Genomic DNA, 144179 nt, shown 5'->3' with positions numbered 1-144179 from the left:
GGACCGAGCAGCGCGCGAGCCCGGGTCGCGCGGACTGGAGCCGCCGCCGGCGCCGCCTACCGCTCCTCACGCCCCCTCTTCCGGGGAAGTTGCGTCATCACGCTCGCTCGCCTCGTCCCCGGATGCACTTTTTTATCGGGGTTCTTAGAGTGGACTCCGAGCTCCACGGTTCCCTACGCGCTTAGCACATGCGCGACAGCCCTGCTCCCTCTCCCTCCACTTCCACCAGCCTCCACCGTGCGGGCAGCCGCCGCCGCCGCCACCGCCGCCGCGGAGTCAGGAAGTTCAAGATGGCCGCCGCGGAGGCTCAGTCTCTGCGGGAGCAGCCGGAGTAAGTGGTCTCTCGGAGGGTACAAAAGGCCGGGGCCCTGGGGACTGCCGGCTGCCTAACGGTGGAGACTTGCACGGGCGGGCGGCGGGCGGGAAAGTTCAGGCCTAACGGCGAGAGCCAAACTTTGCCTCTCCCCGCTCGATACGTTGTGGGGCGGGCGGCGTGGGGCGCGGGCGGGCGGCCTGCGGGCTCCACTCCCCGAGGCCGCGTCTGTTGGGGCGGAGGTGGCCGCGGCCTGCCGCGCGTCGTTGCTCGGGGAGGCATAGGCGCGAGCGGCCTCTACAGGTCCCGTGCGTCAGGCGGCCGCCGCGGCAGTGCGGTCGCGCCTTCCTGGTCCTCCCCGCGGGGCCGGCGGGGCGCCCGGCCGCAGCGCTCGGCGGCGTCGGCGGTGGGTGCCCGAGGGCCCGTGGGCACCGGGGGCGCCCTGAGACCGTCCTTCCTTCCTTCCGCGTGCAGCACCCCGCTCGTCCTGCTCCTGGTGTCGGCTTTGGAACCGGAAAGCGGAGAGAAGAGGCGCTAGGTCACCCCCTTTGACCATCCCAGAGCTATAGAGTTTGTGCACTTCAGCTCCCGCCCTTGTGCTCTTCTCTCCAGCATCCGCCCGGTGTTTTAACCCCCTCCCTACTGGCAGCTTATTTGCCAACTTGGGAGGCAAAGTGAGACCAAGTCCTTGGGCTTGAGGCCTGGCGTGTTTGGCCTGAGTGTGGAGCGCTGCTTTGGGAGTGCCACTGAAGTAGGGGTGGAAATTGTTAGCCCCTTCCAAACCCAAGCACCTCGTCGATAATTAAGCTAATTTAAGAATCGATGCGGCCAAGTGCATGCATAACCTGCATATGTTGCAGAGGCTAACCATTACTTCACTGAAATCAGTATTTTGTTTTCGTGTTTATGCTAGGAAAGCTCAAACAAGAACATAAGAGAGAATGGGTTTTAAAACAGTATTCCTATATCGATCTTTTTTTTCGCGTCAGCATTATCTGACTTGTTTCCAGCCGTTTTAGGGAAGAGGTGAATATATCCCAGCAGCTTGGGATTGAGAGGAGAAGTCTTTTCCACCAGACGGCCCAGCACTTCATTTGCTGTGCAACCAGTGGGACACGATCATTTGCTTTACTCAGCTAGAGAGTGAAGTTTTTCATTAAGGACTTTTAAAAGCTGCTTTTATTATCTTCACTATTTGGCTTAGAAGAGGGGATTCTAAAGTTTTAACTAGACTTTGCCTCTTTGTTTCTCATTGAGTTCGCAGAATGGCAAAGTTACAGTGTTTATGCCAGTACAGTACAAATATGCTGTGCACTTGATTACTCTAGTAATCTGTTTAAAGTCGTATAATATTATGTTCATTCATTAGATTTCTGGTACAGTTCAGATTCATTTTGAGGAGTCGTTCAGCTATATTTATTTACATATTCAAATACTAGATTTAATACTAATTAACTTTATTTAGGCCTCTGCATTGAGTGATACTGAGATTGTCTTTAATTCTACCTCCCCTCCCCCACAGAACATTGGGTATAAATGTAATATTTGGTCTGTATGTGTTCATTTTCAATTATTTGAAAATATTTAACAAAGGAAACAGTTTGATATGAAAACAGCCACTATGTATGCTGCTCATAGTGAATGCTGGATATTCTTTGGTGTCTAAACAGTTCTTTAGAGGACACTGAATAGTTTATATGAAATCTATTCAAAGTAGAACATTTAGAAAAAATAAATATAAAAAACAGTTGTAAGCTTCCTTAGTGGCTTTTACATTTGTCAGTCTCATTAGCTAACTCAACCTTTTGAATGGTTTTAAACACTTACATTTTTGTATGCGTGTAAGAACTTATTTGTACTTACCAAATACCAGGTGCTGTTCAAAGCACTGGACAAATATTAACTCATTTAATCCTTATAACAACCCAATGGCAGTAGATACTGTTTTTTCTCATTTTCTACAGATGATACTGAAGCACAGAAAAATTAAGTTAGCTTGTCCAAGGTAATACTAAGTGACAGACCAAAGAGTTAAAGCCAGGCAGTCTGGTTCAGGAACCCAGCTTTTTCCTGTTGTATGGTCTGGTCTGCCATTATACATTTTAAAAATAGCCTTTAAGGTTTGAAATAATTTTCACTTATTTCCAGTGTCCTAGAAAGATGCATTTTTTTGATGTGATAGTTCTAATTCTTTGAATTGTAATCCCAAACCTGATTTGGAAAACGTGTGGATCAAGGAGTTCATTTTAAGAATACTTGGTCTTTTGGATTCATTCTTATTTTTACCTCTCCATTAGTTCTGAATTAAAGTAGTTTAACTTGTTAGAGAAACAGGCTTAATTACTTGTAAAGAAGCAATAGCATTCACTTTGATGACCATTCTGTCTCCAAAGCATAAATTGAATGCCCTCCAAATAAGATATGGAAAAGAATATTCTATGAGGGGGAAAAATGTTAAAGAGGAAGTTAAAATTACACTTGTGGTTGGTAACTGATCACTTTATTTTAAAGTTGTTTATGTCTGTTGTACCAGGTGCCCCAAGACTTGGGTTGTTTGAAGGGTGAAACTGGTACATTGCATTTGACATAACAAATGAATAAATACTGTTAAGCATGCACATATTGCCTGCACTTTTAACTCAGCTTTGTTTCCAAATAATGTGATTTGAAGAATGTTAGCTCTCAATCAGTATTGTTGTATGACAAACCTGTTGTAGACCAGGTTGGTATAGACCTATACACCTGCTAAGTGTAGTGTTAAATTGCAAAATGTAAATTTATATATATGGGATTTATATATAGTAGTCCCTGTTTTTCACAGGGAATACATTCCAAGACCCCCAGTGAATGTCTGAAATCGTGCATAGTACCAAATCTGTATATACAGGCATAACTCACTTTATTGCACTTCACAGATACTGCAGTTGACATGTTAGAGGTTAATAGTAACCCTGCCTCGAGCAAGTCTGTTGGTGCCATTTGTCCAGCCGTATTTGCTGCTTCGTGTCTCTGGCACATTTTTTTTTTTAATCCTCATCTGGGGATATTTTTTCCACTGCTTTTCAGAGAGAGTGGGAGGGGGGAGTGGGGGCGGGGAAGAAATATCGATGTGAGAGAGACTCATCGATTGGTTGCCTCCCTCATGTGCCCAAACCCTGCCCAGGGATGGAGCCTGCAACCAAGGTATGTGCCCTTGGCTGGAATCGAACCCAGGACCCTTCAGTCCGAGGGCTGACACTATAACCACTGAGCCAAACTGGCTAGGGCTCTGTGTTCCATTCTGATAATTTTCACACTATTTCAAACTTTAGTGTTATTATAGTATGGTAATCAGTGAGTGATCTTTGATGTTACTGTTGTAACAGTTCAGCTGATTTTTAGCAATAAAGTATTTTTTAATTGAGGAATATACTTTTTTTAAAGACAGTGCTATTGCACAGGTAATACACTAAAGGATAGTGTAAACATAACTTACACGCACAGGGAAACCAAACATTTTTTGTGACGCTCTTCATTGCAACATCCACTTTGTTATGGTGGTGTGGAACCGAACCTGAAATATCTCCAAGGTATACCTGTACTATGTTTTTCCTATACATACATATCTGTGATAAAGTTGAGAAAAATAACAACTAATAATAAAATAGAACAATTATAACAATATGCTATAATAAAAGTTATGAATGTGGTCTCTAGCTCTCAGAATATTTTACTTAATGTACTCACCCTTGTGATGATACTATCACAAGAAACCCTTCTCTAAAGCTTTAGAAGAAAGGTGTTAATAGTGAACGTAAATTAGCTGCCTTAGCACAAGCTCATTATATGTAATATGTTATGCCATTGACTCATTGACTTTAAGTTTTCCTGATTTACCTAGTCAGACTTCAGTTGTTATTTTCTATGAAATTTGCCTTTGAGATCAACTGAGGAGGGTGAAGATCTGCTCTATGCCTGACTCCAGTGTGCGATAACTCTAGTATTATTAAGATTAACCTAGCTGGCCCTAAGATGCTTGTAGCATTTTTATCAGTAATTTAGTCATTTCTTGAGATAACATTCATTAAATTACAATAGAAATGGGGGGGTCACTCAAGTTACACTGGGCAATTGTGATGTAGATCCTGATTCTCAGAAGTATTAGGAGCTAGATACAATCTTTGGTAAACTAAGAATTTTGAATGAAACTTCTTGGAAGACTTGTAAACTATAGAAAGCTTTAGAAAAGTGTTCAAAGAGCAGATTTTTCTTGGGGAGGGAGGCGATTAAGTGATTTGGGGTATTGCATTCAAGAAATAGGTGTGTGCACTGTGTGAAGCACTGGAGGAGATACACGTGAGCAAGAGCAAAATGTTTATTGTGTCAAGGTTAAGAGTATGGTATAGCCAGTTTAAACCAGCTGTAGTGTAATGAATACAGTTTTTCTTTTTTTTTTTTTGTAAATATGTTTTTATTGATTTTAGAGAGAGGAAGGGAGAGAGAGAGAAACATCAACGATGAGAGAGAGTCATTGATTGGCTGCCTCCTGCATGCCCCCTACTGAGGGTCAAGCCCGAAACCTGGGCATGTGCCCTGACTGGGAATCGAACCGTGACATCCTGGTTCATAGGTTGATGCTCAACCACTGAGCCACGCCGGCAATACAGTTTTTATATGTTATTCTATGTAAATCATTTAATTGATGGAACAGATACTTACTGAATACCTTCTATAGGTTAGATAATCGAGGCCTTAGTGATAGAGCAGTGAATTAAACATTAAAATTCTCTCATGGGGTTCATGTTATAATAGGGAGAGACAAACAAGAATTATATTAGGTGGTAGCAGTTACTTTGGAGAAAAATTAAGCAAAGAAAGGCAATATGTGTATGGTAGGGTGGGGATTGCGGTTAAATGAATGGGTCAGGAAAACTTGATTGAGAAAGCATAATTTGCACAAAGAATTGAGGTTGGCAAAGGAACCAGCAATATATACAACAGGGAAAGTATTCCAGACAGAAGAAACAATAAGTACAAGTAGCTGAGGTATACCTGTTATTCAAGGAGAGCAGTATAGTTGAAGTGGGATGAGTGTGAGAGGAAAGTAGTAGTTTCAAAGTGTTGAAGCTAGGCAGGTTGTATGAGGCCTTTTAAAGGGTTTTAGTGTTGTCTCTGGATGAAGTAGGAAGCAATAATCAAGTGTTATGCAGTGTAGTGATATGCTGTGTCATTTTAAAAGCATCTTTCACCAAATGAAAGAGCTCTTGACTAATTTGGAATGTAATATCAGCCTTCTCTTTAGCTTGAAGTATGTGTGACCGTAGGCAAGTTCCTCAAACTTCCTTGAACATCTCGTCTGTCATGGAGACATATGGGGACAATATTTCTTGAGGCCTTTGTGTGAACTCATTGCTAAGACAAACCTCTGATTTGTCAATACTATTATTTCCTCAGTTTTTACAGTTGAGGAAACTGAGGCATAGAAAAGTAACTTGCCTAAGGTTATACTAGGTGTGTGATGTTGGAGGAGACATCTTTTTAATAAGGTAGTTTGACTCTAGAATCCATGGTCTTTGATAGTGTTCCTTAAAATAACATTCTTAGTATCAGCCCTGCCAGCTCCAGTGTCATGATGAGTAAATATATTTATTTATCCAGTATCAGAACAATAACAGCAGCTTCCTTTTATGGCAGTTGGTTCGTGCTAGACATTGTTGTAAGCTTTTTTTTTAAAAATGTTTTTATTGATTTCAGAGAGAGAGAGAAAAGGAGAGGGAGAGATAGAAACATCAGTGATGAGAGAGAGTGTCATTGATCGGCTGCCTCCTGCACGCCCCATACTGGGGATCGAGCCCACAACCCGGGCATGTGTCCTGACCAGGAATTGAACCAAGACCACTTCATCCATGGTTAACGCTCAACCACTGAGCCAGAACCTACCAGGTGATCTGATAAATCTTAAACTTGGCTTAAGGCCACACAACTAGTAAGTTGAACCCAGGTAGTCTGGCTGTGGAGACTGCCTAACCACCAAACTAATCTCTTTCTTGAGGATACTTAGAGGATCTTCAGTTAGCTTGACTTAAATTTTATACTTTGAGCACTTAGATTTTTACCTGAAAATCATTCTCAACCTTTAAAAAGGTTGTCCATACCTATTTCCATATCTTGAATTAGCCTAATTCGGTTTTTCTCAGACTTTTCCCCATTTGAATCAGGGTTCATATGTCTCACCTGGATTGTGGGGTGGAAGATTTCTGGGCAAGGGTTACCTATATGAGGGTGTAACCTATACAAAGGTGTAATCTATCTTCTACTTTTGTGTTTTTCCCTCCACAATTGAGCCTTGTTTTTTGTTTTTGTTTGTTTGTTTTAATACAAAGATATTACACTTTCTTTTTCCAAGTCTTTTGAGAACATATGATGATCCAGAGAACACTACTGTATTTATCCTGTCTTCTCATACCCTATTAGAAAGAAGTAAACTCAGACTAAAACCTGACTCTCACCGGAAGACACAGCTTCCTTTGCAGCTCTTTTCTAATACTTTTTTCTTTCCTGCAGTCTATCATACCAGAAATGGATATTGGCAATCTGATATCTAAAAAATTCAAAGTTCTTGCCATGTGGTAGTTATGTTCTTCATAGTCTGCATACCCCCTCATTGTCAACTAGTAACTTTTCAAGCAAACCTCCAGTGTGTCCTTTATTGAACACAGACCTGGCCGGAGGACCAGACTCTTCGCTAACCCCTGTCCTAAGGGCAGTGTCATTACAGACAACCCATTCAACAGCCTTATCTTGTAGTTCCTGGGCCTTTGACTCCAGTGAGCATGTAACTGTATCTCAGCCACTCACTCCCAGAATCTCATAATGTATCTTGTCATCTGGAATTGGTACACTGAGATCGTAACCTTCATTAGACCAGTTTCTTCCACAAGTGAAGCCCTGACAACAATGGTCTGCTTTGAGTTGGCTATATATAACTGTCTTTTGTTACTTTTCCCCCTCAAAATACCTTTTTCCCCTTCTGGTTAATTTTTTATTCATTCTCTAGGACAGTGTTACAGTGTTACTTTCAACTCATGTACTTTCCCAATAAGCATTTCTTATTCCACCCAAAGTTCCTGCTTAACAAATAGCTTGGGTTTTTCTGTAACCTCATACAAGATACTTCCCTTGACCATTTTCAAAATGATTTTAGGTGATCCTTCAGTGTTCCCATAATGCCATTATTCGTGTCATTATCATTACACTTTCTTTTCACTGAAGAAAGATTTTCTTGAGGGAGGCAGGTATTGGTCTTCTACATCTTTGTTTTCCTGCTACCCAGACTAAGGTCTACATTTAAGTATAGGTGATTTTTAAAAAGAGATTGAATAAATAGATTTATTAATCCTTAACTTGCAAGGACCTATTTGTAGTATATGGCATAAACAGTAAACTTAGTGAAAGTACAAGAGTGTGTAATTTGAAGGACTTTGACAAAATATTTCATATTTTGCTCCAAAAATAGTATGATGTCCTATGATGTCCTGAATTCAGATAAAGTCTGGTTTTGGTCTCCTGTTCTAGAATGTGATGATATAGTATGGAGTGACTTTAAAGGGTAAATTTAAATATTGCTGTTGTAGCCTGTGTTTAACCTGGAAATACTGAACAGCAAGGATTTAGCAAAATAATTTAGAATCATAAACTCTTTAACTCAGAATAGCCCCAACAGTTAAGCACAAAAGCCACCTAATAATGTGAACATATTTTGGGGAAACTAATCTCTTCATTTGAAACTTAGTTGAACAAATATTGGGTTAAACCATGTGAAATTGCTGATTTTGAACTATTGACCTGCAAAAGACCCTTTGATGTGGTTCAATCGCATGATTGCTCAGTGGCTGCTACAGGCCAAAAGTCTTAACTCCTGGTCAGTTTACTTTGAAGTTTTAACCCTTGGAGGTTTGTTTATAGTCTCGACATCAGCCACCAGTGCAGATGATGGAGTGCTTATTTTGAATATGGCTCAATATTGGCCCTAGAGATTTTTTTTTTTAAAGTATGCTTCTGAGTTTCAAGCGGAGAAAGATTAGTCTCCCAATATATTATATATGTATTTTTTAAGAAAAAAAAAAAGAAAATAGAGGATTCTTTGTGTATTACATTGAAATGTATTTTATCATCATCATTTTGTTAAGACCCTGAATGCTTGATAAATGATATGATTTTAAAGTGTGTTTGATACACTTATAGGATGGAAGATGCTGATAATTCTGAAAAGAGTGTAAATGAAGAAAATGGAGAAGTATCAGAAGACCAATCTCAAAATAAGCACAGTCGTCACAAAAAAAAGAAGCATAAACACAGAAGTAAACATAAGAAACATAAACATTCCTCGGAAGAAGACAAGGATAAGAAGCATAAGCATAAGCATAAGCACAAGAAACACAAAAGGAAAGAAGCTGTCGACGCTTCTGACAAAGAAGGGTTGTCTCCAGCCAAAAGAACTAAACTTGATGATTTAGCTTTGCTGGAAGACTTGGAAAAACAGAGAGCCTTGATTAAAGCCGAACTTGATAATGAGTTAATGGAAGGGAAGGTCCAGTCGGGGATGGGGCTCATACTGCAAGGCTATGAGTCTGGCTCGGAAGAAGAGGGGGAGATTCACGAAAAGGCAAGAAATGGAAATAGGTCTAGTACTAGATCTTCAGCTGCAAAGGGGAAACTTGAACTTATGGACAATAAAAATAGTACAAAAAAGCGAAGTAAAAGCAGATCCAAAGAACGGACTAGACATAGGTCTGATAAAAAGAAAAGTAAGGGAGGTGTTGAAATAGTTAAAGAGAAGACAACTAGGAGCAAATCAAAGGAGAGGAAAAAGTCTAAAAGTCCATCCAAAAGAAGTAAGTCTCAAGATCAAGCAAGAAAATCAAAATCTCCTACCCTTAGAAGGCGGTCTCAAGAGAAAATTGGGAAGGCCAGATCTCCTACTGATGACAAGGTTAAAATTGAAGAGAAAAATAAGTCAAAAGATAGAAAAAAATCCCCGATTATAAATGAAAGTAGAAGTCGTGATCGAGGCAAAAAATCCAGATCCCCAGTTGACTTAAGAGAGAAATCCAAAGACAGAAGGTCACGGTCCAAAGAGAGAAAATCAAAGCGGTCTGAAACTGATAAAGAAAAGAAGCCAATTAAATCTCCCTCTAAAGATGCTTCTTCTGGGAAAGAAAATAGGTCACCCAGTAGAAGACCAGGTCGTAGTCCTAAAAGAAGAAGTTTGTCTCCAAAACAACGTGATAAATCAAGAAGAAGTAGATCTCCACTTTTAAATGATAGGAGGTCTAAGCAGAGCAAATCACCTTCTCGAACTCTGTCTCCTGGTAGAAGAGCCAAGAGCAGATCCTTGGAAAGAAAACGAAGAGAACCAGAAAGGAGACGACTGTCTTCCCCAAGGTAACTAACTCGTTTTCAGAATGTTGGTGCTTTTACCAATGCACCAAATTTTAAAGGAGAAACTAGAACTTGTGGACAATGAAATATGAGAGAGTAATGAGTTTTATAGTTTAGGTCTAATCCATTCCACTTACTATGTTAACATTTGCACTTTTGTCATTGTATGTCTTGATTGCAGGTGATTTACAAATACTGAAGTTGGTGACAGAAACAGTTTGTTTTCAAGTTCTTAATCTAGTATCTAATTTGCAGACTCATTCCTTTAAATCTGAGTAATTGGGCAGATAAAGCTCTGTATACCCATTTATGGGGAGGGAGTATAGTTCCTAGAGGGAATTACTACTCTGAACAGTATAGGCTGAAAATTTTAACTTTAAAAGGTTCAAAAAGGAGGTATAAGTTTTAAGGTTTGTGATCTGTCTGTTCTCTTGAATTGTCATGATTTCGAATTCTAACAATATAAATTGGGACTATAATTGCTTTTGGCCCCAAAATATAATGAAACTGAAAGTGGAAATTTTTTGTTCCTAATTCATATACTTATAATCTAATTGTTGCAAAAAACCTCTTAAATTTAGCTAGAATAGTATAAGAAATGATTTTATTTTTTACCAATAATAATAAAAACTTAATATTTATATAATATATTTGGTCCATCAGTTCTTTTCTCAAATTCTTGTGATTCTCTCCTCATGAGGTGGAATGACTATCATGCTTAATTTATAAATGAAAAAAATAGATTGATCCTATTTACTAGGATCATGGAAGTAATAAATAGTTAAGACACAGAAAGGATTTTGGTAGGGAAGAGTGGGGAATTGTTGAGACTAGTCTCAACTACTTTAAAACAGATTTTTTAATATCTTTATTTTCAGTGATTAGGCATGTGAAATTATCGGCCAACTTTCACTTAAAAGAGCTGGCTTATTCTGTGTAAGGATATGAATTCCCGGCCATTATTGCATATTTACATTTACTATGTGTGGGTTTAAATATAAGCTAGAGTTGATTATATTTTTCAAGAAATTTCAAGAATGCTCTTTTCAAAGAGCTCTATTTTAAGAGATGCTCTTGATTCTTTACTTCTAAGTTACATTGTAATGAAATGGCCCCTTTAGCTTTCCTGCACTGAGGCAGTTGTTAATGTTACTGATTATGTTATCTAAAGTGTTTCTTAATGATCCTGGTCTCTTTCAATTTGCTTTCAGTTTGTGAATGATATTCTGAAGAATTTATTAAGGACTACAGTTGAATTTTTTAAATATATTTTTAATTACAGAAGAAATGCTAATTAAAGAGAAATTCAAATTATGCAGAAGCATGTAAATTTTCTCCCTCTCTGTTCTTCTTCCACTGCCACTCCTACAAGGAATCCATCTTCCTAGCCCTTTTTCTGTGCCCATACAATTATATGAATGTTTTTTCTTACAAAAATGGAGTCATACTATTCATCTTAACAGTGATTTGCTTTCTTTCATCAAACACTTAGAGAGAGAGAAAGAGAAACGTTGATTTGTTGTTCCTCTTATGTATTCGTTGGTTGATTCCTGTGTGTGTCCTGACCGATGATTGAACCCGAAACCTTGTCATTGCTCTAATCAACTGAGCTACCCAGCCAGGACTCTTTCAAAATTCTTTATGTGACAGCAACATATTTCACGATGTAGATGTGCCATAATATATTTAATTATTCTCTTGTTGAAACTGATGAAAATTTAGGTTGATTACAGTTTTTCGTGATTGTAAGCAAAGATATCCACAAGTTATGTGTGAGGTTGCTTTGTAGAAGAGATTCATAGACCTGAAATTGCAAAGTCTGTGGTTTTGTACATTTACATTTTAGAAAGCTACTACCAAATTTCCTTCTAGGAAATTTATACCAGCATGTACTTCCACAACTAGATGGACTGCCCTTTTTCCTAAACGCTTACTTATATGTCCTCTGTTCTAAGGTTAACGTTGATTGTAAGATGCTATTAAATGTAATTGATATATTAAAAATAAGACTATTAATTGCAAAAATGTCAAAATTTAGAAATAAAAGTCTTTAAACTTAGGAGATGGAATATCATCACTCACTTGGTGAAGTTGTGAGTTGTTTATCTGTGGTTAGAATCAGTGGCTTTAACCATAAGAATAATATTTAATAATTTTTAAAATTCTGAGATCAGAGTAAATAGGCTTTTTCGGTGTGTGCCTACCATAACACCAAAAGGTCCTTTAATCATTTGAATTTGAGTTTTGTTACAGAACATGTTAATTTGTGTTTACTATCTTTAGTTTAGCATGCCCTTTCTTTTTAACATTATGAACATTTTGGCCTATTTAGTTTTAAAAAAACATGGAGTGCTTCATGAATTTCCTTGTCATCCTTGCGCAGGGACCATGCCAATCTCCTCTGTATCGTTCCAGTTTTAATGTATTTGCTGCTGAAGTGAGCACTGTGAACATTTATTTTTAAAGGTGTTTTCCTTCTAACAAACATTTCGGAAAGATAGAGTTTTTTCCCCAGTAACGTTTTTGCATGATTTTAAAAGTTATAAACATTAATGATAGAAAATTAGAATAATACCTAAAAGCACAAAAAGGGATTTTTAAAAAATCACTGATAGCATGCCCTTTAAGATGTTCATTACATGTAGGAGAAATTTATTTATTTCGACTTATTCATTTTCCTATTAACTTGTATTTGGTTCCCTTAAGAACACGAACTCGAGATGATATCCTCAGTAGACGTGAGAGATCAAAAGATGCCAGCCCGATCAGCCGGTGGTCTCCCACCCGAAGAAGAGCAAGCAGATCTCCCATCAGGAGACGGTCTCGCTCCCCACTCAGGCGGAGCAGGTCTCCCAGAAGAAGAAGCAGATCCCCTCGGAGAAGGTAAAGATATGTTACCTTTTGTTTCATTAAACTCAATGTTTACTATGGTTTTCCTTCAAATTTAAATAAATCAGTGTTACTAAAAACTCTTTTAAAAGTAGGACATTTTTTCTCTGTTTTTTGAGAGAGAAATACTAAATGAGCCAGGCTTAGGATTTTTTTTTTTTTAACTGTCAGGATAGATCATAGGGTAGTAAATAAGTAGCCCAGCTTTCTGTGTGTCTGGCAGTGCTGTACTTTTCTGTTAGCTTGTATTTGGTCCCCTTAAGAACATGCCTCAAGATGATATCCTCAGTAGACATGAAAGACTGGGCAGAGACCTATTTATAATTCACTGTAGTAGAAACTATTTTATATGAAGCACATGTAGTTAGTTGGTTAATTAAAAAGGTTGGCTTTTAAAGCAGGGAATCAATTTAAAATACCACATATACATTAAATATTTTAACCTAAAGCGTAAGTGGTTGTTCGTTTGCTAATCTTTTAACATTTTTAATTGAACTGATACAGGAATAAAGTTTAAAGAGACAGAACACCAAAGGCTTATGTTGCAGCCACTTGATATATATCTTTACATATCTCTGAGTATTTTGTATCCTAGATTCCTAAAGTAGAACTGCTTTGTCTAAGCATGTGTTTGCTTAAATTTTTTAAAGTTATTGCCATATTACCTGTTGATTTCCTTCTTTGGACTATTCATTTTTAATATTACCTCTCGCATGTTTCTCTTCTGCCTGATTTCATCACCTTTCTGTATGCTTCCAGCTATAATCATTATTATGATCATAAACATTGTTCCTTGCTGAGCAGATAGTTGGGGGAAGAGAGGACCTTCATTCTAATGCTTTTAGCCTTCAGGCTCCAGGTGATCGATAGGCCTGCTTGTATAGTTACCATTGTGGAATGTGGTTCCTTGTCCTCTTGGTGTTCCCTTGTTTTTCTTTTGAGTGTGATTCCATTTCCTGTGTCCAGTGTCTACTTGTGTTTTACCTCCTTGCTTTGGTAGTGAGTCTCCAGTAGCTTCTTGAGGAAAGTGCGTGGAAAGGACTTATATGTTTTGGGATCTATGTCTCTAAAAAATGCCCTTTATTCTCATTGCTGATATGTCAAGGAATACAATTCTATGTTGACATCATTTTTTCTTAGAATTTTGAAATTGTCATTTATTACTCTAAAAACAGGAATTTTGAAATTGCGATTCCACTGTTTTCTAGTTTCAAATATTGCTATTGAGAAGTCCTATTCTGATGTCAGTTTTTACAAGACTTGCTCCCACCCCCCTTTTTTTAATAAATGCTCTGTGTTCTGAAGTTTCACTATAATGTGCCTTAGTGTGTGGCTTTTTCTTTCCATTTATTTTTCTGTGCACTAGATAGGCCCATTAAAGTAGGATGATTATGGCTGCCTATTCTGGGAAATGTCTCTCTTTTTGTTTTTGTTTGCTTTCTTTCCCATTGTTTTCTGCCCCCCCCCCCCATTGGACCTTCTGTATTATTCCACTGATTTTTTTTTACTCATCTTTTATGTTTGTCCTTTTGTTCTTTTAGTCTAGATTTTCTCATTCTACCTTCTTACCCTTCTACTGATTTTTCCCCCCAATCCCATATATATATATATTTAAATATATTTCCAAGATATTTTTCCCTGTTTACTTTTTTATAACATTTTACTTTTATTTTATGGAAATAGTACCTCTTATATCAAAGATAATAATGAGTTTGTGTTTTTTTTCCTCTTACCTGTACAGTTGACCCTTGAACAACACAAAGATTAAGGGCATCAAAAATTTACCTATGAATTTCTGTTCTCCGAAAATTTAACTACTAATATCCTACTGTTGGCTGAACAGTTGATTAAAACGTGATTTGTATGTTGTTTGTATTATACATTGTATTCTTACAATAAAGTAAGCTAGAGAAAAGAAAATGTTCTTAAGAAAATTATAAGGAAAGAAAATACTGTATTCATTGAAAAAAACCCATGTATAAGTGACTGGCTCAGTTCAAGCCCGTGTTATTCGGGGGTCCACTGTGCTTTGTTTCTTCCCAGGTGGTGTTCTGCTGCTTGTTCACCTTTCATTGGAGTTCCTCCCTCGGATAGGTGGTGTTTACCTTTCATTGGAGTTCCTCCCTCGGATAGGTGGTGTTCACCTTTCATTGGAGTTCCTCCCTCGGATAGGTGGCTCTTCCCTTGCTGCCTGCTCTGATTTAAAAGTTAGGAACTGCTGACCAGAAGCTTTCTCCCATTCCGACGATGTGGATTAGTGGGTATCGCTTCAGGGTGATTAGGTAGAGACTTCAGCATATCAACAACTATATGTCTTTTCTTTTGAGCTTGTGAGTTTTCCAGAATCCTCTCATCTGCTGGAGAGTACAGACATGGCAGGCACTAGAGTTTTGATCCTTCATATGTAAACTTCCCGTTAATCCTATTTTCTCTTGTGTCTCTCCTGAACCTTGGGCCAGTTTTTACAACTAGCACATCTCTATAAAATAAATCTTAGCACCTCTGTATTATAAAATATCTTAAGTATTCTGCCAGAATGTGAAGGGAATGGTTGGCATTTTCTGTCAAGTCAGGAAGAGGAGTGTACGGAGTCAAGCTGTTCCTACAGGCTTTGAGGCAATTCTTTTTAGCTTTTACCTCACACTATATCCTTCAGAGGACATAGCATCTCCCATTTTAGGGGCTTTCTGGAGTTTTGTGGCACACACTGACTTGTTTCTTTTTTACCTTGTCCGTTCCGATTGGACTGAGATTTGATCTGTAACTATGCTTTTCTATTTGCACATTTCAAGATTTTGTTGGCATCTCAGCTGTCATGTCTCTTCACATTTCCTTTGCCTGAAGATTTTCTTTTTAATTCTTCCTTTTACTGTCCTTTTGGTGAGGTTTTAGAAGAGATCTTAGATAAACATGGTGGTTAGATGTGATTAATGGAGTTTGACAATACTTTATAGAGACTCAGCCTTGTGTGTTTGGATTGCCACATCTTTCTAACATAAACTTCACCCTTAATGCTTGAACTATAATGACAGTTTCTATTTGTTTAACACGAGGCATTTATAAAAATGTCTGAGGGCCATGTTAATTAAACTTTGGATTTTGGTCATATTTGTCCTTCCCATACCTTATCAGCAGCAATCTTTTCTAAAATCAGGTTTATTGAAACAACATTTACATAAAATAAAATTAACCCTTTTTGGTGTAAAGTTATATGACTTTTGACAAACAGCTGTATTACCACCATAATCAAGATGTAGAACATTTCCATTACCCCCATAGTTCTCTGTGCTCCTGTGTAGCCAGTAAGTAGAGTAGCTGTGTTTCATTTATTTTCGGTTAAGCTGATTATTCCAATCTTTCTGATACCATGTTATTTTACTTTAAATTTTAATTGACTTTTAAAATACTTTATTTTTAGAGCAGTTTTAGATTAGCAGCAAAATTGAGCTTTTGAAAAATCTTTTCTCCTCAAATAGGGACAGAGGTCGGAGAAGCAGATCGCGCATGAGAAGGCGGTCTCGATCACGGGGTGGTCGTAGACGTAGGAGCAGAAGCAAAGTAAAGGAAGATAAATTTAAAGGAAGTCTTTCTGAAGGAATGAAAGTTGAGCAAGAATCTTCATCTGAAGATAAGTAAGAGTGGAATTTTCCCATAATTTTCTTTTTAGAGAAACTGTTTAACTTTAATATTTATTTTGCACCTGAATATTTTAAGTGAGCCCATTTGTTTGGTTCTGAATTTAAAAGTTAATCTTTGTGCATATTTTATAGGTTATATGGCAGATGTCATGGTTTTCTGAATTTAGATGTTTTAGTTTTGGCTAGAGGGAATATTGGGCTATTACTTTATCATGAGGTTTCCCTTCTTTCTTATTTTTTAAAATATGTTTTTATTGATTTCAAAGAGAGGAAGGGAGAAGGAAAGAGAGATAGAAACATCAATGATGTGAGAGAGTCATTGATCGGCTGCCTCCTGCACACCCCTGACTGGGGATCGAGCCCACAACCCATGCATGTGCCCTGACTGGGAATTGAACCATGACCGCCTGGGTCATAGGTTGACACTCATGAGCCACACCAACCAGGCTCCCTTCTTTATTTTTATTAGGACCAACAGATAATATTAGTCTTGCCAATCTTAATTAGCATTTTTGTGGGGGAAATTTTTATACTAAGTTTAGACTTTTTTATTTGTAAGATGACACATACTTTGCAACTGAGGCTATCTGGTGGTAGTTATATATGTTAAAATGTGGAAAATGCAGAAACAATTCAGTGTCTGATAGTACAGTGGGGAAATTTTTTAATGCAACCTTAGTTGTCTAAAGAAAACATCTCAAAAATAAATAAGACTGATTTAGAGCAGTGATTCTCAACTGTGGGTGATTTGTCTCCCCATTTGGCAATGTCTGAAAACATTTTAGGCCATCCAGTAGTTAGAGGCCAGGGATACTGTTCAGCATCCTCCACTGCACAAGACAGTCCTCACAATGAACTGTCAAAATGTCAGTAGTGCTAAGGTCAAGAAACCCTGATTAGAGCTAGGTGATGAGAAGATCGAATTGGGGAAAGGTGTATACCTTCAGGGTCCAGTTTGCTTACTCTTCTGTGGTGGACATTAAGCAGACCATAGAAAAGGCTGCACTGGGAGGAATCATCAAGACTATGGAGAAGTTCTGTAGTGGACAGTTGGGACTGGTCTGGGTCAGTGTTTGGAGGTAGAGCCACATTCCCTTTCAGATTGTATGCAGATGTTTACATGTGCATTTTTGATGGGGAAAGATCTATAGCTTTCAGAGGGCTCTGGGGCCCAGAAAAGGTACCAGCTTATTTATCTGTCGTAGCCCTCTTATTTTATAGGCGTGAAAACAGGATAGAGGAGTGAAATTACTAATACTAAGGTCATGGCAGAGCCAGTGATGACATTTTTTGAAATTTAAGGACCTTTCTTTTGTCCCCAATTTTGGTGCCATGAAACAGATGAGAAAAATGAGATACAGAAGGTTAAATTACTTGCCAGGATTTCAAACCAGGCACTGAGACAGTTAAGAAACAAAGATAAAGAGAGTAAGATAACTTAAGACTTTTGCTCAAACCTAGAGATCACCTACATTTTCTAGCTTTTATTCTTAAAACATATAAATTTATGATTTTGGAATCTAAGGATGTTTAAAATTAATTATATGTATATTTGTAATTTTTTTAAGCCTTGAAGACTTTGATGTAGAAGAAGAAGATGAGGAGGCCCTGATAGAGCAGAGAAGAATACAGAGGCAAGCAATTGTTCAGGTGTGTGATTTTCATAAAATTTTGATCAGTACTCCTTAAATAATCAATATTTTAGTAAAATCATGGCTTTTTTACTTAAAGAAGTGACAATAGTAGCAGGGAGTCAGTGCGGGGGGTAAAAGGAGACATCTGTAAACTTTCAACAATAAAGATAAATTTTCAAAAAGTGACAGAAGCAATTCAGTAGGTCGTGAAAAAAATGGTAGCTGCTTAATAAAATTGAAATGGTTACCCTTTTGTTATACATAAGATTCTGATATAACCCTCTTTTGTAAGACAAAAAATTTGAAGATTGCTTTTTTAAGTTAATGAGCAGGAAAACCCTCATAAATGACTGTAGGATAAATTGAAGGAATTTCATTTAGAAAAAAATTATGCCTCCTATTATTTGAAAGGAAACAAACTTTTTAATGTCTAATAAAAAGGCAGATTTTTCTAACTAATGCAAATGTGATTGTTTAAATGGAACACCTGAAAAGTAACTTTAAGACTAGTTTAGAACTAGGTGATTTAAACAAATGGGTGGAAAATGTTGCACATAGTCCTTGATATAGTTATTTAATGATAAGGTGAACTGCCTTGGAAGATTGTTTTTCTTTGGCCATTCTGAGATAAGCCATGGCCACTAGATCCTTTGGATGGCAGTCCTTGGGAAGTGTCTTCTGTCATCGTTAGGGTAATTTTATTCTAATGATGGGAAGGTGAATGATGGAGTTAAAAGGAAGAATTCTGAAATACATGAAAAATGTTTAGATACTATAAGGAGGATGGCAGACAAAAGGAAAGAACAGTCATGGCAGCTCACCTAAACACAGAGAGCAAACCATAAGTCAGGTAATGGTATGTCAGAGTGATGGAAAGAATTTAAATCAAAGAGGCCGTAGGGCAAAACTGGAATTCCAGAGGAAACTTACCTTGTGTGGAGCACTGATGAAATTGTTGTCATTGAACTGATACTCCTAAAGACTTGGTTGAAATTTTTTTGTTTTTGCCCAGGTCCACAATCCCTTATCTCTAGCCCTCGGGGCCAGATGTGCTTCAGAACTCAGAAATATTTGAATTTTAGAAAGGTAATATGGTGCATCTGTGTATATTAGCCCCATCAGTGGGGTCTAGAAAAGTACCCCATCATCTAATACATTAATATCTCTGCAGCAAGGCTTATTATGTTCATGCTGGGGGAGATAAATAAGACTATAAATAGTGTCATATCTGTTTTGGTCAGCTTTGCCACCTAATGAATATGCACCATATATAGAAAAACTATTTTAAGAGTTTTGTGGATTTTGGAATTATATAAGGGATTGTGGATCTGATTCAATGAAGGTTTCGATACCTTTAAAAAGTTTTAACATTATTTGACTTTTTAATACAGTACCTCTTAGCAGATATATATTTAGATAGCATCAGATTTTGTGAAAATAATATACTCTGTTTTTATTACAGAAATATAAATATCTTGCTGAAGATAGCAATATGTCTGTGCCATCTGAACCCAGCAGCCCCCAGAGCAGTACTCGTACACGGTCACCTTCTCCAGAGGACATTCTGGAAAGGGTAGCTGCTGATGTTAAAGAGTATGAACGGGAAAATGTTGATACATTTGAGGCCTCAGTAAAAGCCAAGCATAATCTAATGACGGTTGAACAAAATAATGGTAAGGTAGATTTTTGTTTTGATCACGCTTTTCTCTGAATTTTTAGCTCTGTAACTTCATGAAAGAGATTGTTTTGGGATGGGTAAAGTGAAAGGATTTTGGAATGCTACTCCTGCTAAACTTACAGTAATACAGTGTTCATGTATCCCAGTGAATATTTTCTATTGATATTTTTTATTTTCATAACCAGAACAGTATATTGAATTCCCACATATTCATAACCTTTTGTTAGGCTTGCCTAGAGTATTTTAAAGCAAATCCTAGCCATGATTTTATTTCATCTGTAAATATTTCAGTTTGTATCTTTATTAAAGACTTGATGGTTGGTTTGAATCAAAATCCAAATAAGATGCACATATTCTATCTGGGGTATATAAATTGATTTCTAATGTCTTAAGTCTTTCTTAGCCTTAATAGTTTTTTTCCTCCATTCCGTCCCCCCCATTTACTTATGAGGATACCAGGGCCATGTGTGCTGTAAACTTTTCCATTCTGATTTTGTCTGTTCACATTCTTGTGTCCTTTATCTCATTTCTTCTGTCCTCAGTATTTCTTGAAAACTAGTGGTTAGTGTTAGAGACTTAAATGGATTTAAGTTTAATTTTTTTTGGCAAAAATACTTCGTAACTGGTGGTGTGTGCTTGCATCATCACACCAGGTGCAAGTGGTGCGTGGTCGTCCTTAGTTTTCCGTTTGTCACCTACCCTGGAATGTAGTTTGCACAGGGAGACGAGACAGATGCTTGATTATTTTCCTTTATTGACCAGCTTTTAGCATGGAATACAGTTGGTGCCCTGGGTCCTCCACAAATGACCAACGAGATTTTTGTTGGGTTTTAGTTGGTATGTTTTTGTACTTGTGTTACAATCCATTGCTGTCATTTTTGTTTTTGAAGCTCAGATTGTTCTCCCTTCAGCTGAGATGGGGAAGGAGCCCTTTTAAGTTGGTTTCTAATGTCTTTTGACCCAAATCTTGCAGTATTTAATATAGCTCTTTTGCTTTCTAGGTCAGGTAGTAAATATTTTAGGCTTTTGTAATTATTTTAGACTTTTTTTCTGTGTTCCAACTACTTAACTCTGCTGTTGTAGTGCAGAAGTAGCCACAGCCAGCATATATGAGTGAGCATGGATGGCTATGTTCCCCAAAACACTATATGGACACTGAAATGTGAATTTTATAAAATTTTCATGTGTCACAAAATATTCTCTTTTTTTAAATGTCTTTATTGATTTCAGAGAGAGTAAGGAAGAGGGAGAGAGAGGTGGAAGCATCAATGATGAGAGAGTCATCGATTGGCTGCCCCCTGCACATCCCCTCCTGGAGATCGAGCCCACCTCCTGGGCATGTGCCCTGACGGGGAAACAAACCATGAGCTCCTGGATCATAAGTTGATGCTCTTATTTTGAGCCACGCCCTCTGGGCACAACCTTTTCCCCCAAACCTTTAAAAATGTACAAATGGACCCTACAAAAATAAGCCAGGTTCCAAATTTGGCCCAGTCTTTCGTTTTCTGACTCCTGTTCTACCAGAGTAAGATATCCTAGGCTCACCTTGTGCATATCTTGTCTCAGGCAGAATTGGCTTTTGCTCCTGGTTCCTTTAGTAGGCAGATAATCATTTATAGATCATAGGGCACTTTGAGGTGCTCATTACTCCTAGGCCTTTTTTGCAGAGAAAGCTAAGAAATATATACATTTTTGGAAAAGAGGAGTTCATACTGGTATTGCCCATTAAAATTTGAGATTATAGTGCTTTTATTAACTAATTAGATTTTATATTTCTATGTCTTTTACTGTGAAAAATGTGGTTCCAATAACATGATAACCCAGGTTATTATTTTGGAACTTTCATATATACACAGAGTTGTCAGTATAACTATCAATATTAAATGTACTGAGTGCAAATTGAAATTTGTCCTTGGAATGCATTGCAGGTTATATAGTCACAACTCTGTTTTAAAGTTGTGCTGCCAATTTGATAGGTTTAGGTTTCTTTTCATTTGCTTTTGATTTTTAATAATTTTCTGGGATTTTGAAAATTATTAAAACATCTTTCATGTGTATGTATTTGTGTTCTACCTACACAGGCACAAAAAAAAGCATACTATACACACTCATCTGTATGAAGATACCTTTACTTCTTTTTATAGCTGCATATTATTCCAATGCGATATGCCATAGTTTCTTTAATCTGTCTTGTAATGGTGGATATCTGAGATGTGTACAGTTGTTGACTGTTCATTGGAGCATTAGTTACAATAGTTTTGTGCATTACGTCATTTTTTTATGCTTGCCACTATATCTTTGGGATGATTTCCTTGAAGTGGGATAGCTGGGCCAGAAGACTGAATGAATATATAATTTTTCTGTATATTTCCAAATTCTCCTATATAATGGTTGTACAATTAATTGCCATCCACAAGCAGTGTCTAAGTGCTTGTTATTCAGAGCCTTGTTAACAAAGTGTTGTCATACTTGGGATTTTTAGCCAGTCTCAAAGGAGAGATATAGTATTTCACTATAATTTTAATTTGTATTCTCTTTTTCTAGGAACTCTTTAAATTTTTTTTTATGGAATTATTGGACTTTTTAGGAAATATATATAGATCTATATCAATCTATAATGGGGATGTTAACATTTTGAGATTTAAGTTGCAATTTAGAAATATAAGTTTTATTATTTTTTAAAAAGAGTTTTTTATTGAATTTAGAGAGAGGGGAAGGGAGGAGAGAGAAAGAAAGAGAAACTGATGTGAGCAAAACATTGATTGACTGTCTCCTGCATGCCCTTCCTGGGATCGAGCCTGGGCATGTGCCCTGACCGGAAACTGAACCAGCAACCTTTTGGTGCGTGGGACAATGCCCTACCAACTGCTGAACGACACAGGCCAGGGCAGAAATACAATTTTTAAAGAGGCACTTTCATTTTAATACATAATCATTGTTTAGCTATTAGCATATTCATTTAACACTGGTGAAAGAATTGATATTAGATCTTTCAACTTTATGAAATGTACCCTTTTAGTAAAAAGTGGTTGGCTTTATATATCTAAGTGTTATAAGGTGATTTTAAGTTGGTTATTAATGAAAAACTGATGTGCAAGAGGAAAAAAAGTTTAAATTGCTGTTAGTGGTTTTCCATTATTTGTACTTTAATTTGTAGCTCTTCACTTTTCAAATATTAATGCTAATTTTCATTAAGGGTCATCTCAGAAAAAGCTTTTGGCACCTGATATGTTTACAGAATCTGATGATATGTTTGCTGCATATTTTGATGTAAGTAATTTAAGTCACAAAAACACAACTATTAAACCAAAAAATGTAGATAACAAATATGTATTTTTGTGTGCTTGTGAGAGAGAGCGAGAGAGAGAAGTGGAGATGGATAAAGCAAATTAATAAATGCTAGCTAGCATTTGGACAACTGGGTGAGGGGTATCTGGAAACTGTACTAGTTTTGCAACTTCTAATTCTGAAATTAAGTTACAATTTTAAAACAAACAAGCTGCCATTACTTTTTTGAAACAACTGTTTTCTTAGATTTACAAACTGTGTGTGTGTGTGTTAATGTTAGATTCACTTTGAGTTTTTATACTGTAGGTGATGGAGAACTTACGGATTTGGGACCTAATAAAATTCATTGAAGAGTTGAAAATGTTATAAGGAGTGGGTTAAGAAATTTTGTTTTTTTAGCTATTTTTATCAGTGGCTTTTGAAGAAGTTTTCAAACTGATATTCAAAAGTAAGAACGTGAGAAATAGGAAGCTTTGGTAAGAGGAGGTGCGAAGGATAAACAAACATATAATGGAAATTTAAAATGGAATAGGATAAGCAGCCAGTGCCCAGATCCCAGCAGACATTGGTAATTGGCTTAAGCGATATATCACATATATATTTTGCAATAGAAGGACTCCCCGCCCCCCAAAAAAAAAAGATGGGTTAAGGGGGTTGAAATGATTACTGAGTCATCATTTGGTTGATGCTAAGAGATCTCCTGGATATCATGGGGAGTAATGTGAGATAAAGACTCTTCAGAAGTACCAAATACTCTTAATTTCCCTCACAGGCTCAATTGGTACAGCCAGTGACATTCCATACATATGTGGGAAGACAACCAAGGGGTGTTACATGGACAAGGCAGTAAAAGAAATGTGAAAATTGGTAGAAGAGAGAGTTGTACAGTGATTGTTAACTGAGTGTCCATCCATAATTTTTGTCTTCTATCAATAGCTGTGGAAAATCCGATCTGGTTTGAGTTTTTATTTTTATTTATAATGTCTTAGTCATTCCCCAAAGTTTTTAAAGATACTTCATTACTTTTCCCCCTAAACATTATTATGAGACAGGAGACTCTGGTAGTCATATTTCATTCACCCTTGTCACATTTACATGAGTTATAGTAAGAGCTTGATTGGGCATGAAATGTTTTATTAAATTATAGTTTGTTTCACCCATTTTTGTTTTAAAGGAAGTGCTTTAAATGTCAGGCTGATTAGTGGGTAAATAGCTCATATTGCCTCCTTAATTTCAGAGTGCTCGTCTTCGGGCTGCTGGCATTGGAAAAGATTTTAAAGAGAATCCTAACCTCAGGGATAACTGGACTGACGCAGAAGGCTATTATCGTAAGTTCAAAATTATTATAAATTTTATTTATTTAGTTTTTATTGTTGACAGTATTACAGATGTCTATTTTCTCCCTTTTTACCTCCCTCCACCCAACTCCTGCCCCACCCCAGGCCTTCCCCATAGTATTGTCTGTGTCCATGGGTTATGCATATATGCATAAATGTTCTTTCGTTAATCTCTTCTTGTCCCCTACCCCATCCTTCCCCCCTCATTGAGATCTATTATTCTATTACATGCATTCATACCTCTGGACCTATTTTGTTGGCCAGTTTATTTTGTTCATTATATTCCACATATAAGTGAGATCACGTGCTATTTGTCCTCTTAACTGGCTTATTTTGCTTAGCGTGATAGTCTCCAGGTCCATCCATACTGTCTCAAAGGGTAAGAGCTCCTTTTTTACAGCTGAATAGTATTCCATTGTGTAAATGTACCAAAGCTTTTTTATCCACTCATTTACTGATGGGCACGTGGGCTGTTTTCAGATCTTAGCTATTGTAAGTAATGCTGCTGTGAACATAGCAGTGCATATATTCTTTCTGATTGATGTTTCTGGCTGCTTAGGATATATTCCCAGAAGTGGGATAGCTGGATCAAACAGCAGTTCCATTTAAAAATTTTTGAGGAACCTCCATACTGTTTTCCACAGTGGCTGCACCAGTCTGCATTCCCACCAGCAGTGGGTTCCCTTTTCTCCGTAAACTTGCCAGTACTTGTTGTTTGTTGATTTATTGATGGTAGCCATTGTGGCAGGTGTGAGATGATACCTAATTTAGGTTTAATTTGCATCTCTCTGATGATTAGTGACGTTGAGCATTTTTTGATAGGTCTCTTGGCCATCTGCATGCCCTCTTTGGAGAAGTGTCTATTTAGGTCCTTTGCCCATTTTTAATTGGATTGTTTGTCTTCCTGGTGTTGAGTTGTGTGAGTTCTTTGTATATTTCAGAAATTAACCCTTTATCAGATGTGTGATTGGCTAATCTGTTCTCCCATAGAGTAGGTTCCCTTTTCATTATCTTGATGGTTTCTTTTGTTGTGCAGAGGCGTTTTATTTTTTCCTGTGTTTATTTTTTCCTTTCCCTTGCCCTAGGTGTTGTATTGGTGAAAATATTGCTATGTGAGATGTCTGAAATTTTACCACCTATGTTTTCTTCTAGGGTTTTTATGGTTTTGCAACTTACATTTAAATCTTTTATCCATTTTGAGATTATTCCTATGTATGGTGTAAATTGGTGGTCTAATTTCCTTTTTTTTTTTTTTTTGCATGTACCTGTCCAAATTTCCCAACACCATTTATTGAAAAGACTCTCTTTATTCCATTGTATGCTCTTACCTCCTTTGTCAAATATTAATTGACCGTATTGGTGTGGGTCGATTTCTGGGGTCTCTGTTCTGTTCCATTGTTCTATATGCCTTCTCTTGTGCTAGTATCAGACTTTTGAACACAATGGCTTTGTGTATAGTTTGATAGCTGTTATTCTGATCCCTCCAACTTTGTTCTTTTTCAAGATTGCTGGGGCTATTAGGGGTCTTTTTGGTTCCATTTAAATTTTTGGAATATTTGTTCTAGATGTGTGAAATATGCCGTTGGTATTTTAATAGGATTTGTGATGAATCTGTAGAATCCTTGCACATATATGTGTGTTCAAAGTTTTTTTTTGTAATCCTTTGTATTTCTGTGATGTATTTGTTATTTTGCCTCTTTGTTTTCTGATTTTATTTATTTGGGTTCTCTCTCTTTGTATCTTGATAAGCCTGGCTAAAGGTTCATCAATCTTGTTCATCCTTTCAGAGAACTAGCTCTTGGTTTCCTTCTCCTTGAACTTTTGTGTGTTTGTATATATATATTTTAGTCTGTATGTTATTTATTTCTGCTCTGATCTTTATTATTTCCTTCCTTCTACTTACTGTGTACTTTTCTTGTTCTCTTTCCAGTTCTTTTAGTTTTGGGTTAAATTGTTTATTTTAGTTATTTCTTGTTTCTTGAGGTAGGCCTGTAATGCTCTGAACTTCCCTCTCAGACTGCCTTTGCTGTGCCCCATAGATTTTGGGTGGTTGTGTGTTTATTTTCCTTTTTTTCCCGGGAAGTTTTTGATTTCTGCCTTGATCTCATTAGTCATCCATTCATTGTTTAATAACAAGCTATTTAATTTCCATGTGCTTGAATGTTTTTGAGATTTTTTATTGTAGTTTTCTAGTTTTATGCTATTGTGATTGGAGAAGATGCTTGATGCGATTTCAGTCTTGGATTTGTTAAGACTTATTTTGTATTCTAACTTGTGGTCTATCTTTGAGAATGATCCATGTGTACTTGAGAAGAATGGATATTCTGCTGCTTTGGGATGAAATGGTCTGTAAATGTCAATGATACCCATTTCTGATCTAATGTGTCGTTTAAGTCCACTGTTTCCTTGTTGATATTTTATCTCAAAGGTGTATCCAGTGATATTAGTGGGGTGTTAAAGTGTCCTACTATGACTCAATTGCTATTGATCTCTCCCTTAAAGTCTTTCAGGAGTTTTTTTTACATATTTCGGTGCTCCCAAGTTGGGTGCATATATGTTTACAAGGGTTATATTTTCTTGTTGGAATGATTCCTTTAGTATTATGTAATATCCTTCTTTGTCTCTTGTTATGAAGTCTGTTTTGTCAGATATGAGTATTGCTACCCCAGCTTTTTTTTTTCATTTCCATTTGCATGAAATTTTTTTTACCATCCCTTCCCTTTTAGTCTGTGTGTGTCTTGTACTGAAGTGGGTCTCTTGTAGACAGCATTTATGTGGGTTATGTTTTCTTATTCAGCTCCTGTTTCTGTTGATTGGAGCATTTTGTCCATTTACAGTTAAGGTTATTATTGATAGGTATTTATTTACTGCAGTTTTTTTCCTTTATAAATATGTTCCTCTCTCTCTTGATTTCTTCTTCTTAAAGCACTCCCTTTTACATTTCCTGCAATGCTGATTTGTTGGTAATATACTCCTTTAGCCTTTTTTTTTTTTTTCTTCTTGTCTGGGAAACTCTTTATTTCACCTTCAGTTTTAAATCATAACCTTGCTGAATAGAGTAGTCTTGGGGGTCACATCCTTGCTTTTCATTGCTTTGAGTACTTTATGCCAATGCCTTTTGGCCTGAAGTGTTTCTGTTGAGAAATCAGCTGACAAATCTAATGGGTACACCCTTGTAGGTAACTTTCTGTCTCTTTATTGCTGCCTTTAAGATTATTTCTTTGTCTTTGACATTTGCCATTTAATTATGATGTGTTGGAGTGGGTCTTGTTGGGTTCATGTTGATTGGAACTCTGCGCTTCCTGAACTTGTGTGACACTTTCCTTCACCAAGTTAGGGAAGTTTTCTATCATTATTTCTTCTAACAGTGTCACTCTTCCTTGTTCACTTTCTTCTTCTGGTATCCCTATGATGTGGATGGTATGTTTCATGTTGTCCCAAAGTTCCCTTCAACTATTCTCCTGCTTTTTAATTGTTTTTTCTTTATTGCTGCTCTAATAGAGTGTTTTTTTCCTACCTTTTCTTCCAAATCACTGATTAGAATTTCTGCCTCTAATGTAATTTTGATTCCGTCCCGCGTATTCTTGTTATCAGATATGTTGTTATTCATTTCCCATTGGTTCTTGTTCATGGTTTCTATTTCTGGTTTCATGATGCTGTACTTCCAAGTTTCTTGTAATTCTGAGTTCCTTGACCATCCTTATAACCATTACTTTGAACTCTATATCTGGTAAATCGCCTTCATTTTGTTTAGCTCTTTTTCTCAAGTTTCCCTCTTTTCTTTCATTTGGTGGTTTTTTCTTTGTCTCCCCATTTTTGCTCGCTCTTTGTTGTATGTATTAGATCAAACTGCTATGCCTATCAGTCTTTGTCGGGTGGCCTTATGTAGTAAGCGTTCTTTGGGACCCAGTGGTGCAGTCTCTGATCTCATGAGCTGGATGCTGTAGGAATGTCCCTTGTGTGACTTATTTGGGATCTCCTGTTGTAATTGGATGTTGATTGTTGTCCCATTTGTGGCTGGAATCTTCTCTCAAGCTGGCTGACTGTAAGGCTCACCCCCAACTACATCATGCAAGCTGTTGTGCAGGTGCTGACAGAACAAAACAAAACAGAATAGAACAAGAAACCAAACAAAACATACAAAAGACCCCTACAACAGCAACAAAAACAATCACAAAAGAAAAGAGAATTAGAAAACAGAAATGCAGGCTTGATCTTGGCCCTGGTCAGGGCTCGTGCAAGAGGCCACTAGTCGATGATGGCCCCCCCCCCCCCGAAAAAGCAATGGAAAAAATATCCTCAGGTGAGGATTAAAAAAAAAAAGTGTGGTTCATCTAGCAGCTGCTGAATACATGTTGTATTCCAGTAGGCAGCTCAGAAGCATTGCAAATTGAAGTGAGGTAAAGACTTGATGTACAACTTAATAGATAGATTATTTCCAGCCATGAGATAATCTTGCAGAAGGAAGGGGTTAGTACATCACTTGCTCGTCTTGATCTGAAACCAAGAGAAACAACATGCAGGGAACGTGGGGTACCAGTCATACAGTATTTGTCATGCAGGACTACAGTTGGAAACACTTCAGCCAGCACATTTCTTCCATATTCAATGTTAAAAATCATCAACATATGATAGGACAGCAAAACTCTCCCTTGTAATGATTGAAAGTGAGCATGCAATATTAACCACACGAAAGAGAGTGACCAGTAGAGGCTCAGCCTTGATTCTCCGTGATGTCTAGGAAGCCAAGCATGAAGTAGAATTTGACACGTGTTTTAAGTGGCTGCACTGTTTCTTACTTTTTAATTTATTCTGTGTATCTCAGAGTTTTATTTGGTAATCTCTGTGGTCAAAATTCTAATTTTTTTAATTTACTCTTTTAGGTGTGAACATAGGTGAAGTACTAGATAAGCGCTACAATGTGTATGGCTACACTGGTCAAGGCGTATTCAGTAATGTGGTACGAGCCAGAGATAATGCAAGAGCCAACCAAGAAGTGGCTGTAAAGATCATCAGAAACAATGAACTCATGTACGTTCAGAAAAATATGTGATGAAACCTTTAACAACACAGATATTTACAAATGAAAACATTTTTAAACGCCATTTTTAAAAAGTAACCTGTGTAAAACAAGTATTAGAATGATAAAATGATAGTATTTATTTTTTACTGGATTTTTAATTTATAGCCACGTGTTATATGTGAAGTACTGGAACTATAGGCTGATTTGTATTTTTTTTCAGTGCATTTCAGTACCTACTGTGTGCACTGATGTTAACTTAGACTTCTTCCTTCTACTGACTTTCTTACATACCTTAAACTAAAGACCAGAGGTGAGAAATAAAAGGATTATATTGATTAGCTGTCACTGATTAGCATATGGTGGCCTGCTTTTAAAAGCTGGTTTATCAGATAGTTCTGGGAATTATTTGTATTTTCTTTCTGTCTCCTTTTTCCTTTAATAGAGTTACTTAATTGCCACACACACAAACAGTCTACCACACACTGAACTGGTGTTAAAGTCAACTTACTATTAGTTTTGAAACACTGAAAAGAAATGTAGATTTATAGTAAAGTCTTAAGCTGCCCTAGGGTTAGAAAGTGTTTTTTTGTTTTGATGGTTATCCCCAACCACTGTATTATAGACACTAACTTTAAAAAATGTAGCTTATTGAAAAATTATAACTAGGATTTTAGAGGAAAGCCAAATATTAATATTTGGTGAGACATTCCCTAATTAGACTCTTAAGGAACCAAGACTGTATACAGTGTGGTTCCATTCCACTTTTGTTAAACATAATATTTACATCGAGACTTGAGAATAAAATGTGCAAGATTGAATTTCCCTTCAAGCAAGGTGAGTTTATTCCTCAATGTTTCTGTTTTGTTGATTGGTTATTTTGGAAATTAACTTCATGAAAACTGTATTTGATTAAATATAAAATATTGTGTAAAGGATAGAGACTTGTCATTCCTCAACAGATTTATTGTTACTGCTTAAAAAAAGACAAACTAATTAACATCACCTATGGTACATCATACTGGAACTAGCAAATACGTATTATTTAGTTTAACTAAATTCTGGATGTATTTAATTTTGACCTAATTTTCTTTTTTATTTCAGGCAAAAAACTGGTTTAAAAGAACTAGAATTCTTGAAAAAACTTAATGATGCTGATCCTGATGACAAATTTCATTGTTTGCGGCTCTTTAGACACTTTTATCACAAACAGCATCTCTGTCTTGTATTTGAACCTCTCAGGTACAGTGTCGGAACCTGTACATTAAACTGAAAATTCAGTTTCTTCATCTCTTACTACCTCACTTTAGATAAATGCCATGACAAATTTTCTGGGTATTTGATTATTTATTTTTTCATTTAGCTCTGCTTTTTGTTTTTTAACTTTGGGGTAAGAGCTGGCTTCTTGACAATCATTCATGTATAAACATTAATTGACTGCATAGTATGTGCCAGTTTACTAATTGCTTTTAGCCTTCAGCTCAACAAGAGAAATTCTCTGAAAATACTTCAAGGATTAAGCCAGAATGAAAAGAAATGGAAATAGTGGAATTAGAAATACCATTTTGATCTTCAAAAGTGTGGGTTTGTTGTTAGGCTTTCAAATATAAACCCATTCTAAAATCAGCCTTAATTTTACCATTGCATATCTTTTCTTCTATTTTCAAAATAGAGTTTCATTGGAAGATTGTGTTATGTACACACCATTTCATGGGTTCTCATTTCAGTGTAGAATAAAATTGTCAGATATTTTGGGGTGGGGGTCTTGAGCAGAATATTTTTGTTGTAATTTGTATTTTGTGCTTGATTTTACTTTATGCTTAAGTGTTTTTGCTTTTTTTAAATGCCCATTTTGCATTTTAACGCCTAAATTTTTTTTTTCTCTCTTAAAAGTATGAATTTACGAGAGGTGTTAAAAAAATATGGTAAGGATGTTGGTCTTCATATTAAAGCTGTAAGATCCTATAGTCAGCAGTTGTTCTTGGCATTGAAACTCCTTAAAAGATGCAATATTCTACATGCAGATATCAAGCCAGACAATATCTTGGTAAGTCAAAAAGTCAAGGGTGCCTTGTACATCTGATATGTATCTTCTTTTCAGTAATGTGAGATTACTACTATATTATTTTAGACATAACATCTTCAAAGAATAATATACTATAGTTATTAACCATTACAAATGACTTTATCAATTTTTACTGTTTTGGAAATTGAGCCATGAAATTTTAAAGTATAAAGAAAGAGGAGCTAGGCCACTGTCCCAATTTTTTCCTTTTAATTGTTAATTTAGAGTACACACAAATCCCAAGAGTGCTTTAATATAGTAACAATGGGCTTCTTCTGGCAGCAAAAAAAAGTGTTGCACCTGTTGCTGTTTTGAAATAAGGTGTGTTCACACTTCTTTGTTCTTTAATTTTATAAACTGATAGAGTTAAGAACATTTAAAGGAATTTTATAGACTGATGGAATTTGGGACATTTAAGAGAATTTGCCTTTTTTTAAGCAGATATATGGAGTTGAGTTTAAAGGTGCCCAGGAGTAATTCTTTTTTCTTTTATTCTTTATTGCTTTAAAAGCAGTGCCTTCGGGGAGCCCAAACACAGTGAAGCCCACTTTCCTAAAAGATGCCTATTGAAAAGCATCTTTCGCTGTCTTGACCTCTTTTAAGTAATGACTTCAGATGTGGTAATATGCAGATACACCATGTTTCTGTTTTTGAAATTTAGAAATACATATCATCATAGTGCAGTGATTAATGCACACACACACATTCTTCCCCTCCCTGGCCCCATTTCTTCACCCTGTTCTAAGGTTTTCAGAGTCGGGGCATGTGTGCACTGTAGGTAATTCCAGGTTCATCTTCCAGTCACATGTTCCACACTTTAGAAAGGTTTTGATCTGATTAGAGTATTTCCTTTCACACTACCACATTAATAGCGGGGCATTCCATTTTGATGTTTGGTTTGAGTTCGTAATGTATAGGATATCTAATGTTACATCGTTAGAAGAGCTGAGTAATTACAGTGAAATGGTAGGTATATTATGAATGAATTGTATACTTGTCCAGTCAACTTCATAGTTGATATTTACCTCAATTTTTTCTTTCTTTTTTAAATTGTAAAATATACTGTCCATATTAAGAATGTATAAAATACAAACAGTGCAAAAGGTAGACTGTGAACCTCTGTGTAACCACCATGGAGGTTGATAGAAGCTCTTGCTTTTAAAACTTCATTTTTCTTTGAGTTATTGCTAAACTAGTATAGGTTTTCACATGGGTTCTGAAACTGAATATTTTCCCTTCTTCCTAAAGAAGGAAAAAGTAGACATCAGAGACCACATGGAGCTGTTTAATGAAAATCCAAAGCTTTAAGCTGACGACTTCAGCCATTAGAAGTACCATATTCCTCATGAGGGGGTAGTTGTGTAGCCAAACTAAAGTTCAAATAACTGTGGACACCCTGCTGTTGTTTAAGGCATTTTAGCCAGCCCAAGGGTTCCACTGGTAGATCCTAATTTTAAAATGGTCCTGGGATTTTTTCTGCGTATTGCAACTGCATTCTTACATAGCTGAATGCAGTTTATACTTTAAAAAGCTTTGAAAGTAGTTTCCCTTTTGAAGATACCTGTTTTGCTGATCCCCCAGATGAAGAGAATGCTTATTGATGTGGCAGTTAAAAATAATCATTTCTTTCGTTAGCTTTATTCCATGGATATCATGTGTAATGGACCAGCCTGTAGCACTGACCAAGCTTTACAACATCCCAGTAGAGAGTGCCTAGGCTTATTTATTTAAAGTGTTAATGTTTCTTTTGGGTGGGAACAGTAGGCCAAGTTCAAGTCCCAACTCGGAATTTGTGTGTGTCTCTTTTGAAGGGGGGAAGGGACTCTGGAATATGAATTATCTGCACTTGTTAATCCTGCACATGCTTCTGACTCATGAGTGGCAGCAGTCATGGGAGCAGCTCCAGCCTTTCTCAGCAGATGTCACTGTTACTGTGTATGTTGAAGTATTTACAAAGGAAAAAAGAAACAAATGACTAATATAGAGTTCATGTTTATCAGTTTTGCCAAATATATTTAACATTTTCTTGACTAATACCTTCTTTATATTTAAGGGATTTAATAATTTTTAGACTTGGAAGTAATTGCTAAATTTGGGATGGTCTAGCAGCTTCCAGTGAACATTTTTTTTCTGTTTTTGTCCAAACTTAATCTGAATCATTTTGCTTTTGTTGCCTTCATAATTTTCTGGCAACTGAAAGTTAAGTCAAATGAAAGTTAATCTTAAGTCTGATTCTTATTAATAAATGTCTTCGTGTTCCTTTAAATAGTAACTTGACTTTATGCAGGTGTTCTGGGGATTTTTAGAAGATGCTTTTCGTCAATGAGATTTTTCTCTTACTACCCCATCCTTTTCTAAACAGTGTTGGTTAAAATTAACTTTACTTGGTATTTTTTCATATTTTTTCACTGAGAAAAAATCTTTTACTAATTACAATCAAATATTTGGTAGTCCCTAATTTTTCATAATTAGGAAATTGAGGTTTAAAATAATTTAAAAGGAATTTTAAAAAGAGTGACTTTGTTCTCAGTTTTGGAAATAATTTCTCAAAGCCAATTATTTTTATCTGATTACTTGCCTTAATTATTCCTAGCATGAATTAAACTTCCTTGATAAAATGTTTTTCAGGTTAATGAATCCAAAACTATTTTAAAACTCTGTGATTTTGGGTCGGCTTCACATGTTGCGGATAATGACATAACTCCTTATCTTGTCAGTAGATTTTATCGGGCTCCTGAAATCAGTAAGTTTCTTCAAATGTTTTTTAACTTGGGCCATCATGTGTGGTGGAAACAGCATATTTAATGTCTGAGTAGTGTTTTCATCGCACTTCAGCAGCTGCACAAGGTCATTCACGAGGAAGGGAACCATAGCAAGTTCATCCTCAGGTGGAATGATGGTAGTTGGGACAGGAGTCTTGGTCATGTCTGGCAGGAGTAGCAAAAACAGTTGTGGAAAATCCTCGACTTTAGAAGACTGCTCCTGATTACTCAAGGTCTGATTATCAGATTTATGAATTCTGTGGGACCTTTGTTTTTTTGCCTTGGTTGAGGCTGATTAGCATCTCCACCAGAGGCGAAATGAAAATAGAGGAAATACACATTTTCTCTACCCCTTCAATTCTTTCCCCACTCCTTCATTTTTTTAGGTTTTAAGTGTGTGTTTCTATTAAGAATTAATGGAAAAGAACATGCAACTAATGCCATAAGTAAGGTATTATGATTGTGGTTATAGTTCAAGCTAAATTAATACCCCCATTAATGGAAATAAATAGTAGTTGATTGTTTTTATCATCATATATTTAAACTTCCATTTTGTTTCCAGTTATAGGTAAAAGCTATGACTATGGTATAGATATGTGGTCTGTAGGTTGTACCTTATATGAACTCTATACTGGAAAAATTCTATTTCCTGGCAAAACTAATAACCATATGTTGAAGCTCGCCATGGATCTCAAAGGAAAAATGCCAAATAAGGTAGGACATTAATGTGAGCTTATATTTGTTCAACCTCTCCAAAGTAGTTTCCCATAGACTGATGGATTGCTGACCCTTAACTCATCACTAATGGCTATAAAACAATTTCAGAGAGGCAAGTATGTGGCTACTAGGATTCCTTTAGCTCTTTCTCATTTCCGGTGTTTAGATTAGTGATTCTAATCGGCCAAGAGTCACCAAAAAAGAATAGAACTTTGTTTTCCTTTTCTCCTCTAAAGTCTGTCTTTATGTTTTTCTTTACCCTCTTGGATTAAGCAGATGGTAGGGATCTATAGTTTAGGGTAGACTTGGAATTGAGGAAGAGAGAATTGATGAGCATAAATTTTTTAAACACCATATATATAATATGAATGACTTTCATGTGTCTCCTCTTTCAGAAGCAGCAATGTTCTTGGGAGCACACCCTTATTGGTAACAGCATGAACATGCTTGAGAACTAAAATGAAAATAGACGCAGGTCAATTTCGTTAGATGTAAGGAAGGGCTGGCTCAGTGATCAAAGAAGGAATGGGCGAACATTGAAAGAGGAACTTGATGACAATCAGTTTATTAAAGATTGGAAGTTAGTTGGGAAAGGAAGGTATCAAGAAAATTCACTTGAAATGACATATTTCTAACATAAAACTCGTCATTAGTGCTGCAGCCATAATATCAATTCTGTTTGATTAACACAAAGCAAGAACTTTAGAGATTTATAAAAATGTCTGAGAGCCGTATCTTAGACTTTTATGATTTTAGCTTATGTTATGTTGGACTTGTTTAGAATAAACTACACAGAAATTAGTTGTTGGTATTTATTTTAATGAGATCTAACCTGTATCATTTTAGGGCTATTTGAGCATAATTTGTAACATGTTGTTAGGTTTCTTAACTGCCAAGAGAAAAGGCCCAATTGTGTAATAGTTTTCCTACCTAAGAACAAATGATTTTAAGTCTTTTTTTAATCCTCAATTTGGAATAGTGAAAGCACAACTTGATATCATAATTGGTTTAATCATTACCTGGGGAAATATATTAATTTCTTATTGTTAAGTTGTTTTAGGTACAGACAGCATTTGTATTAGCTTTTTAAAAGATGTTTGAGAACAAGAAATCTGAGATAATTTTCAAATGAGAAAGCATACCGAGACTAAATATTTGTGACTTATTATGTATTAAATTGTTAGCAAGGCATACTGTGTCATAAGTTTAAAAACTAAGTTTTTTATTTGTTTTATTTCTAGATGATTCGGAAAGGTGTATTCAAAGACCAACATTTTGATCAGAACCTCAACTTCATGTACATAGAAGTTGATAAAGTAACAGAAAGGGTAAGTCTCTCAAGTGTGCAAGATTAAATGGTTATCTTATTGTAAACAAATAAGCTGGGTCATACTAGGAACTATGAAATTTAAAACATTAAAAATAATTTCTTTTTGGTGTTGGCTGATTCCTGAATAAAAAGACATCAAATTACGAAAAAGGTGGAGAGTTTTAAAATGTATAGTATGAATTTATTTTTATTATAGGTCATATTTAGGCCCTTCTCATCTCTTCTTTTGGATCACTTTCTTGGCCTGGCCCACCACCTACCTTCTGTACTACAGTCATAGTGATCTTTTTGAAAACAGATCTGATCATGTTACTCTCCCTGCTTAAAGACCCTTCTTTGGCTTTCTGTTACTTAGAAGATAATTATTTGAATTTCTCAGAATGACACACTGAGTCTTATGAGCTCTGCCGTCTTACGCAGTTTGCCCTCTCTTCACTGTACTCTGAGCCCTGCCATTCTGCACTTGGCGTTAGCTAAAGGGCATGCTGCTTCAGACCTCTGGGCCTTTATTCACAGACCATCCTGACCTTATCGGCTTCCTGTTTTCCGTCCCCTAAAAAATATGAATTCAACTTCAAGCCTCAGGTGAAACATACATTCTGTTATGAGCCTTTCCAAAACCTCCAGGTTGAAGTAAGGACTTCTTTACTTTGGCCCTGTTGTTTCACACGTCCGTAGCTTTGTCAGAGCACTTACCACTTCATGGGATCAACTCGTTTACATGTCTGCCTGTTCCCACTTCAGGGTAGGAAAAATACAGTTCTAATAGCAAGTATTTACTATGTTATTTTTAATTACTTAATATTTTTGAATTCTCAAACTGTAATTACTTAACTAAGTTTGAGTTTCTGTTATGATTTTTACAAAATTATTTTACAGAATGATTTTAAAAAAAAAACACACTCAGCTAACTTATGGGTAACCTTTTTCATTTGTTTTCTTATTGCTTCTTGAAAAGACATAGAGGATAGAGGAAGCCACATAAAAGTTCCAAATGAGTAGATGATTATTCTTATAAATTAATATTTTTGGTAGACAAAAACAGTCTGATGTGTTACATGTTTTTAGTAACTTTATTTAGAGATACGCATTTTAAAAATTATTTTTAGGAGAAAGTTACTGTCATGAGCACCATTAATCCAACTAAGGACCTGTTGGCTGACTTGATTGGGTGCCAGCGACTTCCTGAAGACCAACGTAAAAAAGTACACCAGCTAAAGGACTTGTTGGACCAGATCCTAATGTTGGACCCAGCTAAACGAATTAGCATCAACCAGGCCCTACAGCATGCCTTTATCCAGGAAAAAATTTAAACGAGATGAAGAAGCTCCAATGGTTTGAGTAATTAAATACAAAGACTGAAGAAATTTCACAGCAGTTTATTAATGTATATAAACTTATAAATATTTCTCCAGCAAATTTGAGGAAGCATGATATATTTGAATTAACACCAAGGGTGATATTTCTTTTAGAAATGTTAGTTAATCTGTTTTGTGTCTTATGTGAAATTTCACTGTAGAACTGTTTTAACTGCCAAGACTGCACAAAATTACAGTGCTAATGGACATGATTGCAGTTCACATAAAAGACAAAAGCATCTGTTATAAAATAAGTAGCAATACTGGGTGGTTGATTTATTTTTAGCAGACTTGGCTTCATTTTGGTCTTCAGGTAAAATGGCCAGCATAAATGCTGTTTATATTCACATTTTCCTAGGTGTGTGTGTGCAGGCCACAGCAGCATGCCCTTGGTGTAGTCATTGCCGAAAGGGGTCTGTTCCTTCTTGAGCCTGCCTGCAGGGATGGTCTCCTCTTTTAAAGCAGGTTGTGTACAACATTCAGTACACTGAAGGTAAGCTAAACCATCAACATCACTGGTGTTTTAAGATGTTATTTTATTGGAACAATTGACAAATGAGGGATATTAGCTTTGTGGCAGAATTCCCTGCATGTGTGATACCTGATCTTGTTTTATTTTTTTGGCATTGCAACTGTGGCATAGTTACAATTTCTGTTCTGTTCATCACATTTAAAATTTGAAGAGTATGCGCTTGATGGATAGAGCGCCTTCAGTGTACTGTTTCTTATTAACTTTAATTTTTTAAAATCAACTTGCTATAGACTTTATATACATTTTGTTAAATACAGTTCCTAGTGACATAGAAAAATGCGTAGTTTTCATTTACTAAATTACAAATGTTGAGGCATAATTCTGAAAGTCCTCATATTTAAAAGTTAGATAGACAACATAATGAAATTTTTAACTATTTGTATGTCATTTTGAAAGTGTACTGCTTTATGGTAAAAGTGTTTTTCATTTGTTCATTGTTTTCATTATTTGTGATCATGTTGTCTTTCAATACAGGCATAAACCTTCCACTCTTGAACAAAGCAGCTGCTTTTTAAAAGCGGTAATTGCTTCTTTACCTTTTATTTCTTTTGTAAATGAAGCTTTTCTTTAAGAATGTGACTTTAAAGTGTTGTCTATTGCATAAAACAGTTGACACTCACTTATTGTAAAGTGAAGATTGTTCTACTGCATGTGAAGTGGACCATGCAGATTTCTGTATGTTCTCAGTATGCATCACTAGATAATAAAGTCTTTTGTGAACAAGGCATTTGTAGCCATTTTTAAAATTTTTGTCTTCAGTGCTGGTAAGTCAGGTAAACCATAAATAGTTAAAAGCAACCTTTTGTTTCTCCCTTAAAGTATTTAACAGAATTATTTGCTAAAGATGTAAACCTAGCCAAAAGTTTATTATTTTATTACTTATTAGGATCCTAATTATTTCATCAAAAATTCTACAAATATTGTCAGCTTTCAGTGTAGTGAGGTAATTCCTGTAGGTTAGGGGTGTAAGTCAGGATTTAACTAATGTTTCTGCTATTTTCTCACTTTTCCTTTTGATGGTGCGGAAAGAGAAAACAGGAAAACGGCACAGGCCATTCAACGCCTTCTCCAAGGGGTCTGATTTGCTGAGACACCAGCTTCACCTTCTTACAAGGTTATTTCTGACAGCATGTGTAGATAAAAATTTAGCAACAGTTTAAAACAAAAATCATGTAAATCAGCTTGGTTTTGCAACACAAAGGAATTTGTACTTTTAACATGGTGGAAGAGAATTTTCAGAAATTTATGTCATCTTTGTCATTTGGGTGGTAAGATTAGTTCTTGTCTCCCTGAGGAATATGGAAAGTAATCAGATTTTAAGGGCTTAAATAAATTTTAAAATTGTAAATGGGATTTTTTTATTCACCCAGGCACTAATTACCACAAGCATGCACATTTTGGTGCATTCAAGAATGGAAAATCAGAATAGCAGCATTCTTCTGGTGGGTTTTGCTCCATTTAAAGACATGAACTACAGCCAGGAAAGCAATAGATGAGCTAATAAGCCAACTTGAATCTACACCCCATCTCGTCACGGTTTAGACTTACTAAAATAGATACAAGGTGGTGGTCATCTTCAGGTAGAGTGAAGCCTTGTAAATGAGGCATCACAGGGGCAGCTTTCTACCTTAATGGAATGGGTAGAGATTTCCCCACCATTATTTACTTTATTTTGGTGATAATATGCTGCATATTCAAGTCTTTTGTAGTTATTTTCACTCAAAATAGTTAACATTTTGACGCTTCTGGTGATTTTCATGGCTTCATTTAAAAATAATTATTTAAGTAAGTTAACTTCTAGAAACAGTTCATCTTATGCCTTCAAAGCTGTTAGATGTTACTTAAAAAACAAAGTTGCTTGTTACTTGTTCTTTGTGTTTTAGGTGCAGCTCAGTGGAAGATGATGACAACCGGAAGACATGAGCTAAGGTTTCTGTTCTATAAAAGATTAAAAAAAAAAAGAATTCTCCATTTAATTTCTGTCTAATTTTTTAGTTTCAGCATTATGATTTGGGTTTCATTAATGTTTGGTACTTAGAATAGTAATGCTATTGTGTTCATTTGTAAAGTGCTTGTTTTATCATGCTCCTGCCTCTCCCCCGTCTTCTCTTCCCTAAAATAAAATAGTGGTCAAATTTAGTCATATATAAGACTCTTGAATGGTGAGACTCCTCATATAACACATGGTTTTCAAATTTGGTTCCTAAGGTTTACTAGGAAAACAGCAAACATCCAAATAGCTTACATCAAAACATAGTCTTTAGTTTTATGTATCCTATCTACTTAGCAGATGCAAAATAATAGAAACTGGAATTTTAAGAACACTGTTCAACTCCTTTAATACTCTATCCTCCAACTCACCCTTTAGTATTTTGTTAACAAAGTGCTCCAGTCATGGTCTTAAAGTAGGCAAAATATTTAGAGCCATTGTGTTTTTCTTCTTAAGGGAAATGAGAGATGATACAATGTAGATGTTTTTTAAAAAATATATCTTTATTGATTTCAGAGAGGAAGGGAGATAGAAACATCAATGATGAGAGAGTCATTGATCGGCTGCCTCCTGCACGCCCCTACTGGGGATCGAGCCCACAACCCGGGCATGTGCCCTGACCGGGAATCAAACCATGATCTCCTGGATCCTAGGTCGATGCTCAACTACTGAGCCATGCTGGCTCGGCTGATAGATCTTTTATATTCCCAAAGTAAGCATTCCTAGATTAGTCTATTTGACAGGAACCCTGTAAACAGTCTATATACATGTTATTAGAATTTGTAGTTTTGCTGAGGCAGGAATTTGGAACTCTGCAAGACCTCTGTTAGATTGAGATCTTTAGTGAATAATCCTTTAAAAACTTGCATTCATGTTTCAGAGTAGCTGTATAGTTTTCAAGTACAATTATCTCATGAAGTTTTTGCTTTATTACACTTTATGGCAAAAATGATATCAAGTGATTGTCAGACTGCAGGGTTCATAAGTCTTAGGACGTAGCTCTCAAAGATGTCTTAGTTCTTTCTGTAGTTGGGGGAATAGTTGAGATTTTAGGAAACAAACATTTTGGACACTGTTCTCTAGGTCTAGACCTTATTCTTAAAGGTTATCAGAAAGTAGGTTGGAGTTTTGAGGCTTTGAAGGGATGGAGCATCTTAAATCTTAAAGCCGTACAGCATTTGTATTCACCCCTAAATCTTTACTAATAGCACTTATTTCCTTATTCCCCAATGCCTATCTCAGCCCACTCTACTTTTTTGCAAAATAACTTTTTAAAAAATATGTCTTTATTGATTTTAGAGAGAGGAGGGGAGGGAGAGAGAAACATCAGTGATGAGAGAGTCATTGATCAGCTGCCTCTGGCCAGGGATCAAGCCCACAACCTGGGCATGGGCCCTGACTGGAAATGGAACCTGTCTCCTCGATCATAGGTCGATGCTCAACTACTGAGCCATGCTCACCCGGGCCTCAAAATAATTTGTTTTAGAAGAATTTTTACCTTTTACCATTATAATCACTTTTCCCTCTAACTAAAATACTCAGGACACTTTTAACAATACAAAAAACGTATGTTTTATGGTATGTAGTAGAGGCAGTGAAATATAATGTTCTCTGATTTGTTCTATGTCTGAAAACAAATACTGTACTTTACTTGGACTTTATCATCATTTTGTAGCAGGACTCTAGGTGGCTAGGTAGAAATAAAATCTGTGAAATGAAACAAAGGAATCACATACCTGAAAATTTAGGCCAAGTAGTTGAGATAAGAAATGTGGGAGATAAGCCAGATATTCAAGTATGTAACTTCCTTCCCTTAGTTATGATGACATCATTAGAAACTGGGCTTCATCAAGTGTTTCTTCATAGCATCATAGTTCAGTCATATTCAACATGAATTTTATCATCTCCTAGATGGAAGGTCCTCCTTATCAAATGTTCAACACAAACTCATCTGTGTTTTCACATGTCAGTAATGTACACCAAATTGAGTTTTCAAATGTTTTCCAGTTATTTTCATTGATGATATCATGGCATCTTTAATTGTTCTTTTCCTTCTATATGTAGGGGGAGGGACTCTTCTGAAGAATCTTTCCGTTTAGTGATCAAGATATGGAAGCTGAACTCTTGAAAATACTCATGTGTATTCTAATTGTTTGTGGTATAATTTGAATTGTAACTTGCATTTTAGCAGTAATGTTCCCAACAAACATATTGAGAAAACATAATAAAGTACGCCTCTTGTTACTATGTTGTCTCCTGATTTTTTCTTTGCCTGGTTATGTTGAGTTTTAAGTTATACACCATTTCTTACCTGATGTTCCCTAGGTGCTGTTTCACTGATGTTCACAGATGTTTCAGAAGTATTCTGTGCCAAAATATGATTGGGAACTGGCGGATTAAAGTTAAATATTTAGAAGTTCTCGGAAGACCTCTGATGTGCTTGTGAGTCTCAGTGAAGAGGAGAGGTGTGAGGGATGCTTTCCTAACTTCATTCTGCCCTTTCACAGAGCCTACAGCTTGGAAGCAGCCAGCTTAGTATGATTATCCTTTCAAACATCAAGACTCTTTCTAAGCAGCTAAGTGCAGAACATACACCAAAGGGTATTGTATTAGTGTTTGTTTTTTTAAAATTTTAATTTATTGGTTTTTTTTCTGTAACTTAATTTTTTTTTTTAATCCTCACCGGAGGATGTTTTTTTTTTCCATTGCTTTTCCGAGAGAGTGGGAGAGAGAGAGAAACATCGATTGGTTGTCTCCTGCACAAAACCCTGACGGGGCCAGGGGAGGAGCCTGCATTTGAGGTACGTTCCCTTGGCTGGACTCGAACCCAGGATCCTTCAGTCTGCGGGCTAGCCACTGAGCAAACCAGCCAGGGCTATTCATGTTCTTTTTACATGTGTTTTTTATTTGGTTTTCCTAGTAATAGAAACATAATAAGCAATGAGATAATTCCCTTTCTGTAAAGATTAAATAAATTGCTTTAGTGCAGATGGGGAAGCCTGACACCCTCAGTCTACTCTTCATTTTCTTCTGAGAAAATGTCTTCAGCATTTTAAAACAGTGAATAAAATACTTAGGAGGTCCTGTGGATCTTTAGCACATGCAAAGCAGGATTGCGGTTGGAGGGCCAGAGTGTCTGGCATGTAGGATGTGCTTGACCCAGCTGGAGCTGCCGCCCCCCAGAGGCTGGTGGACTCTTAGTTTGGTGGAGCCCTGAGTCTTATAAGAAATGGGCCAAGCCCAGTCGGGCGTGGCTCAGCGGTTGTGCATCGACATAGGTTCGATTCCCAGTCAGAGCACATGCCCAGGTTGTGGGCTAGGCAGCAGATCAGTGACTCATCATTGACGTTTCTCTCTTCCCCTCCCCCCTCCTTTCCTCTCTCTGAAATCAATAAAGATGTTAAAAAAAAAAAAAGAAATGGGCCGAGTGGCAGTGGCTCTGGATAGCCTTGTAAAGTACCCGAGTGCAGTTTCTACTTGGGCTGCGGAGGATTAAGAGCTACATAATCATCTAAAGTGGTTGACAAGGGCCGTGCCATCCTGTTTTTATTAGGGAAAGTAATTTGCAGTGTATTGGGCTGGGGAGGGTGTTGCTGCAAACTTTCAAGAGAAAAACCTTTTACATGTGCTTTCTCTTACTGATGGGAAAGTCAGAATTTACGTCAGTTAAGATCCAAAGAGTTAAGGTAAAGTACTGGAGATCTAAACATGGTAATATGAATGAGCAAGCCAAGTTTAACATTTCCTGAACAATTATTTTCATTTATAGTATGTCTCTGTTACAAAGTTTACCAAATGTTTCTTCAAAAATAATGGTGGAAGTTTGTTTTCAACAGCCCTGATAGACAAATATTTTGAATCTGTTTATGACTACATCCCCTCCCAAACCCCGTTGCTCATGGTGAGTTTCTTTTCACCAAAGTCCCACGTGTTGCCTGTTTGAACCAAGCCTGTTGCTCCCACCATTCTACAGTATGGACTTGAGGTGGCTGTGTGTGCTTCCTACACACAACTTGGCCTCATTTTAGGGCTCAGTTTAAACAAAAAATATTCCCGGCAACTATATTTTTACTAAGTGATCATGACATTAAAAATTATTAGGTCCTTTGCTTCATAATTAAAATCAGCAATGCTGCTTGTATTTTTACATAATTAGAGCAATTTTGGTCTCACTGGAAACAATCTGGTAGGTGTTGCAGTAGCTCTTGTTTGTTTAGGTGTAATGGCATCCTAGATCAAGAAGCCTGGCTCCACGAAGAAATTTGCCGTAACCTGTACAACCCTCCCTTTCCCCCCAACATCCCCCCTCAAAGAACCAAAGTAGCCTTCAGTGAGGACCAACCCCATGTGACTCCCGTGAGGCTGCTCCCTCATCACCTGCCTCTAAAAGGCTCCTCCCGCCCGGTTCCCATCTTCCAGGCTCGCTCCCGCTCCTGGTTGTGCTGAACCCAGGGCTTATGCCTTCGTTGCTCCGTATGTGCCTAGAGCCTAGCACGTGCCTCGCAAGAAGTAGGACATTAATCTATGATGAGTTGTTACTCCCGTGACAGTCAACTCGGTGTCGGCGCAGCTCATTCCATTCAGTCTGTCCTGTGTCTCCTATTCTCCCCGGTCTATTTTTTAAATATTGCCAGGCAGTTGGCTCAATCCTCACATGACTATATGAGATAAAAGATCCTCTCCCCACCTTACAAATGAAAGAACAGCGAGGTTAAAGCCCGCCTGCGGCGCTGGAGCGGTTAGTGGTAGAGCCTGGGTGCGAGTTCAGGCCGCTCCGTCACGCACACCAGCCTTCAGCGGTGGGTCAAGTCCATTCCTTAATCAGACTTGGAAGGGTGTCTACCACCTGCCAGGCAGTGACTGTTTGGGACACAGTGGGGAACAAAACAGTCGTATCTCTGCCTGAAGGTTTTACAAATAAACACGACATATTCCTAAGGTGAGGGGATAAAACCCAAACAGGTAAGAAAGGTAGAAATGATAATGGATACAAAGGACTGGTGAGCGAGGGTCAGGACTCAAGTCAGAACTGCGAGAACCAGTGTAAAGACGGTTGGTAGGGGAAAGGAGATCAGTGCCAACCGCAATTAAGTGGAAATAGAAGTTCATATTTGTATTATAATCCTGCAAAAGGGATGTTATGTCACTTGGGATGATGACAGTAATTGTATAGGATTTAGGTAAAATTCTATTATATAACCAGGGATCCTGAACAGCTCAGTTTACCTCCTATTGCTGTGTTGATACGGTTCCAGAAAATTCTTTGAAATTAAAACTAAGCACACTTTCTTTGACCCCTGGGTCTAAGACTGAGCCTTACTCTTTTATTAAAGATAGGGTGGAGGGCGCTTAAACTACAGTTGCTCTCCGTGTTTATTTGAACTACCCTTTTACTCATTCATTCATCTCTAACAAACATTCCATCTTATCTGGGGGATGATACATAAAAAACCCGACTGCCTTTGTGCAGGAGGTTGGGAATGGGGAGAGGCCTTTTACTTTTTGTTTTTATCTTTGGGTAATGTTTGAACTTTTAACCATGTGTGGTTTTATTTTAATGTTTAAGAAAAAACTAAATTCACCAACCATTCACTAAAACCAAAGCACCCCCCAAAATATTCAAACTCTGATCTAAGCATGCCACATCACGTTTTTTTCTTTATAGTGTGTTTCAAAATGTGATCTGAGAACCACCTGCATTCAAATGACCTGGGATATCTGATTATATTGTAGGTCCCAGGCGGCACTCCTGAAGATTGTTTCTGTAAGCCTGCAATTGAACTTTTTTGTTTCCCTGATTCTTAGGTGCAGTAAGTGTCAATCAGTAGTTTCCTTTTTTAGCAGCTAATGAGTTAAGCTTTATCTTAGTTTGAGTTTCAACTAACCAGGGTTAAGACTTCCAGCAACAAAGAGCCTTGGGGGGAAAAATTCCATTAACATGAGATTCTGGCTTCTCTGTGGACAGTGACTTCTTCCCATTTTTCCTTGGACATTTGAAAACTGTTAAATCTAAGTGGAAGAGGGTTGTTTCATGCCTAAACCTACAGTTCAGTCCCAAAGAGAATCAATCTTATTTTCAAATGACAAAGGGCCTAGGAAATGTAAAGTTTAAAAATTCATAGGAGAACCTCAAAGAGCTTGTCTATTAACAAAACAGCAACTTCCTTAGCTTTTAATGGCCAAATACCCAAAAGATAGGTCAAAATAACAGACAAAAGAGATTGTGGAGCTGGGAAGGGAAAGAAAAAAGGTAACCAAGTGGGAAGAATTTTTTTAAAAAATCGCTGATAGAGGTAACTAATAGAACGCAAGAGAAAAATAGCAGCAATATGTCAGCTATGCCATTTATTGATGATGGAACTGTACTGGGAAACAATCACTACAAAAGAACACTCTTTTCAGCAGAATAGTTTACTAAGTGAAACGTTTTGAAACAACATGCAAAAGACTGTTGAATGTGTTACCTTGTGTTGATATATAACCTGATCTCAGCAGTGACTTCCACAGGTTCCACTTCATATCACTTCAAGTAATTTGAGTGTGCGTGGGTGTGTGTGTGTAATACCTGCATCTCGAAATGATGAACCATATTTTAGCTGGGCTTCTTGGAACAGATTTGCTCACATTGAGATGTAAGGGGAAAAATGTTATTTTTGCTCAGTGGGCAAGCACTTACCCTTATCTCTAAATGAAGGCGACAGACAGTTCAGCTTCTGAATATAGGATGGTCTGTTCAATGCTATGTGTTTTCGGTAAAGTTTCTTTTTGGTCCTGGGTGCCTTAATTTCTTCCCTCTGATTTTCAGAAAAAGACAGATGTATGGGTGAAACTGGTATTAGAGACCTTGTTGGCAGACAAGGTCTTGTTGATACCACTTTAACCAGTGATTGAGTTGACTGGGCAGTAGTGGGATTGGTTGAGAGTTCTTGGCATGGATTTAAAATGGAGCTTTGGGGATTCTTAAAGTCATCATAAGTTGCCATCAATTGTTTTGTTGTGGATGAGCTTTTTAGAGATGGTGGTCTAGAATTCCATTTATATTTGTCAGCACTGCTCCAATTCCATTTTGAAGCATTTTGTTCAAGCTTGCAAGAACCAGAAGTCTTTATTCTTTTTTCTCTAGTTTTATCTACACAAGTTATCTGAAGATTTACAGAGTCAGAAAGTTTTGGCTGTCTCATTTTGGGTATAGTTTTGGAGGAAAAAGGTCGTTCGGTAACTGCTGGAGTACAGAAGGTAGTTTGTAATCTTGGCCTCTCTTTTTGTATAGTCATATGTTGTAATCGTTCCATTTCCAATAAACGAGTTATCAAATGTTCAATACAGCTTTCGGGAGATTCCACTGTTGCTTTCCAATTTTCCGATTTTGAGAAGGCTAATTTGTGCAAGTCCAGAGTATTGAGAGGAGGAGGGAGAAAATCAGGATATGGAAATACTTCACTTGATTCCTCTGTGAAAGATTCTTCAACATTTTCTATTGTTTCTGGCTTTAAGTTCAGGTCCATCTTTTTAAAATAGCTGAGTAAAGTATCATTTGCCTTTTCATTTTCTGACAAATCACTTTCATCTGTTACAATTTCTTCTACACTGCTGTTTCTATACTTCAAATTCCAATTTGGAGCAGATAAAGTTTCACCATTGTTGTTTTCTATAGCTGAACATAAATTAATAAGAACCTCATTTTTGTCCTTAAAAAAGTCTCCAACAGCATAGGGCCAGCAGAGACCTAATGGCGTCGGCAGTTCAGAGTAAGAACCAACTTGCTTATCAGCTGGAGCACTTGTTAGTGAGTGGTTCAGAGTGAAGAGCCTTATGGGATTGTTGGTTGTATTAAAGCCAATTTCCATTGAAGGTTTTTTGAAATCCCTTAAAAATGATTTAATTAATGAATAGCTTGTTGACTAGAATTAAAATGCTATTAAATGATAATATGTAACCTTTGTTAAAAACTAGTTAATGTTTAGTTCCTAATGGCATGTGTATCTATCTTAACAGAAATATGCTAATTTCCAAATATGCTCTAACTGTATCCAACTATGTACATTTTTAAAGTATTGATTAAAATATTAGCTGGGCATCCCCTGGTGCATGCACAGGTAATGAGATCATTATAACTACAAATGTTTAACTGTGGCTATGAATGGCCATTAGGTTAAAAGTGGCTAATTATATCTATTGCCTGTGAATATATTGTACATGCAATTATGCTGCGTGAAAAGGAGGCTGTCCAACTCAGACTGAAATTATAGTGAAATGTTTACTGACCCAGAATTAGATAAAAGGAAACTCTTAAAGAAAGTAATTAGGTTACTTAATAAAGGATTCTACTTTAGCCATTGTGTGTGTGTTGTTTTTTTAAAATTATTCTAACAAAAAAGGATGTGAAACAATGTCTATCAAACAAAAATTACCCCAGATATAGGCCATAGTAACTTTCACCTGATGGTGCTCTTTTGCTTTAGGAGTAAATACTTCTGGGTATTACGTTAAAATGAAAACTGCAAAAGAGCAGTGCCAAAGAATACAGAGTTTAGTTTGTAGTTAGTTTTTTGTCTTTTTAAAAAATATGTCTTTATTGATTTCAGAGAGGGGAAGGGAGAGGGAGTGAGAGAAGCATCAATGATGAGAGAGTCATTGATCGGCTGCCTCCTGCACACTCCCCACTGGGGATCGAGCCCGCAACCTGGGCATGTGCCCTGACCCAGAATCGAACCTTGATCTCCTGAATCACAGGTCAATGCTTATCCACTGAGCCACGCTGGCTGAGCTGTAGTTAGTTTTTTTTAAAACTTACTAGAAATACTGACATTGAAAGATTTGATCCATTAATTAACATATATACATGGTGTTCCAAAAATATATATACACAATTTAAATAATTATAAAGGCAGTGTTTATTAAAATACATTTCATTTTCAAAATGCAACAGAACCTACAGACATTGTGGGTATATATTTTTGGGGAGATACCCTGTATATAGTTTCATTATCATCTTGCTTTTGTTAAAGCCAGTTTACATTAAAGATAGCAAAGTAATCTTGAAAGCTTCTGAAAAATATTTTCATTTCTACAGAAAATGGTAAAAATTCATTCATTTAGTTAAATATTAGGTATACTGACTTGCTTTTGAAAAACCACAGAAAAATTACTTTATATCTGCAAATGGTCAGAGACACAATCCTATAGTGTAGTAAAAAGAGCATGGACTTTGGAGACAGAAGGCCTAGGTTTGAACCCCTCTGCCGCCGGTGAGCACAATGGAAATGAGAATGCCTGCCTTGGAGGTGCTCTAAGAAATAAGACGATTATATGAACGTACTCTGCACAAACGTTAAACACTGAGTGAAAGTTACCATTACTTTTATTCTCTTTACTTGTTGATTGTATATTGAAGAGGAAAATCTCCGTAATGAAATATTTCATTGATACCAAGTTTCCAACTCTGCATTATTAGGCCTTCCCAGTATTAACGGCAAATGCTTATTGAACCTATTATTTTGTTTAGTCCTGACAACAACCCCATGAAACTGGCACTTTTATTTCCTGCCTTTTATGAGTAAGGAAACTGAGGCAAGGCTGGTTAAGGTCACACATCTAGTAAGTGATGGAGCTGGGATTTAAACTCGTGGGAGGATCCCATGTGTGTGATCCTAGCCTGCACTCTACTGTTCCCTCTTCTGTTGGTTAGTAAGATAGAATTCATTTCGTTTGACCTCTTACCTTGAAATCCTTGTTCCCAGCTGATTTCTTTCTTACTAAGTAGCCTTTCCTATCCCCTCAACATCGACATTTCCTTAGGACATTAATCAGTACAACCCCTTTGGCACTTTTTGGGTTTCACCCTTCAAAGTTTAGCAGTAGGTGAGTTTATTCTGAGCCTCACAGAGGTAAAAACCCTCTGACTAGGAGATAGCTGCTATCAAGGAACCATCCCATTGTCAAAACTGCATACAAAAGAGAGGGACAGAACTCAAGTGCCCCGTTAAGTAATATACTGTATATAAAAGTGACACAATGGCGTTCAATAAACGTTAATTTCCAAATAACAGTAATCTGCATTTTTAAGAAATGTTATAGCTGATTCCAATGCATACTAAAGTTTAAGAACCAAAAAATAAGAATTCAAATCCAGGTAAGGTCTGAGAAGCAATATCCTATAGCGGTTATGAGCATGAATCCAGCTACTTTTACATTCTGCTTCTACCATTTATTACTTGTATGGCTTTGGGTAAGTTCCTTAACTTGCCATCTTGCCTCAGTGTCCTCATCTGTCAAACAGGGATGATGATAACAGTACCTACCTTATGGGATTGTTGTGAGGGTTAAATGAGTTAATACATATAAGAAATTAAACTTGTTGCTGGCACATGGAATATTACTGTCCTGGTACAATTCCTTTTCCCCTCAATAAGAGTTCAGACTCTAACCATATTCTAAACCCTCACTGTAATAGCGTAGGAAACTCACAAGCACCCATATATTGATTATCTCTGTGGTGTCTGCCAGTCACTTTCTAGTTTAGTGTGTGTTTCTATAATTTCCCATTATTTTGACATAATACTTTTTTCTTCTGGTTGTTTTTTGTTCTAATATTTCAGATAAATAGTTAACTCATGTGTATCTAAATTTATTTCACTAATAAAGGGGTTTACAAAAATATCCTCTCACCTGTTGTCCATGGTACTTCCTTCTTTAAGATGATAACTCCCTAAGTGAAATATCCCTTGTTTACTATTCTGATAAGAGAAAAGTCATGGACAACATTTTAGTAGCATGCATTTAAAAAACAACAACAACAAGAAAAGCCCAGAGTAAGTAGAAGGAAGGAAATAATAAAGATCAGAGCAGAAATAAATGACATAGAGACTAAAAAATTAATACAAAAGATCAATGAACCCAAGAGCTGGTTCTTTGAAAAGATAACCAAGATTGATAAACCTTTAGCCAGACTCATCAAGAAACAAAAAGAGAAAGGACCCAAATAAAATAGAAATGAAAGAGGCGAAGTAACAACTGACGCCATAGAAATACAAAGCATTGTAAGAAAATACTATGAACAACTATACACCACCAAGCTGGACAACCTGGATGAAATGGACAAATTCCTAGAAAAAAACAACCTTCCAAAACTCAGTCAGGAAGAGTCAGAAAGCCTGAATAGGCCTATAACTGGTGATGAAGTTGAAGCAGTAATCAAAGGGCTCCCAGCACACAAAAGCCCTGGCCTGGATGGCTTCACAGGTGAGTTGTACCAAACATTCAAAGAACTAACACCTATCCTCCTCAAACTATTCCAAAAAATCCAAGAGGAAGGAACACTTCCAAGCTCTTTTTATGAGGCCAGCATTAGCCTAATTCCAAACCAGATAAAGACACTAAAGAGAGAATTCCAGGTCAATAATCCTGGTGAACATAGATGGTAAAATCCTCAACAAAATATTAGCAAATGGGATCCAGCAATATATTAAAAAGGTCATACAACATAACCAAGTGGGATTTATTCCAGGAATGCAAGGCTGGTATAATACTTGCAAATCAATAAACGTGATACATCACATAAACAAATTGAAAGACAAAAATCACATGATCATATCAATAGACCCAGAAAAGGCATTTGACAAAATCTAACATCCATTTTTCATAAAAACTCTCAGCAAAGTGGGAATAGAGGGCTCATATTTCAACATAATAAAGGCCATATATGACAATCCTACAGCCAACATCATACTCAATGGTCAAAAACTAAAACATTTCCTCTAAGAACAGGAACAAGACAGGGGTGCCCACTTTCACCACTCTTATTCAACACAGTACTGGAAGTCCTGGCCACAGTGATCACACAAGAAGAAAACATAAAAGGCATCCAAATTGGAAAGGAGGAAGTAAAACTGTCATTATCTGCAGATGACATGATACTGTACATAGAAAATCATAAAGACTCCACCAAAAAACTACTAGATTTAATAAATGAATTCAGCAAGGTAGCAGGATACAAAATTAACAACTAGAAATCAATGGCATTTTTATACACCAATAATGAACTCTCAGAAAGAGGAACTAAAAAAACAATCCCATGTACCATTGCAACAAAAAATTAAGATACTTAGGAATAAACTTAACCAAGGAGGTAAAAGGCCTGTACTAGGAAAACTAGAGGATGTTGCAAAAAGACATAGAGGAAGATATAAACAAGTGGAAGAATATACGATGTTCATGGATTGGAAGAATTAACATCAATAAAATGTCCGTACTACTCAAAGCAATCTATAGATTCAATGCAATCCCTATTAAAATACCAACAGCATATTTCACAAATATAGAACAAACACTTCAAAAATTTATATGGAAACAAAAAAGACCTCGAATAACCACAGCAATCTTGAGAGGGAAGAACAAAGTTGGTGGGATCACAATACCAGATATCAAGTTATACTACAAAGGCACTGTAATTAAAACAGCCTGGTACTGGCACAAGAACAGACACATAGATCAGTAGAACAGAACAGAGAACCCAAAAATCTACCCAAGCCATTACACTCAATATTTGACAAAAGAGGCAAGAACATACAATGGAGTAAAGACAGTCTCTTCAATAAATGGTGTTGGGAAAATTGGACAGGTACATGCAAAAAAATGAAACTAGATCACCAACTTACACCATAAAAATAAACTCAAAATGGAAGAAAGACTTAAATGTAAGACATGAAACCATAAAAGAAAACTTAGGCAGAAAAATCTCAGACATCTCTCGTAGCAATATGTTTGCCAATACATCTCCTCGGCCAACAGAAACAAAGGAGAAAATAAACAAATGGGACTATATCAAAATTAAAAGCTTCTGCACAGCAAAAGAAACATCAACAAAACAAAAAGGGAGCCCACTGTATGGGAGAACATATTTACCAATAACACATCTGATAAAGAGTTAATACCTAAAATCTATAAGGAACTCATACAACTTAACAAAAGGAAGACTTACAATCCAATTAAAAAATGGGCAAAGGACCTAAATACACACTTCTCCAAAGAGGACATGCAGATGGCCAAGAGACACATGAAAAAAGGCTCAAAGTCACTAATCATCAGAGATGCAAATTAAAACCACAATGAGGTATCGCCTCACACCTGCCAGAATGGCTCCATCAACAAGTCAACAAACAACAAGTGCTGGCAAGTATATGGAGAAAAGGGAACCCTAATACACTGTGGGAATGCAGACTGGTGCAGCCACTGTGGAAAACAGTATGGAGGTTCCTCAAATTAAAAATTGACCTGCCATTTAACCCAGTGATCCCACTTCTAGGAATATTCTAACAAACCCAAAACACCAATCAGAAAGAACTTATGCACCCCCATGTTCATAGCAGCATTATTTACAATAGCTAAGATCTGTAAACAGCCCAGGTGCCCATCAGTAGCTGAGTGGATGAAAAAGCTGTGGGACATTCACACCATGGAGTACTGTGCCGCTGTAAGAAAGAAGGCTCTCTTACCCTTTGGCGCAGCATGGATGGACCTGGAAAGGATTATGCTAAGCGAAATAAGCCAGTCAGAGAAAGACAAGTACCATGTGATCTCACTCATATGTGGAATATAATAAACAAAATAAACTGATGAAGAATATAAATCCAAAGACACAGAAGCATGGAACAGGCTGAGGGATCTCAGAGGGAAGGCAGGGGTGGGGGAGTGGGTGGGGAGAGATTAGTGAAAGAATTTATATGCTTAATTGCGTAACCTATGGACAGAGGCATTGGTATGGAGAAAGACTGGAGGTGTGGTGGATGTGAGGTAGAGGAGATCAATGGGGGGAAAAAGGGACATCTGTAATACTTTCAAAAATAAAGATAAATAAAAAAAATAATACTTTAGGGAAGGAGTATTATGAATAAAATCCCACCTGTGTTCTTTTGTGAGCATGCTCTGACAAGTTCAGTTCTAGCATCAGTTGCTCTACTGGAATTTCCAAATGGTTCTATAAAGCAGCAGAAGACTTTTAAACACAGTATATCTCTGTTCCTTACTCTTGTTCTAAGACTGATACTTTTTGTAACTGAGGAATATATAGTTCCAATCAAGAAATATATAGTGAAATCCTATAATATTCCCTTAAATACATACAAATATTATTTTTTACTGACTTCAGCAGGAATTAGTATAATCTTATAAAGACCAACTAAACAGTGTTGTCTAATGAGACTTGAATACTATCATCTGTATTTTACTAAGAGTTAAAAGTGTTTTATATTTTAATTTAAAAAAGTAAATGAAAGATTAATTTTCTCACTACTTCAAAATAAAATATTAACCATTTCAATTGCTTTAAGATATCTTTTGGCAATGACTAGAAAACACTATATTCACTGCAAAGTTGATTTCCATTTATAGTATTATATATTAAAAAAACTTAACATAATAAAATATTAATTTAAAGACCAATTTGCAGCCCTGTAAAAAATCAATGGCTTTGACTTGATTAAAGAATTTTATAGAAATGAAATATAAAGTTTAACTTTGAGTAAATACTTTTTTTAACGAACATATAATTTTAAAATCATGTTTAGTGAATTATTTAAAGCCAAACATTTATCCTTACCTTGTTAATTTTGCCTGAAAGAATGTGTATAAAAACATAACAATTAATAATTACATAAAACTGGTTGTACTAAAAACAAACCCCCTTTAATATGAGTGGTTATTCATATTATACATATGAATACTTTTTCATATATTTATAAATATAAGTATAAACATACACATCGAGGACTTCTTACCACCTGCTGCACTATCCCTTCCAGGTGGGAGGTTTTTATTTTCAGGGACAGGTACTTCTGAATCCAAATTCCAGTGAGATAAGTTCTAAAACAATATTTGTTTTAGGATAAACTTAATGTTAAGAAAATTTTAAAAGCTCAAGTACATAATTTGACATGTCCTTTGGGTAGAGTGTAACAAAAGGCACAAAGCTTCATGACCCGTGTACTTCATATAAGGGTACTACCAGCATATTTGAGGAGTATGAATCTCTCATCAAGTTATTATCAAGTCATTATCAGTTTGATAACACTTATTAGGAAATAAAAAGGCTTTTACAATAACTTATGGTTTCACTCTCACTTCGTTAAAAATAATGGCACATAGATTTTCAAAACTGAGTTTAAAAATATAATAAAATGTCCACTCCATTGTGTCTCTGGCACATAATGGCAAATTCACCACATCTGTATCTGAGTGCCAGATCTGAGAGCCTATAAAATCTTTCCATCAACCAAAGAAAATTCTCTAATCCTCACATTATACTCAATACTGGCCAGCCCGCTACTCATTCTGGACCTCAGATGGTGAAAACACTCAGGAAATACTCAAAAAAAAGCCAAACAATGAATTAGAAAATGTATTCATATCGACTGAGTATTTATGTTCCAGGCATTGTGCTGAGTGCTATGGGGGAAAAAAAAAATAAAAGCAGGATGTGTAGGAGAAGGTGTAATAATTAATCCTGGAAAAGGGAACATGAGGAGGTGATTAGTTTATTTTTTTTTAAAGTATTTTTTTTTTAGAAGTGAAGTCAGTTTTTTTTGTAAATTAAACTCTAAGCAATATACAAAGACGATGCCAGGTAGTATGAAGTGTCATCCCCATGCTAAGGAGGAACAGAGAGAATTAAGCTTAAATACAATGTGAGGATTTAACTGATCCGCAAAGATCGTCTCTTGATAGGAAGGAGAGTTGACTCTTGGGAGGTAGGCTGTAGATTCTCTTTGGTGGTGTTTGAAAAAATAAAATGAGTAAATTGTTCTCTGCTCTCTGAAATAATATGTTATAGGTCTCATCTCTATGTGAGAATTACCTGGGGAGCTTTTTAAGAAGTAATACTTGAAAAAATACTACGAATTCTGATTTAGGAGCTTGAGGCTAAGGCCAGGTATCTGTACTTTTAAATCTGTCCCTGACAGACTCTCAAGGTTCTCCCAGCCATGCCTGTGACCCTGGTCCACTGATGTACACATTAAAGAGGGAGAGAAATATCCTTCAATTAGCATGGCAAAGGGACGCTGATGAACTGTGCTGTTGAGATCATACAATAAAATTAATATAACCAGGTTTGTCAACGACACATGAAGCCAAGTCGGCTGCGGTCTCCTTCCAGGTTGGGACTGCTTATTCTTTTTGATGTCCCACCTGCTTTACCAATACTTTTCACAAGATATGTGGGAGGAAATAAAACAAAATCCAATTGTAATCGGCAACGTCTGGCGATTTGGAGAGAAGCTGATTAGCTTTTTCTTTGTTACAAGAAATAAAAATTTTCCATTTGATATCCCAGATGTGCCAAGGGGAAAGCCCAGGACAAAGTGCTTAGGAAGGGACAGCAGCCAGGGACCTCAGCGGTAAGATTCAATGGGACTCAGGTCTTAACAGTGGGAGCTGCTGCCCCAGTGCTCAAGGTCAACAGCAAGGTCAACAGCGCCTGGCTTACCTCCTGAGAGATGTTTGACACAGGCAGGCTGGTGCCATAGTTCTCACCATTTCTTCTCCCCATCTTGCTCCTCTGGGTCCTTAAAATCCTGTACAGGTTGTGGAACAGGCGCATGTATGCGTAAGGTACAACAATGATTTAAAGAAAGCATGAGCTTTGGCTCCCCATCTAAAGGAGATTAAGAAAATATTTAGAAAGCAGAAGAAAGGGACTATGAGGGTAGGGCGGGGGTAACAAACACAATCAACCAGAAACAAGGGGCAAGCTAGGCCGAAAAAGGGCCAGGGAGGGGAAAGTGCAGAGACAAAAGAAATTGGATTAGGAATTATTAAGGTCTGAGATGACAAAGGAAAGATTATCAGACAGGAAAATAAAATACAAATTACAAAAATATATGGTGAATTATCTGGAACTTCTAAACCCTTGTAATCACCCAAAATAGGTGCTCCATGTAAAAGCAGAATCGAGCTCACGGGCGGACAGAGGAAGTCCCCGAGCATGTTTCAGACACTAAAAGGCCCGCGGGACCAAACGCTGCTTCCACACCAAACTATCCTGGTGTCCAAAGCCCACTGCTGCTGGAGAGGAAAGTATCGGAGAAACGTGAGAAAACAAGAAAAGCAGTCGCTGGATCCGGGTGGGGCAGTCACAGAGCGAAGCACCGCGGTGGTCGGGATCTTTGCTAATCTTTACATTTTATTGCCTCCTGGGGGGCTGCATCCTGGAGAAATGGAAAACTCGGCCGGGCAAGTTCTGAGTCCGTGAGCGCCGGTCCCCCTGCTCCCGGCCGGGCGCTGGGGCGGAGGAAGGAGGCGGGCTCCCGGGGCAACCAGGCGGGCGCCCTGGAGGAGGCACGGGGCGCCTGGACACGGCCACGGCGCGGGGGGGAGCCCAGAGACCCGGGGCCTTGGTGACGGGCAGTCCCGGGAGGGAGCTTCAGGGGCGGGGAGCCGGGGGCGGGCCCCGGAGGAGGGCTGGGGGTGCACAGCCGGCGGGAGGCCCCCCTCCCGGGCAGTGGCGGCTCGGGGGGCGCGGGGCCCGGCCTCTTACCCCACCGCGTCGCAGGCCCACGTGTCGTCGCCCGCGTCGTCTCCCAGCGCGCTGCCGCCCCGCGGGCCCGGGCCCTCCGCGTGCGGGGCGCACGGCTGGCCCGGCGCCTCCTCCGGCTCGGCCTTCCTGCAGCGGGGACAGGGCGGGCAGCGGGCGGCGGGCGGGAGGGCAGCGGGCGGGCAGCGGGCGGCGGGCGGGCGGGGGCTCCCGCGGCGCCGGGCGAGACCAGCCGCAGCGGGGCCGCGGCTCCGCTGGCTTCCCCCGGGCCCGGTCGCCCCGCAACGACCGTCGAGCGTGGGCGCCCACGACGGCCCGCGTTCCATCGCGCCCCTGGTGGCCCTGGGTCACGGGCTTCGGGGCCGCCCAGGCCCGAGCCTCTCGGGGTCACCAGGCGCCAGGCCCGGGGGCGGTGACGCTGCAGGGGGCGCGCGGGCCCCAGCTCCCGCCCACGCGCCCCTCTGCGCCTCCTGCGGGCTTCCCGCCCCCTGGGCTGCGGGAGGGGTCAGGGCCCCCGCGCCCCCGCTGTCCCGCAGGGGAGCAGACCCCCCGCCCCTCCCCCCCGCCCTCCCCCTCCCCCATCGCTGGTCCGCCTGCAGCCAGGGGCCCCGCCCGGTGCTGAGCTAGACGAGGCTGAGCCACGCACATGTGCAGATACATGGCAAGTTCTCTGTATGCTAATCGCGTGTGGCACCGTCAGCACTTAGAGCTGGAGGGCGCGTTCCCGCCCCAGCGAGCCGCCCCCTGCGCAGTTCCCGCCAGTCGTTGGCATTACAGCAGGAAGAACAAAAGTTGGTTGTTTTTTTCTATCATACATTTAGATCGTGGGAGGCCAATTTTGCCCTCCAAGTGCGTATCTCTTACTTTAGTTCTATGAAATAAGGGCATGGAGTGGGGGGAGGAGAGGAAAGAATACATGCATATACACACATAGAGAATATGGGTATATCCCCGTTACATATACATATATTATGTAAGTAAATATGTAAGTGAATATTTATACATTTGTGACTGACATATATTTATTTGTACATGTAACTAAATAAATACTAAAAATGTCAGATATAGGTATAATAAAGCATTTAAGGAAGATTTAAAAAAAAAATCTTTTGATTTGAGAGAGGGGAAAGGAGAGGGAGAGAGAGAGAGAGAAACACCAATGATGAGACAGTCATTGATCCACTGCCTCCTGCACAACCCCTACTGGAAATCGAGCCTGAAACCTGGACATGTGCCTGACCATGAACTGAACCTCGATCTCCTGGATCATAGGTCAGTGCTCAACCACTGAGCCACCCTGGACAGGCAAGAATTTTTTTTTTTTTAATTTATCTTTATTGTTGAGAGTATTACAAATGTCCCCTTTCTCCCCCATTGATTCCCTCCACCATGCACCCCTCCCCCAGTCCTTCACCACACTATTGTCTGTGTCCATGGGTTATGCATATATGCATATAAGTTCTTAGGTTATTCTGTACCCACCCACCCACCCACCCATCCCCGCCTTCCCTCTGAGATGTCAGTCTGTTCTGTGTTTCTGTGTCTCTGGATCTATTTTGTTCATCAGTTTATTTTGTTCATTAGATTCCACACAGGAGTAAGATCATGTGATACTTGTCTGTCTCTGACTGGCTTATTTCACTTAGCATAATACTCTCCAGGTCCCATCATGCTATCTCAAAGGGCAAGGGATCCTTCTTTTTTATAGCTGCATAGTATTCCATGGTGTAAATGTCCAAGAAGTTGTTTGATATGATTTCAATCTTCTTGAACTTGTAGAGGCTTGTTTTGTGTCCTAATATGTAGTCTATCTTTGAGAATGTCCCATGTACACTTGAGGAGAATGCCTATTCTGCAGCTTTGTAGTGGAATATTCTGTAAAAGTCAATCAAATCCACCTGATCTGGTGTGTCATTTAGAGTCACTGTTTCCTTGTTGATTTTTTGTCTGGAAGATCTATCCAATAAAATCAGTGGCATGCTAAACTCCCCTACTATGACTGTATTGCTGTTGATCTCTCCATTAAAGTCCTCCAGAAGTTTTTTTTCCTCCAGCCTGTGTGATCTTTTGTTCTGAGGTGGGACTCTGGTAGACAGCATATATTTGGGTTTTGTTTTCTTATCCATTCAGTTACCCTATATATTTTGATTGGGACATTTAATCCATTTATATTTAAGGTTATTATTGATAGGTACTTATCTATTGCAATTTTATTTCTTTATGCCTATGCTTCTTATTCTCTCTATTTCACCTTCTTATTACAGCAGTCCCTTTAACATTTCTTGCAGTGATGGTTTGGTGGTGATAAACCCTTTTAGCCTTTTTTTCATCTGAGAAGCTCTTTATTTCACCACCTATCTTGAATGATAGCCTTGTTGGGTAGAGCAGGCTTGGTTTTAGATCCTTGCTTTTCATTACCTTGAATACTTCATGCCATTCCCTTCTGGCCTGTAGAGTTTCTGATGAGCAATCAGCTGACAGCCTTATGGGAGCTCCTTTGTAGGTAACAGATTGCTTTTCTCTTGCTGCCTTTAAGATTCTCTTTGTCTTGAATTTTTGGCATTTTAATTATGATGTGTCTGGGTGTGGGCCTCTTTGGGTTCTTCTTGCTTGGGACCTCTGTGCCTCCTGAACTTGTATGACTTTTTCCTAGACCAGGTTAGGGAAGTTTTCTGCCACTATTTCTTCAAACAGGTTCTCTAACCCTTGCTCACTTTCAACCTCTTCTGGCACTGCTGTGATGCAAATATTGTTAATTTCATGTTGTCCCACAGCTCCCTAAGCTGTTGTCCTGTTTTTTAACTGTTTTTTTCTTTTTGGATCTCTAATTGAGTGCTTTTTACTACCTTGTCTTCTAATTCACTGATCCGATCCTCACCTTCCCCTAAAACCCTGCTTATTCCTGCCAATGCTTTTTAAAAAATTTTCTACTATGTCATTCTTAATTTTCTTCATAGTTTCCATTTCTTTTCTCATGCTGTTGAGCATCCTTATGATCAGTATTCTGAACTTTATATCTGCTAGGTTGCTTATCTCCATTTCATTTAGCTCTTCTTCTGGAGACTTCTTTTGTTCTTTTATTTGGGGCTCATTTTTTTGTCTCCCCATTTTGGCTGCCTGTTTGGATTTGTTTCTATGTATTAGGTAGATCTGCTAGGACTCCCAATCTTTTGGATGGTCTCTGGTGCGGGCCCTGTCAGATGCTGTTTGTGACTGGCCTTGAGTAGCCTATTTAAAGCTTTAGGCACTGCACAGCTTGTGGTTCCCTCTGCTGGGGCTGCATGCATTTGGAAAGGACCAAGGTCTGCTTTTCCAAATCCTGGGTATAGAAGCAAATTAGGCAGAGACTCAGAGCTCCCAGAAGCTGATTGTTATTCAGTCTCTTAATGAGCGTCAGGCTGTAGAAACTCCACAGGGTGAGGTGAGAAGTTTTCCAACAGGGTGGGGCAACTGCTTCCCCCCCCAGGCAAAGCTGCTTGGTCTGTAAAAGTCTGCCAGAGAAAAATGTCCTCTACCAAATGTGGGAATGACTCAGTACAGGAATCCAGATGGCTGCCCTCTGAGCTCTATCCCTCAAGCCAGCAGCTCTGGAGTCTCCTCACACAGCTCTAGGAGGAAGAATGTTTTTGCAATCCTTTGCTGGAGACTTGAATTCTGTTGGGTTGGACACCCAGCTCTAGATTCAACCCTCAAAATGTTTTGTTAAGCATCTAAATGCACTGGTTTAACTTTTGGGGGGAAGGGATCCCATGCTTCTTTGAGTGTCTTCCCAGGAAAATGCACATAGGTTTCTCAGATTTTTGACCTCCACCTCCACTCCCCAACCCAGAGGTGTCTGTCTTCTTCCTCTGCATTTCCATTTTCCTCTAAGAAAGGCATTCCCTGATTTTACTTTTAAAAAGCCCTTCCCGCCCACGTTACTCTTTTTCATAAACACCCTGTTTTTATTTCCTCCCCTGTACTCCTCACCTTCTTGTTTTATTTACTTTTTAAATTGTCTGTCTTGTTTAAAATGTATTTATTCCTAGAATGACTGTGTTAGTGATGTCTATGAATATATTTTTAAAAGTAAGATAAACACATACATCAGTAAATTCTACAACTGCATATGCTGCAGTTAGGACTTTTAAATAAATTCTCACCCATATTTCCACCTTTATTTAGATTTTTCTGCAAGACTTGATTTCTACAGTTTGAATTGCTTAAAAGTCTCCCTGACCTTCAGGTGCCTATACTCTGTTTTCTTAGCCTGTGTTATGAAGTTACTTTGAATTTTGATTTAAGTTTCAGGATCAGAACTTACTTTCTGGTGCCAGGAAAGCTGTAGCTTGGCTCCTCTTTCTGGTAGTCGGGACCCTCCCACCTCATTTGCTTTGAACGGAACACTCTCTTTAGGACACTTTCTTTAAGGAACTTGGAGATGATCTTTTCTCTTTGAACATTACTGAATACTTTGCCTTCTGGAAGCCAGCTGATCTTGTCACATCCACCGTGGCAGAGGGTAAGTGGAAGGTGTTTGGGAGACACAATAGCCCTCTTGGGAACAAAAACAAACAAACAAACAAATAAAAAAAGGAATTGCTGTTTACCTAAAAGTCTTGAATAGATCAGCCTAACTAGAAAAACAACCCAGAGTCCTGCAGCTGCTATGCTGAGAGGTGCTGCTGGCCCTTTATAGCAACTCATGTCACAATAAGACAAGGAGGGCTGGCTTAGAAGGATTTTTTTCTCATCTTGTGAGAAAATAGTAACATTAAAAACGTGACTGTGAATATATTGGGCACTGAAGAATAGAATTAGAAGTGGAATGCAAAGCAAGATACAAATGGATTTGTTTTATCAAAGAGCATTAGTACCATGGGTCCGGTTGGCTGCGATCAAGATCACACTAGTCAGCAGCAGGGCGTTACCAGCCTCCGTTCTTGACTGTTAACTCCCATCCTGGTTCAGTGTTCTTTCCACCTCCCCATTATTAGAGAAAATGAATGAGATTGATTTCTTGAAGAACTCTTACCCATGGCAAAGAAAATAGACATCACTTCCTTGGATGGCTTAAAACATGGTTTGTTTTTTCCTACTTATGTAAATGAGGATTTAGAGTAAGACACTCAAATTTGCTTGGAAGGAAGAAGCCTCTGGCTATCAAAATATTCTAAACCCCTGACCTACACCAATTCTCTTCTCTCTCCAAAAACACCCATGAAATTATGAGGGTCACATTATATTCAAGTGATTCTGGTTAGCTCTGTAACATATTTTAAATATATTCGTAGTTAAAGTGTATCTTATGCTAAGTGAAATAAGCCAGTCAGAGAAAGACAAGTACCACATGATCTCATTTATATGTGGAATCTAATGAACAAAATAAACTGAAGAAAAAATAGACCCAGAGACATGGAAGCATGCAACAGACTGAGGGAAGGGTGAGGGTGTGGCAAAAGAAATTAACCAAAGAACTTATATTCATATATGCATAACCTATGGACCCAGACAACAGTGCCATGAAAGCCTGGAACGGGGGCAGGAGTGGGCGGAGGAGGTCAGTGGGGGAAGAAGGGGGGCACTGTAATACTTTCAACAATAAAGATAGATTCTAAAAAAGAAAGTATCTTTTATTTATTTTTTAAAGTTTTACTTTTTAAGTTTGCAAGTTGAATATTAAGTGAAATTGTTTGTCTCCTACTCTGATGCTATAACACTAATGCTATGATATAATCATGATGTTTTTATAGTCTTGACCAAAGGTCTTTCAGTTTGGTGAGAAGCTGGCCATCATCACCAGCTTTTGTCCTAGCTCCCTTGGCTCCATGGCTGTCCCTGCCTCTCACCATCCTGCAGTGTCCTTACCCGTCCAGTTCACAGAGCAGGGCAATTGCGGTGACCTGGGCTCAGCTGATGAAGCGTGCGGAGATTAAGGGGTAGCTATAGTAAACCTTATTATTTGTATTTTTGCCCCAAATCTGGGAGTTCTTGGCAGCCACTGTATTGCTTCGGGCTGCTATTAAGTGTGGTGATTTAAGACTTAGTACTTCTCCTGTCCTCTGTTTTTGGTTCACAATGAAGAATGGCTTCTATCGGTAAAGCTAGAACTGAGCGTTTTTTTGTTTGTTTACTTTGTTTCCTCAGTGTTAATTTGGTTAAGAGAAAAGAAGCAATTTGGTGGCTTACCTGTGTTAATTGGGACATTTCCTTGGTTTTGGATGATGAAGCTCTTTCCTCAGTTCTGCTCAAGAACTGTGCTGATGTAGCCACTCTCCCTCAGGGCCGTGCGGCCTTAATTACGGACAACAGGGCGCACAGCCTCTACTAAGTGCCAGGTGGGAAAATAACACTGGGTGTGTTCTACACACCGTTTTCCTCTTTCCTTTTAGGAAAGCCTCTGTTTTCCTCAGATACTGTCCATGTCCAGACAGAAAACTGGAGTTCCTGTCTGAAATCCCTGTGAGACTTGTCAAGGTATTTTTGACAGGCTGAGTTCCTCGGGTTTGAAGATGCAGGATGAGCGCTCGGAGTTCCAGGCCAGGATCTGGGCCATTGTGACTCTTGGAATGCTAAGCAGTTAGAGATGAGAAAACAGACTCCGTGATACCTTCTTGGAGATGGCGAAAAGCTTGGAGAAACAACAATCGCAAGGGGCTTCACTCTTCAAATTCTCTATTTGTTCTTCTCTGTAACTCAGTGTGTCATCATGGGAACAGCCCCCCAAAATCAAATTGTACGGAAACTTCCACTTCTTGACAAATTAAAGACACCTAAACACAATGACCATCTTGAAGTCCTGCATCACACCTTTGAGACTCTATCTAGCCTCCATACGCTGCTTCCAAATCATTTGATGGAGCTACTTTATTCCTACAAGAGTGAGCAGGACAAACAAAAATGTATGTGGACAGAGGGTGAGTGTGAACTCTTTTTAGTAAGTTTTTAGTATCTTGGTACCAGCTGCCGCCTCTTTCAGCCACAAGTAAGACCTTGTTCTTTACACTGCAGGTGTACTCAGTCCTTGCGACCCCGAGCTCCATGCTGATCATGCTATAGGGCCCCCCGTTCTCAGAGCGCACTGTAGAATTAACCATGCGCCAACTTCACCGTCACGCCTGCACATTCCTTTTAAGAATCAAGATAGGTCTGTCGCTGTTCTCTATGAAAAGCATACCTGTGGAAAGATGGAAGGGAATTAAGCGGGAGATACCACTAAATTTACAATTTCAGCTTTAGATTTGACTTGAAGATTCATGACTTCAAGCTTTGAAGTTTATTCCTGGGCTCTATTTCCTACTATTCCTTTCTCCTATTGCCAGGATTGTATCACCCCAGAGAAAAGCTGGATATTTCCCCTGAGGGTCAGAAGCAACTTTCACTTGTTGCAGTTTGGAGTGGCTCACCGCTCCCGAAATTCCATCAGGATGGATAACTGGACTGATTTGCAGAACAGTTCATGCTTAATTGAAGGACAAATGTAGATGGTAGCCACCTGTGCCCATGAACCTAGAAAGCTAAATAGCAGCTGTCACAGTGATTAAGACACAAATCCTAGGTAACAAAGTAGGAACTGGGGTAATGATTTTCAAACATTATGGCAAATTTGACCATTTGTATTCTGACTGATCCCTAATCCCTGAATCCACAGTATTGTGAATCAATCCCACTATCAGATTACACTAAAGATTACATAAAAATCATCAAGAGAAATATAAGCAACCAAGTAGACTAGATAAGTGTTAACAGACAGGCAACTCACAAATGAAATACAAATCATCAATAAGCATGAAGATATTCAAACACTCTATCAGGTAATCAGGAAAGTAAAAGATTAATCAAGGACATGTTCTCAGGCCACCATCCTGATCAAATTGAAAAGATTCATAATGATACACATGTGGGGAAATAAATACTTTCACAGTCGATGGCATGTTAATTGGGTCAGTCTTTTTCAAAGATAATTCAGAAGTCCTTCTCAAAATTAAAAGGTAGGGTATTGGCTTATTGAATGAGCTCAACATCCAAACTCTATACCCTTGTCCAGTTTCCAGCCTCTCTGCTCCCCACTGCTCAGGCCTGACTTAGACTCAGAAACTGGGAGTGGGCCTGGCAGTGTAGGGGGTTCCTTTTTCTTACTCTGCTCCCTCCCTCACTGGCTTCTGTTAAGTTGCCAGGGAAGAGGGTGGGAGGAACTGTAAAGCTTTTTCTTGATTGGAGAAACATCAGGTTGTCACTCGTGCTCTCTGGGCTTTCGAAGTCTGAGCTTTTCTTCCCTGGTATTTGTGCAGGTTCTTTGGCGGGTTCCCCTTGCTGGAGGCCTCTCACCTGACGGCCTTCTGCTGGCATATCTCCTCTTCCCCCCACCCCCCATCTTGGGTATGGTACACTTCTGTTCTATTTCAACTGACATGGCCTCGCCCTTTGGACAAAGCCCTCTTGAAGTGCTATTCAAGACGGCTCAAAACCAACTATTTTCCAGGGGGAGTTCACACATAGCTCATAGAAATGTGCACCCCTGTCCTCTGTGTCTTTACCAGTTGGTAAGAGTACACTGGCTCCCAACACTGACCTTTTTTCTCCTTGGCCACAAGCAACTGTGGTCCCGGCCATTTACCAAGAGACTTTTTCCAAGTGTTAGAGGTTGAGTTGTGTCCCCAAAGGATATGTTGAAGTCCTAACGCCCAGCTCTCCAGAATGTTGACCTTATTTGGAAATAGGGTTTTTGTAGAGGTGCAGATGTAATTAGGATGAGGTCATACTGGAATAGGGGGATTCATCCAATATGACTGGTCCTTATAACAGAGACACACAGGGAGAAGATGGCCATGGGACAGCAGAAGCAGAGATTGGAGTGATGTGTCTGTCAGTAGGGTAGCACTAAGGACAGCCAGCAAACCCTAGAAACTAGGGAGAGGCAAGGACAAATTCTCTCCCAGAGGTTTTAGAGGGAACACAGGCCCGATGACACCAGCTTAGCTTTGGACTTCTAGCCTCCAGAACTTTGAGACAATACATTTGTTGTTTAAAGCCACCTAGTTGGTGGTTCTATGCTGTGGCAGCCCTAGAAACTAATAAATTAGGTGTCACAGGACATAGCTTAGTACCTTCATTTGCCAGGGGGAGGGGAGATGCTACAGTACACAGCACTACAGTAACTCTGCCTAAAGAAATCTTCACATGCCTTAAAGAAGGTTTAGCCTTTTCTTATATTGTAAATAGGTGGGTGTTGGCACCTACTGGATTTTTCTTAGAACAAAATAGAGACAACAGAAAAATTCACATTTTAACATATCCTTATATATGCATGTCCTTCAACTTAGCAATACCACTTCTTTTTTAAAAAATTTATCTTTATTGTTGAAAGTATTACAGGTGCCCCATTTCTCCCCCTTGATCCTCTCCCCTCTCCTTCCTCCCCCCTCCCCAGGCCTTCACCCCATTATTGTCTGTGTCCATGGGTTATGCATATAAGTTCTTTGGTTAATCTCTTCCTACCTCCCCACCGCGCTTCCCTCTTCCTTCTGAGATACAACAGTTTGTTGCATGCTTCAGTGTTTCTGGGTCTAATTTGTTTGTCAGATTATTTTGTTCATTAGCTTCTTCTTAAAGAAGACCCTTTAATACTGGTTTGGTGGTGATGAACTCCTTTAGCTTTTTCTTATCTGTGAAGCTCTTTATCTGACCTTCAATTCTAAATGATTGCTTTGCTGGGTAGAGCAATCTTGGTTGTAGGTTCTTGCTTTTCATCACTTTGACTATTTCTTGCCACTCCCTTCTGGCCTGCAAAGTTTCAGTTTGAAACCAGCTGACAGTCGTATGGGTGCTCCCTTGTAGGTAACTAACTGCTTTTCTCTTGCTGCTTTTAAGATTCTCTCTGTCTTTAACCTTTGGCATTTTCATTATGATGTGTCTTGCTGTGGGCCTCTTTGGGTTCCTCTTGTTTGGGACCCTCTGTGCTTCCTGCATTTGTAAGTTTATTTCTTCTCCAGGTAGGGGAAGTCTCCTGTCATTTTTTTCAAATAGGTTTTCAATTTCTTGCTCTGTTTCTTCTACTTTTGGCATCTCCATAAGGTGAATGTTGGGCCTCTTGAGTTTGTCCCAGAGACTCCTTACACTGTCTTCGTATTTCTGGGTGGTTCTTTTTGCTCTTCTGGTTGGCTGTTTTTTTCTTCCTCATAATCCAACTTGCTGATTTGATTCTCAGCATCCTCTACTCTACTGTTGATTCACTGTAAATTATTCTTCATTTCAGTTAGTGTAGCCTTCATTTCTGACTGGTTCTTTTTTATGTTGTTGATGATCTCACTAGTACCCTTAAAAGTCTTACTAAGATCCTTTAGCATCTTTATAACCATTGTTTTGAATTCTGTCTAGTAGCTTGCTTGGTTCCATTTTATTTAGTTCATTTTCTGGAGATTTCTTCTGTTCTTTCCGTTGTGACATGTTTCTTTGCTTTCATATTTTTGCTGCTTCCTGTTATTTGTTTCTATGTATTAGGTAGAGCTGCTATGTCTCCTGGAATTGGTAGAGTGGCTTTGTGTAGTAGGTGTCCTATAGGGCCCACTGGCTTAGTCTCCCCAGTCACCTGAGCTGGGCCTTCTAGGTGCTCCCTTGTGTGGGCTGTGTGCACTGTCCTATTGTAGTTGAGCCTTGGTTGCTGTTGGCATCACTGGGAGGAATTGATCCCCAGGCCAATTGGCTGTGAGGACCAGCTGCAGCTACAGCTGAAGAGATGCTGTGCTGGAGATACCCCTGTGGAGCAGGATTTACTTCAGTGAGGCTTTGGTATTCACCAAGTGCACCCCTTGACTGTGTCACTCGTGGATGTGGGAGGGTTGTAATCCAGCGTGGTTGAAGCTGACCACTAGGTGCACTGTCTCTGGGGCTTCCCTAGAGAAGCAAAGTTAGTCTCTGCCCCTGCCCTGCCCAGGGCCACCCAGCATGAGCTACACAGCGGTCTGTAGTTGGCTGTTACTTGTGTTGGACTTGGAGGTGTCTAGGAGAGGCCAAGCTATGAACCAATGCAGGCTGCTGCTAGTGCCTGGCCTGGGACCACTTATGGAGAGGTATGGGACACTCTGAGGACAGCTGCTGCTTGTTTGAGAGATTTTAAGCCTGAGGCAAGCCACTGGAAATGGCTTGCATAGAAAAGCCACTGGAAAGGGCTTGGATGAGCTTGCAAGTAGGGAGGGGCGGGGTCTCAGGAATTCACCAGGGCAGGGAGAAAACTGTGAGCCAAGTTGATGGAGATTCAGAAAAGTTACCTCCCAGCTCTGTGGGGGGAGGGCTCATCAAAGGAGCAATGGCCTCTGCCAGCTCTTCTGTCCGGGAGAAAGCTGCCCTTCCAGCTCTTTTCCTGGATTCCAGGCAAGTTAGTTTCTCCGCAAATGTCCCAGGTTCTTTTCCAGCTGCTGCCCAGCGCTGGAGCTCAGAGGGAGTGAGTCCGAGTAAATCCATGCACAGGCCCTTTAAAGGGAACAACCTGGGAGTCCAGCAGCCTCCATGTCACTCAGCCAGAATCCCTGCTGGTTGTTACAGTCTGAAGCAATGGGACTTCTCTTCCCGGCACTGGAACCCTGGGCTGGGGGGCCTGATGTGGGCTGGGACCTCTTGCTCCTCCGGGAAACCTTCACGGCCAAGATATCCCTCCCGGGTTTAAATCTCTGCACCTGGGTCCTGGTTTCCAGTTTCCCTGATTCTGCCCAATTCTGCCCCGCGTCTCTCCCCCTCCTAGCTGTCCAATGTGCTTCGTCAGCTCCCTGGTTGTAGGGCTTCTGTTCAGCTAGATGTCAGGAGGTTCTGAATGATGGTTGTTCTGTATTTTAGCTGTAACTTTGATGTGGTTCTGGGAGGTGGCAGGTACCGCATTTACCTACCCTGCCGTCTTGTCCTCTCTCCCAGCAATTCCACTTCCAGTTAGTGTCCTAGAGAAATACGCCTCTGCACACAGACGCAGGAGCAGGGTGTGTGCTAAAGCACTATTTATAATGGGGAAAACTGAAGCAGCAATGTCACCCAATAGCAGGCGAGTAAATACACTGATACATCCATGCTGTGGAATCTATGAGAAAGAAAGTTAACTTCAAAATGTCTACAAACAGCCCTGGCCAAGTGGCTCGGTTGGTTGGACTGTCGTCCTGTCCCCCCCCCCCAATGGTGGCAGGTTCAATTCCCGGTCAGGACACAAAAGAGATGCAACCAATTGATGTTTCCCTCTCACATAGATCTTTCTCTTTCTCTCTCTCAAATCAATAAAAGAAATACATCCTCAGGGGAGGGTAAAAGAAAAACACAAAAAAATATTTTAAAAAATCTACAAAACACGCTGTAGAGTTTTAATAAGTTGCATAATAGGAAACAAGGATTCCATTCATGCCAAAAGAAGACCATATATTTGTACATACAAATATGTGTGTAAAGGCATAGAAAAGAGTTCTGAAGAAACACACCAAATTCAGGCTGGCGGCTTTTTCTGGAGAAAGATAGAGATTGGAGGAAGGAGGGCTTTCCCCTTGACTGTGCATGTCTTTAAGTTGTTTGATCTTATTTACTTCAGTGGAAACCTCTCCATGTGTCTTTGCAATAAAATGTAGTTTTAAAATTGAAAATGCAGGGAGGTTGAGACAGTGACTTAGCTTTTGGTCCCTTAGGCTCCCAGGGTAGACACTGACATTGTTACACCTTTAGCAACCGGCCCTGTTCCTACCACGTGAAACCGCCGCCCGCTGCCGCTCGGGGGCCTTTGTTTCCGAGGTGCTGGCTGCAGTCGCCCTCTGCTGTGCTTGGGAGGCATCTACAGAAGCGCACGATGTAGCAGAGGGGACGCATCATGGGGGAGAAATGTTTCCTGAGTCTCCAGTCTGTGCCCAGAAGGAGCTGTGCCTAAGGAGGAATCCAGTCACTGAGGGGACATTAGCCTCTGAGGCCCTGAATTCTTCACGAAAAAGCTGCTTCATTTCCAAAATGTCACTTCCAAATGCATGCTGATTGCCTTGAAGGTGCGTCCTGAAGAGATGACCCTATTTCTCACTTTCATCCATTAGGTTATGAATTCATTAATGGATACCAGTGCCTCACTGTCACTGTGTCCAAATCCTTTCTTCTGCTGGAAATTTCATCTGACCTTGAAAATCGGTTTTATCCCTCCCCTGTCACTTGCCTCTTCATCTGCAGAGAAGCTTTGCCTGTATTAGCCTATATTTGTTACCCAGGGCCAACACAAAAAGAAAGGAAAAAATAACTAAAGATTTATTGCTAAAAGCCCAGGTTTTTAAATATAAATAAATATAAATTATTTATTTATTTATTTATTTATTTATTTATTTATTTATTTATTTATTTATTTTTAATCCTTACTTGAGGATATTTTTCACATTGCTTTTCAGAGAGTGGGAGGGGGAGAGAGAGAGAAACATTAATGTGAGAGAGACACATCAATTGGTTGCCTCCCACAGGTGGCCCTACCAGTGTGGGGAACCTGCAACCGAGGTATGTGCCCTTGACCAGGAATCGAACCCTCGACCCCTCATTCCATGGGCTGATTTTCTAACCACTGAGTCAAACTGGCCAGGGCTATATTTTATTTTTTAAAATTTAAATTTTATTTATTTGTTATTAAAAAAAATATCTTTATTGATTTCAGAGAGAGGAAGGGAGAGGGAGAGAGAGAGAGAAGCATCAATGATGAGAGAGTCATTGATCGGCTGCCTCCTGCACACCCCTGACTAAGGATCGAGCCCGCAACCCGGGCATGTGCCCTGACCAGGAATCGAACCATGACCTCCTGGATCCTAGGTTGATGCTCAACTGCTGAGCCACGCCTGGCCGGGCCAGAGCTATATTTTAAATAATAGTGAGGTTGAGTCATAAGAACAACATAAAACTGAGAAATAAGGATCCATTACACTGTATGGATTTAGATACACTGCTGTCCAGAGTGGTTCCCACCGAGTGAGTGGGATTGGAGAGGAAACCAATGGGGCGACTTTAGAAGCAGTGTGTACTGGCAGTCCACCAAATCCATGACTTCTGTTCACACACTGAAGACAATTAGGGGGTGCAAAAGTAGCAGATCACCTTAAAACCCAAAGTTTTAAGTTAGCTGTTTTTACTGTCTCTGGTAAATACACACACATACGCACAAATACACACATGCCCACTTGCAAGGGCTTGTGTACTGGTTTATACCTTATCTATGATGATTTCTGTCATGATTACTAATTCATCCATCCATTTGTTCAGCCATCCATCTGTCAACCAATTGTATTCCACACATTAAGATAAGAAATTTAAAAAACCACATTCAAGTAGCTTACAGTTCAATATCTCCAAAATTTCATCTATGAATTGGTAATCAATTAAATATGCAAAGTGAGTTCAGAGTTTTTATCTAATTTTGGTGCATGTGCAGTACTAAGAGAGTACTAAATGGAGAATATGAGAACTTGTACATGTTACTCTCTTTCTAATTTACTTCTAGCTGCTTACAAAAAAGAATTTGAGGCAGTATACAGTATTAAAATATGTCTATACAACAAGCCAATAAAAAAAATTAATTTGAAGCAAAAACAATTTTTTTAACTGGATGTCACCAAATACCTGAATTTGGTTAACTAATTAGTTGAATATTAAATTTAGCTATGAAATCCTGACAACTAAAGCAAACCATCTGCTCTCCCTATTGTTCGAGTGTGCCTGTGAGAGCTCGTGGGTGCCCAGCTGAGTGACCACTGAGCTAATAAACTGCTAAGGGCAGTATGTGGAAGCTGTCTGGGCCAGGCCTCGGCCACGGGGCAGGAGCTTCAGATTCCAGTCCTGTCCTTGACTCACTTGGAGTGATTTTTGACCCTCTAAGGATCAAGTCATCCATCAAGTCAATATATTACTTAGTCGGATTACCAAGTTATGCCCTTTGAGCCAGTTCTTGGTTCTTTGGGCTCTCTGCCAATTGCCCTGCCTGGGAGGGATCATCAGTGGTCCAGTTCTGATCTAATTCCTATGCAGGGTTACCTTGAAACTCTCCAAGGCTCAGCTTCTGCTCCTGTATCAAGTTTATGACAGCTCTTGTATTTTCTAATACATCAAATGAATTGCTGAGCTACTCATAGTAGAGCTTGCAAACTGGCTTTTATTCTCAAATTGTTAGTAGTTAGCAAAGAGTTAAGAAGCTTACACTCCAATATAAGTCAACTATGTCTCTCAACACACTGTGCAATTCAGCTGACTCTTTTCTCCCCTCCCTGCCTCCCTCCCTCCCTGCCTCCCTGCCTCCCTCCCTGCCTCCCTCCCTGCCTCCCTCCCTGCCTCCCTCCCTGCCTCCCTCCCTGCCTCCCTCCCTCCCTCCCTCCCTCCCTCCCTTCCTTCCTTCCTTCCTTCCTTCCTTCCTTCCTTCCTTCCTTCCTTCCTTCCTTCCTTCCTTCCTTCCTTCCTTCCTTCCTTCCTTCCTTGCCATTTTGCTAAGGGAAGACGAGTACTGAATTACATTCTGGCAAAGCGTTGTTTCACTGTAGATGGACAATTTGGTTAGGGGCCAATTGAGGTCAATGTGAAGCAGTGGATGTTGTGTAAATGCAGAATGTTATTAACAATTCTAAAAATAGAAATAATTGTGCAGTAACTTGCCATTAGTTTGACACAATTATTAACTGGCATAAATATTCTTTTTCAAATTAATGTCATGTTACTCTTGCTATGCAAAAATGGAGAGGAACACTGAATTGCAGTAATGCTCATCCTATTACTAGGTGAGAATTCTGAACATTCTGGCTTAGAAAGGATCTTAGCAAGACATCAGTTTCCAAAAGAGATTAATCTGACTCCAAAGCCAAGCCATATGCCCCTGTGGAAAAGAAAAGCCATCAACAATGCAAGTCATGGGTGGAAAAAATGCTACTTGTTGAACAAAAACATACAGGACCCTCCAATGTCAACGATAGTTGTCAGGTAGGTGTCTAATTTTTGTCATATGCAGATACATTTAGAGATATATAGGTTATAACAAACTCTCTTTACATCTTAGCTAAAAAATGACTTACTGTGGTCCTGGAGACATATAGTGAGAATAAAAATAAGCATTGCTATGTATAAAATCGCATGAACCCCATTTTCAAACAGCCCAAGCATCTGGATGAGCCCTCGTTGAAAAACAACTCACGGAGGTAGGGACAGGTGTGTGGGTCCCCTATGGATCACTGCATCCTTGGTTATTGAGGAGAGATCTAGCAGGCCTGGAGTGGGATTCTTGGAGAGGGATCGGACCCCTGAACTGTGGGGCTTTTATGCTCTATGAGTCAGGAAGCGCAGGCCCATCCCTAGCATGACCAGGGGCCTAGGATACAATATTATGAAGGGTCGACCTTCGCTTTATCCCTAGTCTGCCACATTATACACTGACAGAAATGGGGGGCTGTTGCAGGGTCTTAAAAAGAGGGCGACACAATCTGACTTGGCTCCTCCCTGGCCTCTAGGAGAACAAGGGTAGAAGCAGGAGAGGGACGGTGGGCTTTGGACCAGGTGGTAACAGTGGGGATATGGAATAGTTGGATCCCAACAATCAAAGCTAAACTTTGGTTCCTTGGCAAATTACCTTTGTTGGTGCACTTCCTTCTATGATTATGCCAGCCAGATGGGGTTTCTACATTTCTTGCTTTAGTATTGCTGCACAGTACGTAGTCAATGATTCCTGCATTTTGACATACTAAATATTCAAAAAAATGTTGTTGCCCGACAGGAGAAATGTAGTTTGCTATAAAGACAAAGTCTTCTCTGCTTTGAAGGTAAGAGACACACAGAGAGAGAATTCCAGCTCATTAATTTGCTTGTACTGGGAGCTCCCATTGAGATCATTGCCCTAATAAAATAATTTCCTTGCCTGCTTCCCCCCCCCCCCCCCAGTATCCTCAGTGGCATAACCTAACAATTTAATTAAAAAATTCATATTCAAAGAAGGCAAATACATGTTATAAAATATGAGTTAGAACCATGACATCTTCTTCTTGAGCAGTGTGACACATTGAATTTTTGTCCAAATTAAGGGTAGAAGTTAAGTGATGATCCTGATTACTTAAGATTATTTGACCATATTTTGGAGGCCTATAAAAAAGAAGAAATGGTTAAGGCTTCACAACCATGGGAGGTTGATACAACTCTATTTCAGGCCATAATATCTTCACATGAATATATCTTACTTTATATCCTAGTTTGGCTTCCGAAAATACTGTTAGATTATTAAACATAGGATATGACACATTTATTCATATTTCCATTTACAAACATTTGTTTGTTTTCCTTAAAAACTGGGATTGATAAAAGCTGGCATCCTTGACTTGTTCTTAGTTTCAGGTTTTTGAGGATTACCTTTATATATTTGAAGAAATTCACTACTGCTGCTAGTTTGCTTCCTTTTTTATCATGAATGGAAATTAAATTTTTTCAAATGCTTTCTCTGTATCCACTGAGTTTATCATATTTATCTTTTCTATTGATATGGTGAATTGTACTGTTTTTTAAAAATATTTTCATCATGGTAAAATGTACATAACATATAAGTTCCCATTTTACCCATTTTTAAGTGCGTAGTTCTGTGGCATTGAGTACATTCACAGTGTTGTGTAACCATCACCACCACCCATCTCCAGAGCCTTTTCATCTCTAAAACTGAAAGTCCACCCATTATACAGGAGCTCCCCATTCCCTCATTCACCAGCACTTGGCAGCCACTATTCTACTTCCTATCTCTATAAATTTGCCTGTTCTAGGTACCTCAAATAAGTGAAATAATATAATATTTGTTCTTTTGTGTCTGCCTATTTCACTTAGCATACTGTCTTCAAGGTTTATCCATGTTGTAGCATGTACACTTAAAAAAAAAAATCTTTATTGATTTCAGAGAGAGGAAAGGAGAGGGAGGGAGAGAGAGAGAAACATCAATGATGAGAGTCATTGATCAGCTGCCTCCTGCAGGCCCCCCATTGGGGATCGAGCCCACAACCCGGGCATGTGCCCTGGCCGGGAATTGAACCCCGATCGCCTGGACCCTAGGTCGGTGCTCAACAGCTGAGCCACGCCCGGCTGGGCACATGTACACTTTTTAAGACTGAATAATATCCCATTGCATGTGTATACCTCATTTTGTTTTACCCATCTGTCTGTGGACATTTGGTTTGCTTCCATTTTTTGGTAATTGTAAATAATGTTGATATGAACATGGGTGTACAAATATCTGTTTGAGTGTTTATTATTTTAAAAACTGATTTTAGAGAGAGGAAGGGAGAGAGAAACACCGATATGAGTGAGAAATATCGATTGGTTGCTTCCCATACATGCCCCGACAGGGGATCGAACCCACAACCTGGGTATGGGCCCTCATTGGGGATCAAACTCACCACCTTTTGGTGTACAGGACGACATTCCAGCCAACTGGGCCACACAGGCCAGGGCCAAGCATTTACTTTCAATTCTTTTGGGTATATATCCAGAAGTGGAATTGCTGGATCATACGGTAATTCTGTGTTTAACCCCTTTGAGTAACTGCCATGCTGTTATTCACAGTGGCTGCACAGTTTGTCTTGCCACCAGCAATACACAAGGGTTCCAATTTTTCAGTTTCTTAACAGCGCATGCTACTTTCTGGGTTTTTAAATTTTTTCTTTATTCAGCATAAATTCATGTGTTTTTTTTGGTTTTTGATAGTAGTATCCTAATGGGTTTGAAATAGTATCTAATTACAGCAGCCCGCGGACAGGCCAGAAAGCTGTACACAAGTTCCACTCTGTCCTTCTGTCCCAGCGGACAGAGCTTCAAATTAGGCCAATTCTTTCCACCCACACCACGCAGGGAGAGGGTGGGCCAACGGACAATAAAAATGCCACCAATTTCCTATTATTTTAATGTGATTTTTTTTCTTGATTGGACAGTTACTTGTTGCTGTAGATGTTTGACTGGGGTCTGTCATTGTTTATTTCATGTTTCTAGGAGGAAATGAGGGCCTGAAACTTCCTTATTTTCCATCTCGCTGATGTTAGTCTGTTTACTTATGTTTTCTCAATACTTTCTTCTCTCTGTCCTTCATATTGTTTAATTTCTACAGATTCATCTTCTAGGTTCATTGACTCCTTCCTTTTTGTCATCATGTCTGCTAGTGTGTCCCTCCAGAGAATTTAAAAAAAATTTCAGATTTCCAGTTCTAATTGTTTTAATTTCCTTCGTTTTGTAGTTTGTATTTCTCCGCTGAGAGTTCATATAGTATTAATCACTTCAAGTGTGCTTTTCTTTTAAAATTAAATTTATTGAGGTAACATTAATAACAAATTTCAGGTGTACAACATTATAATTCAATATGTGTGCTCACTATAAAAAGACTAGTTTCCTTCTGTTTCCTATATTTGACCCTGTTTATGCAGTTCACACTCCCACCACCCGTGTCCCTCTGGTGATCACCATTCTGTAGTCAGCATCTGTGAGGTTTTTTTGTTTGTTTAATTTTACTGTTTTGTTTTATATTCCATATATGAATAAAATGCCATTTTTGTTCTTTTCTATCTTATTTCACTTAGCATAACACCCTCAAGGTCTAGCCGTGTTGTCACAAATGGCAATATTTCATCTTTTTTTATGGCTTAGTAGTACAGTAGTACCTCGGTTTTCGAACATCTCCATTGACGAACACGTCTGCTTACAAATGCCGCAGACCTGGAGGGAAATGCTTGGGTTTCGAACACGCCTCGGAAGTCGAACATGCCACACGGCTTCCGCTGAGGGCAAGATCCTGAGGCCCAGCTGTCGGCTGTGGATCCCTCAGTTTTTGAACGTTTCAGAACTCCAACGGTCTTTTGGAACGAATTACATTCGAAAACCGAAGTACCCCTGTAGTCCATTATACATAGGGGTGGGCAAAGTAGTTTTACAGTAGTTTGTATGGATAATAATATGATAATTAATAAATAATAATACCAGAATAAACTCTGTGTTTTCTGTAGACCTTTAAACCTTCTTTTGCCAACCCCTGTATATATCATATCTTTTTTATTCATTCATCCTTCTATGGACACTTAGGTTATTGCCATTTTTTGCTATTGTAATTAATGCTGCAATGTACATAGGGGTACATACATCTTTATGAATTAGGGTTCCCATAGCTCCAGGTAAATACTCAAAAGAGGAATTCTGGATAATATGGTAGTTCTATTCTTTTGTTTTTTTTTTCTTACCTGAGGATATATTTTTATTGATTTTGGGGGGAGGGGGGAGAGAAACATAGATGTGAGAGAGAAACATCAATTGGTTGCCACCTGTATGGGCCCTGACTGGGGATCAAACCTGTAACCTTTTTGTTGTATGGGACAATGCTCCAACCAACTGAGCCACCTGACCAGGACGTTAGTTCCACTCTTAATTTTTAAGGGAACCTCCATACTGTTTCCATAGTGACTGTACAATTTACATTCCCCAAAACAGTGTATGAGCATTCCCTTTCTCCACATCTTCTCCAACACTTCTTCTTTCTTTTTTTTTAAATCTCTTTTAAAAAATTTATCTTTAAAATTTATCTTTATTGTTGAAAGTATTACATACAGATACCCCCTTTCCCCCCCATTGATCCCCTCCACCCTGCATCCGCCCCCACCCCCCAGACTTCACCACACTATTGTCTGTGTCCATGGGTTATGCATATATGCATATAAGTTCTTTGATTAATCTCTCCCTACCCACTCTCCCACCCTCACCTTCCCACTGACATTCATCAGTCTGTTTCATGCTTCTGTGTCTCTGGATCTATTTTGTTCCTCAGTCTACTTTGTTTATTAGATTCCACGTATGAGTGAGAACATGTAAAACTGAATCAGGAGGAATCAGAAAACCTGAATAGACCAATAACAACTGATGAAATTATAGCAGCAATAAAAAATCTCCCAGCAAACAAAAGCCCTGGTGTAGGTGGTTTCACAGGGGAGCTTTCTAATTCTTTAAGTTGTAGGGTTAGGTAGTTTATTAAAAAATTTTTCTTGCTTTTTGAGGTAGGCCTGTAGTGCTATGAACTTCCCTCTTAGGGCTGCTTTTGCTGCGTCCCATAAATTTAGGGTTGTGTATTCATTTTCATTTGTTTCCAGGAAGTTTTTGATTTCTTTCTTGATCTTATTGGTAACATGCTATTTAGCCTCCATGTGCTACAATGTTTTTGAGTGTTTTTACTGTAGTTGATTTCTCATTTCATGCCATTGTGATCTGAGATGCTTGATACGATTTCAGTCTTCTTGAACGTGTAGAGACTCGTTTTGTGTCCTCTTGTGTGGCCTATTTTTGAGAATGACCCATTTGCAGTTGAGAGGAATGTATATTCTGCAGCTTTGGGGTGAAATGTTCTGTAAATGTCAATTAAATCCACCTGATCTAGTGTGCCATTTAGAGTCACTGTTTCTGTGTTGACTTTTGTGGAGGTGTTAAAGTCCACGACCATGACTATATTGCTGTTGATCTCTCCCTTAAAGTCCTTAAGGTTATTGTTGATAGGTCCTTATTTATTGCCATTTTGATTCTTTATGCCCATGTTTCTCTCCCTATTTCTTCTTATTATTACAGCAGTCCCTTTAACATTTCCTGCAATGTTGGTTTGGTGGTGATAAACTCATTTAGTCTTTGTTTGTTTGTTTGGGAAGGTCTTTGTTTCACCATTTATTTTGAATGATAGCCTTGCTGGATATAGTAGTCTTGGTTTCAGATCTTTGTTTTGCATTACCTTAAATACTTCATGCCATTCCCTTCTCGCCTGTAGAGTTTCTGATGAGAAATCAGCTGACAGCCTTATGGGAATTCCTTTGTACGTAACAGACTGCTTTTCTCTTGCTGCCTTTTAAGATTTTCTCTTTGTCTTGAATTCTTGGCATTTTAATTGTGATGTGTCTGGCAATGGGCCTCTTTGAGTTCTTCCTGCTTGGGACTCTCTGTGCCTCCTGAACTTGTGTGACTTTTTCCTTGACCAGGTTAGGGAAGTTTTCTGCCATTATTTCTTCAAACAAATTCTCTCTCCCTTGCTTATTCTTTTCCCCTTCTGGCACTCCTCTAATGCAACTATTGCTATGTTTCATGTTGTCCCACAGCTCCCTTAAACTGTCCTCCTGCTTTTTAATTGTTTTTTCTTTTTGGTTCTCTGATTGAGTGATTTTTTCTCTCCCATCTTCTAATTCACTGATCTGATCCTCAGCTTCCTCTAATCTGCTATTTATTCCTTCCAATGTATTCTTTATTTGTGCTATGCCATTCTTCATTTCTGACTAGTTCTTTTCATGCTGTTGAACATCCTTACAATCAGTATTCTGAACTCTGTATCTGATAGATTGCTTATCTCCATTACATTTAGCTTTTTTTCTGGAGACTTCTCTTGTTCTTTTGTTTGGGGATTGTTTTTTTTGTTTCCCCATTTTGGCTGGCTATTTGGGTTGTTTCTATGTATTGAGTGGATCTGCTAGGACTCTCAGTCTTTTTGGAAGGTCTCTGGTGCAGGCCAATGTCAGACACTGTTTGTGACTAGCCTGAGTACCCTGTTTGGAGCTACCAATAACTCATGGCATGTGGTTCCCTCTGCTGGGCTGGCTTGTTGTTCCCTATGCTGGGGCTGGGTTTGTTTGGACAGGACCAAGATGCACACCAAAGTCTGCTTTTCCAAGGCCCAGGTCCAGAAGCAGATCAGGCAAAGACTCAAAGCTCCCAGAGGTTTGCCTCTGCCTGCAGGGTGATTGATCTTAATCTCTTAATGAGCCTCAGGCTGTAGGCCACAGCAAGGTGTAAACTCCACAGGGTGGGGTGAGAGGTTTTCCAGCAGGGTGGGGCAATTGCTTGCCCCCCAGGAAAAGCTGCCTGGCAGGCAAAGTCTGCCTGAGAAAGATGTCTTCTGCAGTATGGGGGAATGACTCAGCACAGGAACCCAGCCAGCCAGCCTCTGAGCTCTGTCTCCAAAGCCTGAAATCTTAGATTCTTCTCACACAGCTCTAGTCCACTCTGGCCTCCCTCTGCCAGAGCCCAAGGTGAGTGGCTGCACATGAAACTTTGTGTATTGGCTCTTTAAGAGGGTGCCTGCATTTCCAGCCATCTCTCCCTGGCAGACAGAAACCCTGCCGCTTTTCACAGCCAGATGTTATGTGGGCACCTTTCTCAGTTCTGGTGCTCTTGGCTGGGAAGCCCTGCCTGGGGTTTAGGCCCCAGAGTCCTCAGTGGGAACCCCCACAGCTGAAATATCCCTCTGGACCTTCAGCTGCTGCCTGTGGGAGCCCAGCCAGCCCTCTGGCGCCTCTGCACTTACTCACAGTCTCTATGTGGGCTCCATTTTTCCTCCTTGGTGATGAGGGTGCTCTGCAGCTAGTCTTCAGTTGCAGTTGATTATTCAGGTGATTGTTCTCTATTTTAGTTGTAGTTGCAGTTTGGTCCTGGGAGAGTGTCAGTGTAGCTTCCACTCAATGAACTGCCATCTTGGAATCTCTTTTTCTTCTAATGCAACACTTCCTATTTCTTATCTTTTTGATTATAGCCATTCTAACAGGTATGAGGTGATATCTTATTGTGGTTTTAATTTGCATTTCCCTAATAATTAGTTATGTTGGACATCTTTTCATATGCCTGTTGGCCATCTGTATGTGTTCTTTGGAAAACTGTCTATTCAGATTCTCTGCCCATTTTTTTATGGTATAAATATTTTATTATAAAACAATTTTTGAGTTGTCCAAAATTGGCAAATCTAGAGATCACTGTTAGAAGCAATACAGGGCACTAGTGAGAAACGCCCATGGGGGACTGGTGTTGAAAATAAGCTAATAGTAAAAAGATATGAAGCACATCAGGAAATCCATCTCTATAAGAGAGAGTAAGCAAAGATAGAAGTGAGAGAACTTCCAGTGGAGAGACTAAGAAAAAAAGAGTAGTTTCCAAAGGACTTCAAAGTAAGTATGTAAAAAATGTTCAGGAGACAAGAAGATGGTGGCATAGGTAACCTTGGTGCCCGCTGCCTCCCACAATCACATCAAAATTACAACTAAAATACAGAACTGCCCTCACTCAGAGCCTCCTGAGATCCGGCTGAACAGAAGCCCCACAACCAGGGAACTGAGGGAGCATCGAGACGGTAGGAGGGGCGGGGACACGGGCGGATCGGGGCTGAATTGGAGACGTGGCCGCGGGCCACACCCGGTACCACAGTTGAAACCTGGGAGGGAATCTCAGCGGAGGACGTTTCCCAGAGGAGAGAGGGGTCCCAGCCCCACAGAGGCCCCCAGCTCAGGGCTCCAGGGCCAAGAAGAGAAGCCTCCACAACTTTGGGCTGTGAAAACCAGCGGGGACTGTGGCTGAGGGTCGGGGAGGCCGCGGGAGCCCCAGCAGCTCCTCTTAAAGGGCCCGCGCACGGACTCAGACACGCTCCCTCTGAGCCCAGCGCCGGGCAGCAGCCTGAAGGGACCTGGGACACTCGGGGAGGAACTAACCTGCCTGGAATCCAGGCAAGGGGTGGAGGGGCGACTTCCTCCCAGGCAGAAGGGCTGGTGGAGGCCATTACTCCTTTGGCGAGTCCTCCCAGCACACAGCCGGCAGGCAGGCACCATATTTGAATCTCAGCACCCGACTCACACCTTTGGCCCCGCCCCTCCCCACCTGCAGCTCATCCAGGCCATGCAAGTGGCCTCTCGAGCCTCATCTTGAGACTTTCCTAAAATCTCTCAAACAAGCAGCAGTGTGCCCCATACGGCTTGATAAGTGGCCCCAGGCCTGGCATGAGCAGCAGCCTGCATTGGCTCATAGCTTGGCCTCTCCTGGACAATGCCAAGCCCAGCACAAGTAACAGCCATCTACAGACTGCTGTGTAGCTCATGCTGGGTAGTCCTGGCAAGGCACTGGCACAGGCTGACTTTGCATCTCTCCGGAGGCCCCAGAGACAGTGCACCTGGTCGTCAGACTCGACCACACTGTATTCCAACCCTACCAAATCCACGAGTGACACACTCAATGGGCTGACTCAGTGAATACCAAAGCCCCACTGAAGTAAATCCTGCTCCATAGGGGTATCTCCAGCACAGCAGCTCTTCAGCTGTAGTTGTAGCTGGTCCTCACAGCTGATTGGCTGGGGGGTGGGGTCAATTCCTCCCAGTGATGCCAAAAGCAACCAAAGCTCACCTACAATAGGACAGTGCACACAGCCCACACAGGGGAGCACCTAGAAGGCCCAGCTCAGGTGACTGGGGAGGCTAAGCCACTGGACCGTACAGGACATCTGCTACACAAAGCCACTCTACCAATTCCAGGAGACATAGCAGCTCTACCTAATACATAGAAACAAATAACAGGAAGCAGCAAAAATATGAAGGCAAAGAAACATGTCACAACGGAAAGAACAGAAGAAATCTCCAGAAGAGGAACTAAATGAAATAGATCCAAGCAAGCTAACAGATACAGAGTTCAGAATTTTGTTTATAAGGATGTTTAAGCATACTATTAGGGAAATAACTGAGAAAATCAATAACATAATAAAGTACCAATTTGAAATAAAGGCTACAGTAACTGAAATGAATAATTTACATGGAATCAACAGTAGAGTAGAGGACACTGAGAATCAAATCGGCAATTTGGAACATGAGGAAACAAAAAACAGCCAATCAAAAGAGCAAAAAGAAAAAAGAAGCCAGAAATATGAAGATAATGTAAGGAGTCTCTGGGACAACCTCAAGTGGCCCAACATTTGTATTATTGGGGTGCCAGAAGGAGAGGACAGACAGCAAGAAACTGAAAACCTATTTGAAAAAATAATTACAGAAAACTTTCCTTACCTGGGGAAAGAAATAGACTTACAAGTCCAGGAAGCACAGAGAGTCCCAAACAAAAGGAACCCAAAGAAGCACACACCAAGACACGTCATAATTAAAATGCTAAAGGTTAAAGACAACGAGAGAATCTTAGAAGCAGCAAAAGAAAAACAGTTACCTACCAGGGAGATCCCATAAGACTGTCAGCTGATTTCTTAACAACAGAAACTTTGCAGGCCAGAAAGGAGTGGCAAGAAATATTCAAAGTGATGAAAAACAAGAAACTACAACCAAGATTACTCTACCCACTAAAGCTATCATTTAGAATTGAAGGTCAGGTAAAGAGCTTCTTAGACAAGGAAAAGCTAAACGAGTTCATCACCACCAGACCAGGACTACAGGAAATGTTGAAGGATCTTTAAGGAGAAGCTAATGAACAAAATAATCTGACAAATAAAGTAGACCCAGAGACATTGAAGCATGCAACAGATGGTTGTATCTCAGAAGGAAGAGAGAAGTGGGTGGAGGGTGGGAAGAGATGAACCAAAGAAGTTATATGCACATATGCATAACCCATGGACACAAACAATAATAGGGTGAAAGCCTGGGGAGTAGGTGTGAGCGAGGTGGAGGGTGTCAATGGGGGGGGGGAAAATGGGATACCTGTAATACTTTCGACAATAAAGAGAAATTAAAAAAAAAAAAGAAAAAATATGTTCAAATAGATAAATGAATCAACTGAACTTATACTGTTAGAAATGATAAAAACAGAGTGAGCAGACTTGAAAATAAGCATATATTCTAAAAATGTAATATACTGCTATCATAATTGTAAAACTCAACAGAGCATGTCAAAATACATTAAAGCAAGAATTAATAAACTGGAAGATGAGTTTAAGAATGCAACTTTTTTTTTTTTCTTTTTGAGTTGTATAAGTTCTTTATATATTTTGGATATTAATTTCTTTTTTTAAATTTTTTTTAAAAAAAAATATATCTTTATTGACTTCAGAGAGAGGGCAGCAGAGGGAGAGAGAGATAGAAACACCAATGATGAGAGAGTCATTGGGGATCGAGCCTGCAACCCGGGCATGTGCCCTGACCGGGAATCGAACCCCGATCTCCTGGATCCTAGGTCAATGCTCAACCGCTGAGCCACGCCTGGCTGGGCTGGATATTAATTTCTTATCAAAATATAATTTGCAAATATCTTTTCCCATTCAGTTGGTTGTCTTTTGTTTGGTTGATTTTTTTAGCTGTTCAGAAGATTTTTAGTTTGATGTACTCTCACTTGTTTATTTTGCTTGTTTCCTTTGCCTTTGGAAACATATTCACAAAAACACCTCTGAGATCAATGTCCAGAAGCTTTGTTCCTATGTTGTTGCTTTTTCTATGTATTTTGTTGTTTCAGGTCTTACATTCATGTGTTTAATCCATTTTGAGTTCATTTTTGTGTATGCTGTAAGATAGTGGTCTAGTTTCATTCTTTTGAATCTGGCTGCCCAGTTTTCCCAACAGTATTTATTGAATAGACTTTCTTTCTCTGGTGTATATTCTTGCCTCCTTTGTCATAAGTTATTTGCCCATGTATGTGTGGGTTTATTTCTGGGCTCTCAGTTATGTTCCATTGACTTAAGTGTCAGTTTTTCTGCCAAAACCGTACTAGTTTGATTGCTTTGGCTAGTATAGTTTGAGATCAGGGAGTGTGATAGCTCTGGCATTGTCCCCTGCACTCTCCTCCCTCAGGATTGCTTTGGCCATTTGGGCTCTTTTGTAGTTCCATACAAATTTGAGGAATTTTTTGTTCTAGTTTTGTGAAATATGCCATTGGGATTTTTATGAGGATTGCATTAATTCTGTTTATTGCTTTAGGTAATGTGGACATTTTAACAATGTTATTCTTTTAATTCAGGAACATGAAATATCTTCCCATTTTTTGTGTGCCTTCCTCAATTTCTTTCAGCAAGGTCTTTTAGTTTTCAGCATACAGGACCTTCACCGCCTTTGTTAAGCTTATTCGTAGGTAGTTTATTCTTTTCATTGTGATTGCAAATGGGATTGTTTTCTTCATTTCTCTCTCTGATATTTTCTTGTTAGTATACAGAAATGAAACAGGTTTTTGTATATTGATTTTGTATTCTGCAACTATACTGTATTCCTTTATTATTTCTAATCGTGTTTGGTGAAGTCTTTAGAGTCTTCTATATATAAAAGAAGGTGATTCTCAAACAGTGACAGTTTTACTTCTTCCTTTCCAATTTGAATGCCTTTTATTTCTTTTTTTTGCTTAATTGCTCTGTATTATGTTGAGTAGCAGTGGCAAAAGTGGGCATCCTTATTTTGTTTCCTATCTTAGAAAAAAAAGGTTTCAGTTTCTCATCATTATGATGTTAGCTCGGAGTTTGTTCATATATGCCTTTATTATGTTGAGGTACTTTTCTTCTATATCCATTTTATTATTAAGAGATTTATTTAACCATAAATGTATATTTTATTTTGTCAAATGCTTTTTCTGCATCTATTGACATGATCATATGATTTTTATCTTTTATTTGTTAATGTTGTTGATTGATTTGCAGATGTTGAACCATCCTTGCATCCCTAGAATGATCCCACTTGATCATGATGTATAATAATTTTAATGTGTTGTCATACTGATTTGCTAGTGTTTTGTGAGAAGTTTTGCACTATGTTCATCAGAGGCATTAGCCTGTAATTTATGTTTTGTGATCTTTGCTTGGTTTTGGTATCAGGGTAATGTTAGTTTCATAAAGTGAGTTAGAAAGTACTCTCTCCTCTTCAACTTTCTGGATGAATTTGAGGAGGACAGGTATTGAATATTCTGTGAATGGTTGATAGAATTCACCAGTGTAGTTACCAGGTCCTGGACTTTTGTTTTTTGGAAGGTTTATGATTACTGCTTCAATTTCCTTACTAGTGATCAGTCTATTCAGGTTTTCTAATTCTTCTTGACTCAGTGTAGAAAGGTTTGTATGCTTTTAAGAATGGCTCATTTATTTTAGGCTGTTCAATTTGGTTGCATATAGACATTCATACTATTACTGTAAAATCCTTTGTACTTCTGTGGTATCTATTGTAACTTCCCCTCCTTCATTTCTGATTTTCTTTATTTGAATCTTCTCTTTTTTTTTCTTAGTAAGTCTAGCTAGAGATTTGTCAATTTTGTTTATCTTTTGAAAGAACCAGCTCTTTATTTTATTATATTTTCAATTGTCTTTTTATTCTCTATTCATTCCCTCTCTGTTTTTTATTATTTTCTTTTTTTCTACCGACTTTAGACTTCATTTTTCCTTCTTATTCTGGTTCCTTAAGGTGTAATGTTAGATTGTTGAGATTTTTCTTTTTTTTAAAGTTGGCCTATATTGCTATAGATTTTCTTCTTAGTATCGCTTATGCTGCATTTCCAAAATTTTGGTATGTGATATTTTTTTCATTTGTCTCTATGTATCTTTTTAAAAATCCTCACCTGAGGATATGCTTGTATTGATTTTAGAGAAAGGGGAAGACAGAGAGAGAGAGAGAGAGAGAGAGAGAGAGACATTGATGTTAGAGAGACATTGATTGGTTGCCTTCTGTACATGCCTCAACCAGGGATCGAACCCTCAGCCTAGGTATGTGCCCCAACTGATAATCAAACCCACAACCTTTTGGTGTACAGGATGATGCTCCAACCAACTGAAAACCCTGTCCACACCTCTCTATGTATGTTTTTATTTCTTCCTTGACCAATTGCTCAGTGAGATATTGTTTAATTTCCACATATCTGTGATTTTTCCAGCTTTCTTCTTGTAGATGATTTCTAGTTTCATGCTCTTGTGGTCAGAGAATATGCTTGGTAATGATTTCAACTTTTCAGAATTTATTGAAACTTGTTGTGCATCCCAACATGTTCTGTCTTTGAGAATGTTCCATGTGCACTTGAGAAGAATGTGTATTCTGTCATTTTGGGGCGGAAAGATCTAGGAATATCTATTAAATCCATGTGTTTTAATGTGTCATTTAAGGCTGATTTTCCTTGCTGACTTCTTTTTAGAAGACTTATTCACTGGTGTTAGTGGGGTAATAAAGTTCCCTACTATTACTGTATTACAGTTAATGTCCCCCTTTCTGTCTTTTAATTATTACTGTATATATTTTGAGTGGGTGCATACATTATTAATAACTTTTGTGTTTTCTTGATGTATTTTCCCCTTTATCATTAAAAAAGTCCATCTTTGTCTCTTTTTACCATTTTTTGGTCTTGAAATTGATTTTGTCTGATATAAGTATGGCTTCACCCACTTTTCTGTGGATACCATTTGCTTGAAATATCAACTTCCATCCCTTCACTTTGAGCCTATGTTTGCCTTTGGCGCTGAGGTGTTTCCTGAAGGCAGCATATAGTTCGGTCTTGTTTTGTAATCCAGCCAGTTACTCTGTGCCTTTTGGTTGGTGAGTTTAATCCACTTACATTTAGGGGATTATTGATATACGAGGATTTACTGCAGCCATTTTATCTTTTGTTTTCTGGTTGCTCTGTATCTCCATTGTTTCTTTCTATTGTGTTTGTGTCTGATATTTTAGTTTGTTGGTTTTCTATGCTGTTTTTCTCCATGTCTTCTTTTTTTATGTTTTGTGTCTCAGCTCTGGATTTTTGTTTCATGGTTAGCATGTAATTTATATAAAATGCCTCAAGATAAAATAGTCCTTTTTCTTTTATTTTTTAAATTAAAAAAAAATCTTTATTGATTTCAGAGAGAGGGAGGGAGAGAGAGTTGAAACATCAATGATGAGAGAGTCATCATTGATTGGGTTAGGAATCTAGCTTGCAACTTGGGCATGTGCCCTGACCGAGAATTGAACTGTGATCTCCTGGATCTTAGGTCAATGCTCAACCGCTGAGCCACGCCCGGCTGGGGTCATTTTTCTTTTTTAAAATGTATCTTTATTGATTTCAGAGAGGGGAGAGAGAGAGAGAGATAGAAACATCAATGATGAGAGTCATTGATTGGCTGCCTCCTGCAGGCCCCCTACTGGTGATCGAGCCCGCAACCCGGGCATGTGCCCTGAATGGGAATCGAACCTCCATCTCCTGGATCCTAGGTTGATGCTCAACCGCTGAGCCACGCCGGCCGGGCAAAATAGTCCTTTTCCTTTGCGAGCATCTCATCTTCATTTGCCTGTACACATTTAGTCCTTTTTCTTTTCTTCTTTTATGTTTTGTTGTCATAAATTATCTCTTTATGTTATACATTTGTTACCAAATTGTGATATAGTTTTTAATGTTTTTCCTCTTTAAAATTATGTTATAATTAAGTGTTTATTACCCTATTCTGAAAAAAAGTTGCATTTTTCCTGCTTCTGTCTGTAACCTTACTCAAAATTTTGTATATTTTTGTCTTTGTGGTTCAGGTAGAAGAGCTCCTTTCAACATTTCTTGTGATGCAAGTACTGTGGTAGTAGGTTCCCTCAGCTTTTCTTTGTCTGGAAAAACCTTTATTTCTCCTTCATATCTAAAGGATAGATTGCTGGATATTATTCTTGGTGGTGGTTTCCCTCTTTCAATATTTTGAATATATTGTTCCACCCTCTCCACTCCTCTTGGATTTCTACTGATACATCTGATGGGGTTTCCTTTGTAGGATACTGTCTTTTCCCCCCTGGCTGCCTTGAGAATTCTTTCTTAAAGATTAACTTTTGATTGTTTTAATATAATGTGTTTTTGCATTGAGAAGGTATTTTTGCATTGAGATAATTAGGTGGTCTGTTAGTTTCTTGCGCTTGAACAACCAGCTCTTTCCCTAGGTTTGGGAAGTTCTCAATTATTTCTTCCAATATGCTCTATTCCCTTTTCCCTCTCTTCTTCTCAGGGATACCCATTATCCATATGTTGTTTTTTTCTAACAGAGTCAGATAGTTCTTGTAGAGTTCTTTCATTTAAAAACAAATCAGTGCTCTCCTTCTACCTGAGTCAGTCCTAGATTCCTGTCTTCAAGCTTGTTAATTCTCTCTTCCACTCGGTCTGCTCTGTTTCTGGTGCTTTCAATGCACTTTTCATCTCATTTATTGAGTTCTTCAGCTCCAGAATTTGTCTGTTTTTTTTTTTTTTGTTTATTTATTTATTTTTTATAGTTTCAACCTCTTTGGTAAAGTATTTCTTTTGTTCATTAATTTTCTTCCTGGGTTCATTGACTCACCTTTCTGAATTTATTTTGTATATCATTGAGTTTCCTCAAACTGCCATCTTGAATTCTCTGTCATTTAAATCACAGTCTTTCGTGACTTTGAGCTTGGTTTCTGGAGACTTGTCATTTTCTTTCTGGGTTACTGTGTTACTGGATGTAGTGTTCCTCTGCTGGCACATTTGAAGTACTGGGCTCTTGTTTAGTTACTGTTTTGACCATAACAATTCAGCAGGTTGATAATTATAAGTTTTTCTTTTGCTTTCCAGTAGATAACACTATCGTGCAAATTTTTGTTTTCTCTTATCTCTGTTGTGATTAGAGGGGGGTTCCTTTGTCGTGGAAATTGACTACTAGGCGATGAGGGTGGTGGGTTTGTCCAGGTCACCTTGGTCTCAGGGCACTGCCTCCATGGTGGGGGGGATGTGGAGGACAGAGCGAGCCAGGCTCACAAGCCTGCAGCAGTGCTGACTTGTTGCTAATGGCTTACAGCCCTTTGTGCTGTTCAGTGTTTCTCAGTGCTGCTACCTTTTCCTCACAGTGGTGGGGGCAGTGGCTTCTTGGGCACTGATGTTGCTCCTGCCCCTTACCCTCTGGTGGGCCATAGTGTGTAGGCTGCAGTTTGAGGTCCAGACCCTGAGTCCTCCTCTGCCACTTCAGCAGCTGCTGACCTGCCGCTGCAGACACACTCCAATGCACCAGCCTGCAGATATACTAATGTGTGGCCCTCTCAGGCATGTCTGTGTGTTGATCAAATGAGCTTCTGTTGGATTATAGATGTCCCACTTGTAAATTTAGGGGAAGATACAAAGGAGTTTCTTATTCCACCATGATGCTGACATTACTTTCCTCAAGTGTGTGGTTCTTGATTGTGAAGCAGCTATGGGTCAACACAGGATTGACATGTGTTGTCTTTTGTCACCTGAGTGTTCACATTATTTTATCTTTGTATGTCAAATAACTTTGGATTGTGTCATGGGCATTATAAATATTGTGTTGCACGGCCCCTGGCTCCTGTTGAGATGACCCGGAGAACGTTATGCTTTGTTTTCAACCTGGTCAGGGTCATACTACAAGCTTTCGCTTGATCTTGTGTGGGTGGTGGTTAAAATGCCAGTTCAATTGTCAAAGCCTTTAATGCTTTGAGTCTGTCCCACTCATAAACCTGATCCTTGTGTGATTCCTACACAGAATTAGGGAAGGTCTCTTTCTCTCTGCTAGGGGATTCTCCTCTCACTCTCACTTTAGCCCCTACGGGATACTTTTCTTAGTTAGAAAGACATTCTTCCTTACCTCAGATTTTATTTAGCAGCCGCATTATGGCCACTACCACACTGCTCCACATGCTCAGGAGAGATCTCAGCAATCATTTACTATTCCCCGCAGTCTGATGCTTTCCTGTGAGATGATTCTCCGTACTGATGCCCCACCACAATCATCTGCTTTCAATTTCAGCATCCTCAAGTAATATTTCATATTTTTTTCAAGAGATTTTGGTTGAAATTAGTGAGATAGGTGGTCACTGGCTCATGGTGACACAGTGAAACTGGAACTCTGCCACTTATGGAAGTTTGACCCTGGAAAAGGTATTTAAATCTCTACACCTCTGGATCCCTACTTGTGAAATGGTAGCAGCAACATTACCTACTTTTAATTTTTGGCATTGTTTTTTGAAAATAAAATGTGATTATGGGCATTAAGCACTAGTAACAGACAGTAAGTACTCAATAAACACGGTTATTACAATTCATGTACGTTCTATAAGAGTGAACATTTTGGATTAGGATTACTGAAATTAAAAGGTTAAAGGTTTGTTGGGTTGGCTACCTGGATGCTGATACTTGAAGGTTAAAAAGGAAGGAAGATATTTAGAAGAGCAAAATATTTTATGCCAGTTTTGCAGCCATTGAAATGATCCCCTCATCATTTTCAGTTGCTACATATGGCGTAGTCAAAACAGTTTCAAGGACAGTTAAAGCAGCTTGCAGGTGTGCCTTTTATAAAATACCAAGTTAAATAAGAATGAAGCTATTCAGGGTGGGGCAAAAGTAGGTTTACAGTTGTATGTGAAAGTTTATTTCTGTATTACTATTAATTATTGTCTTATTTTCCATATGAACAACTGTAAACTTACATTTACTCCACCCTATATAAAAATAAGGAAAAAATTACTGATCTAGAACACTGCTTTCCAGTGAAATAATGCAATTTTCCCTTCATGCCTGTTTGTTAAATTATGGAGAAAAAATGAAAACGGTTTTTATTTTCTGGTAATATACTGCTTCCATTTGCTCCCTTGCTAGATGGCTGAAAAGGAATATGCAACCAACTGAAGATCTTCAGTCAGTGATCTGGAGGCTGTCCGTGTTTGGGCCAATTCAGTCAGTGAAGCCCTGTGGCCGGCAAAGCGCGATAGTGGTGTTTGAGAGCCTGGCGTCGGCCTGCAAGGCCGTGAGCGCTCTGCCAGGCGGGACGCCCGGCACGATGCTGCACTGCTCCTGGCAACAGCCATTCATGCTGAAAGATGTAAGGCTCCCCACCACCAAAAACATACGTAAGTTCTTCTTTTTCTTACTGTAAAAATGTCTATTGCAAAATGCAGCCTTAAAGGAAAGCAAGGTTCACATCCAAATGAAACGCATGACACCAACTTGGACTTCTGAACACACCGTGGACGCTGTGCTGGGGATGCCAAAGCCCAGCCGTGAAGCCCTGACTGAGTCATCTCACCACACAAAAGTAAACCTTAACCTTCCACACGGACATTACACACGACGCTGGCATAGGATTTGCTCAAAATAACATTGCAATAGAATAACTGAGAAAAAAACTTCTGTTAAAAAACAAAGTGACAATGCCATCTAAAGCTCACGCTCTAGGAATATATTTTCTATTTAGTACAGAATTTTTAAAATGGTGCAAAAGCAGTATGTACAGTGCACTGTATCTGACATTAAAAATTATTCTGCACAGGATGTCAGATAATTACCGTAGGTTTGTGAAACTAGTTTGAAGTCAACAATCACAAGCCAGGAAGCTCCTCACAGGCAGGAGTGCAAACCGCACGCTGGAGCCGAGGAAGCAGCCAGCCCTCCCGGTTTCCAGGCAGACCCGTCACAGGGATGCTGCGAGAGCTGCCAGGCTACATACGCTACAGGCTAATGAACAGAACGGGCTCTTCTTTCTGGCAACGCTTAAAATCGAAGCAGGAAAAGTCTTGCTCAAAGGCAGCAAGAGGTACCTGGTTATGGAAAAATTATGCTCTATTATGTGTGTGATATGGTGAGACTGCTAATTTCAAAAGACTGCAATAGGTCTAGTGTATTAATTTTTTTTAAAGTATCAATGGTTGACTCAGAGTAAGTTCTAAAATGATCTTTCACGAAACGCTTACCACTCCAATGAAAACTCTGACAATAAAGCTATCTACGTCGTGGTGCTATAGAAGTCATTTTGGATCTCTCCAAAACCCCTTTCCCCCAATTCCTTGATTTTTATGGAGTCAACTTTGAATCCCTCAGCTGGTGTTGAAGTGTAACAAATCTGCTGCATACTAAAAACCACTGGCTACAAAACAGCTCTCAACAGTTTCGGAGCATCCAAAATAAGCACCCTATGTACTGCCCACCTCTTCCCATTGATTGTTTATGTAAAATATTAAATTGTAATTTTGCTAAAAAAAAAAAAAAGATGGTTAGGGATAGGGCACCTTTTAAATTAACTTGACTATTGTACAGAATTGTTGCTACCTCAATAATTAAAAAAAAAAATTATTGTAGCATCAGTGTAGCAGGAGAGCAACTGTAGCTGCTTCAGTTTCCACCAGCATTCTTACGGGGAAAACAATCATTTCCACAAGTGGGGATTTAAGATAAATGCCACACACCTAACAAAATTCAAATTGTATAATAGCTGTAATTCTAAAAAATGCATCTTTTGACTTGGGTAATTCTATTTTGGGAATAAAAATTAGATGTGAAAGGCTAAGAGTGCCAGGTTCAACAAGTTTCTCAAAGATGGGTGAAATTCTATTGGGCACCACTGTCCTGGATGTTACCAACTTTTGGTACTGGGCACTAAATACATCCCCATGACAACCAAAAATATGCCCCAGCATTCCCAAACACTGTTAGGTGACAGCACTACCCCAGCAGAACCACTAGCATGGTGTCATCAAATTCTATATGACCAACTGGCTGCTGGGCAGGGTGGGAGCAACAGCCAGGGTCGCCAAGGCCCAGCACATGGAGAGGCGTTGAGAGGTCTGAGGCCCCACGTGGTCCAAAGCTCCACTGGAGTTAGGAGTTGAACATCAAACCTATGTAAATATGTTTTTAAGCATCTCTGTTTTTCAAAAATACCTCTTTATTGATTTCAGAGAGTGGAAGGGAAAGAGAAAGATAGAAACATCAATGATGAGAGAGTCATTCATCTGCTGCCTCCTGCACGCCCCCGACTGGGGACCGAGCCTGCAACCCTGGCATGTGCCCTGACTGGGAATCCAACTGCTATCTCCTGGATCCTACCACTGAGCCATGCCAGCTGGGCAAACCTATGTAACTTCTTAAAGCTTGTTTTACATAATTTTAAAAATTAGGGCTCTTAGTGAATATAATGATCATAAATGATGATTCATCAGTGAAAAAAAGGCACAGTGAAGTTAATTTAGTTCAAGTATTGGAAATCAGAAATCACAGTACATCTCCTCCTTTGAAATGCTTAACTTTGCTGCATCAGTCATCACAGTTTTGCTTTTTTGGATAAGAAGTTCATGGCTGCATTTATGCATTCGTCTGAGACCCATCTTTTCTGGAGGACACTACTTTCTTCAGCATTAACAGCATGTAGCTTTTCTTTCTCCATACTTCTGATGACTTGTTTTGAAATTCTCATGGACTAAAAAAACAAAAACCAACAATAAGGTTAGGAGGTATTCTAATAGAGTGGGATTATTCTAAAATTCTGATTCTTGTTTCTCCACTGTCCACTCATCCAGTCGGACACTAAGATATATGTATGAGACAGTGCTTCTCAAACTTTAATGTGCACACAAATCACCTGAGACAGATACTACAGCTTCTAATCTCAGGATAGCATTTTGAGCAGCAAAAATGTCTCTCAGTGACTAGCTATCACACATGAAAATGAAAGTGCTCCATTAAGAATCTCCTAAAAGGGAACCTCTCTTATCTGGCTTCTCATCTAGATTCAAGACTAAAAGTATGTGGCAAACACTGCCCACCATTCTCAAAGTTATGCCCAGAAGGATTGCCCCTCAGTCTTCAGATCACAGAAATGGAATACCTATCTGATAAGTTTATAAAAATCAGTATGGCTAACATTATGATGATAATTTTTAATCTCAAATTTAGATGAACTTAAAGCCAACCAAGATGATATGTCTTGTTTTTTTTTTTTTGCTTATTTTCTTAGGGTAAATAAATTACTTCCATGGTTCATACAAGTAAAAAAAATACTAACATTTGGGGGGAGCTTTGAATATGCTTTCAGCTTGGTCCAGACTTCTTTCTGAAAAGTACTATCAGGAAAAACTTCAGTAACAAGTCCTTGAGCACACGCTTCTCTTGCTGTTAACTTCTTCCCAAAAATAAGCATCTCTGTTGCCTGAAATGAAAAGCAAGAGTAAGAAAATAACTTAATGAAACAAGGCTCAGTTAACTTCAGAATTAGTTGCTTTTAGTAGACATAGGGGAATTTACTTATGGTCTTTGGAGGTTGCTGGTATTTCTCAGAGGGAGACACTGATGACATCAATAGGCAATGGTTTGCAAACTGTGTATTGAGACCATCTTAGGCTCTCTTGGTTTGTAGGGGTTGCTGCCGCTGTGTGTGTACATTGGAGAGGAGCCTGGGGCAGAAATGACCTGAAGCAGATGCTAATTTTATAACCCATGGGAGCTAGGATTTTCTGTTCTATGCACTATACACAATTATTAAAAAAAGAAAAAAAATCATGGTCCTAAGAAATGCCAACCAACCTTTAGGATCCCTAACTTTCAAGATTCCCTTCCCTGGAAATTCTACCCAGTGGTCAAGTTCTGACGGGTTTCTGTTACCTGCACAGGTACTCGAGTTAGTTCCATTTGACTGAAGGAAAGTAAGACTAATTTTCAGTTTCTAACAAAACTGAGGCCACTGAGATATATCGTTCTCTACGCTTGCAATTTCTCTTCCAGGAAAGTAAGACTATTTCATAGCCAAATGCTTCTAGGCCTTAGGGTTGGTTCTACCCAACGTTTCAAAGTTAAGATCTCTAAAACAATTGAGGGCATGGGACAGAACAAAGAGACTTAAAACCTCTGTAACAAAACCCTAACGGCAATGAAAATAGGCTCCGTTCCTCCCCTTTCAGATCTTGAAGAACGTTTGCTGAGCCTCTCCCTGCCCCAGTCTCTGGCGCGGCATGACCCCTGTGGAGCCATGTGCACAGCGTGGCAACTGTTTTTCATAAGCGCAGGGACAGGCCTGAGCAGCCACCAACCATTCCAGGAGCCTTAAGACCCTGAGAAAACCAGCTGATGAAAAGGCTCTTGTGACTGGACGTGGGGAAGCCCCACGGCCTCCCACGGGCGGCTACTCCCCACGATTCTGAAAGTGGAGATGTCGCTGGGTCACTGCCGGCGCCTGATGCTTATCGGTGGGGAGGCGGGCCCGCCCTGCACGGGGGAGGCCACGGGGGGCCCCGCAGCCGGCGGAAAGGGACAGCTCCCCACGCCACACATTTCCCACAGCCCGCTTCTTCATCCGAAAACTCTGAAGCCTTGAAGAGCAGAGGCCTTTCTTCTCTTTTGTTGCATTATTGAGGGAAAGAAGAGTTTGGGATTACGTTGGGAATAGAGACGAGTCATTAAAATTTCTCTCTAAGGTTTCCAAAGGTTACCTTGGCTGGGCCCATTATCTTCGGAAACGTGTAAGAGGAACATCCTTCTGGACTTAAGCCTAGGTCACTAAAAGGAGTATGAAATGTTGCCTATTTGGAGAAAAAAATGAAAAAGAACATAATTTTTGTATGTGATTTAAAAAAATCATTATTTGTCTATATTCTCACAAAAGTTGAGAAACTTTAAAAAAATTAGGATTATTGTTATATACACACAAAATTCACTTTTTTAATGTATGCAGTTTGGTAAGTTTTAATAAATGTATAGTTACATAGCCACTACTGTAATCAAGATACAGAATATTTCCATCACCTCCAAAAGTTCCCTGTGTCCCTCTGCAGTCATCCATTCCTCTCACTTCCAAACAACCTCTGATCTGCTTTCTGCCCCTAAAATTTTGACTTTTCTAGCAAGATATAAACTGAATCATACACGGTGTAGCCTTTTGTAGGCTTCTGTCCTTAGCATAAGGATTTTGAGAGCTGCCGTGTTGTGTGTGTTACCAGTTTGCCCATGGTACGGATGTGTTGTAATCTGTTTATCCTGTCATCAGCTGAGGCGCTCGGTGTCATTCACAGTAGTTTGGCTCTTACAAATAGGTTGTTATGAACATCTGCGCACAGGTCTCTGCAGGAACATGCTTTCAGTTCTCATGGAGTGGGACTGCTGGGTTGCGTGGCAAACGTAAGGTTTAACTTTAGGTGGTGGGCCATTTAACTTTCCCACCAGCAGTGTGTGGGTTCGAATTGCTCCCCAGCCTTGCTAAACCTGGTTATTATCAGTCTTTTTAACTTTAACCATTCTAGTAGGTTTTAATTTACGTTTCCCTAATGATTAATAATGTTGTGTGTCTTTTCAGGTACTTACTAGTCATTTGTATATCTTCTTTGGTGAAGTAGCTATTACAAGTACTTTGCCCACTATTTTTAAGTTAGATTGTTTATCTTTTTATTATTGAGTTGTAAGAGTTCTTTATATATTCTGGTCACAAGTCATTTTCTTAATGGTGTCCTTCTTGTATGTTTTTAAGAGCCATTTATACTTTATTTTCTGTGCACTATTTGTGCCTTCATTGCCCATTTTCATATTAAGTTGGTGACCTATCACTTTTTAGATGTATTTAGAAAATATATTAGAGATTAGCCTTTATTATGTGAGCTGAAAAACTATTTTCTCAATCTGTCATTTGTCTAAATTTTGCCCCAGAGGTTTTTTGATTGGCTTTAAATACTAGAAACTATTTCAATATTGGTTGTTTAAAATAAGTCATTTTTAGTTTTTTTATATTTCAGAAATATTTCCGTGTGTTTCTTGATGAATATTGGCAATATGTAAACAGAATATTTAGGCTTCATTTCTTATTATCAGATATGGTGTTTTTATTGAATGACTATTGTTAGATGTAAATATATAATGTATGCAGCATATCAATCAAAATAATAAAAATATAAAAGTTATTAATGTCTTCTCTATCTCCTCTCCCCCTCCAAAAAGAAAGCTTATTCAAGAAAACATACCGAGAAGTCACAGCCTAAGAAACATAGCAGAAAACCGAAAATAAATAAATAAATAAATAAATAAATAAATAAATAAATAAAATAAAAACTAAAAACCCGACAACCATAACTAAGGGGCCGCGTTCAGGCGCACACAAAGTGGCGATGAACAGCATTTAACTTATTCACAAGCATTATCGAGAAGCCTTTGGCTCATCTGTAGGTGCAGTGGGGGTTGAATCTGATGCTCTGCTGTCAGATGCTCAGTGACTGCGAGTTTCTTCACTGCTTTGTGCCACGGTGTCCTCACCCGTAAAACGGGGATGAGCGCCTACCTCCCAGGACTGCGGTGCGCAGCGAGTGACTATTACGATGGGCAGCAAGAGAGCACCTGGTACACAGCTGAGTACTCAAAGAATTATTATTTCAATGATTTCAATCTTTTTATTAACTCTAGAGAAAATGTACCATCTGCTGATAGAGAAACAGGAATTAACTATTACCCATAACAAAGAATAATTTGGTTATATGGGTTAAATGTTTTTTTTTTGTTTTTTTTAAAAAAATATATCTTTATTGATTCCAGAGAGAGGAAGGGAGAGGGAGAGAGAGAGATAGAAACATCAATGATGAGACAGCCACTGATCAGCTGCCTCCTGCACACCCCCAACTGAATTAAAATAGGTTTTAATTTTAAATTAGAGAATGACTGGGGTTCGAGCCCGCAACCCGGGCATGTGCCCTGACCAGGAATTGAACCCCAATCGCCTGGATCCTAGGTCGATGCTCAACCGCTGAGCCACACCTGGCCGGGCTATATGGGTTAAATGTTAACCCAAGTTTAATATGGTATTCATTTATGAAGCTAGTAATGATAAATCCTATAAAAAGAATTCCTCTCTACTGGTTCTTACGTACGTCTGTGTCATTCTCTAATTTAAAATTAAACCTATTTTAATTCAGTTGGGTGAACTCTAAGCAGTAGTCATTATTTGTTAAATATTTTACTTTGGGTCAAATCTCTTAGCATTAAAAATATATATGTTTATATTTATATTTATTATATTAAGTATATATTAAAAAATACGTATACAGGGTGTCCCCCCAAATGTAAACAGCTGATAGCTCAATTTTGAAAATGAAATGTATTTTAATAAACAATGTCTTTATAATTATTCAAAGTGTGTATACATTTTTTGGGGACGCTATACACACACACACACACACATATATATATTCTCTAATTTCAATTTTAATTCCAATTTATATCATAAGATGGAAGTCCCGGAAATCTTTAAAAGGATAATGTATATGGCAGTCATTTTGAATACAGTGGGAGAATCAGGACAAGATTCAAATAAGGTATTTTCCCTCTGAGAAGTGGGGAATGAGACCCCCAAATTCAGGCAGGTATCCTCATGCCGCCCTGTTCAAAGCGGGTCAACTAACTGGTCACTTAACATAAAGAATGTAACCAAAGACTATTGATTTCTGCCTTCAAGCAGGAACTTCCACATATAAAGGTTAGGCAGTGTAGTTCCTAGAATTTCACTGGCTTCCATTATGAGAAAATTATTAATAAGACTTAGATCTGCCAACATGCCCAACTGGTTAAGGAAAATCCAGTAAAAGACAACCCGAAGAGTTAAGGACCCTATTATACAGTCCTGTCTATCGGTGGGGAAAACACCTCCAAACACAAGTGGGAATCTCATCAGTGGTAAAAACCACGTTTCCCACCAGGTTGTAGATCAGCAAATCTTACCATCACATAAGCAAGCATCACTCTAATAATCAGATAACCCTAGAAGTAGTTACTAGTTCTACAGTAAGAAGTTCTAGGGTAAAAGTTCTAAGATAAATGCTCATCACATCCTGCTTAATGACAAAAATTAGAAACAGCCAAGGGTTTCAGCAGTCAGACTGGTTAAATTAGTAAGTTAAGTAACTCAAATATTAGCACTAGTTATCTCTGAGTGGTGAGGTAACAAATGATTTTTAACTTTTTTCTTTGTATTTTTCAAAATTTTATTTTCTACTGTGACATATATTGCTATTGAAGTAAGAATTGATACTAAAATCTATATAGTTCAATGGTGAACACAAGGCTGAATTGTTCTGGGCAAGTAACTTCTCTGAGCTTCAGTTTTCTTATCTGTAAAGGAAGGAGTGAAAGTAGACAGTGCTTGAAAATCACCTTCGTATTCTAGAATTCTAAATTCCAGAACTCATTTACTTAGGGAAAAAAGCATCAAATAATCCACTCGTATAACCTGCAAGGATGCTACTCCCCACCCCCTCTCCCAACAAGCTTTCAAGGTCTCTGGACTATTTTAGAGTAATATGAAAATTGAATCACTGTTGTGTAATTTGATTAAAATATAGAACCCAAAGAGTTGAGACAATGTTCACAACAATATTGGTGTTTAGAAAAATTCAACTTAAAAATTCAAAATAAAGTGAGTCAAATTGGTAAGACTAATCCTTTGGGAAAAATTTAAATTGAGTCCATTCAACCACAAACAGTATGTAATCTGTTTACTCCTAGCAACAACAAAGGAGAGCTCAAAGGATCTCATTTTTACTGGCATTGCTTCCTAAGTTTCTGGAAGCTAACCTACCCTGTCGGAGGCATACACAGCATCGAACAGGCCGAGGATGGTGACGGCGATCCCCACAGCTGGACCATTTACCACCGCGATCAGAGGCTTCGGAAAATCGATAAAAGCGCCTACAAAGTTCCTGCAGAAATAGTAATAAAAGAGCATGTTTAGATGTTCCAAAGCAGCATTACAGAACTATAGGCAAGACAGCAGGACTGAAACAACAAACCCTGCTGGCAGGCTGGGTGTTTCCATGTCACCCCGCAGTGCCTCCCTCTTTCTGCACCAGATTCACCCAGGCCACCCCTCTGAATGGCACTCGACGGCAGCTCAGAGTGAGTCCTATACTTTGACTTGGTTCAGATCTTGGGTTCTGGGCAGTTAGGCCAGGACTGGAAAGCAGCTGTAGACTTGGAGATTAAGTCGGCCGATGGAGCATATGCTGCAATATCACAGCTCAGAGGGAATCAGAGACTCCGCGGGGATAAACAAGAGAGAAGACAGAAGCCTCGCATCCTTTGTGTTTTCTGAGACTACTTCAAAGTCGTCTATTACCAGAAATCATGGAAGTCATGCATTCCTTTGGCTGGATGATAATTTGCTAAATTCCTCTGCCTCAATCTGAGAGCATTTTATTTACTTTATTTGCTGTAGTTTACTTCTATGCTTTCCAGTCACTTCTCATGTAGAGCAGCGGATGCACAGGTAACAGAAGTTAAAGTGGCAGAATGAGAGCCTACCTGTCGCTAGAGGCAGTCTGGAGAAAGATGCCTGTTCAACGTCACAGTCACACTGACGCAAGAAGTATTTATTTCACTTTTGCTCAACTAGATACCACTTTGATGGATACGGGTGAGCCCCTGGGGTCGGAGAATGGCCCGCTTACCTCAGCAGGACGGTGCTGTCTTTGGCTTTCTCCTCTATTCCGCCAGGGGGAATATCGATCAAGTTAGTCAGGTCATTCCCACTGCAGAAATAGTCACCGTTTCCTGTCAATAAAGCCAACAAACGCGCCATTCGTTCATTCTGTATCTGCTATGTTCCAGGTTCTGTGCCAAGCACTGGAAACACTGGTGAACCAGCTCTGGTTCTTGCCCAATTTACAGGTTAGCGAGTAAAGTAGACATTGATTTTAACACACACAAATAAATGTAAGCAATGCAGCTACGACACAAAGGAGAGGCACGGGACGGTGCTAGGCGTGTATGTAATGGGGTACGGTTCAATCAGGGAGTGTAGGGGAGGGACTTTCCTAAGGCAGGAACAACTGAACTGCGATCTGGACAGGCAGGGTTAGCTAGGAAAAAGGTGTGGGAAGAACATTCACGCAGAGGGAACAGCACGTGCAAAGGTTCCGTGGAGGGGTAACCCTGGTGTTTAAGATGGGTTCAAAGAAGTACCCCATGTCAGAGCAGAAAAAGCAGCGGGTGCGGAGGCAGGGAGCTGATGTAGGGTGAGATAGGTAGGATACAGCATAGGAGGCTTTGGAGATCCTTCCTTTGAAGAGCCACTGAAGGTCTTTTTATTTGTTTTAAAGTATAATTTACATACAATAAAATGACCAGTTTTAAACACTCAGTTCAATTATTTTTGACAACTGTAAATACCTGTGTGATCACAATCCAAAACAGCCATCATCCCAGAAAGTTTCCTTAAGCTCCTTTCAAGACATACTACCCAGCACCTTTCTGAGGCTCTCAGGCTTCAATCACCACAGTTTTGCCTATTTCAGGACTTTATCTAGATGGAATCATACAATATGTACTTTCTGTGTCTGCCTTCTTTTGCTCATCCATGTTTTGAAGATTCACCATGTCCTTGTATCAGTTATCCACTCCCTTTTATTGATGAGTAGCATTCCATTGTACAAATAGTCAACAACTTGTTATCCACCTATCGATGGACATTTTGTTGTTTTCAGTTTTGGCTTCTGTGAAGTTGGCTACCATGACTGTTCTTGGTACAAGTTTTTTTTAATAGACATATCCTTAATTATCTTGAATAACTGCCCAGTGTGCATGGGTGTGTCACTGAGCTGATGCATAACTCTTTAACAAGTGTCCAACTAATACTGCAAAGTGTTCTCATATCAGAAATGCCTAAGGGCTCACGTTGTTCCACATCATTACCAGTATCTGGTATTGCCTGTTTTAGTATCTTAGCCAGGTTAGTGGGTGACATATCTTGTTGTGGTTTTAATTTGCATTTCTTTGATTAATGATATTGAGTACCTTTTCACTTTTTTTTGGCCTGTACTGTATTTTTTAAAAATTTATCTTTATTGTTCAAAGTATAACAGATATCCCCTCCTTTTACCCCCCTTGATTCCCACCCTGCATCCACCCTGCCCCCCAGGACTTCACCACACTATTGTCTGTGTCCATGGGTTATGCATATATGCATATAAGTTCTTTGATTAATCTCTCCCCGCCCACTCCCCCACCCCTGCCTTCCCATTTACATTCATCAGACTGTTCGATGCTTCTACGTCTCTGGATCTATTTTGTTCCTCAGTCTATTTTGTTTATTAGACTCCACATATGAGTGAGATCATGTAAAACTGAATCAGGAAGAATCAGAAAACCTGAATAGACTAACAACTGATGAAATCGAAGCAGCAATAAAAAGCTCCCAGCAGACAAAAGCCCTGGTCCAGACAGCTTCACAGGGGAGCATTCTAATTCTTTAAGGTGTAGGGTTAGTTTACTAAAAAATTTTCTTGCTGCTTGACGTAGGCCTGTAGTGCTATGAACTTCCCTTTCAGGATTGCTTTTGCTGTGTCCCATAGATTTTGGGTTGTGTGTTCATTTTCATTTGTTTCCAGGAAGTTTTTGATTTCTTTCTTGATCTTTTTGGTAACCCATTCATTGTTTAATAACATGCTATTTAGCCTCCATGTGTCTGGATGTTTTTGAGTGTTTTTACTGTAGTTGATTTCTCATTTCATGACATTGTGATCTCTTTGATATGATTTCAATCTTCTTGAACTTGTAGAGACTTGTTTTGTGTCCTAATGTGTGGTCTATCTTTGAGAATGACCCATGTGCACTTGAGAGAAATGTACATTCTGCACCTCTGGGGAAAAATGTTTTGTAAATGACAAATCCATCTGATCTAGTGTGGCATTTAGAGTCAGTTTCTGTGTTGACTTTTTGTCTGGAAGATCTATCCAGTGAAGTCAGTGGGGTGTTAATGTCCACGACTATGACTGTATTGCTGCTCATCTCTCCCTTAAAGTCCTTAAGGTTATTATTGATAGGTCCTTATTTATTGCCTTTTTAATTCTTTATGCCTATGTTTCTCTATTTCTTCTTCTTATTACAGCAGTCCCTTTAACATTTCTTGCAATGCTTCTATTTCTACTTCTAATTATAGCAGTCCCTTGAACATTTCCTGCAATGCTGGTTTGGTGGTGATAAACTCCGTTAGCGTTTTTTTGGGTCTGGGAAGCTCGTTAATTCACCATCTATTTTGAATGATAGCCTTGCTGGATAGAGTAGTCTTGGTTTCAGATCCTTGTTTTGCATTACCTTGACTACTTAGTGCCATTCCCTTCTGGCCTGTAGAGTTTCTGACGTGAAATAGGCTGACAGCCTTATGGGAGCTCCTTTGTAGGTAACAGATTGCTTTTCTCTTGCTGCCTTTAAGATTCTCTCTTTGTCTTGAATTCTTGGCATTTTAATTATGATGTGTCTGGGTGTGGGCCTCTTTGCATTCTTCTTGCTTGGGACTCTCTGTGCCTCCTGAACTTGTGTGACTTTTCCTTCACCACATTACGAAAGTTTTCTGCCATTTTTTTCTTTAAACAAATTCTCTATCCCTTGCTTATTCTCCTCCCTTTCTGGCATTGCTATAATGCAAATATTGTTAATTTCATGTTGTCCCAAAGCTCCCTTCCTCTTTTTGTTTTAAGTATCTTCATTGATTTCAGAGAGAGGAAGGGAGAGGGAGAGAGAGAGATAGAAACATCAATGATGAGAAAGTCACTGATCGAATGCCTTCTGCACACCACTCACTGGAGACTGAGAGCCCACAACCCGGGCATGTGCCCTGATTGGAAACTGAACCATGATCTCCTGGGTCATAGGTCGATGCTCAACTGCTGAGCCACACTGGCCAGGCTGCCCTTGATTTTTAATTGTTTTTTCTTTTTTGGATCTCTGATTGAGTGCTTTTTTCTACCCTGTCTTCTAATTCACTGATGTGATCCTCAGCTTCCACTAATCTGCTGCTTATCCCTTCCATTGTATTATTTACTTCTGCTATGTCATTCTTAATTTCCTTCATAGTTTCTATATCTTTTCTCATGCTGTTGAGTATCCTTATGATCAGTGTTCTGAACTCTCTATCTGATAGACTGCTTATCGCCATTTCATTTATCCCTTCTTTTGGAGAATTCTCTTGTTCTTTCATTTGGGGCTTTTTTTTTTGTCTCCCCATTTTGGCTGCTTATTTGGGTTTGTTTCTATGTATTGGGTAGATCTACTAGGACTCCCAGTGTTTTCGGATGGTCTCTGGTGTAGACCAATTTCAGACGCTGTTTGTGACTGGCCTTGGGTACCCTGTTTGAAACCTTAGGCACTCCACAGCTTGTGGTTCGTTATGCTGGGGCTGAGTGCATTTGGAAAGGACCAAGATGTGCACCAAGGTCTGCTTTTCCAAGTTTTGGGTCCAGAAGCAGATCCGGCAAAGACTCAAAGCACCCAGATATCTGCTTGTTTATGCAGGCTGATTATTATTCTTAGTCTCTAATGAGCCTCAGGCTGCAGACCACAGCAAGGCATAAACTCCAAAGGATGGGGGCCAGAGGTTTTCCAACAGGCGGAGCAATTGCTTTCCCCCCGCAGGCAAAAGCTACCTGATGGTAAAGGTCTACCTGAGAAATATGTCCTCTGTAGTATGGGGGAATGACTCATCACAGGAATCCAGATGTCCACCCTTTGAGCTGTATCTCCAGAGCCAGCAACCCTGGATTTTCTCACACTGCTCTAGTCCACTCCACCCTCCCTCCACTGGAGCCTAAGGTGAGTGGCTGCGCATGAAATTTTGTGTGTTGGCCCTTTAAGAAGTACTGCATTACCAGCTGTCTCTCCCTGGCAGACAGAAACTCCGCTGCTTTTCACAGCCAGTTATTATGTGGGTACCTTTCTCAGTTCTGGTGCTCTGAGCTGGGTAGCCCAGCCTGGGGTTTAGACCCCACAGTTCTCAGTAGGAACCCCCTCAGCTGAGATATCCCTCCGGACCTTCAGCTGCTGCCTGTGGGAGCCTGGCCAGCCCTCTTGGTGCCTCTGCATTTCCCACCAGTCTCTATGTGGTCTCCACTTTATGTCCTTGGCTAAAGGGGGCTCTCCAGCTAGTCTTCAGTTGATTATTCAGGATGTTTTTTCTATATTTTAGCTGTAATTCCAGTTTGGTCCTGGGAGGGGATCAATCTCTTGCCACTGAAGACTTATTAATGGAGGAAGAATAGCTTTTTATTTAGAAAAAGATTTTATTGAATGTAGTGAGGAGACTGGACTGGGCATGGGAGAGAGGGTAACAGGATCAGACAGACTAGATATGGGCTCACTTCAGTTCAGACTGAGTCCATGGTGGCTTAGACTAGTGCAGAGAAGATGTGGGGAAAAAAGACTGATTCCAGAGATATTGATAAAGTGAATCTGGATTAGACTGGAAATGGGAAGTGAGGAAGGGATACATATCAATAACGAATGTTAGGATTCTGATCTACATAACAGGGTACATGTGGAACCAACACTGTGATTTGGAACACTGAAGAAGATCCAGGTAGAGAGATGTGGGAAGTGACACCCACGAAGAAGTGCCAGGTGGATACACCAGTCTGGAGCCCTACGGAGCATCCTGGACTGAAGATACCAACATGGGAATCACAGCCATATGGACTTTTGTTAAAGTGAGGGCATGGATGAGAGAGTGCAGGGAGAACATGGAGCGAGAAGAGTGCCTAGGGCTAAACCTTCAGGAGTACTCCCATTTCATGCAACATAGAAGATGTATCTGCAAAGGATATCAGAGAGAGCAACTAGGGACAGGAGGAAAACCAGGGCAGGCTGGGCCACTGGAGCCTAAAGACAGTGCTTTAAGGAGTAGGGAACATGTCTGTGGATTTAATTATACGAAGGTCAGTGGAGACCTAAGCAAAAATGGAGATCACACTGGAAAGGGCTCAAGGGCCAGTTTCAAAGGAAATATTCAAATGACATGATTGTTTTCTAGTAGGGCTTTGCACAGTTGTATGTGGGGTACAGAGAAGCAAAGAGCTATATTGATTTCAGCAGTATTATTACATAATACATTTGTCCCTCAATTTTTTTTCCTGTTTTCACTAGGAGCAAATAATGTCATAAATAGTATTTTCAATAATTTAACGAGCAATAAAATTTTTCCAAAATTTTTTATGGTGATCTCCTCTTTCTCTCTCCCCCCTGCCCCATATATATAGACATTAAGAGCTGAGATATCCTGTGGACTCAAAATAGAAGTGATGAACAACAGAAAGAAATGAAAAGGTGCCTGAGAGAGTTCAGGAAAAAATGAAAGAAAAAACCATAACCATCAAAGAAATGATGCCATTAGAAGCAGTCAAAGGAGAAGAGACATTGCTAAAGCTCAGTTAGGGCACTGGAGTACAGGATTGAGACAAATCGGCGAAACAAGTGGAAGACAACAGAGTTAAGAATTCAGAGAAAATGACAGGTAACAGATCCAGTAGACCAGACATTTCTTTTCCATAACTACAATTTCTTTCAAAGAGAACAGATCAATTGCAATAAAAATATTCAAGATATAAAAGAAAACTTAAAATAAGGCCTTAATAATCAGTTTTAAAAGGACGTGCACTGCCTAGGAAAAACTGATTAAAAAAAAAAAAAAAGTAAAGTATCCCATGGTCATCTAGAGATAAAAATGGTGGTCTTAAAGGAGTAAAAATAAAATTAATGGTGGCCTCAAACTTCTCCCCAGCAATATTTGGTGCTAGAAAATAATGTAGCTCTATTTAACAGATTATATACTTGGAAGAGAGGTTTACGGATAGCAGGAAATACATGCTCACTTCCTCACCTTTCATAGAGGCACCCAACAGATACTGTCCAAAGGGAGTAATACAGGATAGAGATGTTTATGTGTACCACATACAACTATAAAAGTTATTACTAAAAGCAGCGAAAAACTTCCAAACTATGACACACACTTCCAAAATAAAACACACTTAGCGAAACGAGAAACACGGACCATGAAGTAAAAAATAACAATCAAAGGAAGTATTATAAACAGAAAGCATGTAAGATGCCAGAACTAAGACCTAACATATCTGTCATACACACAAATCTAACAGGTAAAAGGACCTTTACAACAAAAATGCAGACACTCAAAGTCGAAAAACCCCAAAATGTGCTGTACAAAACAGCCAATAAAAAAAATAATTCGGAAAATCATAAAGTTAAAAGATAAGTAAAGGTTTACAGACAAGTGCAGACAGTACTGAAGCAGGTGTTATGGTATTACTATTTGACAGGGTTGATTTCAAGGCAAAAAGCACTAAGTGAGCTAGATGGCCATTTGGTAATAAAGGATAAACTCCACAGTGAAGACCTAACCACAAATCTTTTAGTATTATTATGATAAAAACTTGCTTTATAACAAAGGCTTTTTTTTGGACACAAAGGAGAAATGGACAGAAACAATGGTAATAGATGCCTTTAAATCATTTTTTCATTCCAAGACAGAGTCAGAAGAAAAAATAGAATTGGGGAATCAAAATAATATAAACTTACATTTTTAATTCTACACCTTAAAAATAAGAATAACCCTGGCTGGTGACTCAGTTAGTTGGAGCGTCACCCTATACACTAAAAGATTACGTGTTCAGTTCCTGGTCAGGGCACGTACCTACGTTCCGGGTTCGATCCCCAGTGAAGGCACATACGGGAGGCAACTGATCGATGTTTCTCTTTCTCTCTCCCCCCTTCCCCTTTCTCTACAAAAAGAAAATCAATAAACACATCCTCGGGTAAGGATTAAAAAATTTAAAAAAAGAATAAAGTTTTAAAAAACTTTTCCATGTCATTTATTATATTGTACATTATCACATATATAAAGCAGCACAGAGCTTACTTTTGAAGTGCTCCTGGATAACATAATAAAAAATTGGTCATCTTCTACATTTTTATCTTCAGGATAGAGTTTTCAATATATATTATATACCAATATACACTAAATTTTAATAGATTCTGAAAAAGTAAGATTAGTAAAACTGATCATCTCTGATTATAATATATAAGGCTAGGAATTAACAACAGAAATGGAAAACCCCCAACAAAACTTTCTGGATATTAAAGGAACTATTATTATGTAATGCTTAGATCAAAGAGGTTACAGAAACTAAAAGTGAAGAGTATAAGGTCCCTGGCCACCCGAGTCCAAAACTCCCATCTTCGTAGGAGCAGCCACAGAAGCTGGAACTTGGCAACAGACGCAGACGTGGGACTTGGCACCCTACAACCCACAAAGTGACCACAAGCCCCTGCCACACCACAAATGACCAGTGAGAACACCTGTACCTGACTCCAGGAAAGAACAAACAAGATTGATTCTTTGCCCGACACCCCAGTCCCCCTGCCGTCCCACTAAGCCCTGTATAAAACAGCCTCTACCCCTCGGGGGTGGTGACTGCCCACTGAGCCTCACCCCACCTGCACCCAGGTGGTTTTCAATAAACCTGTTTTTAACTCTCAACAAGCCCCTTGGCAAATCCTCCTAATATAGAATATTTAGAAAATAACTAGTGAAAGCACAATTTATGGAAATTTAATCTTTCCATTTTCTTACCTATAGATTAGAGTAATAATAGGGCCTAGGAACATAAGGTCGTTACGAGAAAGCTTAGAAAAATTAAAAAGAATTAAAGTGCTTAGAGTGCCTGGCAAACAGAAAGTATTATATAAATATTAACCATTCACTGTTATTAAACTCAGGAATTTTACTTTTAGGAATATAGCCTATAGATATTTTGCATGTTAGTTGAAAGACATACACCCAAGGGTATTCACTGCAACACCCTTCCAATAGCAAGAGGTTTAAGTACAATCTACATGTTCATCAATAGTGGAAAGATGAAATAAATTATGAAATCCAAACCATTTAATACTTTGCAGTCCTGAAGAGAAAAACTTAGAAGTGTATGTTCTGGCAGAACAATTTTTCAGGAAATGTTAGAAAGGAAGGTGGGTATAATATGTGCGTATTATATACTTCCTTTTCTATTTTCTTTTTTTTCGGTGGAGGGAAACAAACACGCATGCTTGTATATACAGACACTTTTTGGAAAGCATCAAGGAAAACTGAATTTTTTTAGGGAGCGGATTTGGGGTTCCAAGGAGAGTGAGATTTAGTTTTGTTATGTACCTTTCAAGTTCTTTGGTTTTTTAAAAACCAGGTGTCTATATTTTACTTAAGAATAGTTAATTTAAAAAATAGAAAACATTCTCCTCCTGTATCAAACCAATGCTACTTCTGGATTACTGCTTTTCCCGTCCCCATTCTCCTAAATTACCTGGGCATACACGTGGGATATGAGGGCCATCTCCAATTCTTCCCCTTCATTCCTCCCTCAAGTCATTCTTAGATTTCTCTCTTCCCCCTGCTATTTTTTACTAAAAGCTATCTGATATCTCTAGATATTTATTTTACAAATTTTAATGGAAAATTAAAAATAAAATCACTCCTGCTTCTGCCATGCCTACAAACAGTAACAGCCACTCCTAACAAGTGTCGGCTGTGTGTCACGCCCCTTGCCCGCATATCTCATGGCATCATCTCAACCATTCAGTGGGGTCAGTAAAACAGTGTCTTCCCCGTTCAGAAGCAGAAGTCACCTGCAGGTAAGGAGGGAAGCCAGGCTTTACCCTCAAGTTGATCTGAGTCCCCACTATGCACAGTGCCCCTTCCAAGTTCAACAACTTTCCTTTTCCATGGTTTCATCAGCCCAGGGCCATGGGCATCCGTCATATTTTCTGGTTATAATAACAGTACTGATATAATTCTTAATGCTTTTTATATCTTAAACATTTTAGATATTGTTGGTCTTTACAATTATCCTTTTGAATGCTTGTACAATATAGTCTAGTGGATGCTCTATAATTTGCTTTATTATTTTACTATGGCAACATATTTAGAATGCTTTCACAACTACAAGCAATGCTGCAAAGATTATCTTTCTTGCATAAGACATTTCTCTTTTGTAAGTACTCAATTTTAGTACCAATAAGACTTTTCTTACCAATTTGTATCTGCTTTTTATAGATACATTTTGGGTCTATTAAGTGTTTCACATATTTAAGAGTTAAATTATCTTAGTACTGGACAGGATCTTAAAGCTTATATACTCAATTTCCTATCTAATAGGAAATCCTCCAAAATAGAAATTTAATTAAGAAATCTAAGAAAAGTTTTCTTCAACTACTTGTAAATTGCCCATTCTCACTTTGAACTCCAATACCCCACTATCCCCCCTTTTCCCTTTGTCCAAAATGTCTTACATACCCAATATTGCCTTTCTGTCTTTTGAATTTTCATGGATTTATGTCTGTGTGAATTCCCCATGCATGTATTAAACTTTGATTTTCTCTTGTTTAAAAAAAAAAAAGAAAACTAAGAAAATGTCTTACCTGTTAAAACAGTTATGGCGGAGTCATCCTTGCTTGCAGCTTTAAGTGCAAGCATGATTTCTTGATACATCTGTACAAAAGGGGGGAGATGAGAAAAAGAACCCTGAGAATGGTAACCATCACCCAGTGGAGTCCCTCAATGTCAGGCTGTGAGCCTTCTCTCTGCAAAGTGCCAAATGTTTACTTTGGTTGTATTTAAATAACCCAATACACTTGAAAGGATTTTCATTCCTTTTACGATTGACTGTATTAGGTACCAAGTGCTATAGTAGATGCTGGGGGATATATATCCACTTTTTTCCAAAAGTAAACAACACACAATCCTTGAGCCTTTGGAATTAATAGAGGAGTTTGCTCTAAAATGGGCGGAAAGCACAAAGTAGCAAGAAGCTTGGAGAAGGTGCTGGTACTTGTCTAGGATGGATATGACAGGAGGAGGCCAGAGGAAGATTTCCTTGAAGCAATTTTTCAACTGTAACCTCAAGGAAGAGCACAAGTGTCCCTGGTAGTCAGTCTTGTAGTTCCTTTTGGGTGTGTTGAACCTACTTGTCCCTGGGAAGTGTTAAAAAGCTGGGATTTCCAAGACACTGGATAGTGAAGGACAACAGGCCCAATATTTTAAATCAGCAACATCTCTGAAAATCTTGGACGTGTAGTTGCTACAGCTTTTAATGCACTTAAAACAGGCACAGTTTCTACCTTAGATGGGACTTCAATGTGGGAGAGAATGATGAAGAGGGCTGATATTTACAGATACACAGACACTGAGAAAAAAAAGTATGAACTTTTCAAAATATATGAATAAAAGCCAAATCATTTTCACTGAGGGAGGGAATGAGGAAGTCATTCCATTATTATTATAGTTATGATGACACAGCAGGGCAGGGTAACTGGTAAGAGCCAGGGTTGGGAGACAGACATATCAGGGTTTCAATTAGGTTTTCCTCCATATTAGTTATGTGAATTTGAACAATTAGGTTACCACTTCACCTAACTATTTTACTGTTAAATAATAACAGTAGGCTCCTTGTGGGAACTAACCAAACCTCTGTGTGGAAAGGGCTGACACATATTAGGCTCTGTAAAGAGCAGCTCATATTATTATTATTACCATGATAATAGAGAAATGAGTCAGGATAAAAGGACAAACAGTTCTGAGAATCAAATATTTTATTAATTGAATGGCACATATCCAACTTCATGGAATTCTTATTTAAGACTAACTTAGTATGCTATTTCTACTGCGATGCAGATGATAAGCTCAATGAAAGGGGTTATAGCCTCTCAAATTTTACTCCCAGTTCAGCACCAAGCATCCAACTAACTCCCTGTAATTCTTTTTCTTTTTTTTCTGTAATTCTTTTTCAAGGTGAAAGAGCTAAAGTGATTATTTATTTATTTTTAAAAATATATCTTTATTGATTTCAGAGAGAGAGGAGGGGAGAGGGAGAGAGAGAGACAGAAACATCACTGATGAGATCGGCTGCCTCCTGCAAGCCCCCAGTGGGGGACTGAGCTGCAACCCGAGCATGTGCCCTGACCGACAACCGAACTACGACCTCCTGGATCACAGGCCGATGCTCAACCACTGAGCCACGCCGCCCCGGCTAAAATGCTTATTTTTATTATCATTCTAGTTCAACAACAGATTCAAAGACTAAAGCTGCTCTTGTGAAGTAGCACATTTAAAGCAGAGATGGGTTATAATCGATTTAAGATGAAGTCCTGCTCTCCTTTCTCCTTCTACTTTAGAAAATAAAGCTTGTGCAGGAAGAGCAGTGCTCACTCTCAGGCCTCAGTGACATGAAAACACTTCTGGGGTCAGTCTACGCCAACCTTAGAGAACCTCTACCCACATTCTCTTAGATTAATATATGTCTCATTTACATTAATTTATCTGTGCTTCCATCATTGGGAAAGTTGTAGCTCCTTTGGGTATGTAGAACCTACCTGAAGCTCACAGATTCTAAATAATGAAGGCCTAGCTCTGCTGTGTGAAGCAGCCACAACTACTAATCTTCCTGCAAAAACCCAACGAGCAATTATAAGAACAGGAATGATGCCGAGACACTACAGCTTTTGAGTGCAATGGCCAGAGGGGGAAATAAAAAGGAGGAAGAACTGGGCAAGGTAATGTCACCTGAATGTTTATCGCATTCATTTTGGCGGGCCGGTTCAGCATGATCTTTGTGATGCCATCCTCAGAGGTCACCACCAGGTTTTCATAAGCCTGTCGTTTCCTGTCTGCTCCAGGCTCCAGCTGGACGGAGGACTCAGATGAAGAGCTCAGACTGGACACCAAATCTACATAGTTCTGCCTGGCAGTTTCCTGAAGAGAAGATGACAGATAACTTAAGCTCATGGCCAACAAATAAGCATTTTGAGAAACTTAGTATGCTAATAAGTAGCAACTTGCAATGGAGAAAGAACAGAGGCTCTGGTTCAATAGAGTTACATTCAGATCTTGAGGGCTCCACCTATAATGGATTGATAATGAAAAACTCCCATCTTCCTTTAGGGATAAAGCAAGTAAAATAAAAGTAAATAAATGTACCTTGGGCAGACTGCCAAGAGCATTCCATGCATCCCATTTGGCCTTATTAATAAAGTCAAACACACCTGGTTTGGGCATATTACACGGTCCTTCAGTGCCCTGTGAAAAGGAGAGGGGCAATTTTTAGCCAAGTGTCCATGTAAATTGGAGCCTTAAATTTTAAGATCCATAAAATGCACAACTAGGATGACTGTGCCTTCCTTCCCAAATACTTTCACAAAGTACATAAATTGATCTGAACTTTCCCCTTGCCTTCTCTTTGATGTTGCCAAAATTGCACAAGTAACAGAAAAAAGACCGGACGGACAAAATGTGCCATTGTCACAGTGGTGGATTTCTGGTAACTGAGCAACAGAGCTGCAGCTGAGAGGGGAGGGTGGCTCTCCGAGCCACTGGCCCTTAGGAAACTGAACCAAAGGACATGTGAGCAGACAGTAAAAAGCAACTAGACTTCACTTGAGGGTAGGTGGCATGTGTGTTTTGAAATGAATAGAATATCCTAGTCAACTACACTTCAAAAAAGCAATTTAAAACTCTAGTTAATAATCACATTTAAAAATGTTAAATTACATATTTAATACAATTAGCTAAAAGAGGACTGAAATGCTTTGAAAAACAAAGGCAGTATAAACAAGGCTAAGGCTGTCCAAAGACAGACAAAAGTGACTGCAAGAGTTAGCCGCCTCAGAAATCAGAGGCAACAGTCCACAAGACTTCCCCTATTTCTAATGCCAAGTGCAAGGTTGGAGGGCTCCTGCTGATCTGCTGGAATGACCCACAGAACTCTCTGAGAGCTGTCACATTCACAATTACAACTTACTGCCAGGAAAGAATACAGATTAACATCAGCAAGGGAGGAGATGCATAAGGTGAAGTCTGGGGGCAGCATGCCCCTCCCCGCTGTGGAGTCGGGACAGTGTGCCTCTCCCGGAATTGGTGTGTGACAACACTCACGGCGACTGTATCACCCACCAGGGAAGCTCACTTCAGCCTCAGTGTTCAGAGTTTTCACCGGGAGCTCCGTAACCACTGAATATGCAGCTGAAGCCCCGCTCTCTAAATCACAGTGTCAACTTATCGTGCGGCCAGTCCCACTCTAAATCACACTGCTAGATTCTGCAGGCAAAGACACTCCTATCAGGCACAGCATTTCAAGGGTTTAAATATTACATGATCTAAGGTAATCTTGCCCAGAAGCCAGGGGCAAGGGCCAGACCTCTTTTTGGTAGGAGAGGCTCATACCAACCACAGGAAGAGAAACACACAGGCGCCCAGAGGGCTGACTTCCCAGGGTAGTCTTTAGACATTGCAACTTAAAAACCTACATTTTAAAATTTTGTTACAAAAATTTTCAAAGATACACAAAAATAAAATATTATAATGAATTCCCAATACTCATCACCCAATCAACAACTATCATTTTTGCCATACTTGCTTCCTCCATTCTTTTCTTTCTTTTTTGCTTAATTTTAGTGAATCCTAAACACCATACTATTTCACCCCTACATTCTTAATATGCATTCCCAAAAAAACACAGAAAACCCCCAACATTTTCTTATATAACCATGATACTATTATACAACAGTTTCTAGATACTACTATTCAGTCCATACTCAAATTTCCCCAATTTTCTCAAAACAACTTTTTCAGTTGATTTATTCTAATGGCAGCCAAATAAGGTCTACACTCTTGGTTGTTACATCCTTAAAGTCTCTTTTCCTCTGGAGTGATCCTGAGGGGTTACTTTTTGCCTAACTAGGGTTTGAAAGTGTAATATGCAAACCCATGTATACACCGGTGAGAGCTGTTTTAAAATAGAGCCAAAGCAGCCACCGCAGGGGAACTGCCTGCACATCCTGCTCCTCGAACCTTTAGAATGTTCTGAACCAGCAAAGTAATTTTTGGACTAGGCCAAGGCAATTACTTGTAAAACTAACAGGAAAGCACACATCCTGACCACAAGGAAAAATTCTATCTTCCAGAAGATAGAATTAGTAACTCAGCTTGCCAACACCAACAGAAACTTCCTTCTTCTATTCATGTAATTATTTCCCTTCCTTTTCTCATAAAACACCCTTGCCTTCACCCTATAATCGGGACTCAGTCTGTGTTCCTGCTTGAATCTGTACCCTGAAATTGCAATTCTGTGATCTCAAGTAAATACTTGTTGCCTTTCACTTTGGCATTTTATTTTTAGGTTAATATATTCTTTAAAGGAAAGGCAGCAAAACAAACCCTAAAAATAGTAAAGCTGAATTTCAGTAGAACACACACCATATCTATTTGAGGAGCTACCTGCTCAAAACGTCTCTAAATTATATCAGATCTTAGGCATTTACCTGCTTATATAGTGCATAGAGTTTTAGCTTCACTTCATTTCCTGGATCCTTCTTCAACAGTTTTACCTGATTTATTGCATTTTCAAAGTCCTCCTGACTGGCTCTCATTGCTGTTCCACTCAAGTGCAACTGAAGTGCTGGGAAACGAATGACCTGCAGAGGACTACAAACAGGCAGAGTGATTTCTAATTGTTCCCAACCCTTACATATTCAAATGCTGTTTCTCTACAAGTATTTCCCCTATACTTGCCCCAACAAGCTGGCTGCAAATGGTTGCTGTTTTCCAAAATGATTCCTAGATAAGAAATCAATACAGAAGTTAACTATAGTGATTTTAAAATAATGGTAAAGGAAGCTGCTATCCAGTACGTTATTTGCAGCAATTCAAATGCAATATAGGCATACCTCAGAGATACTGAAGATTTGGTTCCAGACCACAATAAAGTGAGTTTTGCAGTAGAACAAGTTGTAATCTTTTTGCTGGTGGAGGGTCTTGCCTTCAATTTATAAAAAGAATGCACCTGTTAAGTGCAATAAAATAAGGTATGCCCGAGCCCAAATGGCCATGTAAATTTTGCCACATTTGCAAGAAGTAAATGAAAGGCATACAAGGTAGAAGACAGAAGGAGACAGACCAAGGGGCAAAGTGCACAGAAGGAATTTAGTAGTTTGTGTCCCAAGGCCTAGAAACAGCCTCAGCACTCAGTGATTTAACAGGAAGCCCAGCACAGCAGACACAGACTCACTCCTAACCCCAGGATGTTTTAGCCAGCCAGCCAGGAGCAGGAACAGCAAGCACAGCCAGGTAAGTTTTTAAGCGCACACACACAGTGAGCAGAGGGAAGAGGAAAATTCAGTGCACAATATGGAAGCCACAAGCAAAATATGGATGTTTGCAATGATGATGTTGAATAATAAAGTTGATGGCATCAAAGATGATTAAAATAATAGTTACAAATAAAGCCCAAATACAGCAAATGTATCACCTCCTCTACAATAATGTAACTTTCAAAGACTATGATGAAGTTTAGGTTCAAACTTTGAAATATTAGTCTGTAATTCAATAAAACTGGTTTTAAATAAATTTTATACTAAATATTTGATTTAGTTTTATTTTCCCCTAGAAAAACTCTATCCTACATGAATTTGGCACCTAGCAGGTTCCAAGTAGAAAACGAAAGGAAACTGAAAAATGACCAATATAAGGCCTAAATGTGCAAGTTCTCACAAAATATAGTGCAAACTTATTTATTGTAAAATAAAGTGAGTTTTGGGAGATTAAAGATGGCGGCAGACTGACTGGAAGCTACACTGACACTCTCCCAAGACCAAACTGGAATTACAACTAAAATAGAGAAAAACCATCCTGAATAACCAACTGCAACTGAAGACGAGCTAGAGAGCACCCTCATAACCAAGGAGGAAAAGAGACTGGTAGGAAATGCGGAGGTGCCAGAGGGCTGGCTGGGCTTCCACAGGCAGCACCTGAAAGTCCAATGGGATATCTCAGCTGTGGGGGGTTCCCACTGAGGACTCAGGGGACCCAGGCTCCACTGAGGACTCAGGGGACCCAGGCTGGGCTTCCCAGTCAAGAGCACCAGAACTAAGAAAGGTGCCCACATAACATATGGCTGTGAAAAGCAGCCAGGTTTCTGTCTGCCAGAGAGAGAGGGTTGGGAATGCAGGGACCCTGTTAACCACCCAACACACAAAGTTTCGTGTGCAGCTGCTCAGCTTGGGCTCCAGCAGAGGGAGGGCAGAGTGGACTGGAGCTGTGTGAGGAGAATCTAGGGTTGCGGGCTCTGGAGAAAGAGCTTAGAGGGCACCCCTCTGGATTCCTGTGCCAAGTCATTCCCCCATACTGCAGAGGCAGACATTTACCTTCCTAGCAGCTTTTGCCTGAGGGGGAAGCAATTGCCCCACCCTGCTGGAAAACCTCTTGCCCTACCCTAAGGAGTTTCTACAGCTCGAGGCTCATTAAGAGAATCAGATTAATCAGCCTGCAGGCAGAGGCAGACCTCAGAGTGCTTTGAGTCTTTGCCTGATCTGTTTCTGGCCCCCGGCCTTGGAAAAGTAGCCTTTGTGTGCATCTTGGTCCTCTCCAAATGTACCCAGCCCCAACAGAGGGGACCTCAAGCTGTGGGTTGTTGATAGCTCCAAACAGGGTACTAAGGGCAATCACAAACTATGTCTGACACTGGCCTGCACCAGACACTGTCTCAAAAGACTGAGAGTCCTAGCAGGCCTATCTAATACATAGAAACAAACCCAAACAGGCAGCCAAAATGGGGAGACAAAATACCAAGACCCAAATGAAAGAACAAGAGAAGTCTCCAGAAAAAGAGCTAAATGAAATGGTGAAAAGCAATCTATCAAATATAGAGTTCAGAATACTGATTGTAAGTATGCTCAACAGCATGAAGAAAGATATGGAAACTCTGAAGGAAATTAAGAATGACATAGCAGAAATAAAGAATACATTGGAAATAGTAAATAATACATTGGAAGGAATAAATAAGGCAGATTAGAGGAAGCTGAGGATCATATCAGTGAATTAGAAGACAGGGTAAAAAAAAAAAATCACTCAATGAGAGATCCAAAAAGAAAAAACAATTAAAAAATAGGAGGACAGTCTAAGGGAGCTGTGGGACAACAGGAAATTAACAATATTTGCATCATAGGAGTGCCAGAAAGGGAAGAGAATAAGCAAGGGATAGAGAATTTGTTTGAAGAAATCATAGCAGAAAACATCCATAACCTGGTCAAGGAGAAAGCCACACAAGTTCAGGAGGCACAGAGAGCCCAAGCAAGAAGAATCCAAAGAGGCCCACGCCCAGACACATCATAATTAAAATGCCAAGAATTCAAGACAAAGAGAGAATATTAAAGGCAGCCAGAGAAAAGCAATCTGTTACCTACAAAGGAGCACCCATAAGGCTGTCAGCTGATTTCTCATCAGAAACTCTACAGGCCAGAAGAGAATGGCATGAAGTATTCAAGGTAATGCAAAACAAGGACCTGAAACCAAGGCTACTCTACCCAGTAAGGATCTGAAACCAAGACTACTCTACCCAGCACCATCTATTCAAAATAAATGGTGAAATAAAGAGGTTCCCAGACAAAAAAAGGCTAAAGGAGTTTATCACCACCAAACCAGCATTGCAAGAAATGTTAAAGGGACTGTGTAATAATAATAAGAAACAGAGAGAAAATTGGCATAAAGAATTAAAATGGCAATAAATAAGGACATATCAATAATAACCTTAAGGACTTTAATGGAGAGATCAACAGCAATAATCGACATAGTCGTGGACTTTAACACCCCACTGATTTCATTGGATAGATCTTATACACAAAAGTCAACACAGAAACAGTGACTAAATGGCACACTAGATCAGATGGATTTAATTGTCATTTATAGAACATTTCACCCCAAAGCTGCAGAATATACATTCCTCTCAAGTGCACATGCTCAAAGATAGACCACATGTTAGGACACAAAACTATCTCTACAAGTTCAAGAAGATTGAAATCATATCAAGCATCTCAGATCACAGGGGCATGAAATTAGAAATCAATTCCAGTAAAAGCACTCAAAAACATTCAAACATGTGGAGCCTAAATAGCATGTTATTAAACGATGAACGGGTTACCAATAAGATCAAGAAAGAAATCAAAAACTTCCTGGAAACAAATGAAAATGAACACACAAGAACCCAAAATCTATGGGACACAGCAAGAACAGGCCGAAGAGGGAAGCTCATAGCACTGCAGGCCTACCTCAAAAAGCAAGAAAAATTTTTAATAAACTACCTAACCCTACAACTTAAAGAATTAGAAAGCTCCCCTATGAAACGGCCCGGACCAGGGCTTTTGTTTGCTGGAGTTTATTTTTTTATTTATTTTTTATTACTGCCTCAATTTCATCAGTTGTTATTAGCCTATTCAGGTTTTCTGATTCTTCCTGATTCAGTTTCACGTGATCTCACCCATATGTGGAATCTAATAAACAAAATAGACTGAGGAACAAAATAGATCCAGAGACACAGAAGCATGGAACAGACTGAGGAATCTCAGTGGGAAGGTGAGGGTGGGAGAGTGGGTGGGGAGAGATTAATTAAAGAACTTATATGCATATATGTATAAGCCATGGACACAGACAACAACAGTGTGCAGGGGGGGTGGATGCAGGGTGGAGGGGATCAGTGGGGGGAAAAAGGGAGTTATGTGTAATTCTTTCAACAAGATACATTTTTAAAAAGTTTTAAAAAATTACAAAACACGGCTGTTTAATATATAAAACTGAGAAAATCACACGAAACTCCATTACCTCAAGGCAACCACCATGTTCCAGGGTTTTTTGTTTCCTACGGATAGATTCCTTTTGGGTTTGTACATGGTTTGTGTACCCCGCCACTTAAGACTACAGCAGAAGTATCACATTGTATGCGGGGAAACGTATTTATACGTTTTACGTTGACTGGTAGTAGAGCGCGCGGTAAAAACTACCCGCAAACAATACGGTATTCTCCAAAAAGCAAATAGTTTAACCCCGCACTGATGATAGCGACTGAGCTTCCACAGCGCTCAGCAAGCAGGCGCAGCGTGGTCAAGTGTTGAATGTAAGTACGCCCGCAACTTATCAGCTGCCGGGCCCGCGGCGTGCGGCGGCGGCTGCGGGGACACACGCCGGCCCGCCTGATGCGCGGCGGGAGAACCGCGGCTCAGGCCTCCCGCGAGTCCCTCCGACCCTTCCGGCCCAGGGGGCGGGGGCGCGTTTCCGAGGGCGCTGGCTGCCGCTCCCTAATCGGAAAACCGTAAAAGCATAACCCTGATGCTACGGAGACGAGACCCCGGAGAGGCAGGCTCCGCGGGCGGCGAGCCCCGCAAGGTCGGCGGCATCCCAAGGGCGACCTTGGGCCCCGGGCTCGGCATTTACCTCTGAACCGAGATCAGACGTGAGCGTCGACCCAGTTTCGCTGCCACGAGGGTCATCCTGACCGCGCAGGCATCGGCGGGGCCCCGGCAGGGCCTGGACTTGGAACAGACGGTAGGGGCTCAAGGGGCGCCGGCGGAACCGGAGCTCTAAGGGTGGCGGAGGGAGTGCGGGGGCGGGGCGAGGGCGGGGCTGATCGGGAGGCGGGGCCTGGACGCGATTGGTCGGGGCGGGGCCTGGGCGGGGCCTGCGCGCGGGGCGGGGCTCCGCGGGAGCTGCGGGCCCGGGCGCGGTGGGTCTTTGCTTTGTTCGCCTGTGCGGGAACTGACGTCCAGAAACATTAATTAGGTGACTGTCCGGAACACCCGAGACTTACGAGCGGCCAAAGTCCGGATTCAACCCCGTGCTCAGAGTCGGAGTTCCGAGTAATTTTATTACTTCGTGCCGATGGCCCATTACTGTTTGTGCTTCATCAGGCAGATCCGGGTGACAGTGTAGGTGGGGGCGAGATTGAAGGCCGAGTAGAACAGTTTGGCCTTTCTGAGTATACTATTCTGAGTATTTTTTCAGACACTACAAGGTGATGCTTGGTAGGCTGAGCTGGGACTCTGAAAGACCCTCACCCCTCTCCCAGACTGTAGGTGACCCTCGGAGGTAATGGAAATTACACTAGTCAAAAACTGCAGATACTGGGAGTTTCAATGGGTGCCAGAAGCTGAAACACCTCTCATAGAAATACTATTACTATTTTTAAAAAGTCCTTTACTGGTAAGCAGGTTTGGATTGCGAACCGTTTTATAATACAAGTGAACTCTTCTCAGGCTTATGCCTATTATATTTCACATGGAAAAATGGGGTGTGGGAAATTAACTATCTTTATAAAAAGTATAATTTAACAAATATAGAAGGAGCATGTGTCAAAGATTAACTTCATTCGGGAATCAGCAGGATAGTAAAAACAGAATTTGAAAAACTCATTTATATAGTTAGTGTAAAAAAAATGCTGGAATAGATTGCAAGGTTAGATACAAAAATGATTAATGTCCTACAGAGCAATAAAACCATAACTTTTGGAGCAATCCTCCTGCCCCCCCCTCCCCCCTTGGGCAAATTATTTGCGTCTCTACCAGCTGTCATTTACTACAGGCCCATTAGATGGCAGTGTTTTAGTGAGGGGAGGTGGTGCGATGACCTTCTGGGCAGAGAATCCATTTTGGGTCCACCTTGGTCTATTAAACTCTTACCAGGGGTCCAGGCCATGCCATTTAAACATGGTGACCACGGCCTTATGGGTGAAGAGACCAGTTCTCAGTAAAAGGGAACCATTGTGAGTGGGTTAGATGCCCCACCTGAACTTGAAGATCATTGTATCCATGCTAATTTTCACATAAAACACTAAATGACTCTTAGGTTGTGCACAGTGTGGGGCTAAATATTTATTTTTTAAGATCACAGAGTAGAATTTACCATTTGTGACAGTCCTGTCAGTCATAATGATTATTTTTATTTTTGACATTTAAATATCACCAGATACTGTTACTACAACATATAAAAAGTCCGTCAAATTCAATAATGAGGAACTGTTTTGGCACCATTGTTCAATTAACAGTGCAGTCTAGGAACCTGGAAGCATCTTGGACTCCCTCCATCTCACTGATACCTCACTTCTATCAGTTTCTAAGTCCTAGTGATTCTGCCTCCTAAATATTTCTTCATTTTTCTGTTTTCTCTCTACCGCTGTCCTAATTCAGGCCCTCATCATGTTTGGATTACTGTTACTTGAATTTTCATTACTTAAATTGCAAAAGAGCCACTTACCAGCTTTCCTGACTTCGGCTCCACATCTGCAGTCCATTCTCGCCCTGCTTCCTGACTGATCTCCCTAAATTGTAAACCTGACACTACATTCATAATCCTTCCCCCGTGACCGAAAATCTTATAGTGGGCCCCTTTGCCCTCTGAACAAATCCAAACATCCTAGCCTGACCAGTTAGGCCCTCAAGATTTGGCCCTTGCCTACCTACCCAGTACATCTGTCCCCAAGGTTCACAGTTGAACCTTGCACTTCAGATAAGCTGATATGCTCAGGATCTCTAAATCTCTGTATTTCCATGTTTTCTCAGTCCAGGCACTGCCTATCCAGGATGCCCTCTCTGACCTTCCACTGGGTATGTTCTCTCCTTCTGAGCTCCTATAATCTCCCCAGGCTTCTCTTTCTCATAGCACCTGGGTCACTATGTACACATCTGGTTAGTAATATGTCTCACTAGTCACCCGAGGGCACAGGCTGGGAGGAATTCTACCCTTACAGTAAACCCCATTTCCCATCTCCTGACCCACTTCTTGACATAAAATATTCTCTGTATGGCATGATGAGTGAGCTGTTGAAAGTTTCTATCTAGACTGGGTTTTTCCATGTTTGGTAATAAGTTACGAGTAAATTGCCATCTTTCTATTAAGTTGTCAGAAGGAATAAATCAGTATTTTTGTACTTTGAAATACTTCTTTTTCAAAAAGGATGACTTGAGGAATTTGACTATTGCCAGGTCCCTGCACTAAAACAAATGAGAAAAAGTGCTACTAAGGTAACTATGGTATTATTTAACTCTGTAAGTTTCTGAGGGAAAATATATAATTCTATTAGTCGTGAAAGGTGTTAGTCTGTGTTCTGTGATCCGTATCATAGCTGTTTCGGGCTTCAGTTCTCTGTCACTGCTGGAGTTCAGCCGCACCTGTACTACTATTATGCGTTTTTTATTGTGCTTTCTTTACCAAATTACCCCCCCAGGTTAGGCTCTGCATCTTCATCTTATATATTCATGTCAGAGAAATTTAAAGTAATATTGGGAATCTTATGTGCTTTTGAGTGTTCTTTCCTATTCCTAATTGTTATCATTTGGAGAAGAAAGACGGCTCAGAAGTAAACAGCTGATTCACTGTATCAGCTCAGCCTTAGTTTCCTATGCCTGAATAATTGGTTCACCCAAGGCTATTTTACCTGCATTTTTTGGGTGTTATACAAACATGAAGCTCACCTTGTTCTCAAGGATTATTTTTCAACTATTCTTCTCTAGCGAAGAAATCTCTCTCAGGCACCCCCCTCTGAGATTGATTGAAACTGATAGATATTGTTGTGTAAGGAATGGCTGTTTTTTCCAGAGTCATTCCAGGTTTTCTTGCTACCAAAGCTTAACTTACAACCTGTCTATGTGCTTAGAAAAGAACAAGAACAATGGCTCCAGTAAAAATTAACTGAAAGCCACAAAAGACTCATGAGCTATGTGGCAGCGTAATGTTTTCTGATGCACATTGATTCCGGGCTGAGAAAGAAGTCAGAGAACGGCATCTGTGGGTGATGGATCAGATGGCAACCTTGTTGACCAGCAAGTGACCTGGCCTCTCCTTTCTGTGTAAGAAGGCAGTAAATTAAAAGTTCTATCCATAAATCACCAAATTAAGACTTTAAAGAGTCATAGATAATACTCTTATTCTCAGATTCTGTATTAGAAAATTCACCTACTAGCTACAGTGTGTTTATAACTTCAAAATCGATGCTTCCGGGCTCAGGGGGCTTCTAGTAGTTGTTGCAGAGGTGGGGCCACCTCTCAGCACTTTGGAGGTCTGTCATCTCCCCAGAGGGGCCACCAGGAAATGTGGTCTGGCTTCCCTTGTTTTGGATTCAAAGTTTTCTGTTTTCACCTGGCCTGGGGGAAAATATCTTTCACACCTCTCCAGCGACCCTCAAACTTTATCCCCAATTCCTTTTCTTTTTTCATCAGTTCTTAAATTGACCACTGCAAATGCCTCAGGCTTTCACAGAAAACTTTTACTTCAAGCCACAAACTTTAACCTGAAGGAGACAAAGCCAGGCTCACTGCTTGATATGGAGAGAGGGGACAGGGGACAAGAATATGTAGAAAAATCAATAGCCCAGATCCACACTACAGTGCTGGTGGTCAAACCATACACCCAAGTCCTTTTTCACTGTGTGCTCTTATTAAGAAGGGTTTATATATTTTTAAACTCTTATATTTTATTGCAGTCAAATTCATAAAACATAAACTTAACCATTTAAAAATGTATAGTTTGGTGGCATTTAGTACATCCACAATGTTGTCAACCATCACCACCATCTAGTTTCAAAATATTTTCATCACCCTGAGAACAAACCCTATTGAACAACCACCAATCTCATTTTGGTCTCTGTGGATTTACCTATTCTGGATATTTCATTTAAATGGAAGCATACAATACGTGGCCTTTTGTGAGTGACTTCTTTCATTTAGCATAATGTTTTCATGTATTAATATTTAATTCTTTTTGATGACTGAATAATATTCCATTACAGGTATACACCACGATTTGTTTCTTCATTTACCTGTTGATGAACTCTTGAGTTGTTCCCACCATGTGGCTATGGTGAGCAGTGCTGCTGCACACATCCATTTGTTTATGTACAGGATTTGAGTACCGGCATACCTTGGAATATCATGGGCTTGGTTTTAGACCACAGCAATGAAATAAGTCATAATTTTTTTGTTCATGGAGGGCCTTACCTTCAATTTATAAAAAACACATCATCTGTGAAGTTCAGTAAAGTGAAGAGCAATAAACCAAGTTATGCCTGTATTCGTCCCTAGGCTTAACTCCAGTGGAGACATCGTATTTGCCTTGATTATTTCCCACATTATAAATATGGTTGAACTATCTTGCTCAGGAGTTTTCAATCCTGTATGCACATCATCTGGGGAGCTTCTTAAAAATACATGCTGGGACCCCACCCAAGAACAATTGAACCAAATATTTAAAAGCTCCCTAAGTGACCCCACTGTGCAGCCAGAGTGGAAAAGAACTGGCATCCTGCCCAGGGTGCTCAGATTTTACCATGCATCAGATTCACTCAGAGGGCTTCTTCAAACACAAACTGCTAAGTTTCTATTTTAGTAAGTCAGATTTGGGGTGTGCACATTTGTATTTTCAATGTCATCAGATGATGCTAATGCATGGGGACTACACTTTGAAAATCACTGACCTCTCACCCATCAGCGTGGGGTGGAAGGCATCAGAATCACCTGGGAAGTTCTAAATCATCCCATCTCCTTATGTTATGCTCCAATTGAAGGAGGTGGCATCTGTATTTTAGAAAACTTCCCAGCTCATTTAGCTCACTTGACTCTTTTTTTCTGGCTATTGAGAACAATTGTTTTAGCTTCTATGTCTTCCTGGATACAGTTTCTACCATCCAACCTGTTACCTGTCTCTACAAGCCTTGTAAGCCCTCATCCTTGCATTCATGTTTTTCTTCACATCTGAAATGCCTTCTTGATTAGACCCAAAATAGTGGTGAACTGAGTGGAAGCTACACTGACACTCTCCCAGGACCAAACTGGAATTACAACTAAAATACAGAAAAACCAGCCTGAATAATCAACTGCTATGGAAGACGACCTGGAGAGCACCCTCATAACCAAGGCCCTAAAGTGGAGACCACATAGAGACTGGTAGGAAATACAGAGGAGTGAGAGGATTCACTGGGCTCCTACAGGCAGCAGCTGAAAGTCTGGAGGGATATCTCATCTGTGGGGGGGTCCCACTGATAACTCTGGGGTCTAAACCCCAAGCTAGGCTCCCCACTCCAGAGCACCAGAACTGAGAGAAGTGCCCACATAACATCTGGCTGTGAAAAGCAGCCTGGTGTCTGTCTGCCAGGGAGAGACTGCTGGAAATGTAGGCATGCTCTTAATGGGCTAATGCACAAAGTTTCATGTGCAGCCACTCACCTTGGGCTCTTGCAGAGGCAGAGTGGACTAGAGCAATGTGAGGAGAATCCAGGGAGGCTGGCCAGGGGAATAGATCTCAGAGGGCACCCATTGGGACCCTGGTGGTGAGTCATTCCCCAATGGGCCAGAGGACATCTTTCTCAGGTAGACATTTACCTTCCAAGCAGCTTTTGCCTGGGGGAAAAGCAATTGCCCCTCTCTGCTGGAAAACATCTGGTCCCACCCCATGGAGTTTCTACAGCCTGAGGCTCATTACGAGATTGAATAACAGCCTCTGGGAGCTTTGAGTCTTTGCCTGATTTGCTTCTGGACCCAGGGCTTGGAAAAGTAGACCTTGGTGCACATCTTGGTCCTCTCCAAACACACCCAGCCCCAACGGAGGAAACCAGAAGCTGTGGAGTGTGGAAAACTTCAAACAAGGCACTCAAGGCCAGTCATAAACATCGTCTGACATTGGCTTGCACAAGAGACCATCCAAAAGACTGGGAGTCCTAGCAGATCTACCTAATACATAGAAACAAATAAAAAAGGCAGCCAAAATGTGGAGACAAAAAAACAACCCCCAAATGAAAGCACGAAAGAATTCTCCAGAAGAAGAGCTAAGTGAAATGGAGTTAAGCAATCTATCAGATATAGAGTTTAGAATACTGATCATAAAGATATAGAGTTCAGAATACTGATCATAAAGAAGCTCAACAGCATAAAAAAATATAGAAATTATGAAGGGAATTAAGAATGACATAAGAGAAATAAAAAACATTGGAAGGAATGAACAGCAGATTAGGGGAATTTGAGGATCAGATCAGCGAATTAGAAGACAGGGCAGGAAAATAACTCAATCAGAGAACCAAAAAGAAAAACAATTAAAAATCAGGACAGCCTAAGGGAGCTGTGGGACAACCTGAAACATAACAATATTCTCATCATAGAAATGCCAGAGGAGGTTGAAAGTGAGCAAGGGTTAGAGAACCTGTTTGAAGAAATAATGGCAGAAAGCTTCCCTCATCTGGTCAAAGAAAAAGTCATACAAATTCAGGAGGCACAGAGAGTCCCAAGCAAGAAGAACCCAAAGAGGATCACACCCAGACACAGCATAATTAAAGTGCCAAAAATTCAAGACAAAGAATCTTAAAGGCATCAAGAGAAAAGCAAGCTGTTACCTATAAAGGAGCTCCCATAAGGCTGTTAGCTGACTTCTCAGAAACTCTACAGGCCAGAAGGGAATGGCATGAAGTATTCAAGGTAATGCAAAACAAGGATCTGAAACCAAGACTATCCAGCAAGGCTATCATTCAAAAATAGATGATTAAATAAAGAGCTTTCTGGACAAAAAAGACTAAAGGAGTTCATCACCACCAAACCAGCATTGCAAGAAATGTTAAAGGGACTGCTGTACTGAGAAGTTGAAATAGAGAGAATAAGAAGCATAGGCATAAAGAAATAAAATTGCAATAGATAAGTACTTGTCAATAATAACCTTAAATATAAATGGATTAAATGCTCCAATCAAAAGATATAGGGTAGCTGAATGGATAAGAAATCAAGACCCAAATATATGCTGACTACAAGAGATCCACCTCAGAACAAAAGACACACGGGCTGGAAAAAAACCACAAAAAACTTCTGGGGGACTTTAAATGAGAGATCAACAGCAATATAGTCATAGTAGGGAACTTTAACACCCCACTGACTTTACTGGATGGACAGATCTTCCAGACAAAAAAATCAACAAGGAAACACTGACTCTAAATGACACACTAGATCAGAGGACGGATTTAACTGACATTTACAGAACATTCCACTACAAAGCTGCAGAATAGGCATTCTCCTCAAGTGCACGTGGGATATTCTCAAAGATAGACTACATGTTAGGACACAAAACAAGTCTCTACAAGTTCAAGAAGATGGGAATTATATCAAGTATCTTCTTAGACATTTATATCATGGAATACTATGCAGCTGTCAGAACAAATGATCCCTGATCCTTTGAGACACATGGTGGAACCTGGAGAGTATTATGCTAAGTGAAATAAGCCAGTCAGAGAAGGACAAGTGTCACATGATTTTACTCCTATGTGGAATCTAATGAACAAAATAAACTGATGAACAAAGTAGATCCAGAGACATAGAAGCATGGAATGGACTGACGAATCTCAGAGGGAAGCTGGGGCCAGGTGGGTAGGGAGAGAATAACCTAAAAATTTATATGCATATATGCATAACCCATGGACATAGACAATAGTGGGGTGAAGGCCTTGGGGGAGGGGTACAGGGTGGGGGACATCAATGGGGGAAAAAGGGGGACATTTGTGATACTTTCAACAATAAAGATTAATTAAAAAAAGAAAAAGAAAAAGAAAATGACTTCTCCTTCCACTGTTGAAGCCCCACCCACTTTTCACTGACTAAAGTCTCACCTGGTATTTTCTCCAATGTGATTTTTTTTTTTTTTTTTAAATCCTCACCAGAGGATATTTTTTTTCCATTGCTTTTCAGAGAGAGTGGAAGGGAGAAAGAGAGAGAGAGAGAAACATCAATATGCTAGAGACACATCGACTGGTTGCTTCCCGCCCCCGCCCCAACCAGGGTGGGGATTGAGCCTGCAGCTGAGGTAGGAGCCCTTGGCCAGAATCGAACCCAGACCCTTCTGTCAGAGGTCTGACGCTCTAACCACAGACAAACTGGCCAGGGCTCCAACGTGATCTTTTATCCTCTTGCATCTATCCTCTGGATTCTCACTGTAACTACAAAGCCATGAGGCACTAAGCTGTGAACATAGTGCTTATTGGTGCACTGTTTTAAACTATTCATGGAATGTTTCATCTGTGTTATGAGTAGCCAGTCTTTGTGCCTTTTTCATATTTTCCTTAGTGCCTCTTTTTTGTGCTCTGTGTTGATTAGGACCTGAATGAAGAGAATCATAATATGTTGAAATATTTATATAGGAGAGCATTTGCCCAGTCATCCCATTGTACAGACAAAGATTGGTGAGTCAATGATCTTGGGCTCTTCCTAATGGACACTAGTTACTGAAATAACTTGTTGATAGGCAAGGTCTACTACAAAGAGGCTCCACAGCAGCAGAGAGGCCAACAGGCAGTGTTTCTGCAGTGATAGGCTATGGTACTAGGCCTGCTTTTCTTATGTAAAAACAGTGCTCATTACTAATTAAAAATAAAGTAACTTAGAATTATTATTTTCCTTGAAAACATGCAATTCAATGAGGAGAAAAATCCTTATGTATTTCCCAGAAAAAAAATGTATAAAAAAATAAAATGAGGGTGTTAGGTGTAGTGATATCTAAAGCCTTGAACTTGCTCTGTCTTTTGTTAGTCTGCTCACTGAGCCTATAGTTTTACATATTGCATAACTAATGACATTACTGGGGTCTCTGGGGCCCAAATTAGGCTAGGGATTGGCAAACTATGGCTCCTACCCATTTCTGTAAATGGAATTTTATTGGAGCACAGTCACACCTGTGTTTACTTACTGTCCATGGTGCCTTTCACTCTACAATAGCAAGGTTGCATAGTTGCAACAGAGACCAGTAGGTTTGTTAGAACTTCCATAACAAAGTACCACACCAGGTGGTTTAAACACAGTTATCTTCTCACTGTTCCTGTGGCTGGAAATTTGAGACCAAGATGTCAGGAGGGGTGGTTTCCTCTGAGAACTGTCTCTTCGGCTTGTAGATGGTCATCTTCTCCTTGTGTCTTCACATGGTCGCCTCTTGGTCTGTGTGTGTGTCTGTGTCCTAATCTCCTCTTCTAATAAGGACACCAGCCATTTGGAATAGGGCCCAACCCAAGGACCTCATTTTAACTTAATCACCTTTAAAAACCCTGTCTCCAAATACAGTCACATCTCTCAGCTACTGGCAGTTACGATTTCAACATATGAATTTGGTGGGGTCACAATTCAGCTCACAACAGAGTGTATAGCCACAAAGCCTTAAGTATCTTCTATCTGGGCCTTTATAGAAAAAGCCTGTTGACCTCTGTTGCACACTATAATTTATCCTATATAATACAGTAAAACACAACTCCAAAATATAATCACCAGTGTTTTTCTCCTCTCTTCATGGGCAGATTTGGTTCTGGTTGGAGCTGTTCATGGTTCCAAGCAGAAATTTAGTGAGTCCATTCCTGTCTGAGATCAGAGCTGAGACCAGAGCCATGACCATGCTGTAATTGGCTACAGCATCCACTTTCTGGAATAATCATTATTTTCCCACACCTATACTCCCCATTTTTTTCAACTTGCATCACCAGCACAAGGACCTGGCCCTCTTTGGGACTGGTTTTGTCAGAGAAGTGAACTTTGTACCTCTTCATGATGGTTGCTTAATATTCTAAGGGAAGCTAGGGAAACAAAGCTACTTCTGACTGTGGAGGCTAGATGTTGGCTGATCCAATCCATTTCTTGGCCAAGTGACTCACTCTGTAGCATCTGCTAGTAAAATAGAGGCCCAGTTTTTGAGTGTTGACCTATGAACCAGTATGTCACAGTTCAATCCCCCTGTCAGGGCACATGCCCAGGTTTCAGGCTCAATCCCCAGTAGAGGGTGTGCAGGAGGTAGCAGATCAATGATTTTCTCTCATCAGTGATGTTTCTCTCTCTCTCCCTCTTCCTTCCTCTCTCTGAAATAAATAAAATTTTTTTAAAAAAATATTAAAAATGCACAAAACTTCAATGGGTTGTTATTATTCAAAGATAGAATTCAATATATGTCCATAAGAATCATTTTAAGGAGAGTTTTAGGAATGTAGGTGAAGCTCCTATAATTTTCTGGTTTCTTGGAGACTGAAATATATCTACTAAAGTGGGTCTCTAACTGAACTTCTAAACCTGGGCTTAGTGAGTAACTTCACCTGGCAGGGGTTGCTCTCAGAGCATATGTTCCTGGCATAACCTTCTCTTTTTATTGAAGAGGAGACTAAAGCCAACAAGTGAAGAAAGAACTGATTAAAGGTCATATTATGTCACATCCTAATCAATATTAGGTAACTCTGGGCTGGCACCCTCCACTCCACATTGCCCAGTGTCCCTAGTAAATGTTCTCCATCCTGCTGCTCCCTTGAGGCAAAGTCACCAATTTCAGGAATTTAGAAGTGCTATAAGAGAGGCTATGTTGTGATTGATTTTAATGAAAGATGGAGGGGTTTGTGTGTCTATTGCAGACATAAAAAATTACCTCTTGTAATGCAAGTGGCAGCCCAAGGCACTGCAGTCACAGTGCGATGGAACAGGCCCAAGAGAAGTCTTCTGCTTTGGCAGGTCATAAAGTGTAAAGATTGCTGGAATGAAGTTTTCTCAAAGAATAAATCACTGTGCTCTAGAATCCAGCTTTCCTGTAAGGGCAAAACTGAGATACAGAAAGCCGGGAGCAGCTCACTGACCTGAGAATGAGCACAAAGACACATAGGCCAGCACTGTGAAAAGTGCTGGGGTGAGGTAGATATCCATGTGGTTATTCATTCAACCATTGAGCTCCTACTGTGTGCCAAGTCCTGGAGATATAATGCTGAACAGAGCCAGACCTAGTCTCAGCTTTTTGTAACTTCCAGGAAAGAAAAGGAAGCAGACATTGATGAAATAAACACAAATAAATGTGAAATTATTGTGGTAATAAAGGCCTTGGAGGAAAGGTAGGTACAGGGATGGAGACCAGTGGAAGGGGCTGGCTGAAGCAGCAAATCTCACCCAAGGCTGGTGGTAAACACTGTAGCTAGTGCTTGGGTTGAGCTTTCTCTCAGGAGTACATTCCCAAGGAATGCTCCTTATGAGGCATTGTAGAGCTTTGGTTTGTTGTCATTGCCAAATGTTTGTATGAGTGATGAAATTCTAGACTTAGAAAGGACTTTGGTCTTCTAACCCAATACCCATCTTTCTTCATCTCTACAGCATTGCTAATAGAAGGTTATCTAGTCATCCCCAGGCACAGGGAACAGAATGCTGTGTCGCCATTCTTTTAGAAATACTTCTTGGGACACAGGTAAGGAAGCTGGGGAAGTTGGCTGTAAAAGGCAGTCTGTGAAAAGAGAAGTAAGCCCTAATCTAGACCTGGGGGTGCATGGGACAACTAAGTTATGAAAACACACACTCAGAAAACTAGTATCTCTAAAACTAGGATATCACTCCCATTCAGGAATGCGAAGGAAAGCACAAGTGAGACAAAATGCATTTGAAATCTATCAAGTTCCCCTGCTTCTCCTTCCACCACAACTCTTGCCCACATATTCAGTTGATAATGATGTATTCAAATCAATTATATACTTGAGGGTTACTTATTTTTGATATCAATAGAAGTTATTGGTTTGATATCACTAGATGGTGGTTTGGCATATTTAATGCCAAGAGGAAAAGCACCCCAGTCACCTACAACAAAATTGAGGTCAGTGATTCTGCATTCTCCCTTCCACCATCCCTTCCAAAATCAATGGACAGAAGTTACAGAATTCCCTGTGTTGTCACCTAGTGACGACAGTGTGAATGCAGTTATACAGTTATACTGTGTCTTCTGGGAACAGCAAGTTTTGAACCACATTTACCTCTCCAAAATGAAGCCTGCAATTCCCTCCTGATGCTCTATTTTGATTAAAAATTTAACAAAATTGTATACTCTGAAAAATCTTATGCATGTTTAAAAAAACTTTGTACTGCCTGGCCAAGTGTGGCTTAGTCATTGAGCGTTTACCCATGCACCAAGAGGTCACTGGTTTGATTCCAGGTCAGGGCACATACTTGGGTTGCAGGCTTGATCCCCAGTAGGGGGCGTGCAGAAGGCAACCGATTGAGGTGGTTCTTTCATTGATGTTTCTCTTTCTCCCTCTCCTCTCTCTCTAAAAAATAAAAATAAAAAAAATTAATAAAAATATTTAAAAAAACTATGAAAAACTTTGCACATTTTCAAGGACCTAGAAGTTTTGTTTTGTTGGAAATTCAGGGAGTAAACAGAAGGTGCATTTAACTGCAGTCCCTAAAAAAGCTGCTATGTTTATCTTTAAAAATGCCTGCATCTCTTCAGCACTTAAATTCCTTTATGTGCCTGGGTATAGCCACGTAAATGCTAGGGGGTGTCAAAATTTGGTCCCCAGTTGGTGATCTATATAGCTTTTCTTTCTATAGCTTTCCCTGGAAGTGGTTCCTGAAAGGATTAAAAAAATGGTTGAAATTCTCATGCCTGGATGATGTTTCCCTTTGTGAGGAAGAGTAAAAGAAAAGGGACATGAAATTCTGGCTCCCTGGGATCCGTGGCTCTGTCTTATTAATGTCTGTTTCCGTTGTTCCAACATCAATTGGGTCACAGTAGGTAGATGCTCAAAAAATGCTCATAAATGTGGAAGGGGCAAAGGCCCAACACACTCATTAGTCCTTTATAGATGGTTTGGGTTGGATCGAAACTTTTTGGTATGGTCTCTCCCTGCCACTCTCTCAGTTGAAATGCAGCATGGTTGGAAGCCCCCAATTCTCAGGTGGATTGAGGTGAGCACTGGTGGTAAAGAAGAGTCACAGAAATCCCTAGGAAGGGACTTACTGTTGCTGCCCAACTTCTTCTCACCTTTCCTTCTCCACAGAGCGACAGGTTCCAGAAATCATGCAGGAATTAGGGTATTAGGTACTAACTGCAGGCCCTGGGAGCAAAATATCTGGACAGCATTGCTGAAGAGAAGCCAAGTATATTAACCAACAGGACATATATATGCTGGAGAGAGAGGAATTGGCTCATGTGACTATAGAAGCTTAGTAAGTCAAAGATCTGTAGATTGACCCAGAAGCTGGAGGCCCAAGGAAGAGTTTCAGTCCAGTCCAAAGATAGTTTGCTGGTAGAATTTTTTCTTGCTCGGAGGTCAGTCTTCGTTCTTTTAAGGCCTTCAACTGATTGGATGAGGCCCATCCACATTATAATCTGCTTTACTCAAAATCTACTAATTTAGGTGTTAAACTCATCCAAAAAACTTCTTCACAGAAATGTCTAGAATAATGTTTGACCAAATATCTGGGCCCCATGGTTCAGTCAAGCTGATGCATAGAATTAACCATCACAGCAAGGTACCAGGGAAACATTTAGGTGATGTGTTTAGTGGCCACCAGTTGGACACCAGTCAGACAGTTGTGTGTGTCCAGTTAGAGAGTGGCAAGCTGTTGATCAAGAGGGCGTACCACACCTGAATCAGGGGCAGCTAGAATGGCTCTCCCTTCACCTTTGCCTTCTGTTCTTCACCATATGCCTCATGGTATAAGAGACATTTCCAGGATGTGTTTGGCACCATGAGTTCTTGAAAACAGGTGACTGCAGGGATGAGTGTGTCTGTGAAGACACAAGAAATTATCCTCTGGGTCAGGACTGGAGAGCAGCAAGAGGAAGGAGGTGGGGAAACCAAGGACTTTCCAGATTTCCTGCCAGGGATTCCCTCCCTACCTCTCCCCCTGGGCTGCTCTGGTGGCAGGGCATATGGCAGCTGTGGGAATAACTGGGGTTCATTTAACAGCTTGGCTTTCTATCAAGTTATGTTTTGACCAACTTGCTGTTTATTGCAGCTGTTTGCAAACTCTCTTCTGTTACAGGCTTTTCATCCATGTGATATGTATACTGTGTGAACATAAATATATTTATTGAATTGAAACAAACTAAAATTAATTATAGAGGATTTTTTTTTGTAATTTCATGTCTTTATAGTGTGAAAATCGAAGACCTCTGAAGAGTTGAAAATACACTGTTTGGGAATCACTAGAAAAATGACTTCAGGAGTACAATAATATTTAAAATCATGGTTAAAAAAAGATTTTAAAAAATCTTTCTTCCACCTAGGTCTGGCTTTAGGCCAAAGAGTAAGAGTACAATAATATTTAAAATCATGGTTAAAAAAAGATTTTAAAAAATCTTTCTTCCACCTAGGTCTGGCTTTAGGCCAAAGAGTAAGAGAGAAAATTTACTTTAGCTCTCTTAACTACACTTCCATATAGCACATTATCTGTGTATATCTCTTTGTTAGCTTATCTCCACTAGATGGCAAGTTCTTAAAGGCAGAGATTGTGTTATGTGCTATATTTCCAACACAGGAACATTGTAGGAGGTCAGTCAGTGTTTTATGAATAAAATGAACAAGGAATAATGTTGTTTTTGCTGTTGTTTATTTATACTTGGGGTGGGGGTAGATTTGGGGTTTAAGACCCTGGGAAACCTCATAAGACCCTCAGGCTCAATATGTCCCAAACTGAACTCACTTTTTATTGTGCTCCTGGGACCTCAGCTGCTTTTTCACCTTTGTCCCTTGTCACCACACACTTAGTCATAAAGCCAGAATTCCTGTTATTATCATTGACTCCCTGCCCTCATTTCCCAAGTTCAACTATCGAGTCCTGAAGTTCTGTCCCCTCATTTGTTCTTGACCCCCACCTCCCTCTCCCTCTGTGCTCCTCATCGCTCTTCATGCACCTCCCTTTAGGTGGTCTGTTCCCAGCCAGCTCCATCTCTGCTAGAGATTTAAAAGAAACACACAACCCTATGAAGTCACTTCCCTGCCTCAAATCTTCCTGTGGTTTCTGGAGCCTCTCCAGGCTGTTGGGATAAAGCATGGACTGTGACTTGGCCCTGAAAGATCTTCAGGGTCAGCCCCTCCTCATTCCTTTTGCTCAATCTTGTCATTCCCAACATTGACCTTTTGCTCCACTAATATAGGCAACTGTATCTCCATAAAATTGCCAAGCTCTTTCCTTCCACTTTAGATAATTTCTGCTATACTTACTGATCATTTCTTGTGTTGTTATCAGAATCTCTTCCTCCTTTTTAATTTTTTTAAAAGATTTTTTAATTGACTTTTAGAGAGAGGGAGAGGGAGAGAGAGATACATCAATGTGAGAGCAGAACATTGATTGGCTGCCTCCTGTACATTCCCTACTAGGAATCAAGTCCGAAACCCAGGCAAGTGCCCTGACCGGGAATTGAACAGGCAACCTTTCAGTGCATGGGACAATGCCCAACCAACTGAGCCACACCAGCCAGGGCCTCCTTATTCTTTTATCTGTCTGTCTATCTATCATCTATCTATCTATCTATCTATCTATCTATCTATCTATCTATCTATCTATCTATCTATCTATCTATCTATCTATCATCTATCTATCTATCTATCATCTATCTATCTATATCTATCTATCTATCTATCATCTATCATCTATCTATCTATCTATCTATCTATCTATCTATCTATCTATCTATCTATCTATCTATCTATTATCTATCTATCTATCTATCTATCTATCTATCTATCATCTATCATCTATCTATCTATCTATCTATCTATCTATCTATCTATCTATCATCTATCTATCATCTATCTATCTATCATCTATCTATCATCTATCATCTATCTATCTATCTATCATCTATCTATCTATCTATCTATCTATCTATCTATCTATCTATCTATCTATCATCATCTATCTATCATCTATCTATCTATCTATCTATCTATCTATCTATCTATCTATCTATCTATCTATCTATCTATCATCATCTATCTATCATCTATCTATCTATCTATCTATCTATCTATCTATCTATCTATCTATCTATCATCTATCTATCTATCTATCTATCTATCTATCTATCTATCTATCATCATCTATCTATCATCTATCTATCTATCTATCTATCTATCTATCTATCTATCTATCTATCTATCTATCTATCTATCTATCATCTATCATCTATCTATCTAATTATCATCTATCTATATCTATCATCTATCTATCATCTATCATCTATCTATCTATCTATCTATCTATCTATCTATCTATCATCTATCTATCTATCTATCTATCTATCTATCTATCTATCTATCATCTATCTATCTATCTATCATCTATCTATCTATCATCTATCTATCTATCTATCTATCTATCATCTATCTATCATCTATCTATCTATCTATCTATCTATCTATCTATCTATCTATCTATCTATCTATCTATCATCTATCTATCATCTATCTATCATCTATCTATCTATCTATCTATCTATCTATCTATCTATCTATCATCTATCTATCTAATTATCATCTATCTATATCATCTATCTATCTATCTATCTATCTATCTATCTATCTATCTATCATCATCTATCTATCTATCTATCTATCTATCTATCTATCTATCTATCTATCTACCTATCATCTATCATCTATCTATCTATCTATCTATCTATCTATCTATCTATCTATCTATCATCTATCTATCTATCTATCTATCTATCTATCTATCTATCTAATCTATCATCTATCTATCTATCATCTATCTATCTATCATCTATCTATCTATCTATCTATCTATCTATCTATCTATCTATCTATCTATCATCTATCTATCATCTATCATCTATCTATCTATCTATCTATCTATCTATCTATCTATCTATCTATCTATCTATCTATCTATCATCATCTATCATCTATCTATCTATCTATCTATCTATCTATCTATCTATCTATCTATCTATCTATCTATCTATCTATCATCTATCATCTATCTATCTATCTATCATCTATCATCTATCTATCTATCATCTATCATCTATCTATCATCATTTATCTATCTATCATCTATCTATCATCTATCTATCATCTATCATCATCTATCTATCATCTGTCATCTAATCTATCTTCTATTTATTTATTTTTGTTTATTTGAATATTGTTGAAAATATTACAGATGTCCGCTTTTTACCCCCATTGATCCCCTCTACCCCACATCCACCCCACCCACAGGCCTTCTCCAGACCAGTGTCTGTGTCCATGTGTTAAGCATATAAGCATATAAGTTCTTTGATTAATCTCTTCCCACCCACTCAACCCTCCCCTACATTCTCTCTGAGATCACTCAGTCTGTTTCATGCTTCTATGTCTCTGGATCCACTTTGTTCATCAGTTTATTTTGTCAATTAGATTCCACATATGAGTGAGATCATGTGGTACTTGTCTTTCTCTGACTGGCTTATTTTACTTAGCATAATACTTTCTAGTTCCCTCTGTGCTGTGCCAAAGGATAAAGTGAGATTTTTCTCTCCACCATTATGTGCAGGATCGTGGACCTGCCAATTATAGGCTCTGACTTCCCCTGGCCAAGGGGAAGATGTGTGACTCAGGCCGGGTCCCTAGATCCTCATCTCAGGATTTGGAAATATCACTGACGTTATGCAAGGAAGAACAAGAAATAACAGGAGTCCTTCACCCAGCTCTGGGGCTCTGACAGATGGTCAGCAAGTCCTTGCTGGCTGACCTCTGTATCCCTGGACCTGCTCTGACTCCTGTCTTTTCTGAGTGTGTCTCCGATAGGTCTTTCTAATACGGTCCCATTTTGCTTGAGTTGGCGAGAGCCAGATTTTGTGCTTGCAACCAGACAACCCAAATCAACATCCTCTCACACTTTACAGTGCTGTTTCAGGAAGGTTCCAGATCCCCCAACCTGACCCAGAGCCCTCGGTCCTCTGCTCTCAAAGGCCTCAACTGGTCTCAGCAGGCTGTGAATATCTTTATAATCCTCATGCTTAGCGCCACCTCTGCTTTATGATTCCATGTGGAAAGTGCCTTTTGCATTCCTTAATTAAAAATAGAGAAGAGAATCAGGAAAGTGTAATTTCACAGAAACCAAGGAAATGGATATTTATTTTTTCACTGTTTTAATGAACATCTTAAAAATATATAAATTTTCTTCATTCATCAACATAAAACGAACAAAATTTAGCTATTTCTTGATGATTCTGTGAGCACTTGTGGTTGCTCTGCACTGGTGTGCGATGCTGCCCCCTAGGATCTTCTCAAGTGTCTTCTCTTCTGCACCAAATGGCCCAATAGCTGTTTTGTAGTTGTTTGGTCTGTAGCTGCTCTCCCATCACCATTCTAATAGCCCTTATTTTTCAATGTTTCTTTAATGCACTTATTAGTCACCAATTTTTTATGGAAAGCATGTCATGTGCCAGGCACTGGGTTAGGTATTAGAAATGCAAAGATGTTTGGCCACAGTTGTATTCCCGAGAAAATCATAGTCTGGGGTAGGAGGTCAGGCAGTTGAGTCAGTCATGGTGCCACTTGTCTGGTTTTGCTGCTTTTCTGGGCCTGGAACTGAAATACAACTGATGTTTAGATGTTATCTTTAGGGAGGAAATGCTCAGGGAGTCTAATCCTCATTACCAGCAATATGCTAGGGGACGATGGGTTACCCTGGGGACAAGGTTCTTGTTTTCCCAATTTTTCCCCTTACTAGGCATCCGGGTCTTTCTGCCCTGGTGAGTCTCTGTACCTGAGGCTTCTATACCTGGGTTTCTGTACCTGGCTCATCTAGCAAAGGGAAAGGGGCAGTGTTCTAAGCAAGCCATTAGAAAACCTGCAGAATATATTTCCACTGGAGGTAAAATATTTCAAAGTTACTATTTAAATTATATAAGGCATACCTCAGAGATATCATGGTTTTGATCCAGACCACCAAAGTAAAGCAAATATCATAATGAAGTGAGTCACACAAATTTTTTGGTTTCCCAATCCCTATAAAAGTTATATTTACACTATACTGTAGTCTATTATATGTGAAATAGCATATGTCTAAAACAATGTATATACCTTAATTAAAAACATTTTATTGCTCAAAAATGCTAAGCATCATCTGAGCTGTTACAATAGTAACATCAAAGATCACTGATCACAGATCACCAAAAGAAATATACTACTACTAATAAAGTTTGAAATATTGTGAGAATTACCAAAATGTGACACAGAGACATGAAGTAGTAAATGCTGTTGGAAAAATGGTGCCAACAGTCTTGCTCATGGCAGGGTAGCTACAAACCTTTGATCTGTAAAAAATACATAACATTGGCAAAATGCAATAAAGTGAAATGTAATAATGCCAGGTATGCCTGTTTGGGCTTATCTCATGCAAAATTGAGACTATGCAATGAAGTGGGAGGTAGAGGGTGGTAACAAAACATGGGTGAGATATATGGCCAGAGGCAGGAAGCTTCAGCTGATGAGCCTTATATCCCCTCTCAGTACACAACAGCTGCACCTCCCCAGGGTTTATCTGTTAAGAATAGCAAGCTGAAAGGGTTACTATGCAGATCTCCTCAGGCTAGAATGAAATAGAGAGCTTGGAAAAGGAGGCTTTGTGCCTATCTACCCCTTGGTGACTGCCAGCCTGGACCAACCCAGAGGCCTGTGGTGCTGCTACAGATCACTTGGGAGATGTTAGTGGGGGATCAGAGCTCACATCTCCTGAGCAAGAGGCTGAGATAGCAACTGTGGGGACCCAGGGCCCACAAATCCTTGGACCAGGCTTAAGCTTTTGGGAATTACACACATAGGAGTGGACACCCAAGAAAAGTCTCTGTTTATGACTGTGGGTTTGAACCCTGGCTGGACGAGGAGCCCTGGCCCTGGATCGCTGAGCCCCAATCAATAATTTATGAACCTCAGTTGACAACTCAGTAAATTGGCTTTTGGTGAGTCAGCCCTTTAGTGAATTGGCCATTTGGTGAATTAGTTTTTGAAGAATTGAGTTTTGGAGAGATGCACAGGACCCTCAAGGGCCTGTCTCACAGCCTAGTGGACATAGGTTGGAAAGTTTAAACAGACAGACAGGCTCTGTTTAGCTTCTTGGTTGAGTTGGAGCTTAAAAGGGATATGTTGCAAGTGGGCATAATTTCCCTGAGGCCTCTGTGGCCAAGAGCTGGGTTCATGCAGGAGCTGGGCTGCTGTAGAAGGTGGAGACTGGGGGTTTGGGGTGGTAGCAAAGTGCATCAGAGAAGTCCCTCTGGGAATGACATGAAGTGAAAGGGCTGAGAACATGAAGAGAGGTAAGGACTGCTTTGAACTGCTGGTGGGAGTGAGAGATCAAACAGAACCTTCTGTGTCTTACAACTGTGGTAGGTGTGTGGGTGTGTCACCTGTAGCCTAGCTCATATCCAGTGTTTGCTGTCCTTTGCTTGTTAAGACAATCATTATCTGAGACCAGGTGACTGCCCAAATCTCCCCTGAGGGAAAAGGCTTCTTTGGTCAGAGGGACCTGTCAAGCTTGTCCTAGGCTCTGATTGCTCTCTGTGCTCACCCGCTCCCTCTGGCTGGCCTCCTGTGGGTTCTACGCTGAGCCTGTCATTGCTTCTATTTATTCATTCACCCTTCACAGTGAGCTCTGCTCTTTGAGTACTAGTTCTATTCTTTTTGCCCTGGGTGTTGTCATTTTTCTCTGCAAAGGTATGCTTTCTGCTCCTGAGATGCCTGCATTTCCTCACTCACTTCTCCTCCCATTAAATGAAGTTCAGACACTTCCAGTTAAAAATTCTTCCATTTCAGAGCTTATAAACTGGCTCAGGGGCTCACTTTGCAACTTTACCCGCCCTATGCCCAGGGGGATGAAGATGGCTTTCTCCTTTTCTCTTCTGTAGAATGATGGGGGTGGGTTTAAATATCTTCACATTCTCTTCTTTTGTTTTTAAATACAGTGGTACCTCAGTTTTCGAATGTGATCCTTTCTGGTGACCATTCGAGTTCTGAAAGTTCGAAAACTAAGGGATCAGCAGCTGACAGCTAGGCCTCAGGATCGTGCACTCAGTGGAAGCCGTGGGGCACGTTCGACTTTCTGAGGTGTGTTTGAAAACTGAAGCATTTACTTCTGGGTCTACGGCATTTGTAAACCAAGATATTTGAAAACCGAGGTACCACTGTATCTTTATTAAAGTATAATTGACTGTTTTAACCAAATTACATTGGGAGAGGTTATGGGAAAACTAGATGCAAATCAAAAGAAAGAAATCAGAAAGTTTTACTATTTTGCTAGTCTCACAGCACCCTGAGAACACAGCATATCATGCACTAGGGAAGCACTAGGGTGGTCAGGAGGCAGAGGGAGAGGGGCAAGAACCTTCATTGTCAGCAAGAGCCTTCATTGAGGCTTCTATAGGACGGAATGTAATGGGGAATGAAGGTGCTATATTACTTATATTAGTCTGACTAGTCATAGAATAGAATTAAAAGTAAGCTTATAAAAGAATTTATATAAAGCTACCCATCTAAATTTAGTAAATGTTAAACCTAGCTTGTTACTGTAGCCTGATTTTTCGCTCAAAACTAGAACTTACATCTTAAAAGGTTTTTTTTAATCCTCACCTGAGGATGTTTTTCCATTGCTTTTCAGAGAGAGTGGAAGGGAGAGAGAGAGAGAAAAAGAGAGAGAGAAAGGGTGAGGGGAACATCAATGTGAGAGAGACACGTCAGTTGGTTGCCTCTCAGCCGGGGATCAAGCCCGCAACCATAATAGGTGACTTTGGCCATAATAAAACCCAGACCCTTCAGTCCGTGGGCCGACCAACCACTGAGCAAAGCTGCTCAGGGCCATGTTAAAAGTTTTTAACATACTTTACAATTCAGCAGTTTCAGTTCCTGTATGAACCTAGGAGGCAGCCTGGCCTGAAGGCCCAGCTGACACCAACAGCTCAGTCAACAGGAATTCAGCTGTCAAAAAGCCCAGATGGCTAACTCAAGAATGGTGACCATAAAGCTCCTGTCAATGTCTATAGAAAGATGTCCTGCACAGCTTATACACCCTGTACATGCTCCTCAAAATCTTATGCTAACCAGCCAAATAACCATCTTAATTAAATAACATATAATGAACCATACTTTTCCCTGGGTCAGGAAACAGGATGTGTGCCTTAAAACAAAGGCCTGTTTAGTTATGCCTGCCATAAATCACTAACAGCCTTTTTAAAAATTTTTTTTATTTTTTATTTTTAGCATATTGCAGGAGTTGGCTGTTCTGGATCCTGCCTAGGCCTGGGGCAGCTTGACCACAGACTTTGGCTGACATTAAAGATCTAAATTGGGACCAATAAGAACACTGCTTGTACATCCAAAGCCCTTTTCCTCTGATTTCTTTGTTTTGCTTCCTCTCTGTCTCCTGATAAAAACCCTTGCCTGCACTAAGATGTTAAGATGGACTTTGGGACAAGAGTTCACCATTTCTAGTTAGCCTGCACTTGAATAAACCTTTTTCCTTCTCACCAGCATCTGTCTCATGAGTTTGGCTTTTGTTGGGGCAGACAGCAGGACCTGCATTCTGTTTCAGGAACAGATGAGACAGGGTGAGCAGGCTCAGGGTTGGCCAATTTAAATAATTTCAGCAGGGTCTGGGGAAAAGGGGCTGTCCCTGGCTGTCTTATACCTGGCTCTGGGGTGATTAGAGCAGGTGGACAGTGGCCCACAGTCTGAGAGCCCCCAGAGGAGGTGTCTGGGGTTGTGGACTTAATTAGCTACTCAAGAAGGGGAACTGACTGGCCTGCAGACAGGGCTTTAAAACTGGGCCAAGACAGCATTTAAAAAAATGACATTACATTGATATACAATAAACTGCATATATTTAAAGTGTACAGTTTGATGACATTTTTAAAAAACTAG

The 144179-nt window shown here is 39.7% G+C and overlaps 4 protein-coding genes, 1 long non-coding RNA gene and 1 other non-coding gene across 7 annotated transcripts; 3 read left to right on the top strand and 3 right to left on the bottom strand.

Annotated features, from left to right (window-relative positions):
• The first annotated feature begins 173 nt into the window (after window positions 1-173).
• Window positions 174-38706, top strand: PRP4K (pre-mRNA processing factor kinase PRP4K). 2 transcript variants are annotated; one of them, XR_001602400.2, is made up of 16 exons: window positions 174-331; window positions 8537-9736; window positions 12440-12616; window positions 16099-16254; window positions 17829-17910; window positions 19357-19567; window positions 22769-22842; window positions 24098-24188; window positions 29081-29228; window positions 30322-30459; window positions 31111-31264; window positions 33911-34025; window positions 34607-34758; window positions 36003-36089; window positions 37201-37478; window positions 37808-38706. XR_001602400.2 is itself a non-coding variant. In XM_016201869.2 (15 exons), exons 1-15 carry the CDS (start codon window positions 189-191, stop codon window positions 37402-37404), a joined length of 3132 nt encoding a protein of 1043 aa, XP_016057355.2. In that variant the 5' UTR covers window positions 174-188; the 3' UTR covers window positions 37405-38706. The 2 variants fall into 2 exon arrangements, 1 of the variants encoding a protein (XP_016057355.2); XM_016201869.2 differs by having other exon boundaries at window positions 37201-38706.
• On the bottom strand, window positions 12072-12178 carry LOC148092512 (U6 spliceosomal RNA). Its single transcript, XR_015715123.1, has one exon. It is a non-coding gene; the product is annotated as a U6 spliceosomal RNA (small nuclear RNA).
• A 2787-nt stretch (window positions 38707-41493) lies between the features above and the next one.
• Window positions 41494-42218, top strand: LOC107528728 (uncharacterized). The gene is made up of 2 exons (XR_001602401.2): window positions 41494-41936; window positions 42036-42218. It is a non-coding gene; the product is annotated as an uncharacterized LOC107528728 (long non-coding RNA).
• Window positions 42219-46283: 4065 nt separating this feature from the next.
• On the bottom strand, window positions 46284-57263 carry FAM217A (family with sequence similarity 217 member A). The gene is made up of 6 exons (XM_016201872.2): window positions 56452-57263; window positions 54746-54830; window positions 54568-54581; window positions 53872-53946; window positions 50640-50707; window positions 46284-47837 (listed from the first exon to the last, which is right to left on the bottom strand). The coding sequence occupies exons 1-6, from the start codon at window positions 56563-56565 to the stop codon at window positions 46619-46621; spliced, it is 1575 nt and encodes a 524-aa protein (XP_016057358.2). The 5' UTR covers window positions 56566-57263; the 3' UTR covers window positions 46284-46618.
• A 6292-nt stretch (window positions 57264-63555) lies between these two features.
• On the top strand, window positions 63556-92017 carry LOC107528710 (testis expressed protein 56). The gene is made up of 5 exons (XM_087820730.1): window positions 63556-63575; window positions 63870-63954; window positions 64178-64394; window positions 73224-73422; window positions 91741-92017. The coding sequence occupies exons 1-5, from the start codon at window positions 63556-63558 to the stop codon at window positions 92015-92017; spliced, it is 798 nt and encodes a 265-aa protein (XP_087676856.1).
• Window positions 92018-92305: 288 nt separating this feature from the next.
• ECI2 (enoyl-CoA delta isomerase 2) lies at window positions 92306-121068 on the bottom strand. Its single transcript, XM_087820667.1, has 10 exons — window positions 120959-121068; window positions 116020-116182; window positions 113681-113779; window positions 113267-113455; window positions 111127-111196; window positions 101325-101427; window positions 100457-100577; window positions 96339-96428; window positions 94919-95062; window positions 92306-94333 (listed from the first exon to the last, which is right to left on the bottom strand). Exons 1-10 carry the CDS (start codon window positions 121012-121014, stop codon window positions 94178-94180), a joined length of 1191 nt encoding a protein of 396 aa, XP_087676793.1. The 5' UTR covers window positions 121015-121068; the 3' UTR covers window positions 92306-94177.
• Between the last annotated feature and the right edge of the window lie 23111 nt (window positions 121069-144179).

The sequence above is a fragment of the Miniopterus natalensis genome, chromosome 9, assembly GCF_054644295.1.
Source record: "Miniopterus natalensis isolate mMinNat1 chromosome 9, mMinNat1.hap1, whole genome shotgun sequence".
NCBI lineage: Eukaryota > Metazoa > Chordata > Mammalia > Chiroptera > Miniopteridae > Miniopterus > Miniopterus natalensis.
The sequence above is the reverse complement of the archived record's forward strand: the minus strand, read 5'-3'. Positions and strand labels throughout refer to the sequence as shown.

Excerpts from the sequence above, each read along its gene's own strand:
- FAM217A (XM_016201872.2), bottom strand. The coding sequence starts at position 56,565 with ATGCGCCTGTTCCACAACCTGTACAGGATTTTAAGGACCCAGAGGAGC. Across the intron at positions 54,831-56,451 it reads TGTCAAACATCTCTCAGGAG|AACTTATCTCACTGGAATTT; the intron begins GTAAGCCAGGCG and ends ATATTGTTTTAG. Across the intron at positions 50,708-53,871 it reads ATGCTCACAAAAGAACACAG|AATAGTAAACAAGGGATATT; the intron begins GTGGGATTTTAT and ends TTCTCTTATCAG.
- PRP4K (XM_016201869.2), top strand. The coding sequence starts at position 189 with ATGCGCGACAGCCCTGCTCCCTCTCCCTCCACTTCCACCAGCCTCCAC. Across the intron at positions 9,737-12,439 it reads AGACGACTGTCTTCCCCAAG|AACACGAACTCGAGATGATA; the intron begins GTAACTAACTCG and ends GGTTCCCTTAAG. Across the intron at positions 34,759-36,002 it reads AAGGAAAAATGCCAAATAAG|ATGATTCGGAAAGGTGTATT; the intron begins GTAGGACATTAA and ends TTTTATTTCTAG.
- ECI2 (XM_087820667.1), bottom strand. The coding sequence starts at position 121,014 with ATGACCCTCGTGGCAGCGAAACTGGGTCGACGCTCACGTCTGATCTCG. Across the intron at positions 113,456-113,680 it reads CTCTTGGCAGTCTGCCCAAG|GAAACTGCCAGGCAGAACTA; the intron begins GTACATTTATTT and ends TCTTCTCTTCAG. Across the intron at positions 94,334-94,918 it reads ATTCAAAGCTCCCCCCAAAT|TCCATGAGAATTTCAAAACA; the intron begins GTTAGTATTTTT and ends TTGTTTTTTTAG.
- LOC107528710 (XM_087820730.1), top strand. The coding sequence starts at position 63,556 with ATGAAGAATGGCTTCTATCG. Across the intron at positions 63,955-64,177 it reads TCCCTGTGAGACTTGTCAAG|TGTGTCATCATGGGAACAGC; the intron begins GTATTTTTGACA and ends TCTGTAACTCAG. Across the intron at positions 73,423-91,740 it reads ATGTCAACGATAGTTGTCAG|ATGGCTGAAAAGGAATATGC; the intron begins GTAGGTGTCTAA and ends CTCCCTTGCTAG.